The sequence below is a fragment of the Spermophilus citellus genome (genome assembly GCF_964194105.1).
Source record: "Spermophilus citellus genome assembly, chromosome: 15".
Taxonomy (NCBI): domain Eukaryota; kingdom Metazoa; phylum Chordata; class Mammalia; order Rodentia; family Sciuridae; genus Spermophilus; species Spermophilus citellus.
Window position 1 is genome coordinate 25290530 of NC_138195.1, and position 144179 is coordinate 25434708.

Below are 144179 nucleotides of genomic sequence, written 5' to 3' on the forward strand. Positions count from 1 at the left end.
GCTAAAATGTTAAGAACTATTTTTTAAAATATACATTTTAACAATGTGAATACTCCTTTGTGAGAAAAGTCAAATGTGCATTATTCCTTTAAATGATTTCTTAACTAAGCCAGAAGAAAAATAAACTTATCTTAGAAATTGGTGATTGATGTGAGCGTTAAATAGTAGCAGTTTAATAGAGCATAGCTCAAGTCAAAGAGTCCATAATTATAATTTATTGACCTAGACCTGATATACAGATTTATGGATAGGGAAAACAATCTGAATTAGAAAGTTAGTAAGCATCTAATTCATGTCTGGTGTTGTAGCATGTTAGAAACTGATTAGCTCTTTAAAACCACAGGATTTCCTTGGGCATTTAGTGTCAGGATGAAAGAAAGAATACAAATTAAAATATTAGGGGCAAAGTACAGATATATAATATAGCTGTTATTTTTAAAAATGTGACTAAATGGATTTACAGTTTTAAAGAATTTGTAACAAAAGTTGCTTTGATTCCTTCTGATATTAATTTCATATCCCCAGCAATACTGGATTAAGGATCAAATGTCGCTAAGCCTCAATCAACTTCTCTGTAGAGACCATTTCAAATTTACATTTTGATACTAAGCTTAAATATAGAACATATATTGCTAGTTAGTTCATAACAATTTGTTCAAGAAGAACTAAGAGCCCTTTAGAAAAGTTTCTAGAAAAAAAATACTGTACTATTTTGTCATTTCTATCAGAGGAAAGTTGTGAAAGTTACAGAGGGTAAAAATAAATGACTAAATTGACATAGGTGATAGATTTTCTTGAAGAAACATTGAAAACACTTTAAAAGTTTCAATATAACTCATACTTGAGTTAAAAAATATTTTTCCTAAGTCAATAATCTTTTATGAAAGAGTTGAAGCCATCAGTTAAGAAATTCAAGTTGCTGATAACAGTCTCCAAAAGCTCTACAAAGTCATCAACTTAAAAATAGGTAGATGGGGGGCTGGGACTGGAGCTCAGAGGCAGAGCGCTTGCCTAGCATGTGTGAGACACTGGGTTGATCCTTAGCACCACATTAAAATGAAACAAATAAAATAAAGACATGCTGGGCTGGGGATGTGGCTCAAGCGGTAGCGCGCTCGCCTGGCATGCGTGCGGCCCGGGTTCGATCCTCAGCACCACATACCAACAAAGATGTTGTGTCCGCCGAGAACTAAAAAATAATAAATATTAAAAAAAATTCTCTCTCTAAAAAAAAAAAAAAGACATGCTGCTTATGTACAACTACAAAAAAAAAAAAAAAAAAAAAAAAGATGAGACTGGGATGTAGCTCAGTGACACAGCATTTCCCTGGCATGAGTGAGGCCCTGGATTAGAGCCCCAGCAACACACACACACACACACACACACACACACACACACACACATTTTGATATTCAGTATACTGATAATGGTGATGTTCTCATTCTCATACTTTGAAATGCAATTTTACAACTGTGAAAGAACAGAGATACTGTGAAAGAACCCCAAAACTAATTATAGTTCTATTAGCCACACTAAAATATGTTAAGAAGTCACCCGTTGGGACAGTGCTATACATTCTCTATCATTTCTTACTACTAAGACTGACCAAATATTTATATGTTTATGATTCTGCCCATCAAGATCTCTTCTGATTTTGAACCTAAAAATAAAATCGCTAATAGAATACTGAAACAAACAAACAAACAAAAAAAAAAAGCAAAAGAAGCTCAACATAGGTTTCCAGAAAGGAGACATATATCCAAATTATATGTATTTATATATAATTTATATATAATTATATCTATTTGCTGCTGGTGCTGCTGCTACTGATATTAAAGATATTTTTAAAAATGAACTCAAGATACGGCTGATTCTCCTTGTACAATCCTATGCTCACTTGGGCTTTGCCTACAACTGTGTTGGACACTTTTCTGCATGTTGAACTTCGTATCTCAAGGGAATGACTCTCTGTCTAAGGGCTTTCTCTGGCATCATAGGAGCAAGTACTTTAGGAAGGGTGTTATGGTTTAGATAAAAGATATCCATCCTGCTTCACTTGTACTACCTGACATCAACTCTCAGACACATTGTCTCCACCCAAGCCTTTGTCTCAGCATCTGGTCTAGAAAGACTCTAGAAAGATAAGATCACAGTACACTGTGAATAGATGTTCAGTAAACATTATTGAATTGATTTCCAGGCCCTGCTGTGCACCCTATCACCAGCAAAAGAGAAACATTCAACATCCACATCCAACATCCTTTCACAGGTAAAATTATATAACTCTATGATAAACTGTTGGTGCAGAGTCTATTCTAGGAATCAAGATGAGAAAGCAATGCTGTCTTTGAGAGTCAAGGAAAAAATCCAAGGGAAGTGATCTTTGAGATGTATATCAAAAGCAAGGAGGAGTTTTCTGAGAAAAATGAAGGTGAAAGAAATTCATTGAAGTGCGATAATCTATGCAAAGATACGGATCTAGAGAAAATCCATTATATTATTCTGGAAATTATAAGGAATTGTCCAATGAGGACTAGAGACAAGATACAACTTTGTAAATAAATCAAATTAAATGTAAAATAGATGTGAACCTGCCTCACAATGTGCCTAGCATAAGGTAGGTCCTCAGCAAATCTTGGTTTATCTCACTGTTGTGCTTCAGTAATAAGGTGTCCCACAAAAGCTCATGTGTGGGACAATGCAAAAAAGTTTAGAGGTGAAATGATTGGGTTATGAAAATCCTAACCTAAACAGTGCATTAACACCTATAGTGTTTAACTGGGTGGTAACTGTAGGTGGGTAGGCCATGGTTGGAGGAAGTAGGTCACTAAGGGCATAACTTTAGGGTTTATATTTTGTTCCTGGTGAGGGGAGAGCTCTCTCCACTTCCTGATTTCCATGTCCTGTGTTGCTTTCCTTCACAATGCCCTTCTGCAATGATGTTCAGCCTCACCTCAGGTCTAGGGCAATGGAGTTGGACGTCAATGGACTAAGACTGGGAGCTCCAGACTTTTCTTCCTCTAAAACTGTTTTTGTCAGGTCTTTTGATCACAGAGGTGAAAAAGCTGATGAAAACATTCACTTCATCCCGTGTGTCAGGAGTGCGAAAAATCTTCCACATGATCAGATAAAAATTTAAAGGTTTGCCGGACATAAATCTTTTGTTGCACCTACTCAAAATTGCAACTGCAGCATAAAAGTAGACTAAAATAATACGTAAATATAATGAGTGTGCCCCGTTATTAAAAAAAAAAAAAACTGTTTTACAAAAATGGTGTAGGGGCTGAATTTGGATACGAATTCCTATTATCAACCAGTGGTTCCCAAGTTTTCCCATCAAAAAGAAAAACTTTAATATATAACATCAATTTGAAAAAAATAGTCTATGCATATATGTAACATATAATTTACTAAACCTAGAGATAATGACTGGAGAGTGAAATTAAGGAATTCTGAAATTATCTGCAGCTTGCCCTGGCTATGCTGTGACCCAGTAGTAGGAGGTGTGGTGTGTTCACTCTGGGCATTTAGGACAATGTGAAGCTGAAGCAAGTTCAGGATCAGTACGAGGTTTTACTTTTCAGAGTATTTCTAACATAATGTAAGTAAATATAAGAAACGCTAGTACCCCAGCAGTTTTTAAAGTAATAGGATCACATAAAATTGAATAATTTCTGGATCTAATGATAACACTTAAGAGTAAAAGGGGAGAGCCTTAAGACTTGGGGCCGGGAGGATATTCTGTGGCAGCAGGAAGTCATAAACCAGAGGATCAGAGACAGTCAACCAGTCTCATCTTCCACCTTCAGAGAAAGTAGCAATTAACCTTCCCTCGGTGACAATGAATGGTGAAGTGACAACTGAGAGTGATAGCAGGTAAGTTCATTTATCTGACTTCATGAAGGTGAGAGGAAAACGAGGACTAGCTCACCACAGTACAGAGTTTACTGTTTCCATTACCTCTGAATAGAGAGAAACGGAGGCAAAACCAAACAGCTCTGGAAGGAGACTTACCATTGCTAACATGGAAAACACATGGAAACCACAGCTATTTCATTGTCTTGGCCTCAAAACAGCTCCCTCTTGTTTGTTAGGGAACTACACCTGTTGCAATGGAGGTGACATAATAATGACAAAAATATGGCAGAGTAATTACTTCCTAGAAGACGTCAGTTATATCTGCACATTTCTAAATTATCTTGAATTCACACCAGGCAAGACTGTGACGACAATTGTGAAGTAGACTCAGTCTGGCTCTTTCCTGCTCCCAGTCCCTTTCAATTTGAATTTGCACTCCAAACTACACATGCAAACTACACACTTCACATGCAATACTGCAACCTATGAGATGACTAAACTTTCCAGTTTTTTAAGACTTTCAATACCAAAATTGAGATAATTGATCACTCATTGAGGGAAAGGCTGGCAGTAATGTGGCCACAGACAAAGGTCTGGTCCCCTAGAGGCCTGATCCACTTAGCTTGGTTCCACTATGAGAACTTAACAGACTGCAGTGCAAAGCTGAGACCAAAAAAGGGATGGAAAAAATTACCTGGATTCCCTGATGGTTTCCTGATTTCTGACTCCAGTGATAATCAAGAACCAGCTGCAATTCTATCCCTTCAATTACATAAAGCATGCTTGTATAACAAATTGCTTATTTATTGTTGATGATGTTGTTGAATTAGCACAGGCTGGTTTCTTTAACTCAGAACTAAACTAACTTTGATTAATATAATATCCATCACCGCACTCTCTAAACAACTAAAAAAATTTTTTTTTAAATCTCATGCCCTACTGATGGTGAGTCAGTAGTACCATATCTGGACACCAAGGGTAGAATTATTAATAGTTTCTGGAGCAGTAGCAAGGCCCATTAATGCTTCAGAAAGAAAAGCACTAATGGAAAAGGGCCGCCTAGTTTCCAATTTTCTTTGTTAATGAGCACATTTCATTCTCAGGCCAACAATGACTAGCTCAGATTCCCTGGTGCCTGGAAAGTTCTAATCTAAGTGCTATCTTGGTCTGTTTTGAAATCACAGTGCAAATAAAGGTTTGTATTTCCAGGCCTTAAAACAGACTTGGAAACTAAAATTATACCAAAAAAAAAAAATTAAAATCTTAAGTCCAGGGTATAGCAACCAACAATCCAATGCAGAACAATAAAAAGACAATTAATAAAAATATCAGGTTCTTAGGCTGGGGCTGTGACTCAGTGGCAGAGCACTTGCCTAGCATGTGTGAGGCACTGGGTTCGATTCTCAGCACCATGTATCAATAAATAAAATAAAAAGTCCATTGACAACTAAATATATATATATAAATCAGGATCTGAGTCCTAAAATGTCTTAACTCTTCCAGGTCTGTATTCGCCTTGGACAATATGCTAGTCATCTACTATTCCATTCAGTAGGAGGACGAGAGGCATAAGTCACAAAAAGACAAAGACAAGGACCAAACTGGTTGAGAGAGCACTAGAGTAACAAAACAATGATGGCAGCACAATGTAGAAAACCCATCTTGAATCTCACAATTTTCCCAGCACCAATCTAATCCATGCCCCTCTCACCTCTCACTTTCAAAGCAATTACCTCCTACCTTGTCTCCTGCTTTCTCCTTTGTTTCCCCAAGTCAGCTCCCCCCAGACCAGCCAGAGTGTCATCTTTTGAAGCTAGAAATCAGATTGTGTCACCCTTGACTGGAAACACTGTAACTGCCCATCATAGTCAGAACAAAATCCAATCTCCTGACAATTCTATGTATACCTGGCCCTAGATAACCTGGTGGCGATTGTTGAGATTGTCTGTCTTCCTCGTTAGAATGTAAAGTTCATGAGGGCAAAAGCTTATCTTCTCCTATATGACTATGTTCCCAGATCCAGGTACATAGTACGTCTCTCAGAATCAATAGATAAATGAACAAAGATGAAAAACATATCTAGGTTCAAATCCCAGCTCTTTTCAACTGCCATCTTATATTACCTTTAGCAAGGCACCTAACTTCCCTAGACCCAAGTTTTCTTCATCTCTAAATCAAAGCTATCCCTTCCCTTCAAAAGTTGTCGCGAGGAACAGTTGAGATCACTGAGGTAAATCCCTTCCATAGTGGCTAGACCTCTGTAGGCATTCAGCAAGTCTCCCCCTCTCAGTCATTCCTTCACCTTCCGGGGAAGCCAAAAGCAGTAACTAGTGAGCCTCCCGGGCCTCACGAGCTGTTGGGTTATGTGAGTTTATCAGTTCACTTGAGCGTAGATATTCTGTCATTTAGTCAATAGGTTTCTTGGCCACTGTATATGTCCTTAAAAGGCAAACATTCATGTAAGAAAATATTCATCTTTATCTTAATAAAAGTCATGCTTAAAATGAATTTTTCTGTGACTAGAAGCCCTGTAAAAGCCAGAAAAAGCAGAAATCAAGATGCCCAAAAGCAATTTCATAGATGTCTAGAGAGTTTGTTTGATTTAAAATCACAGCCTGAAATAAGGGTCTCAGCTAAATCATCAGGGATGATGGAAAATTTGGCACCTGTGCGGGAAAGACCACCTTAAGTATAAACATCACTCAGGTGGGCAAGGTTATTACTACCTGATCAAGGGATACTTGTGCTGGGAAATTCCCAAGTGATTGCAGTAGACTAACTGCTCATTGTTTCATTGGCTCCAGGAATTATTGTATTAAAAATAAGCTAACGAGGCAATCATTTCGAACTGTCTTAAGATTTAATTATAGTTGTTCTAAGAAGACCAGATGACCCCAATCCTACTATAATTCAGCCTAATACCTATGCCCTCTATTTTGCTTTTACGTTTGGAGGTGGAAGAGAGAGCAATTGACCTTAATCAGCTACTTCTCTCCATAAAGGAGACACTGAAACAAACTCATCTGATCTGCTCACAACGCCACCTCAGCCTCTGATGTTTTACCATCTCCTCTCACAACTCTTCAGGGCTATTAAATGCTTATCAGCCTTGTCCTCTGGCTCCATAGAGTCTACAGCCTAAAAATGTCTTGGTTTTTTGGGTCATAGAGAATTTAGAATCTTGGAAAATCCCCCAAAGTCTAATAGCTTGTTGTATTGTAATACTGGATGATTTCAAAAAATCATCCTTTTATTTATTGAATCTTCTTCAGTGATGGGCTTCCTTTTCCCACAATTCCAACCATTACCTTCAACCCCCAGGTAAGCTTTTGAAGTTGAAATCCCTCTTAAAAACGAAATTCTGTCCTTTTGTAATTCTATCCTATTTTCTTCTGGTTGCCAAGATATTTCACATCTAAGTGTATGGACTCATGGGGTCGATTGTTAATAATCAACCTGGTTTGGCTAAGTTTTGTGGTTTTCTTTTATTCCTTACACATCCCCTCATGTAAGTTTGAGCTTACATTCCTAAAATGAATGGGTCTTGATTTAATAAACAGACATAAATAAGATTGCTCTTTGGACAGATATAAACCCTATTTTTATAGGAAACGGAGCTCATTTTTTAATACACCAATACCTGAAATCCAGCCAAAACCATCTTCTTTCTTACAGAAATCTGGGCTGCTGATATTTCTTAGAGAAAGAATTCTAAATCCGGGAGGGAGGAATGACCTGAAAGCTCATCAGTGTCCTAAATTCTGTACTAGTAATTTTAGAATCATAATTTTAGAACATGAGATTGCACTGAGGAGCTAATAATACTACTAAAACTTGTTGCTATCTTTTCTCAGCCTAGATTAAGGTTTTATAAGCAAAGAACACCAAAGCTCTGAAAAATTATTACTATGTTATTTGCAGGACAGCCTAGATTAACCTCTGTCTCAGGGGAGACTTTATCTCTCTATATACTTGAGGTAGGAGAAGTGGGAATGAAAAGCAAAGTCTTATTTACTATTACTTTACTTGAATGGTTAGAAAAATGATTTTTGAAGTGGATAAAGTCCTTGACCTGTGGTTTGACATTTTATACAGTTTTTCCTTGCCATTCAAACTTGGCTGATGAAGAACAGAAAACATGAGAGAATTTATGAGGTCAATGTTTATTTAAAGGTCTTCCAGGGGTCTCTCAGATGTGTCAAATATTACTATGCCCTGCTTATTGTGTTCTCTGTTGTTAATTAATTCTTTCAAAATTGTTGAGTGTCTGCTAGAGGCCAATCATTGTGCTAGGAACAGAGGGTAGTAAATTAACTCCATTCCATCTTTCCAGACAATAGTTCAGTGGTAAGTTCTTTTGTCCTGCTTGGTGTCTCTACTTAGAATGCCGAAGTCCTCATTGTTGGCTTTCTGGAATCCATCAACCCTACTTTCCCCTTCAGTACTTTGCTTCCTCCATAGACTCATCTCTAAAAATTAGCGTGGAAATAATTAGCACCTTTGTGAGTGAATATATGACTAACTCTTCTGTTGCTTCTCTTTACCTACAATTCACCTTTTCCAATAAACAAGGGTCTACTATTACAGAATATATAAATATATAAATGCTTTTTCCAGGAATGTCATTTTTTAAAAAGGATTCTGGGAGAGGATAAAGTTTAGCTCAGGATATGCAGTTTCAGCAATAAACTCTCTGGCTATGCCTACATATGGCTACCTAGTATCTTTCATTTCGCATGGTTATAAACTAACATAAATATAAAGAAGGATTTTTTTTAAGTTTTTCACTATGTAGCTAGGGATCAAACCCAGGGCCTCATACATGCTAGGTGAGTGCACTACAATTGAGTCACATCCCTCAGTCCATAATACAAAGCAGGATTAATGATAAAAACACAAATATTTCCTGGGCCAAGGACACAAAATGAAAACTTGGTGGTAATTCAGTGGCATTTTTACTGGAAACTAGAATAGCCAAAGGTAGATGTTACTCTCCATCTCTCTCAAGACTTCTAACTTCTCTAAGTGGATCCTTAGTCTATTGGCAAAGGTGAATTGTAGGTAAAAAGAAGCAACAGAAGAGTTAGTCATGTATTCACTCACTGCTATCTTAATCAACTGCTTCTTCTAATTTATGTTGGACGTGGCTCAATGTGGCCAGCCGCCCTAACTCTATGTCATAAAGTTTTAGCCCTTTTCCCATAACCAACTAGTATCAATTTTGGTTCTTCAGTTTTAATATGAAAGAGGGAGAGAAAAATGAAAAGTATATGACTCAGACTTTGATTGGTGTAATTCATCTCTTTAAGTCATGCCATAAAATATGCTGACTATGCATTGCAGATATTGGGCAAGATCTTCCTCCAGCCCAATTTTCTGAGCCCAGAAAATACCAATGTATCAGTATATAGGGCTGTCTATATGGGATCTGGATACAACAGAAGTTTCCAAAAGTCTGGATGAGACAGGCAATTAAATATCTTTTTTCTAATTGATTCAGAATAATTACACATATTTATGGAGTATAATGTGATGTTTTGATAGATATATATATATTGTGTAATAATTAAACCAGCATATTAAGCATATCTATCAGTTTACATGTTTATAATTTCTTTGTGGTGAGAACATTCAAAGTTCTCTATTGTAGCTATTTTGAAGTAATGAACACAATATTGTTAACCTTAGTCATCCTATCATGCAATACCAGAAGTTTTTCCTCCTAGCCACTGTAACTTTGTACTCTTTGACCAATCTCTCTGTATACCCCTCTCCCCATCATTTTTCTAGCCTCTCTGCTCTCTATTGCCATGAGATCAGTTTCTTTAAATATTCTGCATAGACTCATCTCTAAAAAGTAGCTTGGAAATAATTGGCATCTTTGTGAGTGAATACATGACTAACTCTTCTGTTGCTTCTCTTTACCTACAATTCACCTTTGCCAATATACTAAGGATCCACTATTACAGAATATATACAATGATGTAGGGGTATCGCTTTTACAGTCATTCTCTCCCCTCCTCCTTGCTAGTGTAGCTCATTTCCCACAGTAAATGAAATCTCCTTTAACAGACCCAATCTTTGTATTTGTAACATAAAATAGCTGTAGGTTTTCATAAAGTATGATCGGCCCTTCCTTTCCATCTCCTTTCCAATTGTTATAGATTTTTCTAGGTTCAAATCCACTTTACATTGTTTTCTTGCCTCCCACATCTATTTATTCACCTCCATTGTAGGCTTTCAACCTTCAGAATCTAATGAGTACTGAAACAAAATGTGATCCACATAGAACCACTCTCGTGACCACATTGATGGCAATCATGATAAGAGGGTGCTCAGACAGCCCCCATCTGCCTGGCACTCTGTGGCTGGAACATTGAGTATCAGAGACAAGTGAGCAGAGGCGGTGGAGTATTTGTAAATGCCCTTCACAGGCATCCCGAGAGGAGCCAAGCACCTCTAGATTGTCCCCTCTTCAACTGACAAGGCTGGACTGGCCATGCCTCATAATATAGTTTGGGGTCTTCCTGAATTCACCTGGACTCTTTAAATCTATCTCCCCGTGTTTTCCCTCCTCTTCCTCTTGACGATTTGTTTGCCCTAATTTTAATCATTCAGAGAATTTTTTTTTTTTACTGTAGATGGGCAAATTGCTGACTTGCATACAATACATAGTGATCCAAGAAACCATACCATAGAAGATATAGAATAAAATTTATGTCGGTGTAAAATGCCTTTAGGAAATCCCTCATGATTCCACAGATTCAGCTAGGCTATGAAGCTGTGTCAGGTACTTTATTTGATAATGATGTATTTGATGGCATGAAAAACTTGAAAAGTAAATATATATTTTTTTGTTCTTCATAAACAGATGATGGATGGATAGGAATAAACTGAAAGTCATAGGAATGGTCAACAGAACAGGAGTTCTCAACTAAGTTCCCTGGCTCCATCATTGGGTTCATCACTGGGCAAACTGGCCTGACTCTTGTGGGGCTCCCTTTGCTCAAAAGTCAAGTGCTAGTTAGACATAGAGCAAACACTGTTGGTTGCCAGGAGTCATTCTCTCCCCTCCTCCTTGCTAGTGTAGCTCATTTCCCACAATGAATGATCTCTCTGCAACGATGATTCTCATTCCCATGTCATCTCACTCAACTAGGACTCGGGTACCTAACCAGTCTTGGACAAGGGAAACTTTTTTTTTCTGCATGGAGCTTTATGAGGGAGGTTTCCTTTGTTACTGAAAATAGATTTCCCTCTGCATGTCTTTGGAAGTTTTCATTCTTGGAATGAGAGAAGTCTTAGGGCAATCATGATGTAGAAGATAAGAAGGTTAAATAGAATCTGAGCCAGAGCCATGACATTTTTAGCTGCTTAGTTACCACCCTAAAAGTCATTGAACCACTTTTGATTGTATAAAATATTTTCATTGGGGTATTCCATTCTTTGTAGCCCCCAAATCTCCTTACTGAATAAATACCACTACCTCTAAGACTACTTCCAGCTCACAGAATATATGATCCTATGAGAAAAGAGAGAGAAGCAATGTCCCTTTTGAAAAGTTATTTTAAGCATCTATAGAAAAGAAATTTCAAAAAACAATACTTCAAGAAGTCAGACTTATAACTAGTCAAGAGTTGAGAGCTGCTGGCACAGTATGGCATAAAAAGCAGAGATGAATCTATTCCAGACATGGCTTGGTTAGGGGAAGGAGTATCTGTAGTGTACATCTGTAGCATTTTTTTGATGGCCTATCATTTAAGCATCTTTCCTCTTTTACTATAAATAGAAGTCAAAGGAGATATTTTCTCCAGGCAAATCAGAGGAAGAGCAGTTGACTAAGAATGGAGCAGCTGAGAGTCAGGGTTGTGGCTCAGTGGTAGAGCGTTCACCTAGCATGAGTGAGGCACTGGGTTCAATTCCTAGCACCACATAAAAATAAAAACAAATAAAGGTATTGTGTTCATCTACAACTAAAAAAAATATTTAAAAAAGAATGGAGCAGCTGATGCTCATACAAGGGATTTTGAATCTTAGGGTATGGGAAAAGAGGGATGCCAATGCAGTTCTAAAGTTATTGAGGGCAGAGGCCTTGACCTTGATGTGCTAGGGAAGATACTTCCAATCCCCGCTTCCTAACTAGACTTACCTCTGTGGTGTGAACTTGGATTAGAATTCTTAATGCCCAGTCTCCTTTGGTCCTGCTTGCATTTTGAATCTAGTTCTCCAATTTCCCAAATCCTTCTGGAAACTTTCCCTAATATATTTCAAATAAATTGTTCTCTGGTCTTGGTTAACTAGAGATTGTTTTTCACAACCAAAAAGTCAGATTGATACAGACTCAAATCTTCAATATGAAGAAATGTGTCAAGAGTCTAAATCTCATATAGGCTTGTGAAAATAAAATTTGTAACAATTGCTGGAGTTTTCAGAGAACATTTGGAATTTTCTAATACTTCTGGACCCATCCAAGAGAAGAATGTCAGTTTTGGGAGGCACTGAAGAAACCATGTCAGTCCTCCACGGAACAGCTTCAGGTATCTTGGCTGCCCCTGTTCTGTACACGGCTCCCTCAAAGACATGAGATAAAGTGCTTGTTCATGACTTTAGAGAACATTTTTGTTTCTCACTGCCATTTTTCAGAGAAATTAGAGATTGTCCTTCAAAAGTCCTTCTGACATATACTTAGTGAGATGTGTGTGTATGTGAGCAAAAAAAAAAAAAAATTGAATAGAATGTGACCTTTATGAAGAGGAACACCTGCAGGGTTCAATAGAGAGCAAGGAGCCTACAATGTTCCATTTATGGTGCAGTTGTTCCCCTATACCTTAAAGACCAGACTTCCTGCCATAATTATAAAAACAAGTTAGAAAATTAAAATAAATAAAAATAAAGGAAAATAGAAATGAGAATTATACCAAAACAAAAATAATATGCTATTTGTCCACTAAAGTTATTGGTAGAAAAATACAATGAACAAAAGAGATAAAAGTATTAAAAAGAAAATAGGAATCAGAACAGTTAACTAAAATATAGAGAAAAAAGATTAAAATACATTAAAGAGGAAATATAAAGATTAAATTAAAAGAAAGAGTGAAAGGGAAAGTCAAAGTAGAGACTAAAAAAATAATATGAATCCAAATGGAAACATTATTTTTAAAAAATCTAACTCAAAATAAGATAGAGTAGCACACTGATGCAAAGTTGTAAAGGCATGTGGTGTCTTTTAAGTAAAAGTAACTAGTAACTCCATTCCCTATGAAGATAAGAAAAACATAAACCACAGAATCAGGTAGCTTTTGTTATAGGAAATTATAGTCTCTTGAATGGCCTTCATGACAGAGGACACTGGGACAGAGAGCAAATTGAGAGCCACATATAACCTCCCAGGATATTTGTCTTTTCCAATCTTACCTAATAAAGGTAACAAACTGTCTCAGAAAATTGCCCCACCAATTGGGAAAGCATACAGCTGTCTTAATGTTTGCCTTTGTTATTTTAGGTAACCAAAATACCCTTTTTGAGCCCCTACTGCATATATGTCAATATAAATCTATTTGCTTTCATATGAGTTTTCTTCTTGAATTTCTTCAACAATCCTTTTGAGGCTCAGTGCTTCTACAACACTACATATGTACTGTGTATTAGTTTCGTATAGATGCTGTACCAAATTATCATAAACTTAATGGAGATATATATAAATCCCCACACACAAGTTTATTCTCTTAAAGTTCTCAAGACGAGAAGTCCAAAATAAGTTTTTATAAGTAAAATCAAGGTGTTGGGGAAGGGCTGATTCCTTCTGGAGGCTCCGGGGAGAACCTGATTCCTTGCCTTGTCCAACAGCTAAAGAGGCTGCCTTCAGCTTCTGACATATCACAATGTCTTTTTGCTCTCAGCTTCTGCCATCACATTGCATCTCCTCCGGATGGGACTCCTTCTGTGTCACTCATTATTTTTATAACTATTTTGGTTTTATAAGGTCATCTGAATAATCCAAGAACAATGCCTATATTTCACAATCCCTAATTTATTCACATCTACAAAGTCCATTTTGCCATGTAAGTTGGCATTCACAGATTCTGGACATAGGACACAGACATCTCTGGGGGCCATTATTCAGCCTGCTACAGACTGGTCATGTCAGAATTTCCTGAGTAATGGGTATTACTGAGTGTATCAGTTCAGTTAATAGAATTGTACCAATGTCAATTTCTCAGTTTTAATAATTGCTTTAAGATTATTTAAAATGTTAACCTTAGTTAAGGGGGTATATACAAAGTTTCTGTATGATTTCGGTAAGATTTCTGTAAGTCTACAATTATCAAATGGTAGGGGTACAACTCAGCAGCACAGTGTATGTGTAGCATGTGCGGAGTCTTGGGTTTAATCCCCAGCACCAAAAATAAATAAATAGATTAAATTATCAAAAATACAATATAATTGAGTATATAGACCAACAATGACAAAAAAAAATTCTGGGGGCTTTAAAAGATTACCAGGCCTTTCTGAGGATTATAGAATCACATTCTGCAGACAGAGCCTAAGAATCTATTTTGTAGACAAGTACATGATCCTGTTTCACAGCCAGTTCTAAGAACTACTAACAATTATGTCAGTAGTATTCCAAGTGTGGTTCACTATCAGCAACCTTTCCTGATGTCTTATTAGAAATACACATTCTCAGGCCCCATTAAGCACCATCTGTGCAGGACATGGCCCCAGACATTTTGTGTTTTAATAAGTTCTCTAGACGATTCTTCTGCACAGTTAACACTGATAAGCACTAGACTGTGTGGTTTTTAAATAATGGGATGTAGCTATCACTATCTCCAGTTTTCATAATCTAAGGCTCAGTTGTATGAAATACTCAATGTAACAGGGCTAAGAGTGTGCAAAAACTGGTACAAAATTGCAGGTCTGATGAAAATCTGCATCAAGTTTTCATTTAATTCTGATCTTTCACCTTCAGGCTTTATGTTAAAGTGTTGACATCTCTCATAAAATGAAAATGCATTACCCCGTGTGGAGACATCCTTTACAGTGAAATGGGATTAACTACAGATGAAAGAGGTAGCCTGTTATTAGCAGAGGCTTAGGGAATGAGAACCAGAATAATAAGCTTGATGATCAAGACAAAACTCCAAAATCAGACCCAATCATATATTTCAAAAATTTCAGGCCGACTAGATCTTCCTTCAATCGATTATCTTTGTAGGCATATTTATACTTCTTAGATAAAACTGCCAAATAATGACATTCAGATAAAATGATTATCTCATATATAAAGGAACAGCCAAGAAGTCAGGTCCACGTGTGTGGTGAAAGGAAGAGTCAATTCCTATTACAAACCCACTCCCTGTTTCTTGGGGCCCAGGACATTCAAAGAGCAAAAGTGGAGTGTTTGGTAAAGCAACTCAGAGCAAAGAAAGGATAAGACACAAAGATCACTCTAAAACAATGCCCAAGATGGCAGAAAACAGCTAATTATCACACTGATGCTGTCCCTGGAGTCTGAACATCTTTCTCAGCACCAACATAAGGTCCACCCTGGGACAGGAGATAGAACGGAATGATTGACAGCTGATATCACAGAAGAGGCAGGGCCTAGAGAGAGAGACATAGAGCAAAGGAGGTTGAAATTTAAAACCATCCAAAGGAAGAACCAAATTTCCCCTGGTGATACTGTGAAGAGTAGTGAACTGAGGACCCAGTTTTGTGGGAGTTGTGAGTGATTCACACTCACTGGTGTTGGAAAGAGTATGTAGACATAAAGAGGAGAGCCTCTTCACATTCCACCCCACCTGAGGATTCCACGTGTGTAGTAAGATACAAATCAAACCTGATGGACTTTTTCTGGACCTAGCTGATTGTTAGGATGTTTAATCATGAGTTGATCCCACATCCTATTCACAACTTTGAGAGAGCAGAAAGACAGATATGGGAGTGGGGAATCTAAAGCCCTAAGGGAGGTTTGGTGAGAAAAGAAAATTAACTTCACCTGAGCCTTAGTTGAGCTTATACCCACCATGTAGGCCACAGTGCCAGGGCATTGTCTCTCTCTGGCTATGTATGATGTGTAGAAAGCTGGCCGTTCCAGTTAGCTTTTCCATTGCTTTTCATTGCTGTGACCAAAAGACCTTACAAAACAACACAGAGGAAGAAAAGTTTATTTTGACTCATGGTTTCAGAGATTCAATTCATGGTTGGCCATCTCCATAGCTCTGAGCCCAAGATGAGGCAGCAATCATGGCAGAAGGGTGTGGCAGAGGAACACAGATCAGAACATGGCAACCAGGATGGAGGGATGGAGGGAGGGAAGGAGGGAGGGAGGGGGAGAGAGAGAGAGAGAGAGAGAGAGAGAGAGAGGGAATATTACAGTCACTCATCATGCATAAAATGTAAACCTCAAAAGCATGTACCAGGTGACCTACTTCCTCCAGCTACACCCTGCATGCCTAGAGTTACTGCTCAGATAATCCATGTCAGTGGATTAATCCACTGATTAGATTACACTCTTGTAATCTAAACATTTAACTTCTGAACTTTCTTGCATTGCCTCACAAATGATCCTCTGGGGGACACTTCATATCTAAACCACAACAGTGGCAAACCTCATGCTAAGAGTACTTTCAAATCCTCAGAACCTTTCATAGAGTTGCTTATTTCACACCCTCATTTTTTCAGCCCATGAAGGTTAAAAACCCAGAGTGGGAGGTAGGACAAAACATGCTCTCTCTGAGCTTTCCTGACATGCTGGCTGCCTTCCAGGCTACCTGATTAAATCAGAACCTAAATTTGTCACTGACCTGTTTTGCTATCTCTGGTATAGTCAGTTACTGCAAGCCCAGTGCTCTGTGAGTTATTTCTTGTGTGTGTGAAATTTAGGTTTATCACAATCTGTTTTTCATATCAGAATTTTGCAAATAGTGGACTATGCTGCTAGTTGTTGCCTAAAGTGGGTAATTACCTAATAATTTGGGGACAAAAGAAGATTGGGAGTGAGCCAAACAAGGAAAGCAAGATCCATGTCTATGAATGATTTCTTAAACATGCTACTGCGTATTTCTGCTGAGCACACCAAAGCTAAAGAGAAATCAGAAAATCACTGAACTGGCCCATATCCATTGAACACTTTTGAAACACATAGTTCTGCACTGATAATGAACAATTCTCGCCTCTGGATCATTCCGGGATCTTGAACCTAAGAAACTCTTAGATGAGGTGTTAAATGCCTAGAGTTATGGAGCAGGGGCTTCAAAAATAAAACACACAGTTGCTCATATCAAAGAAAATACAGTGTGGTGGAGCAAAGACAAGCAAACATATGTATAAGACAATGTAATGAATAACACAGTGAAGGTAAGTCCTGTGTAAGAGCCAGAAGATGGGAAACCAACCCAGAATGCCTTGGCACAAGAGTAAAAGGGAAGAGAAGAGGGCAGGAACAGTGACCAAGTTTCTTTTCTGTAGTCCAAGGAAGTTTTTGCTTCACTTCATGTTTTCAGAAGATAATATCTGAGAATAACCTCAAATGAAACCTCTGGGTTTCTCATTGAACACTTACTCCTTGAGAAAAATTGATTCTTTCGGGAGTCATGAAGAAATAAAGGGCCTGTGATAACCTGGATGGAACTGAGGAACACTCTGTTAAGTGCAATCAGTCAGGCACAGAAGAACGAATTATGCATGCTCTCACCAATCTATGAAAGCAAAAATCCCTTGTCGCTTTGAAACTTACAAAATAAAATTTTAGTTGGAATCCATGTGATTTATTGATTCTTGATTTTATTTCTTGCACTATAGCAGTCTTATGAAGGAAGTTGGGGCCTAATCTCACATGATGAAGATTAGGGCCTACTTTTTCTTCTGTTAGACCCAGGATCTTAATATGTTCTGATGAAAGAGAAACAAAACTAGACTTTGGGAGGAAATACCTGGGTTCTTGTAAGGAAATCCTTTTTTTTTTTTTTTGGTACAGGAAATTGAACACAGGGGCACTCAACCAACCACTAAGTCACATACCCAGCCATATTTTCTATTATATATATATATATAATATATATATATATATATAATATATATATATATATATATATATTATATATATATATATATATTATATATATATATATATATATATATATATATATAATTTTGAGACAGGGTCTCACAGAGTTGCTTAGTGCCTCTCCAAGTTGCTGAGGCAGGCTTTGAACTCACAGTCTTGCTGTCTCAGCCTCCAGAGCCACTGGGCTGTCATCCTCTTTTTTATTTTAATAGTCATTTTCCTACAGAGGCCTCAAGCCCATATTAGCAAATTTAGGTTAATTTTATCTGCTCCCTGTATTTCACAGTAATGTTGGGGAACTCATGATTGTAGGGGTACAGAAACACTGAAGACCTTTAGTTATTTTTGTCTTTACACTTTTTTTTTTCCTTTTTCAAGTCTTTGCTACGTATACAGCAGAATTCTGAGAAAATACAAAATACAGGGCACGGTCCTGTTCCCTGGAACTTAAGGAATCTGGGTAATGAAACTACTGGAAGGTAATCCACTGTAAAGGTCCCCCAAAGGCAATAGGCTTGAATACAAAGGGAAGATTTTATTGAAGTTACTACAGGCGTTCACGGGATGCTTTGACTACATCCCTTGTCGCTTTGAAACTTCCATGTTTGTTTCTCTTTTCCCCAACCTTCTCCTCCCTGATCTTCTTTGCCCTAACCTTGTCCTCCTGATTTGCTTTCCCCTACCCTTCTCCTCCCTGATCTTCTGATTTTCTTTTCCCTAAACTTCTCCTCCCTGTACTTTTCCCCCTCCCTGGTCTCCTCCTCTGGGCTCTTCTTTTCTTTCCTTGTTTCTGATGCAACATGCCCCACATTACATCATTCCCTACAGCTTCGTTGTCATAAATCCGTTTATTTTATTCCTGTCTTGCAGGCTCTTTATTTCTGCTTTTGAAAAACCAGGCTCTACCTCAGAGCAAAGCCTGTCCAAGGAAGGGACATGACCTTTGTTTATAGAAAAACCCATAGAGCACTCTTAGGCACATTCCCACCCTGCTAACTTGTTTATCTACAGATAACAGGAGAGATCTGCTGGGCCATGTGTCCCTGACTCAGTCAGGCTAGGTGGGGACCCCTAGCAACTCCCTAGCAGCCACCAATCAGCATGAGACAGGGAAATACCTGGGATGCCAGATGACCCTCCCAGTAGTTTATGGTATTGGGAAACCATGTAGTTCAGCAGGAACACCCCTCTTGGCATAAACCAATCAGTTCAAATGAATCCCCCTCTTGTAGTAACCAATCATCATACCCAACTTGTTCCCTCCAGTGAATGTGCTAATCATGTTTTAGAGTTGTTATTTGATTTTCCCACAGTGTGTGATGATTTGCCAAGAGATGCTATGATGTATGTGGGGGTCCCTGCCTTCTCCAAAGAATGTATAAAACTGCTGCAAACCCTGGCCTCGGGCTCCTTAGTATCACCAGTTGCTGTGTGCGCAGAGGACCCAGCTACCTCACAATAGACACCTCTTTGCTGCTTACATTGGTCTTGGTCTCTGGTGGTCTTTGGGGGGTCCAGATTTCGAGCATAAAACCTCCCTTCTCCTCTCTCCCCTTTTCCCTATCTAAAGCTCATCTATTTTGCCATGCCCCCCCACCCCATCCCCATTATAAATCATCATCCTTTTATCAGACAATACATTCTGCATTTGAATTTTTAGGGTCTGCTTACTTCATTCAGCATTTTATTCTCCAACTTCATCCATTTACTTGCAAATGCCATGATTTTTTTTCTCCTTTAATGGTGAGTGATATTCCATTGTGTATATATGCCACATTTTCTTCATCCATTCATCTAATGAAGGGTATATCTAGGTTGGTTCTACAATTTAGCTATTGTGAATTGTGCTGCTGTAAACATTGATGTGGCTGTGTCCTTGTAGTATGCTACTTCTAAGGCCTTTGGGTATAAACCCAGGAGTGGGATACCTGGATCCAATGGTGGTTCCATTATGAGTTTTCCAAGGAATCTCCATACTGCTTTCCATATTGGCTACACCAGTTTTCAGTCCCACCAGCAATGTGTGAAGGTGCCTTTTCCCCCCACTTCCTTGCGAAAAGTTATTGTCGTTTTTATCCTTAAGAGCTGCCAGAGATGTTGAGCATTTTTTCATATATTTGTTGATTGATTGTATATCATTTTCTGAGAAATGTCTGTTCAGTTCTTTGGCCTATTTATTCATTGGGATATGTGTTTTTTTGGTATTAAGAATTTTGAGTTCTTTATATATATATATATATATATATATATATATATATATATAGATGACTGCTCTATCTGATTTGTGTGTGGTAAAAATTTCCTCCTATTCTGTAGGCTCTCTGTTCACCTCACTTATTTTTTCTTTTGCTGAGAAGAACCTTTTTAGTTGGAATCCATCTGATTTATTGATTCTTGATTTTATTTCTTGCACTATAACAGTCTTATTAAGGAAGTTGGGGCCTAATCTCACATGATGAAGATTAGGGCCTACTTTTTCTTCTGATAGACCCAAGGTCTCTGGCTTAATTCCTAGGTCCTAGTTCCCCTCGGATTGAGTTTTGTGCATGGTGAGAGACTGGGGTTTTAGTTTCATTTTGTTGCCTATGGATTTCCAGTTTTCCCAGCACCGTTTGTTGAAGAGGCTATCTTTTCTCCAAAGTATGTTTTGGGCACCTTTGTCTGATAGAAGATAATTGTAATTTAGTGGGTTAGTCTCCGTGTCCTCTATTCTGTACCATTGGTCTACCAGTCTGTTCATATACACAAGGGAATGTTACTCAGCAATAAAAGAGAATACCATCATGGCATTTGCAGGTAAAGGGATGGAGATGGAGGAGATGATGCTAAGTGAAGTCAGCCCATCCCAAACAAATGAATGCCAAGTGTTTTCTCTGATATAAGAAGTCTGGGATAGGGAGCATGGGAGGAAGAGATGAACTCTAGATAGGGGAGAGGAATGGGAATGGAAGGGAGGGGGCAGGCAGTTAGAAATGATGGTGGAATGTGGTGGACATCATTATCCAAAGTACACATATGAAAACATAAGTTGGTGTGAATATACTTTATCTAGAACCAGAGTTGTGAAAAATTGTGCATTCTGCTGTCATATATAAAAATTTTAATAAATAAAATAAAATAAAATTGACAGAATACAGAGAATAGTGGTTACCAGAGCCCAGGAAGGGCATAGGGGAGGGAACATGGCAAGAGGATGGTTAATAGGTATGGGGAGTGCCCTTGGATAAGAGAAATGACTTACTTTTAGGATTCCACAGCCTGGTAGGATCGCTGTGATTGACAACAATATTAAATATTTCAAAATACCTGATTGGGGGTGTATCTCAGTGGTAGAATAATTGCTGAGTATGTACCATGCCCTGGGTGCAATCCTCAGTACTGGAAGGGGGAAACCTGATAGGGTTTTGAACGTTCCCAAAACAAAGGAGTGATACATGTGTGAGTGACATATATGCCAATTACCCTGATCTGATCATTACCTTGGAACACAAGTATTAAGATGCCACACTGAAAACAACCCAATAAGATCAATGAACCCATTCACACTACGGGGCAAATGGCAAAGTACCCCTTAATGTGTTCTGATGAAAGAGAAACAAAACGAGACTTTGGTAGGAAAGACCTGTTTTCTTGTACAGTAATCCTTTGTTTCTTTCTTTCTTTTTTTTTTCTTTTTCTTTTTTTTTCTGGTACAGGGAATTCAACACAGGGGCACTCAACCACTAAGTCACATCCCCAGCCATATTTTGTGTCATATTTATATTATTTTGAGACAGGGTCTCACAGAGTTGCTTAGTGCCTCTCCAAGTTGCTGAGGCAGGCTTTGAACTCACGATCTTCCTGTCTCAGCCTCCAGAGCGGCTGGGCTGTCATCCTCTTTTTTATTTTAGTAGTCATTTTACCTACAGAGGCCTCAAGCCCATATTAGCAAACTTAGGTCAATTTTATCTGCTCCCTGTATTTCACAGTAATGTTGGGGAACTCATGATTGTAGGGGTACAGAAACACTGAAGACCTTTAGTTATTTTTGCTTTTCAATTTTTTTTTTCTTTTTCAAGTCTTTGCTACGTATACAGCAGAATTCTGAGGAAATACAAAATACAGGGCACGGTCCTGTTCCCTGGAACTTAAGGAATCTGGGTAAAGAAACCATGAAACTACTGGAAGGTAATCCACAGTCAAGGTCCCCCAAAGGCAATAGGCTGGAATACAAAGGGAAGATTTTATTGAAGTTGCAACAGGGGTTCACTGGATGCTTTGACTGCATCCCTTGTCGCTTTGAAACTTCCAAGTTTGTTTCCCTTTTTCCCAACCTTCTCCTCCCTGATCTTCTTTGCCCTAACCTTGTCCTCCTGATTTTCTTTCCCCTACCCTTCTCCTCCCTGATCTTCTGTTTTTCTTTTCCCTAAACTTCTCCTCCCTGTTCTTTTCCCCCTCCCTGGTCTCCTCCTCTGGGTTCTCTTTTCCCTAATCTTTTCCTTCCTGATCTCTCCTCCCTGATCTCACTTTCTCTGAATCACCTGTATAAAAACCCTCTACTCCTGCTGATGTGAGAACCATCGTTTCTCCTTCGCTGGCCAAGCAATAAGCCATCCTTTTTCCTTCTCAAGAACGTTTTCTCTCGCTGGATTGGCATCAAGGCAAGGACAGCTTTCTATGCCAGGGACAGCTTTCTACACCAAGGACAGCGTCCCACAACAAGGACTCAAGTACGGGATCATGGAGCCCGAGAAGGAGAAGACCCGGAGGCTGAACAGCCAGAGGAGACGGGTCCCCGACTGGCTGATGGGGACGCCCGAGGCAAGTATACCCCGTTTGGATCTCGTGGACAGGCATCCCGAGCCCAAGAGAGCCCGGTTGTCTGGCATCGTAACGGCTGAAAACTGTGAAGTAACCCACGAACAGCTATGTGAGCTGCTCAGGTACGCAGTTCTGGCTGCACCCTTTATTGAGAGACCCAGGTGGTGCCAGCTTCTGTACGGAAAGCAACTGAGCAGAACAGTGGTTGTCATCCTTCAAGGGATGAGTCAACTCCACTTCTACAAGTTCTATTTGGAGTTTGGATTTCTCCGAAAAGCCTTCAGACACAAATTCCGCTTGCCTCCTCCATCACCTACTTTTCTAGCTGATGTTATCGGGCTACCAAACCAAACGGCTGGATATCTGCCTAAGACCATGGGAGGATCTGTACCATCTGCCGGTACAAAACCCAAGGTCGACCTGCAGAATGACCCGGTCATTCAAAAGTATGGCTCTCAGAAGGTGGGCTTGCTGCGGTGCCTTCTGACAGAGGAGGAAATGAGAACATTTGACTTCCCGTTACAAGGTTCTCCCGACTGTGAGAACTTTGTAACTACCAGATGTGATGCGTCTGTCACAGAGAACAGCCCTCTCTTTGGGCTGGACGGAGAAATGTGCATCACGTCCAAGGGGAGAGAACTAACCCGCATCTCACTGGTTGCCGAAGGAGGCTCGTGTCTCATGGATGAGTTGGTGAAACCCGATGAGGAGATTGTGGACTACGCCACCTGCTATTCGGGGATCACAGAGGAGATGCTTAAGCCGGTGACGACGAAACTGAAAGACGTTCAGAGGCGGTTAGAAGCACTGCTTCCTCCTGATGCGGTGTTGGTAGGTCATTCCCTAGACGTGGATCTCCGAGCATTGAACGTGATCCATCCATATGTTATCGACACCTCGTTGCTTTATGCCAGAGAGCGGGGCAGAAGATTCAAGCTCAAGTTCTTAGCCAAAGCTGTATTGGGGAAGGACATTCAACGTTCGGAAAGGGACGGTCATGATCCCACAGAGGACGCTGCCGCGACCCTTGAGTTGGCTCAGTATTTCCTCAAGTATGGCCCAAAGAAGGTCGCAGAACTCAATCTGGAGGCGCTGTGGAGAGCCCAAGACCCAAGAAACGTCAGAGAAAAGTTCCAGTACACCTACAGAGGTGCTTTAAGATCTTTCGATCCGGGGCATCACAAGCTCCTTTTTGTATCCCGAGAGACAGACGATATTGAACTCCCGTCTCCTGAAGATTGTGAGACTATTAAGTGCCTTTCCAACAGAGAGGTCTTTGAGCAGGCCAGAAGGCAAGTGCGCCTGTACCCCTTCAGCGTTATTCGGTTCTCTTTGGAGCCTTTTTCACCTCTCCTCACTGAGGAAGTGAACCGAAGGATGCGGATCAAGTGGACAGAGATGTCCACTATCTATGCTGGGCCATTGAGCAAAGATTGGGACCTAAGTGCTCTGAAGAGGCTGTTTAGGAGCTTTGGCCCAGTTCGTACAATGACTGCCGTTCTGGAAACGCATCAGCCTCATCTCTCTATAGAGTATGAAGTCCTGGAAGCTGCCCAGCTGGCCATCGAGTGCTTGAATGGCCTTCTTGTGGAAGGTGTATACATAAAGGTACAGAGACCGGTGACAGAACTCACTCTCGATTGTGACACGCTCGTTAAGGAGCTGGAACGAGATTCTGAGAACCGAGGAACCATTTATCTGTCTGGAGTAGGTAAAGATTTCGTAGGACATATTCAGGAACTGCCGAGCCTCTTTGGTGGCCTGGAAGCTGTGATCGTGCCTCCAGATGCTCAAAGCGGAAGACAGGAAAAATACTGTTTCCTGAAATTCAAAACTTTTGGCAATGCCCAGAGGGCCCTCCATGTCCTCACAGGCAAGGACTGGAAGCTGAAAGGCAGGCAGGCCCTAACCCCCAGGCACCTGCACGCGTGGCTTAGGAGCTCACCACCTGAATCAAGAAGGCCCGCAGGTCTGAGAGTGAGACCTCCTCCCTCGGAGCGGGAGACCTTGCAGAATTTAAAGGTGGAAAACGCAAAGAGTGCGAGTGCAGCCCGGCGTTGGGGCCGCAAGATTGGAAGGCTCTACCGAAGCCTGAGCCCGGGTACCCTTTGCGTCATCCTCCTGCCAGGAACCACTAGCCCTCATGGATCCCTCTCTGGCCTGGGACTCATGGGAATAAAAGATGAAGAAGAGGAAAGCACCGGCCCAAGCATGGGTTTGTGAGTCGGCTCACCACTTGCCTTTTCTCATCCTTCCTGGGCGATGGTGGAGAAGACGGGTCAGGCTGCAGCTTCCCCAAAGACTGCTGGGCCTCTTGGTTCAGTGGACGGCTTTGTGTGGGAAGTTGGTGTGCCGGCTAAGGGGTCTAATCCATTTACATGGCATGCGCAAGTTTTCAATAAATGCCTAAAATTCAAGCCTTCCTCATCTTAAGACAGGGTGGGTGGGGGAGCGGGAAACTAAAACAACAAAAGACGCCACACTGTGCCCCAATGAGTCAGTGCAATTACTATGTGCCAATTGAAAAGGAAATATATATAAAAATAAATACAACTTATAATAATTAAACCAAAATAAATGTAAACGTGTTTGATATCTTCGGACGTTTAAAGTTCTATTCATGCTATGTGACATTTTAAAAGTGTGGGATCTGAGTGGAGCGAATGAGTCCAGTGGTTATGTGGTTGAGTCTCGGATACTGGAAATCCTTGCAGCGTGGCTGACTGCCACGCGCGGCGAAATGGACCGAGTCCGGCGGGAGACGTCGGGGTTAAAAGAATTCACAGGACACCAAGGTTCTTCATCCAGGGGGAGACTCTCACTTTATTATCTCAGCTCATACTTATATATTTCTCTCAGACAGAATGGAAAGTTACTGGTAGGCGGAAGCAAGGACGGAGGGGAGCAGGTGGTCCTTGTCGACTCATACTAAGCCTTCAACCAGGAACCTTATCAGACCCAAGCAGGTCAGGACGTTCCCACATGACCATTATAGGCTGAATATGAAAACAGACACCACAAATCTTTCAAGGCCTTGGGAACTGGCCTCTTTGACGTGCACAACAAGAAACCAGGGCCGGCACCAAGCCCCGGGGGCCAGGGGGGATCCGAGCCAGCAGCTGACCATCTAGCTGAAGGGCAGATTGCAGAATTCAAAGAAGCTTTCCCACTATTTGACAGGAACGGGGATGGAACTATACTATACTAAGAAAGGAATTGGGAAGTGTCATGAGATGGTCTCTTGGGTGGAATCCCACAGAAGTCGAGTTACAGGATGCGATTAAGGGAGTAGCTGCTGGTGGTAACGGCAAAATTGACTTCCCTGAATTTCTGACAATGATGGCAAGAAAAAGGAAACACAGACGTAGGGCACGATGTAACATGTGGGGCATGTTGCATCAGAAAGGAGGAAAAACCGAACTTGCTGCCCACTTCTGGGTGGGTCCTGGGGCCACCTGTGGCTAAGAAAGCGCCTGGGGATCATCCAGAAGGCGCTGCCTGGGTTGTGAGGAAAAACCAGATGACCTCTAGGATAGGCTCAGAACCCTTCCGCCCTCTGGACAGCTGGGGGGGGGGTCCTCCCGTTATGGCCTGCGAGATGGGTGTACACCTGAACTCTCCCCACCCTGCTGACCTTTATCCTGATTGGCTCCCGTGCCTTGTATTAGCTGTGTGTTTTCTCAATAAACTGAGATCCTGCTTTGACTGGTCTCCCTGGCTTGTCTGATTGTCCTCCCGTGGGGGAGGGCTGGGTGGGGGAGGGGGGCGGTCAGTCGGCCCTTCCTTTCTTGGTTCCTCATGGTCGGGGCGTGCTCTCCCAATCTCTCCCGCAGGTCAGGAGGGAAGCGGGTGGGGTGGGGTGGGGCTAAAGACCCCGACATCTGGCGCCCAACGTGGGGCATTAAGAAGTCTGTTCACCCAAAGTGAGAGTATCGCCAAGCCAAGCCAAGCGAGTTTCGAGGTAGGGGTCTCCCCGAAAAGATGGGGCAATCTCACACTAAGTATGAGACCAGTATTGGGAAGCCATTGGTGAGGAGCGACTTTGGTCACAACGAGTCAGTCCTCTCACTGCCCAGGAGGAGAAAGGCTTAAAGCATCACGCGGTCAATGGCCTCCTAGACCCTTTTGATGCCTGGCCTGGTCCTCTGGGTCCCGCACCAAGTGCTCCTGTCCTGGAACACTCGGTAGACAAGTCGGGAAGGGGAGCGGCCTATGCCATATTGTCACCCCTCCTCCCAAGGAAATTCTCCACCCTCTTGTGAGAACCTGGAAAAGCTCGTTAAGCTGCCTTCTTGCAGTGATGACTCACCCCCATTGTGTGTAGATTTCTTGGTAAATGCTAACCCTGGGGGCAATAGACTGGCCTTAGGATATTCCTAAGAGGCCCAAGATTTTGAAGAACTCAAAAAGGCCATTTCCAAGGATGGACCTAATTTGGCCTAGGCCGAAACCACCCTCTGGGGTCTAGCCCACTAACAGTGTCCCACCCAAGACTGGAAAAACTTAACCAAGACTGTCCATTTTGGTCCCCTGTACATAAAATCATGTGCCTTTTTTAATTAGGAGTCCCACACTCAGGCTTTGAAGAATCAGGCTTTTAATCTCCTGGTTCCTGTAACTTATGGGATGCTGTCGGTTTTCAGTGATCAATTTTCCACAGGCTTCATGCAGGCTGCTATCCCTGCCTTCTACCTGGAGCAGGTAAGGGCTTTGGGGCTGGCAGCATGGAAAAAGTTGGAGGAAGGCCCCTCAGAGTCCCTGGTTGCAGGAATTACTCAGAGGGCTACTGAGGATCTTGCCATCTTCATGGAGAGGGTGGAAAAGTGCCTCCAAAGATCGGATGTCCCACAGGGACATCCCTGAGGCCAGACTAAAGGTCAGACTCCACCTGAGATTCCTTGTGGGTTGAACAGTGGCGGCTTCCCCTATTAGGCCTTCCCTGAGCCCTTGGAATAGTCCTATATTTGTCATACAAAAAGCCACTGGGAAAAGGAGAATGTTAGTGAACCTAAGAAAGATTAATGAGCAGATGATACCCTCCATCCCTCGGGATTTGACTCTCATTGTGATTGATATCAATGATTGCTTCTTTTCTATCCCCCTTGATCCCCAGGACTGCAAGTTTGCCTTCTCTGTTCCCTGGGTTAACTTCCAGGGGCCAGACCAAAGATATGAGTGTGAGGTGTTTTTTGTCTTAGGCCTTGCTGGCCATCTGGGGAATCTTTCCTGCCCCCACCCCGTTCCTCCCGGCCCCTCCACTCGTCCATCCTCTCCGCCTTACCTTATCGCTGTCTCCACTCCCTGGAGTTGAGTTTTTTGCATAGTGAGAGATAGGGGCTTAATTTCATTTTGTTGCATATGGGTTTCCAGGTTTGCCAGCATCAATTTTTAAGGAGGCTATCTTTTCTTCAATATATGTTTTTGGCACCTATGTCTAATATAAAATAACTGTAATTACGTGGGGTTTTCTCTGTATTAAAATAATTTAACCAGTGTACTACTAACAATTTGATTAGTGCAATCTTTTTTGCTACTAAAGTGATGCTAAAATACATTTTAGCTCTAATCAGAGATGATTTTACAATAAAGCTAATGAATCTCAAACATAAGAGTCCCTCACTTGCACTGAATTTCAAAATCAAGTCTGTAATCCAGGTTAATGGAAACCCTAGCTCCTTAAAATTTCATGGCCTTCAATTGATACTCCTGGCAGAATACATATCTTTATGTTTTTAATATTAGTTATTCAGGTGCCTGTCCTGCCTTCCTCCCAGAGTTATAAACACCTTGAAAACAGCATGTGAGGCTTCTGTTCCATATTCTACCCAGTGCCAAGCAAAGCGGCTTTCATATAGCAGACATTCAAATATTTGTTGAATTTATTTTTGATATGATGAATATATAATCAAAATCAGTTATTGCATATATAAATAAACCACTTCTATATCCCCTTAAGTACAATTTGAATTTGGATTCTACCCATAAGATACCATCACTGACAACTTTGCAGGTTTAATGATTGTTCATTAAATCCTGTAAAAATAGTACACTAACTAGCCTAAGTAATAGTATACTATAATAGTAATAGTATACTAGACTAAGGTCAAAGTCCTACAAATTTTACCTATTTACTCTCTTCCCATCTTCACCAGTTAATATTAAGCCACTGATATTACAATATATATATAACCTTGCAAAGAAACTGAATTCACAAATATTAAACATTTTATTGAAGCCTAAATACATGCTGGCTATGGCTTTCTCATTATCTTTAATAAGAGATCTATTACTCTGTCAAATTTCACTCATCAGACATAGTTGGATCCTTCCAAAAGCAGTATGAGGTACTAGAAAAATCTTCAACTTGTGTGCAGTGTTTGCCAGTTAATTCAGAAGAACTCAGGTTAAGGTGGCCAGAATGCATAGGTGTTAAATTAAATGAGATACATAATTTTTCATTTAAACAATACAAAGTTTAGCAGTGTTATCATCAGTAATAAATTAGGCATCATTTTTCCTTGAGGTAAATAAAATCCTGTTAAGAGCTTATGTAGGGGATCCCAGAACTCCTAATAAGTACTCTGAAATGCATCACCTGGTACATCTGTTAAAAATAGTTCCCAAGTCCCATTCTTACAGTGATTTCTCCAGATCCTGCAACTAAAAAATGATTCCTGTAACATAGCTTTGGCATCACCTGGGAAAATGTCAAACTCAGTTTCTCCTCAGCCCTACTGAATTAGAATATGCATATTGAACAACATCCCTAAGAGAATCATATGCACAATCAAGTTGGAGACTACACTAAACTATGTCCTTTTTCCTTCCATCTCATTTCAGTTTGTGTCCTTGATTCTGTGCCTTTGTGTCTGCTTTGTCAAATTTCACTTATCAGATTAATTTAATCATTTTTCCTCTAATTACCTCCTTTTGGCTTATATTTTTGCTGTGCACTGTACTTGAAATATACAAAGGCCTGAGTCAAAGTTGCTACCACTGTGGAGTTTATGTTGTCTTCCTGAAAAACAAGACAACTAGTAAAATCAACCGATGAAATGAAATAGGTAATGATTGGAATAAGTTAAAAAAGAAAGAAAATAAGAATGAGGCAGATATTATTAGCATCCTTATTTCTAAGCATTTCCAGTGAGGGAATCTTGCTGTGTACTAGAGGTACAGAGGTTGAAGTAGACTGGCCAAGGGCCATTGCTTGGAAGCAGGAAAAGATCCCTAATTGTGAGTTTGTTTCTAGATACCACTCTTACCCTATGAAGGAAAAAACACATGTAGGAAATACTGGTGTCCTCAGTGGTGCAGCAGGCCTTTATAGGAAATATCCATCTCGTAGCACTCCTGAAGACAAGCATGAAAATTCCCCATTTACAGATGAGAAAACCAAGGTTCAGAAATTATATGCCCAGATCTGCCAGAGGTCAGACTTGAGCTGAAATCTTTCTGACTCTCTGCTTTTTCTCTACAACCTAGAATAATTACTGACTTTGTCTGATACAGAGAGCACACCCTAATATGATAAAGTCATTTTTAAAGTTTCATCCTGGCCACAGTTACACAGGAATGTAGAAAGTTCACAGAACAGTGAGAATGTCAATTTATTTCCCTGCTAAAATTTTTAAAGAAGTAAAATAAAAAACAACTAATCCAACACAAAGTCAGCAGTCAGATGTCTAGACTCAGAGGAACTCAGCAAAGTAGGCCTTTCTGAATTAAGTGTACCTTTAATTGGTGTTTGGGTTGAATGTCCTTTTGCAACAAACCGATCCACAATTGCTGCCATGAACACAGAGTTCATTTTCCAACTGAGTGGACAGAATTGGGTGAGGTTGTAAAGTTTGGTTGTTCCATTTTCCATGTTGCTTGCATTGTGTGAAGTTAATGGGTCAGAAGTAATCTATGTGGACAGGCCAAAATATTTCCAGCAACAAAGTCCAGAAATATTTTGGATGGCCAAAGCAAACACAACCTGGGATGAGTTTAAATCATGAGTTGCCTTTCTCTCCAATTTTCTCACCCCAGTATTCAGGCATAAAAGTGCTACCCTTAGCACCAATCACATGTTTTAATTGTGTTTTGACACACACTGAGTGGATTGTGAGCCCATGCAAAATAATAATTTAATGATATTCAACAACTCTTCCCTTTGCCCCACATTTCTCATTTTTTTCTGGATAATGAACTAATAATATTGAAAGTCATGTTTTACTTCAATAATCTATAGCTAAGATCTATTGAATATTTATTTTATTGGGCGGATCACTTCATATAATTATACTAATTAATTCTCAAATACTCCATTTTAGAAAGAAAGAATGAAGCATCAAAAAATTGAGTTATTTCATCAAAATTTCATCAGGAAGTAGGAGAGTTAAAATTTTTTTTTACATCTTTCTTTTTTATTTTTATTTTTATTTTTTATTGGTTATTCAAAACATTACAAAGATTGCAGAATCACATCGGTTACACATCCACATTTTTACATAATGCCATAATAGTAACTGTTGTATTCTGCTACCTTTCCTATCCTCTACTATCCCCCCCTCTCCTCCCCTCCCATCTTCTCTCTCTACCCCATCTACTGTAATTCATTTCTCTCCTTATTTTTTTCCCATTCCCCTCACAACCTCTTATATGTAATTTTGTATAACAATGAGGGTCTCCTTCCATTTCCATGCAATTTCCCTTTTCTCTCCCTTTCCCTCCCACCTCATGACTCTATTTAATGTTAATCTTTTCCTCCTGCTCTTCCTCCCTGATCTGTTCTTGGTTGCTCTCATTATATCAAAGAAGACACTTGACATTTGTTTTTTAGGGATTGGCTAGCTTCACTTAGCATAATCTGCTCTAATGCCATCCATTTCCCTGCAAATTCCATGATTTTGTCAATTTTTAGTGCTGCGTAGTACTCCATTGTGTATAAATGCCACATTTTTCTATCCATTCATCTATTGAGGGGCATAGGGGTTGGTTCCACAGTCTAGCTATTGTGAATTGTGCTGCTATGAACATCAATGTGGCAGTATACCTGTAATACGATCTTTTAAGGACTTCAGGGAATAGTCCGAGAAGGGCAATAGCTGGGTCAAATGGTGGTTCCATTCCCAGCTTTCCCAGGAATCTCCAAACTGCTTTCCATATTGGCCGCACCAATTGGCAGTCCCACCAGAAATGTACAAGAGTACCCTTTTCCCCACATCCCTGCCAGCACTTGTTGTTGTTTGACTTCATAGTGGCTGCCAATCTTACTGGAGTGAGATGGTATCTTAGGGTGGTTTTGATTTGCATTTCTCTGACTGCTAGAGATGGTGAGCATTTTTTCATGTACTTGTTGATTGATTGTATATCCTCCTCTGAGAAGTGTCTGTTCAGGTCTTTGGCCCATTGTTGATTGGGTTATTTGTTTTCTTATTGTTTAATTTTTTGAGTTCTTTGTATACTCTGGATATTAGGGCTCTATCTGAAGTGTGAGGAGTAAAAATTTGTTCCCATGATGTGGGCTCCCTATTTACCTCTCTTACTGTTTTTCTTGCTGAGAAAAAACTTTTTAGTTTAAGTAAGTCCCATTTGTTGATTCTAGTTATTAACTCTTGTGCTATGGGTGTCCTATTAAGGAATTTGGAGCCCGACCCCACAATATGTAGATCGGAGCCAACCTTTTCTTCTATCAGACGCAGAGTCTCTGATTTGATATCAAGGTCCTTGATTCATTTTGAGTTAACTTTTGTGCATGGCGAGAGAAGGGGATTCAGTTTCATTTTGTTGCATATGGATTTCCAGTTTTCCCAGCACCATTTGTTGAAGATGCTATCCTTCCTCCATTGCATGCTTTTAGCCCCTTTATCGAATATAAGATAGCTGTAATTTTGTGGATTGGTCTCTGTGTCCTCTATTCTGTACCATTGGTCCACCTGCCTGTTTTGGTACCAGTACCATGCTGTTTTTGTTACTATTGCTTTGTAGTACAGTTTGAACTCTGGTATCACTATACCTCCAGATTCATACTTCCTGCTTAGAATTGCTTTTGCTATTCTGGGTCTTTTATTTTTCCATATGAATTTCATGATTGCTTTATCTATTTCTACAAGAAATGCTGTTGGGATTTTGATTGGCATTGCATTAAACCTATAGAGAACTTTTGGTAATATCACCGTTTTGATGATGTTAGTTCTGCCTATCCATGAACAGGGTATATTTTTCCATCTTCTAAGATCTTCTTCTATTTCTCTCTTTAGGGTTCTGTAGTTTTCATTGAATAAATCTTTCACCTCTTTTGTTAGGTTGATTCCCAAGTATTTTATTTTTTTTGAGGATACTGGGAATGGGGTGGTTTTCCTCATTTCCATTTCAGAAGTTTTGTTGCTGATATACAGGAATGCCTTTGATTTATGCATGTTGATTTTATATCCTGCCACTTTGGTGAATTCATTTATTAGTTCTAGTAGTTTCTTTGTAGACCCTTTTGGGTCTTCTAGGTATAAAATCATATCATCCACAAATAGTGATAATTTAAGTTCTTCTTTTCCTATCTTAATGCCTTTAATTTCTTTTGTCTGTCTAATTGCTCTGGCCAGTATTTCGAGAACTATATTGAATAGAAGTGATTAGAGAGGGCATCCCTGTCTTGTTCCAGATTTTAGAAGGAATGCCTTCAGTTTTTTTCCATTTAGAATGATGGTAGCCTGAGGCTTAGCATAGATAGCTTTTACAATGTTGAGGTAAGTTCCTGTTATCCCTAGTTTTTCTAATGTTTTGAACATAAAGGGATGCTGTACTTTGTCGAATGCTTTTTCTGCGTCTATCAAGATGATCATATGGTTCTTATCTTTAAGTCTATTGATGTGGTGAATAACGTTTATTGATTTCCGTATATTGAACCAGCCTTGCATCCCAGGAATGAATCCTACTTGATCATGGTGCACGATCTTTTTGATATGTTTTTGTATACAATTTGCCAGAATTTTATTGAGGGTTTTTGCATCTAAATTCATTAGGGATATTGGTCTGTAGTTTTCTTTCTTTGAGGTGTCTTTATCTGGTTTGGGAATCAGGGTGATATTGGCCTCATAGAATGAATTTGGAAGTTCTCCCTCTTTTTCTATCTCCTGAAATAGATTGTGGAGTATTGGTATTAGTTCTTCTTTAAAGTTCTTGTAAAACTCTGCTGTACATCCATCCGGTCCTGGGCTTTTCTTGGTTGGTAGTCTTTTGATGGCTTCTTCTATTTCCTCACTTGATATTGGTCTGTTTAGGTTGTCTATATCTTCCTGACTCAATCTGGGTAGTTCATATGTCTTAAGGAATTTATTGATGCCTTCACTATCTTCTATTTTGTTAGAGTATAGGGTTTCAAAATAATTTCTAATTATCTTCTGTATTTCTGAATTGTCTGTTGTGATATTGGCTTTTTCATCCCATAAGCTAGTAATTTGGGTTCTCTCTCTTTTTCTCTTTGTTAGCATGGCTAGTGGTCTATCAATCTTATTTATTTTTTCAAAGAACCAACTTTTAGTTTTGTCAATTTTTTCGATTGTTTCTTTTGTTTCGATTTCATTGATTTCAGCTCTAATTTTAATTATTTCTTGCCTTCTACTGTATTTGCTGCTGATTTGTTCTTCTTTTTCTAAGGCTTTGAAGTGTAGTGTGAGGTCATTTATTTGTTGGCTTTTCTTTCTTTTAAGGAATGAACTCCATGAAATGAATTTTCCTCTTAGTACTGCTTTCATAGTGTCCCAGAGATTTCGATATGTTGTGACTGAGTTTTCGTTTACCTCTAAGAATTTTTTAATTTCCTCTTTGATGTCTTCTGTAACCCTTTGTTCATTCAGTAGCATATTGTTTAATCTCCATGTGAGGTAGGATTTTTCCTTTCTCATTTTATTATTGATTTCCAATTTCATTCCATTATGATCAGATAAAATGCATGGTAGAATCTCAACTCCTTTGTCATTGCTAAGATTTGCCCTGTGACATAATATATGGTCTATTTTTGAGAAGGATCCATGTGCTGCTGAGAAGAAAGTGTATCTGCTTGATGTTGGGTGGTATATTCTGTATATATCAATTAAGTCTAAATTATTAATTGTATTATTGAGCTCTATGGTTTCTTTATTCAACTTTTGTTTGGAAGATCTCTCCATTGGTGAGAGAGGTGTGTTAAAATCTCCCATGATTATTGTGTTGTGGTCTATTAGACTCTTGAACTTGAGAAGAGTTTGTTTGATGAACGTAGCTGCACCATTGTTTGGGGCATATATATTAATGATCGTCAAGTCTTGTTGGTGTATGGTTCCCTTGAGCAGTATGTAGTGTCCTTGTTTATCCCTTTTGATTAACTTTGGCTTGAGGTCTATTTTATTTGATACAAGTATGGACACCCCTGCTTGCTTCTGGGGTCCGTATGAGTGATATGATTTTTCCCAACCTTTCACCTTCAGTCTGTGTATGTCTTTTCCTATCAAATGAGTCTCCTGTAGGCAGCATATTGTTGGATCTTTTTTTTAATCCATTCTACTAGCCTATGTCTTTTGATTGGTGCATTTAAGCCATTAACATTTAGGGTTACTATTGAGATATGGTTTGTATTTCCAGCCATATTGGTTATGTACGATACTTAACATGATTTGTTTTTCCTCTATGCTTAGTTTTACCTTTACTGTACTACCTCCCGCTGTTGGTTTTCATTGTTATTTTTCATTTCCTCTTCCTGTAATGTTTTGCCAAGGATGTTTTGAAGAGCTGGTTTTCTAGCTGCAAATTCTTTTAACTTTTGTTTATCGTGGAAGATTTTTATTTCATCTTCAATCCTGAAGCTTAATTTCTCTGGATACATGATTCTTGGTTGGAACCCTTTTTCTTTCAGCATTTGAAATATGTTGTTCCAGGATCTTCTAGCTTTCAGAGTCTGTGTTGAAAGATCAGCAGTTATCCTGATCGGTTTACCCCTAAATGTAATCTGCTTCCTCTCTCTTGTGGCTTTTAAGATTCTCTCCTTATTCTGTATGTTGGGCGTATTCATTATTATGTGTCTTGGTGTGGATATCTTATGATTTTGTACATTAGGTGTCCTGTAGGCTTCTAGTATTTGGATTTCTTTTTCATTCTTTAAGTCTGGGAAGTTTTCTAGTACTATTTCATTGAATAGATTGCTCATTCCCTTGGTTTGGACCTCTGTACCCTCTTGTATCCCAATAACTCTTAGGTTTGGTTTCTTGATGTTATCCCATAATTCTTGTATGTTCATGATTTCTTAACATTCTCGCTGAGCTGTCTATGTTCTTTTCAAGTTGAAAAACTGTCTTCGTTGTCTGAAGTTCTGTCTTTTAAGTGTTCTACTCTGCTGGTAATACTTTCATTTGAGTTTTTAATTTGGTTTATTGTTTCCTGCATTTCCAGGATTTCTGTTTGTTTGTTTTTTATATCCTCTATCTCCCTATAGAGTTGATCTTTTGCTTCCTGGATTTGTTTATGTAATTCATTGTCAAAGTGATTTTTCATTGTCTGAATTTGATGTATAATGTCTTCCTTGAGACTCCAGATCATCTGAAGCATGTATATCCTGAACTCTTTGTCTGACATTCCATCGGCTGCAGATATTACCTCATCTAATGTTGAATTGACCTGTATTGTTTGTGGTCCTTTCTTTCCTTGTCTTTTCATACTGATCATGATTCTTTCTAGCTTTGTGAAACCATTGTGCTAATGTTTTTCCCCTTATATATTTGTATTGTTCTTGTATAGCTCCAAAATCCCTCTTTTTGGGAGAAAGACAATGTTAACAGATCCCAATATCAACAGTACATTATCTAAGCACAAGTTTTCATTATTAATACATTTATAGTTAGATTCTAAGACTATAGATATTGGTTTTAATTATTACTTAAGAATATATTCATTAGTTTCATAAAAGGCATACCATATCTGGTGGCATATAGAAAACTTAATTTCAGGCAAAGGATGTTATACTTAGAGGGAAAGGAGTGAGGGTATGAGGTTAAACTAACTTAGCACCTTTGGAGAACTCTAACCACTAGACTGGTAATTTATGGAAGAATGTATAGACTCAACCTCCTATCTATTTAGATAGTTACCCTATGTATAGATAGCAAAAGTTAGGAGGTTGAAAGTGGGATAGAGAAAATATGAATTAAAAAAAGAAAAAAAATAACAAGGAAGAAAAGAGAAATAATAGATGGAAAAGGGAAGTAAGATAGAAATAAAGAAAAAAAATGGGGGGGAGGTGGGGTATATGCAATTCCTCTATATTATATTACTTTGGTAATTCAGTTGTTCATGCACAGTTCTTGGTTTCACATATGCTGAAGTTGTGGAAGAGAGAGAAGAAAAGAGAAAGAAAGAGAAAAAAAAGTCTCTCAGAGCACTGTTTTCCTTGCTTCCAATAGGTGGCGTTGTCTATTCCTAGCTTGAGCCTCTGTATTCAGGGTGGTGGGTATAGCCAGTGTGAAAGGAAATGAGCTTCCACCTGTATCTTCCCTACTCTAGTCTCTGAGGTAGAAACCAGGTGCCTATATAGTTGTTGTTGTGCGTTGATAGCTACAACCCCAAAAAGCTTGTGGGAAATATTTTGAGTTATCGCAGCTAAGGGTGGGGGAGTTGGAAACCGGGTACCTGGATCAGCCGCAGAACCGTGCTGGTAGCCACACCCTCTTTGATGGGTTTTAAGGGTTGATGGGCTTCCTCCGGACTAGCACTCAGGGCAGGGCCGGGCTTCCTCCTTCGGCCTGGGTGGGCGCCTGGCGCGTCTTCTTCTTCCCAAGAGTTAAAATTTAAATGAGCAACCTACAAAGAGTGTCTTTTCTACCCACATTAATGAAGATTTTCATATTGAACACTTTGAGCGTCTACTTCAGCACCATCTTTGTTTCCTCTATAAAACTTTATCACACTTATATTGGTCATTTTCTTTTATTTTTTGTCAGTTTTGTTTATTGGAATGGAAGTTTCCAAAGAGCAGGTTTTATGACTTATGTTTATAATTGCATTCTCAGCAAATATCATACCAATCAGTGTTTCTAGTATGAAAAAAAAGAATTTAAATGAGTAAGAAGTCAAGCTTGAGAATCCAAGTCTAAGAGTCATTGCAACTTCCTACCAAGTACTGAACATAAGTACCAGCTACATCATCCCAGTGTGATCCAGTGCCAACCTCCCATTTGAAACCTAGAACCCAGCCAGTTCTAAGATTGGAATCCAAGTTTTAGGGTTGCTAACACCATTCTTCCAAAATGAATCTTTGCCAGCTCTGCTCAGGTCACTTCTTCTGAAAGGGTCGGACTAAAGACTTTCACAAGTCTCATATTTATTCATTCATAGCCTTCTATCCCATACCTCACAATTATGTAGATAAGCGCTTTTGATTCTCTGGTGATCCACAGGAAACTTGCTCTGAGCTTCCTGCTCACAGAGAATTTTAAGCCTACCAAGTACATTAGCTCTCTAGAAGCTCATATATCACAAAGAACTGGTAGTGCCACCATCCTGGAATGAAAGAACCACAGTGTTTTTCTTTTTCTTTCTTTTTTTTTTTTTACCACTGGAAGGAAGTTAATGGTGAAAGGATACCTATGATCACCCAGGTGGTGATGAGCAACAAGGAAACAGAGGCCAACAACTCCTGACACCGTTTTTTTGTTTTGTTTTTTTTTTTACTAAAGCCAGAATGAACTTGGCTGTACATCAAGACATTGTCCCAAGCTGTGTTTCTTTCTGTGCTTATTTTAGTGGAAAAAAATATAAGGAAGAGATTGATGAACACTATGTAAAGATCAGAGAACTATGGAAAAAGAAGAAAAAGGGAGAGACAAGCACAACCACCACCTCTCCATTGGTATGAAATGAGGAAGTAAAACATCTTTGTCTACTCCTGGAAACCAGTTTTCCACACTGTAAAAAAAAATTTTCCTCATGCAGCCACTTTTATCCTGTAACTGCTATATACCTAGCCCAGGAATAAATCATGCACAGTGAGCCCTCCCACCCAGCCTTCTCTTTGCTAGGCCCAACTCTGTTCCAGCTCATCAAATTGAGTTTTATTAAGCAGCTCTTTACCAACAAATTTATTTAGTAATCTCATTATCCATATTAGTATATATGGATAGATTTGTTCTGAAATGATTGATATTCCAAGTCATAATTGTTCAAATTCAAATAATATTGAAGTGAATATTTTTAGTTGCCCAAGATATTTTTTTTATAGTAACCTGGTTTATTGTTTTGTTTTGTTTCATTTTGTTTGTGAATGTTGGTTCCTATAACATATCTCTGGGGATAATAATTCTTGGCAAGTTTACCTTTCTAATTTGTGGCTTCTGATTTGTCTTTGCTCAAATGTTATTGATCTTAATTATTTATTCACTTCATAACACCTCATCTCTTTTTGGTTACAGTCAAGTTTCTAATGTGAGTTATATGGCAGCCTACCTCAGGGCAGGGAGGGAGGCAGGGATGGGGTATGAAGAGAAGATGTCTGAGTACCAGTGGAGCTTGGTTCTCTGGATGCTGGGGTTCCTCACTCTCTAATCATTGCCTACCCAGGCCAAGTCCCCACTTTTCTAGTGCCATATTCCTCTTGGTGAGGCTTTAGAGAGCAGTTGCACAGCTTTGTCACTTAAAATTAATTTCCCACATCCATAAATCAATACCAATGATTTCTAGACCTCCTTTCAGTTTGAATATTTTTTGATTAAAACAACTAAATTACTCAGGGTTCTCTAGAGAAACATAACCAACAGAGGATGTGTTTGTATTTACACATGTGTATGTAGTGTGTATGTATGTTGTGTGTGTGTGTGTGTCTGTGTGTGTAGCAGCTCATTGTAATCCTAAAAAATTTTGTCACAGTGTTTATCAACGTCACTTTAAAAATGTGAAAACTGATGCCCCAAGACATCTGTTTAACAGAAATCTTCCAAGGGTTCTCAGTGAGGAAACAGCAAAAGTCTGCACTCTTTGCCCCAACATTTTCCTAGTGCAAGATTACTTTGTACAAAATATTCAACCTCATTATCTCATCTTCCTCTTCTTTAAAACAGAGGAAATTGCAACTTAACAAGTCCCTAAGTAACTTGGTGAGACCCTGTCTCAAAATAAAATAAAATTGGGCTAGGGGTATGGCTTAGTGGTTAAGCACTCCTGGGTTCAATCCCTGGTAGGAGAGGAAGGAAGGAAGGGAGGGAGGGAGAGAGGGAGGGAGGGAGAAAGGAAGGAAGGGAGGGAGGGAGGGAGGGAAGGAGGGAGGGAAAGAAATTGTTCTTCCCTAATTGCTTCCTGGAATTTCTTTCTTGATTTTCACAATTCCTGTGATCCTCACAGCACATTCACCTGGTTTGCCCCACAGGGGCACCGTTCACCAAACCATGCAGATGAGCTTAGACCTTGTGATAGGAAACGCTCCAGTTTTCAGAGAAGTGTGTCTTGAGATCACACAGGATTATGGTTTTCATTTCTGTTTGCTGGGATAATGGAAGAAATTCAAGACTCTTTTAAAAACTGGTTAATATAAAATTAACATAGGTAAATGTTTACCACAAATCTGGCATTGGGCTAAGCTCTTCCCATGCCTTCTCTACTGGAAGTCTCAGATACTTAAAATATAGGTGTTACCAAGAGAGGGGTCAAGGTAGGATTTCAGTCCAAGCCACTGGAATGAAAACCTGTGCTTTCCAATATTATCCTTTACCAACTCCTAGGACTGATATGGTTGTTAGGACCTGATGAAGTTATTATGGAACTTCAAGGCACATATGAAAGGTAAAACTCCACTTTATATAAACCATAATGAACATAAATTAAGAATTAGGTTCCTCAAGCAGTAGCTTTAGTTTTGTTCAAAAGGTTAATAATATTGTCTTCACAAAAGTCTTGCCATTAATTTTAGCTTTCATTTTTTTCACTTAAAATGTATAAGTGCATTTAATTAACATTTTGTTATTCTACCTTTGATATTCCTAAACACCAAGCTATTCTAGTATTTATTAAGAAAATCAGAAAAAAATACCCTTTATATTTCATTGACAAATGTTTTTTTACTTGGATATAGAAAGTCTGGATTTAATAAATTATTCTTGGTTTGAATTCAGGCAGTGATGAAGGCCAGATGTAGTTTTCATTGGAAAAAAAATGAAAGATGCTGCCTAACTTGCCATATCTAACTTCCCAGAATATTTGTTATCCTGAAGAATTCAAACATCAGATGGAAAAGTGTTGCATTTGTGTGAGGGAGGAGAAAAAGATGATAATTATTTGACAATCTTGTATAATGTTTCATATCATATTTTTACTGTCCTTTGTGTATTTAGATAGGTTTAGATATGTGAGGATTGCCCAGAAATGCATGTGTACATGGTCATGCATCAATTTACAATAGGGATACATTCTGAGAAATGCTTCATTAGGTGATTTCGTTATTTTGCAAATATCTTGACCCAAGCCTCCAAGGTAGAGCCTTCTGCACCCTGGGGCTACATGGCAGGGCCTATCGCCCTAGGCAACAAACCCACCATGTTGTTATACTAAATTGCAACACAATGGTAAGTATTCTGTATCTAAACATAGAAAAAACACAGTAAAAAATGGTGCACCTGTGGAGATCACTGACCATGAGTGGAGCTTGCAGGTCTGGACGTTACCCTAGGAGAGCAGTGAAGGCCTGGGACATTACTATGCCACTCCTGCAGACTTTATAAATATGGTCTACACTAAATTTATATAGGTCTACCTTAACCTACCATAACTTTCTTACTTGATGAACTTTTTAAAACTTTATGACTCTTTGATAACATTTATCTTAAAACACAAACACACCATATGGCAATGTTGTCTTTCTTTAAATCCTTATTTTATAAGCTTTTTTTTTATTTAAAAAAAAAGGTTTTTTGCTTTTTTTTCATTTTAAACATTTTTCTTAAAAAACTAAGGCAAATATATACACATCACCCTCGACCTATTCAGGGTCAGGATCATCAATACCTTCTACCTGCTCATCTTGTCCCACTAGAAGGTCTTCAGGATGCTATAGTTTGTAGCTGGAATGTTCCTCAAATGTCCCCCAAAGGTGTTGAAGGCTTGGCCCCCAGCCTATGGTGGCATTAGGAGATGGTAGAACCCATAGAAGGTGGGGCCTAATGGGAAGTAATTAGGTCATGGTGGGGGGGGCGTGACTTCAAAGGAGGTATTGGACCCGTGACCCCTTTCTCACTCTTTGCTTCCCAGACACGATAAGTGAACAGGCCTTCTCTGCCACCCACTCCCACTGTGATGTACTATTCTACCTCAGGCCCAAATGACCATGGACTAAAATCACTGAAAGTTGGGGTCCAAATGAACCTGTTTCTTTAGTACGATGGTTAGCTCAAGATTTTGTCATGGAGATGGAAAGCTGATTAACATGAGGGGCGATCAGGTGTATGGAGCTGTCAACTCCGATGATAATGATGCTTTCCTCTGTACTACCTCCTGGAGGACCCATCTGAGACTGTTTTACACTTAACTTTTCTCAATAAGTAGAAGGAGTACACTCTGAAATAATAATAAAATAGATAGTACAGTAAATACATCAGCAAATTACATAGTCATGTATTACCATCATCAAGAATCATGTGCTGTGCATGATTGTATGTGCTGTGTTTTTTTATGGCTGGCAGTGAAGTTTATTCACATCGGCATCACCTCAAGCATTTAATACATCACACTACAATGTTACAACAGCTATGACTTCACTAGGCGGCAGGAATTTTTCAGCTTCCTTATGATTTCACAGGGCCACTGTCATACATGCAGTTTGTCACTGACCAAAACGTGGCTCCATGCTGCATGACTATGTATTTCAACTGTCTTTTATCTGGAGTGTCTTGAAAAAAACGTATTTTTTCTTCAAAGTTTAATAAAACTAATACAAACAAATAGGTGATAACATGATTATTAAAAGGAAGAATATGCGATAACTCCTTCTCAATAAATTCTCTAAAAGCTAGTGGAGATTTTCCTGTGGGAATAATTTTCTCTACAAGAAACAGAATAGAGCACAGCACAGTTAAAGTCTCAACAATCTACCTTTTCTAATATTACTAGAGGAAAACACCAAATTTTTGGTAACTATATTTTCTAAAATTGCTTTTACAAAAATCAGTGTTTGCTTTGGGTTTGTTGAGCTAAATAATATTGTTTTTTTTTAAAAAAAAAAAAAAAAAAAAAAAAAAAAAACAGGACAAGCAGGGTGTGGTGGTGTACGCCTGTAATCCCAGCAGCTCAGGAGGCTGAGACAAGAGGATCAACAATTCAAAGCCAGCCTCAGCAACAGGGAGGTGCTAAGCAACTCAGTGAGACCCTGTCTGTAAATAAAATGCAAAATAGGGCTGGGGATGTGGCTCAGTGGTTGAATAACCCTCAGTTCAATCCTGGTACCCCCACCTCCCTCCCCCACAAAAACGAAAAAAAAAAAAGGACAATATTTAAAATTCAAAATTTGAACATATTCATTAAATATAGGAGTGAGTATGAAAAGGAATAAGGATTCAGAGGTGAGAGATTTATAATTCAGATTTAAAGGACAGGGCCAGTGTAATATCTCCCTTGCTGCCATGGCTTTTAGATACAGCCTGGACTTTGCATAAGCTCTCAAATTCTCATTTACTCCTACAATTATATAACATTAAACTGATATTCAATGTGCAAGGAAAAACATGTAATTGGGCGTATGTGGGGGGGTGAAGAGTGGGGGGTGTGTTTAATCAACTCAACACTAGATGGCTCTAGTTACAAAACCAATGCATTTTTGAAAGCCTAAAACCCTGGACTCTTGTCATTCTGAAAACAGATGGATTCTAACCCACTCATTCAAATTCTGCTATCTTCCAAAATCTTGCAGGCATTCAGAGTAGTATGGAGCATTTATGTTTGTAATGTTATGAATTGCCAAAAGAGCAGGCATAAATCCTAGAAGTCCTTACGGATAAAAACAAGAAATTGTACTGGCATAGCCTTGAAGGATGTATATTTAATTTGCTCTGTAAATATTCCACTTTATACTTGTATAGTACTCTATTATTTTTTAGTTACTTTCACATATATAAATTCATTTTATCCTCTCTGTAATCAAAGAGGGAGGTAAGGGAGGTAGATGTTTTCCTCATTCCAGGGCACTGAGACACAGGCAAAGGTAGAGGCTTACTCAAGGTTACACAGTTCCTAAGTGGCAATGTTGGGATTTGAACCCCAAGGTCCTGACTCCTGAGTCAGTGTTATTTTCTACACAACAAGCATGGAAAGGAACTGGGCTTTTGCCCTCCATTGTATTTCTGAAATAACACTTTTCATCCTTTAGCACGCACCCCTCTATTTAATTACATATTTCCACCTACCTAACAAAGTTCAAAAACTAAATGTTGAATTCCTAGAAAAATTAAAACCAATGAAGAAATATTTTATTGAGGTGGGAGAAAAAGAATGACCAACTTCATATCCTTAGTAATCTTTGGTTTGGGAATTATATTTATGGTCTCTGTTTGGCATCCTGTACTTCTCCTTCATAGTATGTATCACAACTATTCTGAGTTCATCATGAAAGTATTTGCTTCATGTACCCTCTATCTGCTCAGTTAACCACTGAATCACTAAAGACTACTGCAGTATTTGGCAAGCTTTTAAAATTGTGATCAATGATAAAAAAAATAAAATTACAATATAACAACTATACACAGACACACAGGTACTTGAAAAAAATCTCATGAACAATGCTTGCCTTTTCTAGGTGCAATTCACTTGGTATTTTCTATTCTATTTTTAATACATTGGATATAACCTACTTTATTGATTATACAGCTTACCAATAGACTCAACACTCATTTTAAATAATTATCCACCTAACAAAACTTTTTGTAGAGAGTAGTTCTTCAGTAGTTGTTTAGAGAATAAACAAATACCAGGCACTAACTGGGTTTATTTTTACAAAGTTAAAAAAAAAAGACTTGGGCTGAGGACACGGCTCAATGATAGAAGATTTGCCTGATATGCATGAGTTACTGGGTTCAATTCCCAGTGCTGCAAAACAAAAAACAAAACAAAAAATCTTGCCATCCTAAGTATACTGAACTCCCTGTTTCTTGTCCCAGGAACACAGACTTTCACCTACATAGCCCTGAGTGTCATCAGCTGGCCAGGCTTGTGAGATGAACTGGGTTTAAAGGAGCTGGCTGTATCAATAACTAAGAAAACATCGAAGAAACCATGCAGCGGTGCCCCTAAGGGTCAGCTCCACACTGGGCAGTTCTGTAAAGAGCAAGAGAGCAAGCACACCTGAAACCCCCCTATTTATTGGGGAGAATACATTTGATGGAGTATTCCACCCAAAGAAGGCAAGGGGTAGGGTTTTGAAGGGTGGAGTCTTGCTTGGTGATGTCTTGTGATCAGCAGACTGAGTGACATCTTGGCAAGTCACACCCATCTCAAGTGCTGTGTGGGATCACAGGCAGAGAGAGAGGAAAGGCACATGTGTGTCCGCACAGCCCAATCAGAAGACAACGCCACACCAGGCCCCTCATATGCTCAAATGTGCGTGGTTGGAGACACCTGAGAAAAAGAAAGGCTGATCTATCACTTTCCACCTTATTTCCAACCACCACATCCCTGTTGCTGTAAAAAAAAATGCTTTAGAAAATCAACAGCTATAACCTAACAATGCCATCAAATTCATTATGATCATAGGCTCCTATGAGCAATGCATGAATTGCGTTTTCCACATGACTGTAGTCCTGCCCCATTGACAGTCAGAACTTACAAATAAGGAACTGTTGTTATATTTTTGTATCGAGTTTTTATGCGCTAAATTTTTACATCCCCAGTAAAATTCATATTTTGAATCTCTAACCCTCATTGCAAAATGTTAGATGAGTTCATGAGTGGGGGACCCTGGTTAGGACTATTCCCATTATTGAAAAATGAGACTCAGGATTTCTTTTCCTGCCTGCATGCACCTAGGCAGGCCATATGAGGATACACCCAAGAATGTGGCCCTACTGGTAATTTTGGACTTCTAGCCTCCAGAACTATGAGAAACAGATGTCTGAAGTTGAGTCCACCAGTGTGTGGTATTCATTTATAGCAACCTGAACTGAGACACTAATTAAAACTAATAGCCCTGACTGAAAACCGTTCAAATTAGATTTCTCAGCTTAATGAAGTAAAAATGATACACATTCAGTAGAAACTGTACTTCAAATTTTCAATCTTGATCTTTTCCTGGGCTAATGATTTGCCATAGCATACTCTCTTGTAATGCTGGCAGTGGTAGTAAGCTACAGCTCCCAGTCAGCCATGCAGTCAGAAGGGGACAAACCACCACTCCACACTGCATCATGTCACTAGTCTATGATGTTTTGTAGGTTAAGTATATTAAATACAAAATCAACTTAAGGTATTTTCAACTGATAGTGGGTTTATTGGGAAGTAACCCAGTGTAAGTCAAGGATCCTCTGTAGAGCTCACTATTTTACCTGTTACATTTTGCTGTTTCTATCAGAAACCTAAAAGTCCCAACTTTCCTTTTTTTTCCCCTCTCCACTTATCACTATCCAGGCAACCAACCAATAAAGCAATTAAGGAAACCCTCCCAGGAATGTCACTCTTGACATATGAATCTGTCAGACCAAACTCAAAATAATTCCCCATTCATTTGGGAATCATTCAAACCTAGGCTGAACTTTCCCTGGAAAAAACAATAAGATTGCTTGGCGAAGAGATCTACTCTGAGGAAGTAGAAGGATATGACTCTCACATAACTGGCTGGATGGGACATGAATGCTTCCCTACCTCTCACTCCAAGAACACAATTATAAGGCAAAACAATTAAAGGGTGCTTTTGTTAGGCCCTGATACGCATTGCATTGGGAAAATATCAAGTAAATAAAAAAAAGTCTTTCTCATATTTGAGAACTGAAAACTGTGGGCAGAACTAGCATTCTTTTATCTCTACTTTGTGTAATCATAGATATGCTTAACTAGTACATCTTCCTCTGTCTATATTATAGAAGAATTGCTGATTCTGTATTTTTCTATAAACAAAATGTTCTCTTAAGAGTTTGTTCCTAGAAAATTAAACTCCAAGTGAGATGATCTTCTAATTCTACTTTTGGAGCCCGTGGTTCACAACTCTTAAACCAATATTTATTCAAAATTAGGAAGGTTTCAGTTTTTCTTCTTCTTCTTATTTTTTCTTTTAAGTGGCCTTTTACCTTTCAAGATTTCCTCTACAGACTGAAGCCTTTACTAGAGAATTTAGTAGGTAGAGTATATCTTTAAAAATTCCATTTCTCTACTCCTTAAGAAACACAGTTACCACTGAGATTTCACCAATGAACAATAGCATCACCCATAACCCCAGTGTGCAGTTGATTGTTATGCTTTCTCAGAGATGGAGCCCTCTCAAAATCTGAATGAGCAGCGTGCATAAAAGGAAGAACATTTTCCTCAACCCCATCTGGCCTTTACCTGTCCACCTGGTTATGTAAATGCTTTGTGTATTTTCAGTTTGTAAGCCAACATCTATCCACATACTTGACCTAAAACACTGCACTTCACTCATGTAATACAGTGATAGAAAAACCATAAAACAAAGGAATATTCTCCTAAATTGCCTTAGCCTTAATATCACTTTGGCACAGTAAAAAAAAAAAAAAAAAAAAAAAAAAAAAAAACAAGGAAACTCAGATGAAGTAAAGCTTAGTTACCCAAATTGCAGTGAGTTCTACTTTTTAAATATTTAAGTCAATAAAATCCCTTCAAAGACTGTTTACCCCAATGTTTTTTAATGCAAAAAACATTTCAGTTTTGCAAACAAGAAAGAAGAGTAGTTTTGTAGATTCCGTTTGGGTTGTAGTGACCCAATTATCTGGTCAAAGGGCTGCATGGATGCAAGAGACAGGGCTAGTTAAAGTTTAACTCCCAGGAATTGTAAACCAAACCTAAAGCCACTGAACCTTTGGAGTTTGATATGACGATTAGAACATAACCGGAGTGACACGTTGAATTCGCCATAATCAAGGAACCTTTTCCAGGTGGGGATCTCTGAAATTACTCAGGTATGGTCCACTCGTTTTGTTTTCTCTATTTCAATTTGGAAACTGTGCATTATGGTACTAGTGAGGATGCATGAAAACAGCTTTTACTCTCTTCTATTCCTAAACCTAATCTATGCTGCTATGTTTTGCTCCTTGATCTAAAACAAAAGTAGCTCAGGACTGTGGGGTCAAGAATGTGAGAACGCTCTGAGAAGTTTATTTAGCTCTAGCCAGACATCATGGAGAGCTGTGGTGGACTTCCTGTCCTGGTCCAAGGACCCTGGAAACACAAATGTAATTAACAGGAAAAATAATAGTAACATCCCTGGCAGATTCGGAGTTCTCTGTACAGGTCATAATTCCTATCATATTTTAGACTTAATGCCTTCAATTATCTCATTCACTACCACTACTATAAAAAAAGAAAACCTTGTGGTGAATTCTTGCTATTTCCTCTGCCATTACCCTGCTAACCAAAAGAATGCCCTAAACTATTTGCTTTTGATTCTAGCAAAAAAGAAAACAAAAACAGTTATGGAAAATTACTGACATTTGTGTGTTAAAACTCAACCTTGGAGTGGCTAATTATTAGATAGTTGCCACAGTTTGGACAACTGTACTGTGGTGGATATATTTTTATGTTATCATTTTGTTCACCCCCGAAAAAGATGATTCATGTTCTTTCTTCAGAACATGATGTGCTCTGAAGAAAGAAACCCATCAGGGCATTTAACAGGATTATTCCATTCCTACCAGAAATCTCCTCAACTCTTTAATCGGAACACTTTTGTTTTATGATTACCCAAGTTAAGTTCCAAAATAGTTAAATAGACAAGTTTCTTTATTAAAAGAATTCTCAGATGAACACTGTGTATCTTTGAGAATATGAAGAATGCAATATTATATGTATATTATACTTTGCAAAATATACACTCTTAAGTCCTACTCCATTTGTAACTTAGGATCATCAAAAGTGTGTTGCATTGGCCTGAAGCATTCTTTATAATATGATGGAAGCCCAGTGGCAAGATAGATCTGCAAAAAGAAGTGAAATCACTTACTTGTCAAAGTAGTAAGACTTTCTCCAGTTAAATACAGAGCAATAAACAAATGACTTACAGGGGTCATTCTTAAGGATGTTTTCTGGAATAACATTGATACTACCCATTTTAGACATTTTGTACATTTCACTGCTCCAATTTATTATTTATCAAGTGTAAGGGAAGTGAAAGGGTAGTTGGCAAGAAAAAGAAATAAGTTGTTTATGACACAATAGATCTAAAAATCACTGACTACTTTGTCATTTCCAGCAGGGCGAATACCAAGTTAGTTTTGCAGTACTTCAAATATCAACATATCCTACACTGTACTGAATGGTTAATAAGTGTAGCACAAAAAAGCAACTCCATAGTCAAATAAGTTGAGGATATGGTGTTAAAGTGTCCTTCTTACTATTTGATATGAGTCTTTTGAGTAATAACATTGATTAAACACCATATTGGTTAAATGCAGTTCCAAGCACTCTCCATACATTTATCTCATGTTATTCTCAGAACAACCAGATGAGGTAGACACTATCATGACAAAACTGAGGTACAATTTACCTAAGGCTCACTGTCACCACTTAGCAAGTGACGGCTCCCCCAGCCAGGTGGTCTTACTCCAGAACACTGATAGGGAGCCATTTACATAAGTGCAGGGGATTTGCTATGTGTGTAAATAGGTCCATTCATTGTGCATAATCAAGAGAGTAGGAAGTGTTTCGTTTCCTAAGTTGGACAACAGAGTATCTTCTTCCAGGAATATTTATTGATGCTTCTCAGAACTGCTATTCCTTGGAACAGAGATTAAGGAAGAATAAGTCATTTTTATAGCTCATGCCTGGCATTCATAGCAGCCAGAATCAATTGAAATCATCACTTTTGAAGTTATGGCAGTCAAACATGTCTAAGGTCCTTACATTCTCCATTTTCAATCAGCTATGCCTGGCTGAGAAGCTTTTCATAAAGAACACTAGACTTTTCTCCAGACAAAGCTGGTCAGAATGCTAGTTCCCAAATTCTCTTAGGCCTATAAATTTGTGCATATTATTTGACTTTCTTGAGTCTCAGATTCCTCAAATGTGGAATGGGTATAAAATCTACTCCACAGAATTTTGTGACAATGAAATAAAATGATAAAGCAAAATAGTTAAGCACAGTCCCTGGAGCTTAGGAATTCAGTAAAACTCTCTTCCCTTTCTATTTCCCTATTTTTACCAATCTCCAGAATAACTTTCTAAAACTTATCATTGGTTTTACTAATGTTTGAACTTACCCAATAGTTCTTTTTTGTCAAAACAATTCTATTAAAATATAAAACTATGTAAATGATGAAGTTTTGAATGATTACAGATCCTATTCCATTTATTCAGATAAACAACCTTAATTTTTTTTAATATTAGCACACACAGTGTATATTTTTATTCCAGAGAATGTTGCTCAAAACTCCCAAAGCCCAGCATACTTTTTGCTCAAACCCACAGGACACTCTGGTAAAAGTGTATACTCATTTCATCACATAGTCAGTTGATGTTAAAATTCTGTCTTAGTAGCTATCTTTTAAAATACTGTCATTTCAGGGCTGGAGTTGTAACTCAGTGGTAGAGCACTTGCCTAGCAAGAGTGAGGCACTGGCTTTGATCCTCAGAACCCCATAAAAATAATAATAAATAAATAAAATAAAGATTTTTAAAAAATACTATCATCTCTTAGAAAGCAGGGTAGTACTTTGGGTACTATTGCACAATGGCTTTCATTACCTTATGTGTCTCTAAATGACTCAATAAGTTCAAACAAGACAGTATCGATCGACAGAGGATAAACACCATTTTATCTTATTCATGGAAACAGTAACCAGGCTCCTGTAAAGTGCAGTTCTAACAGTCCAAACTCCCCCAGGAAAAGTGGCTGGAAAAGGAGCCCCATTCTCACTGTGACAGCCTTGTATTAGAAATCTAATTCCATCTGCTACTCAGCCTGAAACTATGAATCTAGGCAGTTATTATTAACAAATATTTACTACCAATTGGATCAGGAAAGTTAGTTTATAATTTTATGCCATCAAACTCATTCCAACCAGTTTATCAGCCTTAAACACAATTTAGAATTTTTACCGTAATAAACTAAAATTTTGCATTGCATGTGTTTGGTTAATGCAAACCAAAAATTAAAATATAATGTCCCTCTTAACCCAAGGGATTGATTCCAGGACCCCTGAAGGGCACCAAAAATCTTCAGATGCTCCAGTATCTTATATAAAATGGCATAATGTTTGCATAGAGTCTACACATATCCCCTTTGCACTTAAATCATTTCCACTTGTTACATTTAATGCAATGTAGATGCTATTAAATAGTTGTTATATTGTATTGTTTGGGGAATATTGTTCAAGATAGAAGTCTGTATATTCTCAGTACAGGTGCAATTTTTTTTCCAAATATTTTCAACCCACAGGGTAATTTGTAGATGGGGAAGCTACAGATTTATAGAGACAACTGCATTTTCTTTTGTAAAAAAAATAGTTTTCTCTAAAATATCCTGGTATCTTCAGCTTTTCAGTTGATTTTTAAAGGCATATAAGCTAAGCTTCTCCTTTGTGATTTCCATATATATATGGGTGAAATTTTGTGTATACAGGTATTAGAAATCATTTGGAAAACATCTTCCAGGTTTGCTTGTTTTAACAGGGATCAGTCTCTGGTAAAGTTAGGAGGAAAGTAGTGATGAGGATGGAAGATAACTCCCTCTACTTTGCACAATTGTGTGCAGTGTTCTGCTCCAGTAAATGATACGACTAAAGAGAATTAGCACATGACAATTTGGCCAGACTGAATGTCTAAGTGAGCAAATTGGCTTGTAATTCTATAAAATTCCCTTTTCAATCATGTAGTAATGTCTTCCCTTCCTCCAACAATTAAAAACTAATCATTGTTTTGGGATGCCCAATTGATTTAAAGAACATTTGATCTAAGTAGTAGAATTAACAACTTGAGTAGCTTATTTCCGTAGAATATTCTAGTTTATTAAAGTATTTCATACAGAAGAATTTATGTGGACGTTTTAACGTCAAGTTTCTTTCTAAACTTAGTATGCCTTTACTTTAAGTTACCTGAGTCCATTTTTTCATCATCCCACGTGTACAAAACTAGTGACTTGGAAGATACCCTTGCCTCCTCTGTGTATGCAGCATAGTGCTGTTGATGTGATGGGCCTTCAACTACTCTACTGAACACTAACTCATCTCTTGCTCAATCAAGATGCTAAATGAAACAATGAAGAGAGTACATAGTGTCCATAGTGATGTAAGAGAAAAAAAGAGTCCATGAAGAAAACATCCCTGAAAAGACGAAAGCCAGTCCAGATACTATAATACCCAGCGAAAGAAGTGAAGGAGTGATCATAAACAGGCTGTCAGGGGACTGTGAAGCATTATGTACACATGTAATTGTGTTTCATTTCCAGTATCTTTAACTATTTATCTCTTTTATTGGGATTCTGTTTAGTGCTTATCTTTTCTGCTAGAAACTCACCATGAAGTAAAATGGCTTATTAGATATACTTAGATCCTGATGCCTTTCATTATTTGCAGTAGAAGTTAGAAATCAGAATCTGATTCCATGGCAGAGGGGCAGGGGGAAATGTGCTGGCACACAGAGATGTCCATCCCAGACTTAATAGGACCAACCAGCCCTTCTTGATCTGGGCATTTATTCCCAACCAATTAATTAACCTTATAGTACTGATAATGATATTAATAATAACTTGAACATTCTCATCTATCTTTGGCCAGGTGCCAGGGCACAATAGTGAAGTCATTTATTCCTCCTATAAACTAGATTCTTCTGTTATGTCATTTTTCCAACCAAGAAGCTAAGGCTTACGGATATGGTTAACCTTCTCAAACTAACAACCTAATAAGTAGTGGATGCAGGAGTGAATCACAGCACCACCCTGCAAACCAAGGACAAATGGAATACTGAAAAGCATTGAGGCTTGGTAACAGAAATAAACTGTGAGATCTTCTGGCAGAGTGAAGAGCTAAGTGAATTTCCCAAGAATAGAAGACACTTTTGATTAGGATAAGAAATCAAATGCAAAACTTCAACCCTCATGTGGGGCCTAGCCATTACAGCACCTCCCACTGCACTCTTTTTTTTGTACTAGGAATGAACAGAGGGGTGCTTTACCACTGAGCTAAACCCCCAGACTTTTCAATTTTATTTTATTTTATCTAATTTTTTTGTGGGGGGGAATAGGGTCTTGCTAAGTTGCTTGGTGCTCCACTGAGTTACTAAGTTATTCTAACTTTGGATCCTCCTACCTCAGCCTCTCAAGTTGCTAGGATTACAGGCATACACTACTGCACCCAGCAGCATTTGTAAATCAACCTGATTATCTAAATTATAGGACACAGTATTAGAAGGACCTCCATGATTAAGAGGAAATCTACCTTAAATCCCTCCCTCCTTTCTATACCCACACCACAGACTGACACAGACATTCTATTAAAATATTCTTTTTTTATTTAATTGATTTTATTTTTTAAAATACATGACAGCGGAATGCATTACAATTTTTATTACACATATAGAGCATTAAAAGATTCTATTAATTCTATTGAAGCCCATTTTGTGACTTGGGAGACAGGTTCAAATCACAGAGGAGACATGTGCAGGCAGGGGTGTTGTGGATATAGTACAGGATCTGCCCTGGAGATACTGCTGAACATACAAATAATTGTCTTGAAGGGCTTGGCTTCCTCATCTAAACTCTCTTAGTGTCTAAAGAGGACCTAGCACCTCCCAACTAGAGGACAAACCTTCTCCTCAGGGGAAAAATATCTGGGCTGCTAGGTCCACGTCTGAGCCACATCCCCAGCCCTGTCTTGTGTTTTATTTAGAGAAAGGGTCCCACTGAATTGCTTAGCACCTTGCTTTTGCTAAGGCTTACTTTGAACCCGCAATCCTCCTGCCTCAGCCTCCCAAGCAGCAGGGATATTCCTGGCACTTGAATAATTACAAGAAGATAGAAATCAGATTAATCAGTGTTCTCCAGAGAAAGACAAGTAATAGGGTGTTTGTGTGTGTGTGTGTGTGTGTGTGTGTGTGTGTGTACACATGCATATTTATTATATCTATAGATTTATTATATGAAATTGGCTCATAAGATTATGGAAGCAGAAACCCCAAGACTTGCATTCAGAAAACAGAGGAAACCTGGGGAACCAGTGAGGGGGCAGTCCAAGTCCAAGGCCTGAGAGCCAGGGCAGCCAGTGGTATAAGTTCCCATCTTGAAGCTGACAAGCTGGAGACTCAAGAAGTCAAATTTTCATCTTGAGCAACCCACTGGGAGTTTCCTTTAAGTGTTGTTTGTTCTACAGAGGTCCTCAGTTGATCGATGAGGCCACCCACATTAGAATGGCACATCCCTTAACTCAGTTCACTAATTCAGACTTTAATCTCATCCAGAAACGTTCTTACAGACACTCTGAGAATAACATTTGACCAAATGTCTGGGCCCTCAGAGGCCGAGTCCAACTGACATATATGAGTAACCCTCCCCGTGTCATCTTGAGGGGAGTTGCAGCTGCTCATGTTGTCTGCTCAATGTCTGTCCATTGTGTCCCCACTGCCCGCCCCTTTCCCCATGCATGAACAGTTCCCATATGCTGTTAAATTTTCCCAAGATCATTTTTGGATTAAAAAAAAATAACAACAAAAAACATCATTCACCTCTCAGTCTTCATGGTTGACAAGTACAAGTCATCTATGAGTATCCCAGTCTCAAGGTTTCTAACCTTCTGGTCTCAGTTCTGTAGCAAACTATTGGTGATACAACTGGTTATACAAGAGATGTACAGAGAGGCTTTATGTGGTGTTCTGCTGCCAGGAGTTCATTCACCCCTCTGTATATAGGTGTGGTCAGGACCACATGACTGCTAGTGTGTTCATACATGCATACATACAAGACCACACATGCACACACACACACACACACGCACACACACGCACACCTTATGGAGCAGGGAGAAAGGGCATAGAAAGGGAGAGCACTGAGTAGGAATACATGTGTACAGAAAGTAGGAAAATGAGATCCAGGCTTTCCAAGCCTCCTGCATTGGAGATGGATTCAGATGTAGGAATTCCTAGAACTGCTCAGGTGCTTCACCAGCAACCTGACTCAACTTCTTCCTCCATCTGCTCCTCCCTCTGCTACAAACCTTCCTTATCTCTTTCCTCTGCCTTTGCTTTTCCTCCACTCACAGAGCCAAAAGAAATAGTTTTATGCATATGGTGTTAATATAAATATCTTCTTAGCCAGACATGGTGGCAGCACACCTGTAATCCCAGTGACTTGGGAGGCTGAGATATGAGGATCACAATCCTAGGTACAAAAAAAAAAGAAAAGAAAGAAAATAAATATATAACATATATATTACACATATATAACACATAAATATGTATGTTATATGTGTGTGTATATATGTGTGTGACATATATGTGTGTATGTGAGTGTGTATATATATATAAAGATATACATGTATATATAAATATATGTATATATATATTAAAGATATATATCATATATATATATATATATACACAAAAGATATATAATATATATATATATCTTTTTTTTTTCTTGGTTGGTCCTCAATGAAACTGAGTTGAAAACAAGTCAGTGGAGCCAGAATATAGATGGGGTTTTTAATTTTTGTGAAGTAGTTCCAGGTTCTTATTTCTAAATGCCAGCAATTTGGTAAACACTTACTTATTGAAAATTATGAAAATATAGACAAAATGGAATAGAGACAATATGGAATCATTCTTTCTTTTCTCCTATAGTCCAGTCTCCACCTTTCTTTTATATATATATATATATATGTGTATATATATATATATATATATATATATATATATATATTAAAGATATATATCATATATATATATATATATATATATACAAAAGATATATTATATATATATATATACACAAAAGATATATTTTATATATATATATATATACAAAAGATATATAATATATATATATCTTTTTTTTTTCTTGGTTGGTCCTCAATGAAACTGAGTTGAAAACAAGTCAGTGGAGCCAGAATATAGATGGGGTTTTTAATTTTTGTGAGGTAGTTCCAGGTTCTTATTTCTAAATGCCAGCAATTTGGTAAACACTTACTTATTAAAAATTATGAAAATATAGACAAAATGGAATAGAGACAATATGGAATCATTCTTTCTTTTCTCCTATAGTCCAGTCTCCACCTTTCTTTTATATATATATATATATATATATATATATATATATATATATATATTCCTTCTTTTTAATAAAAATTTTTGTGTGAGTATCCATTCTATTTGGCAGGTAGGAAAAATTCAATCACTCTGGGTTGTTTTGTTTTGACGTTTAACACGTATAGATCAGAGCTTCGGTGAGCTGTTCTAAACTCAGCTGCGTATTATCATCACCCAGGGAGCTTTAAAATATACCATTTCCTGGGCCTCAGGCCAGATCAGTGGAATCAGAACCCTGCAGAGTGGAGAGGACAACCTGAGCACCGATGACTTTGACAGGAAGCCAGGCAGGAGGTCTGTTCCTGGAGCATTGCTCCTGCATCTCAGTCCTGTTGTCAGCTCGCTCTCATTCTTTGGTGATCATTTTGTGCCAGTAGGGAGTATGTGCTAATAGGGGTACAAAGATAGGGCCTTAAAGCAAGTTATTGAAGTCACAGTTAAAGAATTTACTCAAACTGGACGTTGCCTCTGAGCAGATTACAGTGAACCTTTTGTTGTTGTTTCGTTTTGTTTGTGGGATGGAACCCTGGGGCACTCTACCACATGACTACATCTTCATCCCTTTTTTTATTTTTAATATTTTATTTTTTAGTCATAGTTGGACACAATACCTTTATTTTATTTATTTATTTTTGTGTGGTGCTGAGGATGAAACCCAGGGCCTCTCACATGCTAGGCAAGAGCTCTACTGCTGAGCCACAACCCCAGTACCCCCCATCCCTTTTTACAAATTTTAAAACCGGGTCTCTTTAAGTTGCTCAGCTGAGTCTCAAATTTGCAATCCTCCTGCCTCAGGCTCCCAAGTAGCTGGGATTCAGGCGCATGCTACAGTGCTCAGCTAGTGAAGTTGTTTTTGAGATTATGAAAAAACAAAGGAAGCCTAGCGTTAATGGACTGAATGTGACTTGCTAAAATTGAAAAACACGTGTAGTTAAATCTCAAAATCCTATTTTGACAAAATGTGCAAAAATAATGCCTCCTCTGCTTGTCTTTCCCTGTATAATTTCCAGTTTCAAGCAAAACCACAGGGATTTGAAGGGCTTCTCATTGATATCTAAAGGGCATTTTAAACAAATAAGTAATATAATACCTTTTGAAGCAGATAAAATATACCTCTACCATATACACCTAATGAGAATATGCTAAAAAGCAGAAGTATTTGTATTGGGCCATAAATCACATAATTTTAACCAGATTTCTAAATGAAAACAAATAGTTCTATTTGAAATTTTCTTCAAACAAACAAAAAAAGGATTTCTAGATGTCAAAGAAAGTGTTTTTCAAGAAGCTTGATATGTGGACCAGAAAATTATGCTTAACTTTCCCAAGAGTTCTGGGAACTTTTTTTTTAATAAATGTGTATCTCATTCCTGATTTTGACATAGTAAAAAAAAAAAAATAGGGAAACATGTCTTCCATCCCACTTGCATGCTTTAATGCCCTGATTTAGGCCCCTGTGTATCCACATATATACTCAAACATATGTGTATATATACACAGGCAAAATTGCAACACAATAATCATTTGTCTGTTATACATCTGCTTGCTCTTTTTCTCTGATAAAGAAGTTAGTAGCTCCAATGATATCTTTCCCCTGATACAGTTTTATTTTTCTCTATAGATATTTTTACTGCAATACAGTTTCCCCAGTATCTTGGGTTTTGCTATTTTAAGTTACTCTAGTTAGGATTTGGAATGATTCCAAATAGGTAGATATATGGATTGTAAACATCAACAAACAGTAATGGAGTATCACTTGCCCTAAACATTTCTGCAAAAAGAAAATAATAATTATGTATTTCAAAAGTTGTGTCTATCAGTGCTGCTTTCAACAACAGTTAATATCTTGTCTTAAAAATACAGATATAGAGGGCTGGGATTGTGGCTCAGCAGTAGAGCGCTCGCCTGGCACAGGCAGGACCCAGGTTCTATCCTCAGCACCACATAAAAATAAAGGCATTGTGTTGTGTCCATCTATATCTAAAAAATACATATTTAAAAAAAATACAGGTATAGGACTGGGTATTGGCTCAGTGGCAGAGTGCTTGCCTAGCATGTGTGAAGTCCTGGGTTTGATTCTTAGCACCACATATAAATAAAAAAAGAAAATAAAGGTCCATCAATAACAACAACAACAACAACAAAAACAACGCATCTTCTAAAAAAAAATACAGTATACATTTCAGATACAATCAGCAACTTCTTTGCCATGAGTGTTACCAAAGGAACAAAGGGAAAATAAGGAATTAAAGAATGAAAGAGAGTGAGAAGTAGGAGGCGAAAAAGGAATATATGGACATTTGAAGGGGGAGAGTGTAAGACTCCGCTCCCAAAGTAGCTGTGCTGGGCTGTGAGAGGCAATTGTGGTTTTGGCTGGCCATCACCCACCAACCCATCAGATATTTGATCCATAATGGACTTCTTTCTCTGGCTATCATCTATAGTCTAGAAGAACTGAAGATCAATAGCAAAAACAAAAAGCAAAACAAACAAAAAGAAAACCCCCAATACTTTAATTAAAATAAAAGAATAAAAATAATAGGTCAGATCCTGACAAGTGACCTATTACATGGCAAACCATGTAGAAACTACTCTCTGCAGGGGGTGATGTTTGGGTGAGATACATGTAGCTCAGTGCATAGGAGATAGCTGTTCAATACCACATATCTATTTTTTACTACGTCTGAAAGGGGTCAAATGCCGGTCCAAGTGAATCATCAGACAAACCATCCCCAACCAATTAGTCAAAGGAGTTATTATAAAAACTCACTTTCAGTTCAGTCAAGAACTAAATTACATAGTGCTTCAAATGGCCAAGACTCTGTGTCCCCATGGAACAGAATGCAGACTCACAGTTCATCCTCATCGACTTCTTTATGGTACCCTGTGTCCTTCATAGCAACACTTTCAGGGAAGCAGGAAATATAATCTACTCTCTGATCACATTTTTTTAAGGTGAAGAAACTGGAAATAAGTAAAATTTAGTAATTAAGAACACAGATGGGACTGGGGTTGTGGCTCAGTGGCAGAGTGCTTGCCTCATATATGTGAGGTACTGGGTTCAATTCTCAGCATGGCATATAAATATGAACAAAATAAAGGTCCATCAATAACTAAAAAAATATTTAAAAAGAGTATAGATGCTGCCCCCTGCCGCAGTCTTGGCTGGGCACAGAATCACGAACCACTCAAGCAGGAACAAAACTTTATTTTTGAAAAAGCCGCCAATACTCCGTAGGCGCCGGCAAGCCAAAATCGGCCCACCCACGCGCGCGTCTACTGGAACCGCCTGGTCCCGGACCGGCGGGGGGGGGGGGGGCGGGGCCCCTGACCTCCCCCGGAATTCCCTCCTACTATCCTTCCCCAACCAATGGGAGCTCTCCAGGAGTCCCATAACATGAGTCCAGTAGCAGGCCAAGGTGAACAGCAGGAGTCCAATTTCCATATGAATGTAAATCTTAACATAATCATATCATCTCAGTGGCTAGCTGGCGTCACTTTACAACCAAAGGTGCCATGCGTCATATTATTTGCTTGTGGCTCCTAGCATCTGCCCCCTTCTGTTTAATTAAGCAACAGGCAATGTGGCTAGGGACCGTGCCTGGTAGGTTGTCCGATTCAACATATGGTTCTTACCCGTCATGGGAGAACTGACCTTTAGGCGTCAGCTTCCTGTCTTAGGTTGAATCCACTGCAATCAGATCAACCCGTCACTGACTACCGGTCCAGCATTCAGCCATGCTTGTGGATAGGCCTATGCACCAGTGGGGGGATGAGGTTCTTGCCTCACCTCTGTTGGCCCCCAAATTTTGCCTTGGTGCCAGTGGGGGGGTGAGGTTCTTTGCTCACCTCTGTTGGCCCCCAAATTTTAGACCATCACTAGTAGAAGGGAGGAGGATACAGAAATGCCACGACACCAAGCCAATTGATGGCTCCTTTGGAAAAATTGCGTCACTGGTGACACCATCAGCAAAGATATGCCAGCATTACCACAATTAACATGGGGTGAGCTGGCAAGGAAATTGCATCACTGGTGACACCATCAGTAAAGATGTGCCAGAAGTACCACAATTTGGTGCACCAGATGATATTTCACAATGCATGCAACTGATATATAGTCCAGGAAAGTTCTGCAGGCAGTTCAAATCGGAGGAGTCTATCAATATGTCCATTTCCTCCCAAAGTAAATCAAGTCCTTGATTGAGCATTACTTGTTGAGTTATATTCATTGATGCATCAGTTTATACAGTTTACTGTGATAGCTATCATAGAAGCTGTAGTTTGGTTTTATCTTAGTCTTCACCGGAATTGGGATAGAGATGGAAATTCTGGCAATGATGCTAAAGAGACATTATCCTGAACAGAATTATTAAATATAATGAAAAGGAAAGGTGAAAGTAAACAAACAGATCTGTTAAACTCCTTTAAAAACAATCCTTAACAGCTGTTTACCTAATTTAAATTAGTAAACAAACAGATCTGTTAACCCTGATGGTGTTGCTGGGTTCCTCCACTGCCCCGTATATTTGTGGTTGTGGGCCCCAGAGCATTGGGCCCCTCAGTCCGTTTTTTGGCAATGAAGCCTGATGCCTTTCTCCACGACATCGTGGGTAAATACCTGATCCTTGTCCGTTTTTTGATAACGGAGTACCTTCTATGGTGGTTTGAGAACGGCATTCATTAGCCCAATGTCTCCCTCTACGGCATCGTGGGCAAATACCCGGTATTCTATTCCTTTGATTTCTAGTTTTGTTAAAACCTCCTCTTATGGGGCAACTCCTTTTAAAATGTCCTGTTTGTTCACAATTATAGCATGTTTCTGGCCTGGCATCTAAAGCCTGTTGTACTGCTGCTAAGACTTGCCCTTGTTCATTAATGTCTCTACATAATTTAATATATGTGTTTAAATCTTCATGTCTCCATGGTCTAATGACCTCTCTGCAGCAACGATTTGCTTGGTCATAAGCCAGTTGTTTTATAAATGGCATTACCTGTTCTGTATTTCCAAATATTCTAGAGGCTGACTGAATAAGTCTATCTACAAATTCAGCGTAAGGTTCATTAGTTCCTTGTATTACCTTAGATAATTGACCTTGTAAATCTCCATGCCCCTGTAAAGTTTTCCATGCCCTAACTGCATCTACAGCAATTTGTGCGTATACGCCAGGGTCATATTCAATTTGCTGTCTTTGACCCTCATAAGGTCCCTTTCCCAATAGCATATCTATATTTCTTTGAGGGTAACCGGCTTCTGCATTTCGCCTAGCTGTCTCCATGCAAAATTCCTCATTGGCAACCTTCCATAACAAATATTGTCCTCCATTTAGCACAGATCGACACATGTTAGCCCAATCTGCTGGTGTCATGTCCAAGTTGGTAACAGATTCGACCATGCTTATCGTGAAGGGAGCTTGCGGCCCATAGGTTGTTACAGCCTCCTTTAATTGCTTTACTGTTTTGAAATCTAAAGCACGGTGAATTCGTTGCCCTCCTGCCTGCTCAAGTACAGGGCATGCTAATCTTTGGGGTCCTGCCTCAGAATTCCGTCCATCAACTACGGGAGTTGAGGGCCGCTCGGTGGTAGATGGAGCTGTTGGTTGAATTACGCCCTCTGGTGATAGAACGGAGTTAGTAGCAACCTCCTGTTGTAATTCTCCACCTGATGGCTGTTTTTCCTCTAAGCTTTCTTTCTTTAAATTTTCCTCTGTCTGACCAGCTTGAGAGACCTTCTCTTTTGGTTGACCTAGCGTTTTTTTCTACCATAGTTTGGACCTCTAACAATTTACTTAACAGTTTTTCGGTTTGTTTTTTACTAGATTCTAATCTGCTATAAAGGTAATGTAACCCAATAAGATAGGATAAAACAAAGCCGAAGCAGAATGAAACAAAAACGGAGCAGAGAATGGTTATATAAATTTTCTCTTTCTCAGGGCCGAATAACTTCAAACCTTGAGCCAACCATTTTTCCCAGTTCGCCTGAGAAAATTCTAGGGCTAGGGAGCTTGAAATAAAAACAAAATAAATCAAAACAAGAACACATTGTTTTTTGAAATGGTCACCCATTCCATTGCCTTCCCTCAGGGGCGAGCAATTTTACTCACCTCTAAGTTTCAGGCGTTCCCCGCACGGGCCACCAATTGCCGCAGTCTTGGCTGGGCACAGAATCACGAACCACTCAAGCAGGAACAAAACTTTATTTTTGAAAAAGCCGCCAATACTCCGTAGGCGCCAGCAAGCCAAAATCAGACCACCCACGCGCGCGTCTACCGGAACCGCGCGGTCCCGGACCGGCGGGGGGGGCGGGGCCCCCGGACCTCCCCCGGAATTCCCTCCTACTATCCTTCCCCAACCAATGGGAGCTCTCCAGGAGTCCCATAACATGAGTCCGGTAGCAGGCCAAGGTGAACAGCAGGAGTCCAATTTCCATATGAATGTAAATCTTAACATAATCATATCATCTCAGTGGCTAGCTGGCGTCACTTTACAACCAAAGGTGCCATGCGTCATATTATTTGCTTGTGGCTCCTAGCAGCCCCCAGAATACCTAGATTCAGATCATTTGCCTGTAACTTGTTACCTGGGTGATCTTGGGCACAATAACTCACCTTTCTCTACCTTGGCTTCTACCTATAGCATGGAAATAATAAGACCCATCTCACTGAGTTCTTATGAGATTAAATGGATCATGTTTTACATTTTTAAAATATTCCATATAGTATGTGTTCAGTAAATATGAACAGTGCTTATTATTATTATTTAAAATCTTTTAAAATTTTGCCAAATAAGCAAAAAATGATATCTTGTTTTTTTTCTTTTAATTAGTACTTTTCTTATCACTAAAGATCACCATAAATAAATCATAAGTTTATAGGTTATTATTATTTCTTTTTTCTGTGGATTGACTCTTCATGCCCTCTGCTCTTTGTCCACTGGTGGGCGAGTCTTTTTGTTATTCCTTGAAAAGCACTCTTTTCAAATTACAGATATCATTCTCCTTTTATTTAAATAGCAATCATTTTCTTGTAGTTTGTGACCTCTTTTTAACTCATCTTGCCCTTACAGAAGTTTGTGATTTCAATGTAGTTAAGTCTATTAGTCTTTTCATAATGGCTCTTTACATGCTTAGTTTTTAAAGGTTATTTCTTTAATCCACTTAGAATTTTGTCATAGGTCATATGCCAACTTTCTCTCTTTCTCAAATTGTCTATGATTTCCCTATGATTTGAAATAGAATCTGTTGGCAAATTCCAATATAAACAGAACCATGTGTCTGGGCTTTTTATTCCATTGCACTAATTTGCCTATTGTTATGCTTGCTTTATTTTTTTCTGTTGAGCTGAATAGGCTGGTTCAAAATCATTCTATTCTTTTAATATACTTCCTAGCATTTATTGCACATTTTTCCTGCTGGATGAAATGTAGAATCAATTGATCATATTGGAAACTAATTGTATTTGGATTTAAATTGGAATTGCATTAAACTAATAATTTTTAAAAAACCAATACTTTATAAGCCTTTCATTTAACCAGGCCTTTAGATCTTTCAGTGGAATTTTATCATTTTCTTCATAAAGGTTTTGACATTTTTACTTTTATCTTTGATACTGTTTGATCCATTTTCCTTTTCCTAATTCCTTTAGTTGAATGTTTAGTTATTTTCAGTGAAGTTTTCTTTTTGTTTGTTTTCTAATAAATGTTAAATACTTTCCTCAGAATAAAATCTTGACCAGATTTCATAATGAAAAATGTCACATGCTTTCCTTAATATTCATTTATTAATATAATTTTGTTTTCATTTTTTAATTGTAGGAACTATATATCATAGAAAGCTTAAAATAATTAAATAAGCAAAGATAAAGAAAATAAAAATAATTCATTAAGAACTACTATCTGTGATGAATATCATTGGCATTTTGATAAGGTTTACATCGAATCTGTGTAACACTTCTGGTAGTATGGCCAGTTTGATAATGTTAATACCTATCCAAGAACATAGAAGGTCTTTCTATCTTCTACAGTCTTCAATTTCTTCCTTCAGTGTTATTTAATTTTCATTATAGAGGTCTTTCATCTCCTTGTTAAAGTTATTCCAAAATTATTGGGTTTAGTTTGCATGGTTTTCTTTTTTTGAAGTTATTGTGAATGGGATGGGTTTTTTTTTCTTTTTTCAGCCAATTCATTAATGAAGTATATAGGAAAGTGATTGATTTATGTATGTTAACCTTGTATTCTATTACTTTGCTAAAGTTGTTTGTCAGCTCTATAAGTCTTCTGGTAGTTTTGTGGACCTTCTAAATATGAGATCATTTCATCAGCAAATAGATAATTTGACTTTGTTTTGTATCCCTTTAATTTCACATAACTTCAAGTTAGGCATCAGTGTTCTATTCTTTTTTAAAAATAGGAAACCAGGTTTCAGAAAAATGAAAAATCACTGTGGCAGAACTGAAATTTAATTGCAAGCTTATCTTCTCCAAAAATGTGGACACTGTTACAGAGGAGAGTTGTCAATAATTTCAAGTAAAAGCAATATATTCATTACAAACAACTTTCTTTTCTCTGTTTTAAAGCTTGTTCAGGTCCAAACTGACACAGTCCAAATTGATGCATGATTTTTTACCAATGCTTTAATAACATAGAGGAGATTCTGGTCAATTTTCTTCTGAAATCTATTACATTAACAAAAAAGTTGCCGCATAATTGAGATTTTTGTGTGATGTCATTATGATTACATTTTGGAATTCTATGTATGCATATTCCATATTACTTTTGCTATGCTTCATAATGTGTGTCCAAATGAAGAGCTAACACATTCACTTCCAAAATACACCTAAGACCCATTTGTAAACATTTTTCCAAATTGAATATTGCAGCTAATTTATATTTCTTTGTATCAAGCAACAGAAAGTTCTGTTTACTTAGCATCATTAAGCAAACACATGAACTTTGGTCACAAATCCTTCACAAACCGCTTCAGTACAATCTGGAATGTACTGAAAAATTCCCAGGAGATACTAAAAGGCTAAAATTCATGCTAAACCACTTATACCATATTCATGTTGCATAAGGGTTATGTCCAACTACAATCATGAAATATTACAGCATAAAACATTAGGGAAAGAGTGGATTTAGAAAAGTCCCAATAGTTAGTAAACCCATCGACAACTTGAAATGCATATGGGGCATGATGTCACCTTCAGCCCTAAGAAGCACCCCTTAGTTACAAAAGAACATCACTCCACTGTGGACCAAGACAGAAGGAGTCTTTCTTCCCAGTTTCTTTGTCCAATTTCTTCCAAAAAATCAAATCAAAATAAGTAATATAGTAAATATAATAATAATAGAACTCCTTCACTTGCTAATACTAATTTATCTACCGCAGGTATATAGCAAATATTAAATTAAGATTTATTGATATTTTTGTTAAAGTTGAGGGTATTTATTTTATTTTATGTTCAACCAAGATGTCCCCACACTTTAATTCCCCAACTTTATCTCCTTTTTGTTCTCTGCCTTTCACAACTGTCATTTCTGCCTTCGCCTCTGAAGCCTATCCTTCTTTGACTCTTTATGTACTTTCCAGGCATGTTTTTCTCTTACTTGTATCTCATATCTTGACCAATTTACCATTTTGAGAGATTTTTTAAAAATAAAACAAAAATTGTCCCCCACTTTCTCTGTTTCCCTAGTTGCCCATGAATGTTCCACTGAGGTAAAACATTCTTTCATTGCCATAACTTATGAGAAGTCTAGATAACAAACCTCATTTAAAATTCTCTCCTGGTTTTCCTTCATAACTTGTTCTCCATGTGGCACCAATTTTTAACTACAAGATAAATGTATTTCCTCTTTCTAGACAAGGGTTATAATTATGGAACAAAATATAATATCCATCTGAAAGATGTGAATTTAGAAAATTTAGAATTTTCTACCCCACACCTAGTCCTCTCTTCTAACTTCCTTCTCCTCTCTGCCTCCCTGACACTTTCCTGAACCAGATCCCATTGGCACCTAAGGCCATCAGGGTCAGGAACAGCAGCTCTGACCTTGCCCAACATTGAACTCTGGAAATTTCTATTGAGCAATTTAGCAAAGTGATGAAGTGAGCTGTTCATTGTAATCCTCCCCTAACTTTCAAAAAGGCAGAAATCTTAGACTCCAACTTTTTGGTCTTTCTTTTCTTAATCAAATGGGCACTGACATTACACATATAGAATCAGAACGTCTAAAGAAGAAAAGTGTATCCAAATACCAACTTGAATTTCAATCACCTTGCACTTGAAAATGTTTACTTTTCTTTTTTTTTTTCTCTCATAAATACAGTGATAGAAGAATAAATGCAGAGAAACCATGAAAACCAATTTCTCACATAAATCAAGTTTGTTCCAGGATGAAACTTTCAGGAATAGACTGGTAAAAAGAGAAACAATAAGTCTTAGGACATTAGATTCAAGTTAATTTTATTTCTGAGTGAACACAAGTCACTGTAATTTATAAAGTTACTGATTCAAAGTCTTTCATTTGTCCTGCAAGTATCTGTGGAGTACTTAGTGGAACATCCATCTTAACCTCTTGGGTAAACAACAATGAGTACAAGATAGATACCACATTTAGCAAGTTCACAGTTCAGTGAGAAAGACAGACATGGAAGCAAATAATTATAGCACTGTGTGCAACCAGAGAGGGCTGTACAGGCTTTCTTGAGAGCATTGAGGAACTGACAATGTTATCCACAGAGGCTGTCAGAGACAGCATCACAGAGCAAACATCAAATTTAAAAGGATGAATAAGGCCAAGCAGTGAAATTGGGAGACTTAGGAAGCAAAGAGTATTTCAAACAGAGAGGCTGAAGGTACAAGAAGGAATGGAACACTGAATGAGGGGCATGTGAATGACTGGAAGGGGACTCTAGAATCTAATGCTGGAGGGACAGTGTTCATGATAAGAACTTGGGTTTTTATCCTCCCCATAAATGAATAGATAGTGTTATAGTGTTATCATAAAGGTAAATAATTATGATAACAGCATGACACAATAGCTAATATCAGTTATTAAATGCTAAAACCATTGTTATTTTATGTGTAAATATTTAATCTTCAAAAGAGCTATAAAGTAGGAACTATAGTTATCTTAGTTTTATATATAACGAGATTGAGGCTCAGAGAGCTTTACCTGGGATGGAAGCAGAAGAATAAAAGAGATCGTGTTCATATCGTAGGTTTGGTGATGAGCATACTCTGAAACCAAGAATTCAATCTCTAAGAAAAGAGGAATGGGAAGAGACTGACCACAGATGACCAAAAGTTGGCAGTAACAGAGGGGACCTCTGGCTTTTCACATGACTGATTCCTCCTTTGCCCCATTTTTAGAATGAAAATAACAAGGAAGAAGGGAAAAGGAAGGAGATGATGCAAGGAAATGATGACCTCTCCAGGAGGCCCCTTCTAGAATCAACTCCATTCTGCCTCTGTCCTCCAAAATGAGCTAGTAGCAGGAGGTCACATGGCCATGAGTTATGCAGTCCTGCTGGAGGACTTGCTGTATGCTAGACCTAAACTGAATGCTTCACAGGTGTTTTCTCCTTTGTCTCCACAGTAGTATCATCCACAGCTTGTTATCCCATTTCACAGATGAAGATGCTAATGCCCAGGGAGGATGTATGAATGTAAGAGTCTTTCCTGTAATGCTGACTAAAACTCTCCTCCATCCAACTTCCATTTTTCTGGATGTTTGTTCTCTTCTTATCTAGATAACAGTGCTCTTCCTCAAATCCACACAACTTCTTATTGCAGAGTCTCTGGATTTAGAGTTGGGGTGCTCCTTGTATAGTCGGGGACTAGATTGCCTCTCTCTTTCTCCTCTTTCTGGTGTCATATGTTTTTGCCTAACACTAATCAGTCATGTCCCATCTGCCAGGGGCTCTTACAAAACCCCTTCAATTCATTACTCATGTAATATCCATAGAAACCCTGAGAGAGGTACTATGATTGCCTCAGTTGAGGATGCTGAGACAGAGAGGTTAAGAAATCTGCCTGGAGAATTCAGTAAGGAACACCAGAAGGATGCAAACCCTGAAAATCTAGTTCCTGGGTCTGGATTCCTATTCAGACCTTTTCTCCTTGACTTAGTAGAACTTGTGCAGCTGGCCAGTCACTTGTTCTCAAAATTACTTGGCTTTCAGACCATCTCACTCAATTAGTTCTATCCTATCTTTTTTTTTTTTTTTGCCATTTCACTCAATTGTTTTTGATAGTTCCTTATTACATGCCAACTTCTACAAATTGGACTCCAGAGATCAGTCTTTCACCTATTCTCTACACTCAGTCCTTAGATGATCTCATCCAGTTTTACAGCTTAAATATCACCTCTACATGGATAACCTCAAAGTCAGCCTCACCTTCCTGGGACTCTCCCAGAAATGCAGACTCATATCCACCTGCCATCAACTTATCCACATGTACCTCTCAAAGGAACTAAAATGAGCATGCCCAAACTGGAGCCCCTGCTTTTCTTCCTTCCAAACTGAATGTCATTCTTGATTCTTATTTCCTCCCACACAACACATCCAATCAGTCCATAAAATATATCCAAAATGTGTCTACTTTTCACAGTCACCACCGTCTCCACACCAGTGCAAGCCCTTCTCATCTTTTTCCTAGTTGTAGCAATGGCTTCTGGTATATCTCTTGTTTCTCTCTCCCATCTCCACCAACTAGAGTGAGGTAAGTGAGGCAAATAAGATGTTTATCTCCAGAATGAAATTTAAAGGAACACCCAAAAACTCAGTAATATAGACAAATGATATATTAAGGCAATACTTTTCAATTAAACCAATGCAAAAACAATTCATAATGAATGAAACAGTAAAATTTTAAATAAAATCAGGACTAGACTCTGTATTTGCATTACTTGCCTCTCTGTAATGTAGAACTGTTCCCAGCCCAGTTCTACTCCCTTCCATGTATTCACAACAGTCACAGTAATCCTTGTCTAAGAGCCAAAGCCAAAGTCCTTACTGGGGCTGATAGGATCTACCATGAGCTGGTCTGATTTTCTCTCTAACCTATACTCCTACTTCTCTCCCTTTTACTGAGCCTCATCCTCTATCACACTGGCCTCTGTTATTCCATCAACATGTTCCCACCCCTGTCCTTACTCTGACTAAGCTCTTTCTCTGCCTAGAATGTTCTATCCAATAAGTCTCTTTCTTCACCCAGATCTCTTCCCAAATTCACTTTATTAGGACAAACTTTCTAAATGTTCCCCACCTACAAACACATTGTAAATATTCCTTTTCTACACTTTATTTTGTTTCTCCTCAGAAAATATCATACCACCACTCTATTTTACTTATTGATCTTATTACTTATTGTTTCTCCCACCTGTTATGAAACTCCCAGAGAAGTTTGGGGGAGGGATCTGTTTCATTCTCTGATACATCTTCAGTGTCTCCAAAATTCCTGGAAGATGGTAGGCACTTAGCAATTTTTTGATTAATAAGTAATAGATACACGTTAATGCTCTCTTCTAGCTCCAGTGCCTCATATGGATAGGTTTTGTTTGGATGCTGTTACCTCAATAAATTACATTGGGAACTACTATTTCAAAATAGTCTCAGATCTTAAAAATTTACAGCTAGCACTGAATTAGAAAATGTATTGCAAAACCTTCATTTCAAATTGACCAAGATTTTTCACAAAAGTTTGACTTGCTTAAAAAAATATTTATCTGTGATTCAAGTTTACCCCTTAGATTTGGTCAACATTGGGAGAGGGAGTTATTTTGGAGGAATAAAAACTGAATATCCAGTGTTTCCTTGTTTTGTTTTGTGGTTGTTGTTACAGTGCTGGGGAGTGAATCCAAGGCCTCATTCTAGGCAAGCACTCTACCACTGAGCTACACCTCTAGCCCTTCAAGTGCCTCTTTAGCAGATTCTGAACTTTATTTCCATGTCCTGATTTCCAGTGATTTGAGACAAAATTCAAATGTTACACAATTTGTCTCAATAACTTCAGAGTGAACTCATATGTAATCAAAAGACCTTTCTGATATCAAAATAACTTTAATCACCTTTAGTAATTATTAACAAAAACGAAAGGTAGGTTTTGCAAATTTGTCGTGTCACCATGAACTGTTTGTTATCTTTTGATGGAAAAGATGAAGTTCAGCAAAGTGTAAATCTGTAACCTGGCAAAAGACTGTAGACTTTGCCTTCAAAGGGCTGTAAGACATACACTCATCCACCACCTCCTTCTCTTGCAAGTTAAATCAGCACAGCCGGAGAGTTTGAGAATGTCCAATGAAAAAACAATTTAGTAACATTTGGAAACAGTGTAAGAATTAGAATTTGTCTTAAAGGTAGTTTTATTTATAAATGTTCAAAAATTTTCATAGTTTTATTTATCTGTTTTAAGGTTTATATTGTCTCCTAGAAATCCTTATGCCTCTATTCACCAGCATTTTAGGATTATAAACTGAATGCAGGTCTCAATTTACACTATATTTTAGAATCCATAGAAAAAAGTACTTATACTCTAAATGTATCAATAAAGGTACTTTTCCCAACCCAAGTTGTTACATTTATATCAAATCACTACTATTACAAAGAAATTCTAATCTGTCCTTTGCAAGATTCAAAACCAATGTGATTCTGCAATCTGTATACGGGGTAAAAATGGGAGTTCATAACCCACTTGAATCAAATGTATGAAATATGATATGTCAAGAGCTATGTAATGTTTTGAACAACTAATAAAAATTTTTAAAAAAAGAAAAAAAAACCTTGCAAAGTGTAGACACTGAACCTGGTATGTTAACTTATTGAGTTAACAGGCTGCCCATGAAACACAATGCCCTAAAGCTGGGCAGGGAGTGGAGCCAGCATACAGACAGAACTAACTAAATACTTCTTAAAAGAATGAGTGAATTGACCTGGGGCAAGAGTAAGCAACAGTATCACAAAGGTCATAGGCAAGAAATGGTCATACTCATCTGCAGAGGATGACATTGTTCTGTCCCTATAAAGATGATGAGTATTCTTCCTCTGGAATTTTGTATGTTTACCTTTGGTTTCCTAAAGTATGTTGAAAATATTATGTTCTAAATAATTCCTGGGAATTAGTTTGTTGGCTTTTTTATTCTGTCACCTTAGTAATAGAATACCTATTTCTATTATTACTAGCAATAGCATTATTGCTACTATTGATAATCTTAATACTAGTGATATTACTATTCTATTACTTAAGTAATAATAATTTTGGTAACAATTCCTTGAAGCTTCACTTTTTTCTTCTGTCACTCAACTTTTGACCCAGTTTCCTATATTATTAATGGTTTATATAGTGTTTTATAAATGATGATAATATAGGAAATCTCAGTGTGTTTGATAAAAATTTTTCAAAAGAATCTATAGTCAAATACATTAGGGTTCCATTTGGTTCAAATAATTGTAAAACACATCTCCTCTATGCTGGGCCGCAGAGCACATTAAGCAGAGTAAAAACCCAGCATAAAACCTTCACTGAGCTGCTTACACTCTAGCCCACCCTATGTACATAGGAACCTCTAGAGCCTCACTCCATTACAGCTTGAAACCTTCAGAATAGCCATTATTCTTGTCCTGGAAACCTGTGAATTTGAGTAACAACTATGATGTTTGGAATAGGGTTCAAAACGGATTATAGACAACAAAATCTGAAATTTTACACAGACATGACCTATATAAACTTTCATCATTTCCTAGATTATACAAAGGGTTGAGTTGTGTATGTTGTAATGATCCAGGTGTTGGTACACCCTTCCAACACCCCCTCCAAAAAATCCATTATTCTTGTTTTGTTAAAATCTATGCCACATTTTCATTCTGTGGCATGTACCATATGTGGCTTCTGTACATCTATCTGTCACCAGCACACTTTCCTCTAAAAGTTTATCTTTGGAAAGTAAGTAGACAAGTGTCTTAGGAAACATGTGCAATAGATAAATGAAGCTCAATCTCAGAATTTTGATGTCCTGTCTTTGCTGATTTGATATAGACACAATGCCCTCTTCCCCCCATCTATAAGAACCAAACTTCATATTCTTCTTCTTTTTCTCCTTTTTTTTTTTTTTTTTTTTTGGTACTGAGGGTTGAACCCAGGCTCACTTTACCACTGAGCCATATCCCCAGCCTTCTTTATTTCTGCTTTTGAGATAAGGTCTTGCAAAGTTGCTGAGGCTGGCCTCAAAGTTTCCATCCTCCTGCCTTAGCCATCTAAGTTTCTGGGATTACAGTATGCAACACCATGCCCAGATTTTCATATTCTTCTAATTGATGTGAACTCATTTGTATTTGACTATTTGGTGACATCCTAAGGTAACTGGATTGAGAATTAGTGACCTGCATACTAACAGGAGAAGGGGTACCACACATTTTCACCTTCTAAGTTTCAACTATACTGAACCTTTTAAAGCACCCTATTCTTTTCTTTAATATTTATTTTTTTAGTTGTAGTTGGACACAGTACATTTATTTTATTTATTTCTTTTTATGTGGTGCTGAGGATGGAACCCAGGGCCTCGCATGTGCTAGGCAAACGCGCTGAGCTACTACCCCAGCCCCTAAAGCACTCTATTCTTAATGAGTCCATTTAGTCACCTACTTTGTTTGTGTATGGCTGTTAGTTGCTTTGACTTCAATGACTTATTTGTAGAGAATGTTTCCTAAAGATGTTCTTCATCAGAAGGACAAGTTTGGACTTGGCAACAGTAATTTACTTAATTTATCTTAAATTTGATTTCAGTGAGCTACCCTAATTAACCTGATTTTTTGCTGATAATCACTCTCAATGGAATCAAATCACAAATCCGGGGATGGATTGAGCGGCACCCAGAAGGAAGCAGCCCTCCGCGCACTGGTCCAGCGCACAGGATATAGCTTGGTCCAGGTAGGAACTTCTTTTGACATCTGCTGAGACTCGCCACTGAATTCGCACAGTGGTGGGAACATTAGAAGGCCTCAGATGCAAACTGTAAACTCATGTAACTCTTCACATGGGTGTCCTTTTCTGAAAGCGAAGAAAAGTGCATCCTTTCAGTTCTGTGGTGACTGGTAGGTGACAGGCCTTCTATTCTAGGTTATCCACTCAACCTTATCTTGTCACTTAAAAACAGAGTCAGTATCCACGGTCATACAGACTATCACAGTTTTGAAAAAAACAATTTAGAATATGAAAAGGCCAGTGGAATTTCCCATTCTTGGCAAAGTAGAACTAAACTAGTATTTCAGGAATCAGCAAAAGAGAACTTCATCGGAACTAGCCTTAGTTTCCAGAGAGATCCCTGAAGATATAGGAGGAATTCTGGATATGGGTTCAAGAAATGAACTTTTGGCAGCCTACCTATTCCAGTTTTTTTTTTCTCAGAATACCTCCCCATCCAGCCTAGAATATATAACACTAAATTTTGCCTGTGCCCTGACCAAACTATCCTGTGTACATAATGAATATGCCACAGTGAATTTCACCTTAATGAATATCTATAATGCAATAATTTAAAAAATATAAATAAATAGAAGGACTAGCAGAGTAGAGGAAAGCAACCAGAGGAGGGATAAGAGAAGAGAAAGTGGAAAGTCCTAGGGACTCAATTGGAGAAAATTATATTCTATTGCATGCATCATTGTGTCCAAATGAAGCCCAATATTAGATACAACTATAATGCACTAATAACAATTTTAAATAAAATAAAAAATGTCAATCTTAAAACAGTATTTATAGACATTGGTTATTAAGAATTGTCTGTATATTATCATTGCTATTATAAATTCCTCTAGAGAACTTATGCTGCACTGAAAAGCAAACCTGTTAGATACATATATTATTTAGTTGAATAAATAATGTTCTTTTTAAAGTAAGACAAAGTATTTTAAGTCAGCTTTTGTCTTTCATCCACACACTTTTCCTACTTAACAAATCTAGGTACTATCATGAATATAAATATCATCCATGCCTAACCATAAAATATGCAACAGTATCCTTTTATTAGATGCTCTTTCGTCAGATAGTTGCAAAATATACAATTTGTTTTGACCAATTCTATAAATCATGACATGCTTCATTATATGTAATACAATGCTCAAAGTTATTTATATTCTTCATCTGAATGATCTTAACACCATTTCTCTTTCCCACGTATATCAGGATGGAGGGTGATTTTTCCATTTTCCTGCTTTATGCTTTACGCTCCCAACGCCAATTTGCTAACTGAGTTTTCTGGCTTGGAGTTGAACAGAAGGGAGAGAGAAAAGCAACAGAAGAAAGGAAAGACCCTGAAAGATATTGAAAGTTGTGGGCTGCTTTGTAGGACTATCAGAGATGCCCCCCATCCCACAGTCACAGTCTTTCACCTGGCCATACTTTCCCCAGGTCAGCCTCTTTGTGTTGAACTCCTTTTGACACCAGGCAGTACTCTTGGAGAGGAACAACAGAGGGGTTCCACGGGTAGTCATACTCCACTACCCTAAAAACATTCACTCATTTTTTGACCCAGGAAACTGCAAACTAAAGCAGCCAGCTCCCCTGGCCAATGTCAGGGCACTAGGCCACCTGACAGCTCACCTTTAGATATCTCAGGAGTGAGTGTGTTCCCACACAACCTGGTGTGTTCCCCAGATACAAAGGCAAATATCCAGTGCTTTTCTTAACACTTTTCCCCTAGTATAGGCAAAGGGAGGGACACCCTTCCCCACCAATCTCTACTGTGCAGGGAAAGTGAGACTCAATATTAACAGCAGTTGCTTCCAAACATCTTTGTGTAGACTCAAAAAAATCCTCTGTTTGTACAAGGCGGAAGCAACCCTCTTTTCAACTAATTATACCTGAGCAGAGGTTTTTAAAAGTTAAAAAAAAAAAGTTATAGACTATAAAAATCTACAGAGCTTCTCCTATCACTTATAAAGTTTCCTTTTAGGAAAGCTGAATAAAAATTTTAATCATTCACTCTATGTAAGCACATTAACTTTAGAAATAAAAATATTTAAAGTTTACTAATGATTTAAAAATAACATGACTTTTATGGTTTTGGAACAAGAAACATCAGCTTCTCCTTTGACTTAAATAAAGTCAGCCACGGAAAAAAATTTTTTTAATCTTTTTAACAAATCCTAAGTAACACTCCTTAACTTTGTAGCGTGATTTACTTTTAAGTAATATTCATTAACAGAATGACTATTGGATCAGAAGTTCTCCAGTAACATGAAAGCCTAAAATTCTAAATACTCGTTATTTAGACTTACAACCTCTAATCAAAATGTAAATACAAATGCAATTAGTTTCAAGTGAATTGAAAAATACCTCCTGATATTAGCTGCAAAATGTGGAAAATCACTCAAATTTTCAAATCAGAAGGCCTATAATCTAATGTGTTCCCTACTGTATACAAGTTGTATGATCTTGAGCAAGGGATTTAACTACTTTAGGCCTTAATTTCCCAAAAGTCCTCCACACCTCCACTGGGCATAAATCTGTGATTCTAATATCTTCTGAATCTGGTTATTAGTCAGCAGAGTCAGCAGACTGGACTATTTGGTTGAAGTGAACTAGACATGTGTGAAGACATAGCCTTAAACTGGGTGATTTAGGAAAAATCTTTTAGTCTTCTTCCTACTCTGGATTATGGCAAAGACTATTATGATTATCAAATAAAGACAGCAACAGCAACATCAGGTTTTCCTTTTTTTTTTTTTTTTTGAGAATCAGATTTACTTTTTAAAACATTTCCATACAAAAATGAAGAAATATCTTAATACAATTCAAGGAACATACCCCTAAGGTAATGGTTTTAGAATTTTGTGGTATTTGCTAAGTGACAGCGTGGTAGATTTACTTTGGCTGTATCTTCACAGTCTCTGATACTAAATGTTAGATTCTTCCAACACAAGAATTCAAAAACAGGGTGACAACGTTGTCTTCTCATCACTAGCAGGACAAATACAGCTATCAAAAATAGATTTTTCAAGTTACTTAATAATATGAGATAATCCTTTACATGGCAACTGATATAATAATATGTGCTTTTGAGGATTTAAAAGCATGTTTTGTGATTTTTTAAATAATTGAATATCTTTGAATATTGATAGCTGAGAATTTTTATCAAAGTACTTTATAAAATAAAAGAAACTTAAAACAGAACCCTGTATATAGTAGGCATTGATAATAAATAGTATTGATAAAAATCATATAAAATTGACAAGTGCAAGTGTAAACTTTATAGTCGCAGTATGCCATATAGAAATACGTGGATATTGCGCTATACAACATTAACACATAAACAGCTTTTGTCTCTGGGTATGGATTATTTGTATGGGTTTATTTTTTTTCCTAATTTTTAACTCCCAATTACACTTTCCAGACTTTCTAAAACTAGTATATGTTTCTTTGAGAATCAAAGAAAAAAATCACATTATGATGGTCCTTGTCACAAGAATGAATTAATGGAGTGGGTCATAAACTCAGGTATGTGATGCTTCCTCTGCCTGAGATTTTCTCCTTAGACCCAAGAAAGTACATACTCACCAATGAGCATATTCAGAAAACTTTGGACCCAATGTGGGGTCAGTTTACATTAATTTTAGTTCTACTACTAGTAAATTTATGTCTAATAAATATCACCCTCAAGTAGTTTGAGTACTTTTTAAAAGTAGACTCAGGATTATCATCATATATAATTTATACGATTTAAAATACAGTGTATATTAGCATTACTTGTTCAAGTATGCTATTTTATAATCTATTTTCTAAAAATTATTATAACCCAGTCAATGTTTATGAACTATGAGAATTGCATTCTTCTATTTATATTTTTTTTTGTTCTGGGGATTAAACCCAGGGGCACTTTACCACTGATCTACAACCCCAGCCCTTTTTATTTTGAGACAGAGTCTCTCTAAGTTGCTTAGGGTCTTGTTGCTGAGTTGCTGAGGCTGTCCTTAAACTTGTGATCTTCCAGCCTCAGCCTCCCAAATCACTGGGCTTACAGGTATGTATGTGCCATGACATCCTGCTCCTATTGCATTATTACACCAATGGTTACCCTAAATGAACATCAAGGGTTTTTTTTTTTAAACTTTGTTTTTCTGCTTGTTTCCTTATTCTATATTATTGAAACCAATGTGTTAGTGCTAGTTCTTGGGAGTACAGAAGTATAAAATGCATAGCCTGGCCCAAAGGGGACAGAGTAGATGAGATGAAAATTAACTTATCTAAAATTTAAAATGGCAACATAAGTCAGCCTCAAATGAGCAATGTAGTAAAAGTAACACAAAATATGAGTATACTTTTCTGTATAAGGCTCTATAAAAGTTTTTAAGCTTCCTTCAAAGAAGTAAGTGTATCCCTCCTGTCCTTTACATCCACACTGACTCAAGAACCAGCCCTCAATCATTCATTTATTAACTCATTTATTGATTCTCCAAAGAAAAACATGGTTTCTGCCTTCGTGGAGATTATTCTCATATGGAAGACAGAAAGTAAACAAATAAATAAAATAATTATAGGTAATAAATCCTGGAACATCACAAACCAGGTTGTGTGACAGCATATGTCACGTGACCTTCTTCAGAAAGATGGCATTGAAGCTGAGATTTACAGAACAAAAGCAAACCTTGCAGTCAAGAAGATATTATGCATCAGAGGGGACCACTCCTTCCCCAAAGTATTTGTAAAATGCTTGATCTTGGTGAAGATTTTTATGAATCTTAATTTCAAAGACCTAGAGAGATTACAACAGATAAACAAGAGACTTTAAGTGGGCTTCGTTTACTCTTGGGATCAGTCCCCTCAAGCTAAGAACAAAATACATTCTTTAATTTCCATCCCTCAAACTTTGCTTCAGATGCATTCTCTCTTACATAGAGTTTCAGTGAAACTGTGTTTTGATTCTAATTTGTTCAGCTCTTTAACAAATACCTACAAGCCACAAGGTACAGAGGATAGCGTTACATCAACATAAGTCTGGTTAGAATACCAATCCCCTTCTGATGGTAAAGGTAATCCCACCTAAATTAACTACCCTTCTCTAGTCTGGTATAATATACATTAGTAATTTTAATTGGGCCTATCAAACTGTCAAAGGTCAAAGACAAAGAGAGGTTCCTGGAAAGTAGCTACAGAAAAAAAGCAAATAAAATATAAAGGAGTTTCAGTATGCCTAGCTGCAGACTTCACAGCAGACACCTTACAAACCAGGAAGGAATTAGATAATATATTCAAAATTCTGAAGGAAAAAAACCCCACCTACAATGAATACTATATCCACCAAAACTATCCTTCAGAAATGAAAAGGAAAAAGCAAAACTTGGGGAATTCATCGCCACCTTATTAAAGGGAATTCTGAAAAGACAAAAGAAAAGAACACTAATGAGTAAAGAGATAAAACTCACTGGTAAAATAAGGATCCAGACAAATTCAGAATACTCTAATACTATAATCATGATATGTAAACCACTAATATCTTTAGTATGAAGAGTAAAAGACAAAACTATTAAAATAATAACAAATATAATAATTTGTGACATTGAAAATTCAAAATGGGGGTAGGGGTTAAAGAATAGAAGTTTCAACTGGGCCTGGTGGAGCACATCTGTAATTCTAGTCACTTGGGAAACTAAGGCAAAAGGGTCATAAGTTCAAGTTCAGCTGGGCAATTAAGTGAGATGTTATAGCATAAAATTAAAAAGGCTGGGGGCGTGGTCCATGGTAGAGCCCTTTCCTAGCAGGTGCCAGACTCTGGGCTCAATCCCCAGTATCTTTCACACACACACACACACACAAAAAGTAGTTTTCTTTCTTTCTTCTTTCTCCCCTTCTTCCTTTTTACATAATCAAAGTTAACTTCTTATCAGTTTAAAATAACCTGTCATAACTACAAGATGTTGTTTGTAAGCCTCATGGTAACCATGAAGCAAAAAACTATAATATCCTTTTTTAAAGCAAAGAAATCAAAACATACTATGAGAGAAAATAACGTAACCAAAAAGGAGACAGTGAAAGAGGAAAAAGGGAATAATGGATCTACAAAATAACCAGAAAAAAAACCTGACAAAATGGCAGTAGTATATCTTTACCCATCCATAATGGCCTTCGAGGTAAATGAATTAGGTTCTCCAATTAAAAGATACAGAATGGATGAGTGGATAAGAGAAAACATGACCCAGCCATATGCTACCTACAACAGACTCTCTTCATGTGTAAGGATACACGTGAACTCAAAGTGAAGGGATGGCAAAAGATATTCCATGCAAATACACAGGGAGTAGCTATACATTTATCAGACAAAATACACTTTAAGTAAAAAAAAAAACTATAAAAAAGACAATATCATTAAATAGTCATAAATAAATCAATTCAACAAGAGTCCATAACTAATACAATTAAACCAATAAGTAACTTTAGGACCCCGAGTTTACTAATTGGTTTCATCTGAACTCATCCAGAGAAAAGCTGATGGAAAACCACTGTGACATTGACAGTTTTTTCTAACCACTGCACACAAAAGAATTTAGGAACAGAAATAGGAATTTGACTTCATGGCAAAATATAGCTTCTGGGTCCTTTTTCTTCTACGGCTTGTTCTCACCACATGATCACATCCCTGCTATCCAAAGACTTAGGTCATTCACCAAGTACATGGATACCAGTTCTTTAAATAGGTGGCAATAAGCCTGAGAACAGGATGGGACCAGTAGATCATCACAGACTCATGCTTCCCTAAGTTTATCACTCTGGCTACCCATGGGCCAACTTTATTTTAAAGCTCAGGAGAAACCTAGCTTTTTTTCTAGCCAGAGTGTAGTGTAGAAGACCCCCAATGAAGGATGCCATTAAGGAGAATGTCTGTGCCTAATATTTTTGTGAATTTCATCATCCCTAGAAGTATGTACTAGAAGCTATTTTCAAATAGACAGCCTAATAGAGCATTGGTATATAAAATCTTCAGTGTACAATTCAAAATCTTTGCAAACTGTCCCTTAAACTTCTAGCATAAAGATTTCCCATTTATCAGATTAGAAACTAATATAAACCTCATGGCCCAAATATGAAGAAGCATGGACAGGAGGTTTAGACTGTACTCGCAGGCAACTTCAAGATGTTTCTAAGTGATATCTATTTGTTATTTCTGATCAGCAACCAAAAATAAGTGACTTCATCTTTGGAATCATTATAAGATGCAAAGACAGCTTTCAAACATAGCTATACAGAAATTATTGAGATCATGAGCTGTGTCATCATGTTTATAGGACTTCAGTGTCTCTAATCCTTTATAACATTATTTCAGATGTGCTGCACAGAGAACTGAGATGATGTTAAGTGGTATACTGCCAAGCATTAAGCAACCCTGAAGCATATATTAAGGAATTATTCCACTCTAAATCCTCCTTCAGGCTTTCTGATGAGAAAAGTTAGCTGATGGAGTCATGTCTTGAACAATCCCCCAACCTCTGCTCATCTTTTTAAACAAACAGTGTAGGACAAGGACTCAGATCTTTTAGTAGATGACAGTGCCTAGCTAGAAGCTGATCATGATTTTCCTCTTTCATAACTGTATCTGTAAGAAAATAATGGAATCTTCAGCTGCTTTAATAGAATTAGTTAATCCAAACAAGCAAACTGTAAGTAAATAAAAAGTTAGATGGGCCTATTTGATAAATAATAATTACCTTTTAAATAAAAATTACCTTTCATTTGTGATAAATGATAATGATATAGATATTCTCCATCTATATAATGTGTATATATATATATCCTATAATATGTATTAATCCTATAGTGTACTCACATATGTCATTATATACGTATACATACACATATATACATATATAAAATGTAGTATAAGTTTCTTCAATAGTGAATCAATGCAAAGAAAGTTGTTAAGTAATTAAAAGAATAGATGTCAAGTAGATATGTATTTTCAACCAGAGATATACTAATTTTTTAAATTCCAATACATTACCTTTAAGGCTTCCATGGATTAACTCATAAAACATCCTATGAACATTTTTTCTGCATTTAAATATGGCATCAAAGTCAGCCTCCCTTTCATGAGCATCCTAGCACCCCACAGAACTCTTGCAAATGCCTGGTAAACCCCACTTTTATTTATAGATGAAGAAATGAAAGAAAGGATTGAGTGCCTTGCCAAGTCCCTCAGCTTGTGAAAAATTAAAATTCATGGGTGTATGATAAAGAGAATAATGACTATATAAAATTCCTTGCATGCCAAAATCCAAGTGCAGTAGATGAGCTTACCCTTGGCAGATGTTGAAGTGGGAAAAGACAGGAGAGCAATCATCTAAACCAGATGTTCCTTCTTATGTCTTTATCCACATGTGGACAGTTTTACATAACCTAGTGGGATCTTCAGCTGCTTTAATAGTATTAGTTAATCCAAAAAGACAAGCTGTATCTGTAAGTAAATAAAAAGTTAGATGGGCCTATTTGATAAATAATACATTCCCAAACCCCCAAAGAATGAACACATCACTAAAGCTATACTGAGTGATTTCTTAAGTGCACATTAGAGGCTCCTGTACACAGAACACTGTGTCAAAACACATGTGCAGAGCCAGAGGTGGGCATGAGCACAGCAACTCCTGGCCTCCAGAAGAAAATGTGTTCCACGGTCCATCATCATGCAAACCTCACTGCAAAACATAAGTAGGGAGTCATATATATATTTAATTGTAAATGAACACAATACCTTATTTTATTTATTTATTTTTATGTGGTGCTGAAGATCAAATCCAGTGCCTCACATGTACTAGAAAAGTGCTCTACTACTGAGCTACAGCCCCAGCCCCAGAAGAGAGTCTTAGTAGTGAACTGGCATTTTACTTTTCCCTCCATTTAAACTAATATACATGTCATTGTTTTCTGACTTCAATTTCATGTATTCTTGAATTTAATATCCCATATGAATGGCAAAAACTTACATCATAAAAAGCTTCATAAAACACAAGTCATTTTAAAAAGCCTGCTTGTTTGTGAATGCTTCAAATATTGATGTACAGAATCTCTAAGGGGTGGTTTGTAATACATAATCCTTAAAGGTAAAACAAAATCATTAAAATATGCTATTATTAAATGTGTCAATTTGACCAAAAAAAAAAAAAAACCTGATTTTTCGCTTTCATGAAACAGCTAAAAGGATGAAATTAGGACTGTTTACCTAGGCAACAGAACTTAAATTGTGTATTCTTAGGATAATATCTGGCATTCATATTGCGTATGCCTTGTAAAGATTATAGAAAATAGCTATTAAGAGTAACACCAACTTCCTGAGCATATAAAAATGTAAGTCACATAAATTATACCCACTAAAAGTTCCCAGTCTAAAAATAGATTTTGCCACCATGATGTCACCATTCTTAACAAGATGTGAAAATGAACAAATCGCACAAAACAGAGAATTATCCTTTATAGAGAATCAATGAAATGAATATTCCCTTTGGCACTGTCTGTTCTTTTCAGGCAACAAAACCTCCATAAGACTCAATGTAAAAATCACATCTAGGAGGGTCTTTTCAGTAGATTTTATGTAAGGCCCATTAGACTTGCTTTAGACCCCATCATATCATGAGGGATCTGGATATAAATGGAATGTAATTGAAATCATGTCTTATAAAAAGTTTTAGTCAATCTCACAAATTAACAAGTGGGAACCCCTAGTATAAACTCAGGAACCACAATAGACACAATCTGGACAGATGTTCTTAATGTATTGGTCTCAACTCTGAGAACTACCCACAGCAGTTTTACACAGAACCACTGTCTTGAGTATGACAAGCAGAGAAATCTAGAAATGCCACCCAGTGTGGATAAATTGGCCAGGAACAGCAGCAAATACAAACCCAGTCAATTGGAAAATGGATAGAAGAACATCTGAAAGCAGTTTAGTTAGGAAAAATATGCAAATACTTCCCTCTTGGAGAGAAAGAAAAATATAAAGAACCAAAGAGAACCACTAAGATGATTACAGATTTATAATATCAAATCTGCAAAGATCCATTAAAAGAATCAAAATTATTAGTCAGAAAACAGATTGAATGAGGGTTCATCAATTAATAGCCTTCCAGTTTGTGAATGAAATCATGTATGTGGAAGCTACTCTCTGGTCTCCATAACTGGTGAAGCCAGCAATAACACACAGCATGTAGCATCATGAGGCTGGAAAGCCTGAGAAGAAAAGTCTTCACAACTTTTGAATACTAAGTACATCATGAAGTTCACCCGAGAATCATGGAACCCTTATTCTAGTGTTTTCTGCAATAAATTAAACCACTTTGTCTTTGGACAATTCATGTAATGTCTCTGAGTTTCCTCATCTATAAAATGAGTATATGGGCTTAATCGAGAACCGAAAAGCAGGAATATCTTGATGACAAACATGGACCTAGGATTCAGATTTTTGTCTCTGCTGCTTACTGCTTGTATGAATTTGGATGAATTCTATGCCTTCAGTTCCTTATCCTCCTGGGTTTGTTGAGAAAATTATTTAAGTTAATATATATAGAACACTTAACACTGTGCCTGATTAACCAGGTTTAGCTGTTGTTTTGCTGCTGTTAATTTTAAGTGCAAATAACAAAATATAGTCTTGGCTAAGTAAGGAGAAACAGTTTATTAAAAGGATATTGGATTATAGCAATTTTGAACTTAGAGAACAAGATTCATGAGTGAGCTTTTAGGAATGAAACCTCCAAACACATCACAGATTGTTATAAGAAAATGTATCCACCATTCCAGAATGCTCAGCACTAAAGTTTCCACCACTGTGATTTCAGAACCAGAATTTAATTTAATTTTACTGTAAATCCAGGGTCATCCCAGTTTTTTCAAGAGAAGTTGGAAAAGCAAGTATCTGTCAATTCAAAATTCTGCAGGAGAAAGAGGTTTTGCGCAGATTCCCCAAATATATATATATATATAAAAATTCACATGATTGGTGGCCAAATGAACTCAGCATTTTAAATTTTTATGCTAAGGCTTATTGCCCAGAATGATCTATTGAAGAAGGCTGTCTGCTTTTATTGAAGGTCAAGAAGATGGTAGCCATAATATCTTTAAGACTCCATGACTCTGTTAAGAAGGATTTGAAATATCTGTGACAGGAAGGATTTCCAAATACTCTTGACATGCAAACTGAGTTACCAGGTAGTCTCGACACTCAATATTTAAAATAAAGCCACTGGATTTATAGTTAGAATTGGGTCCTCAATTTTTAATTTACACAGTTGAATTATGTATATGTGATTAATGAGAAAAACAAATTTCTAAGTCTTTGATTGGAAAAGTAAAAGTTCCCAGAGTTTAATAAACATCTTTTCATTTTAAAAAAATTCTATATTTTCCTTTGAACTATTAATACATTCAGGCTGCTTGGGAGATCACATCCCATAAGAATGATATCAGCCGGGAGGGAAAAGAGCAGTTATAATTGGGCTTTATCTATTTTAAACTCTTCAACTATAAAAATAGGGCCTGCAATACCAGCAAACCAAAACCCGAACTGTCCTTTCTGAGTAACGGACAGCTATTCTAACCCCATGACTAAATCCCAAGGCCTGTCTTAAATAGTTCTGGACTTCTAACTACTGGCGCATTCCAACCCACTGGTTGGCTCAGCAAGCACATCTCCTCCACTTCCTGAACTTAGAGCATCTCTGGGACAGTCAGACTGTTTGCAATACCAAAGACTATTCTTGGAGAATTTTTTTCAAGTGTGTGTAGAAACCACAGAAACACAATTAATAAACTTTCTTAACCATCTTAGCTCATAAGCAAATGAATCCTCTTACATCCATAATATGTACAAAATAGGGCTGGGGATATAGTTCAGTTGGTATAGTGCTTGCCTTGCATGCACTAAGCCCTGGGTTCAATCTCAAGCCCCCCCCAAATAAATAAATAAATATATATATATATATATATATATATATATATATATATATATATATACACACACACACACACACACACACACATACATACAAAATACTATATATACACACACACACACACACACACACACACACACACACATACACATACAGAGAGAGAAAGTAGCTTGGTGACAATTTTAGCAATTATAACAAGAAAGTTGAAGGCAAAATTAGAAATGTCTATCTGTTGGTTGCCTGTTTTCAAACTATCAGATAAAGCGTGTCAAATCAGAAATTCTGAAAGAGCCACTCTACTCTCATGGGACGAGGGGTTGATTTCTTCAACCTAACAGGTAGAAATACTGCCAAATTTATATTAAATTTATTACAATGATCTCTTGAATGTTATAGACATCTAAGATATACAGAAATGAACACAAAAGGCATTATCATTAGTCAAGTGGAAAGACATGGCCCAGGCAGAACTGTGATTGGCAATAAACAGGCCTCTCTGGAAGATGTTCTCCCCAAAATTTGGTGTTTTAAGATGATTGAAAATTGGAAAGGATTTTAAATGCAGCAGAGAGTTTGCTATTTAATAACATGATAAACTTTTCCATAAATAAGGATTATTTTAATGTATGCATGTGTGGTAAGGCTCAGGCTTCTCTATGTCAAGGCAGCAACATTAAGTTAATAAACCCAGGCCTACTTCCTAGGTCCAAATCCTGGCTTTTCTACCTCATGACCATGTTAGCTCAGCAAGTTGCTCTATGGAATTCATGCTTTCTGTAAATTAGGGTGAAAAAACATCACTAACCCATGACATTGTTCTGAAAATTAGATCACCATCTAGCATATAATATGTACTATGTAGGTATTTGTTAGAGAATAAGAAAATCAATGACTAAAACCTTCAATATCTCTACCAATGTCATATTTCTATTGAGAGCACTAAATGCTTAAGTTTTTTTTTCCCTAAAAGCATGAAATACTTAAATTCTTAGATTTGTCAGCGACACCACAGTTTCACTTTCTTACAGGAGTACTGGGTACTCCTGTAAGAATATAGGGTCAGGAAAAAATTACAAGAATTCTATAGTCAAATTCTTAAGTATTCAGTAAAATGAAAAGTATCCAATTGCCTGAAACAAGAAATATCAAGGCAAGATGGAACATTCATCTATCAACCTTTCATATTATTTAAAGCAAGATGGTTATATTATCAAGAATCTAAAAAGGGTCTTGACCACAGACATCATGTAAATTCTGTGATCCAAACAGCCTTTGTGCAAACTTTACAAAATAATGAAGAAAGCCAGGTGTGGTTGAGGCAGGAGGATTGCCAATTCAAAGTCAGCCTGAGCAACTTAGTGAAGCCCTAAGCAATTTAGAGACCCTGTCTCAAAATTTAAAAAAAAAAAAATTTTTTTAAGGGTTGGGATGTGGCTCAGTGTTTAAGTGTCCCTGGGTTCAATTCCTAGTACTTATTAATAATTAAGAAAGAGTCAAGTTGGTGTAAATGTTTAACAGAGATACTAAAATATGTTTTACACTAATTTTTTAATTCAATAGATATTTATTCAGTGAATAATATCATATTTCAGGGGTCTTGTCACAATTAATAATTTATCTAATAGGTACTTACAGTAGATTGCTATGTTTAATCCCTACAGCAACCCTCTGAAAATCCCTTTTCCAAATTTCTTAAGGTTTGATATATTTGGAATTTCAGAAATTTTTTTGTTTTTAGAAAGGCAATATGTTGCAATCTCAGAGTGACTTGGGGAACAACACCTATCACAAAAAACAATGTCTTTAAAAAACTAACATAATTTAAAATTATAGATAGAAAAATATTTGGAAAAGCAGACTGAAGTTTTTAATAGTAACTACTTCTCATGAGGAATAAAATGATACATTGGGGCATTTTTCTTTTTCTTTTATACATTACTATTTTTTCTCTAACAACATGTATCATCTTATAGCATAAAACATCCTAAAATATTAATTGTGAAATTAGTAGAATGCTGACATTTGGTCCCTTATATTTTCCTTTTTCCAAAAATCACAATAAAATGTAATGACCTGAGCTCTAACTGTGCCAAAGTGCAAAGTAATTTGTTTATCTTTTCCCAGCAAATGAACTATTACAGATCAATAGCAGTGGATTAGGCCCATACTTTCCTTTGGTCTTTAACCTCTAGAAAAACAAAGATAGCACTGCAGAAAAACACCATCATTACTCCTCCCCAAAATAATTTTTAAAAGAAGAAGTAGTAGTAGTTAATTCAGTTTGAGCTGAGAATATCATTATTCACCACATAAAGAGCCAACATTAGTAAAAACTTCTTAGGATCTTATCAGCTTTGAAAGCAGATTCAAATCCCTCACTAGCTACCCTCCAAATTAGTCAATGCACCTCTCCAAATGTAAATCTTAAGTTAGGAAGCGACCCAAATCCAAGAAGGCAAAAAAGAATTAATAACTGTTAAGCACATATCACAGTCATATCATGCATATTGATGAATTGTCTCCTCCAACCAAAAGCTGATATTACCTCCATCTTACCTATAAGAAAACTGAGGTCTAGAGGAGTTAAGTCATTTGTGAAGGTACCACACCCGGTGAGCAGTGGAGCCAAGAAGTAATTCCAGGACCTTTGTTACCACCCTACATAGCCATTAACATTAAATCAGAGTCCTGAATATAGTCAGCTCATTTGGTAATCAGATTTTTGGTGAGTACATAACAATAGGAAAAATAATAATTCCTTAATTTGTTAAGATATCAATGCTAGATATTCTTGCCATAATATTTTTTTAAATATATTTTTCCAGCACTTTACAACTTTTAACAATGCTTATCTCAAGCAAATCTCTGAAGCACAAACCATGGTATTATAATTCACATAAAAGAGACTTCAGGGGCTGGGGTTGTGGCTCAGCAGTAGAGTGCTCGCCTCGCACGCACAGGACCCTGGGTTCAATTCTCAGCACCACATAAAAATAAATAAATAAATAGAAGTATTGTGTCCAACTGCAACTAAAAAAAATTAAATATTTTTTTTAAAAAAAGAGAGAAACTTTACCTTTTGCTCTCCAACTAGTCAAATATTATTACCTGAGAATGATAAATATGTTCCTTATTGTGAATGATTTTTTTAAATGAAATTAAGGAAATGAAACTAAAGATTTTATTGTTTTCTTCTCTCCTTCATATACATCCCCCTGAATTTGCAGGAAAATGGACAAAGAAAATATGGTGGCCCTCCACCTGGTTGGGATGCTGCACCCCCAGAAAGAGGCTGTGAAATCTTTATTGGAAAACTTCCCAGAGACCTTTTTGAGGATGAACTTATCCCATTATGTGAAAAAGTGAGTCCAAATTTAATATTTAACTCTTCTTATCTTTCAAAGGGAAACACTACTTACTTTGCATTGCTTTTGCTCATGTCCTTCCTGGTCAGTGAAGGCTTCTTTTATTTTTTTGTACTGGGATTGAACTCAGGGGTACCCACCACTGAGCCACATCCCCAGCCTTATTTTGCATTTTATTTAGAGACAGGGTCTCACTGAGCTGCATAGCACCTCAGTTTTGCTGAGGCTGGCTTTGAACTCATGATCCTCCTGTCTCAGCCTCCCAAGCTGCTGGGATTACAAGTGTGCACTACCACACCCTGCTTGGTTTCTCCTCTAATTGCCATTCTTTGACAAAGTTAAAGCCTTTCTAGCCATTAGTGACTATCCCTCCTTGACTCAGCTCTTTGTCCTGTTACTTATAGAAACTATCATTGCTGATGGCGCTCAGATTTATATCTTATCCCCAATCCATCCACTGATGACTATCTGACATCAATGTGTCTATCAAACCAGAAAACTACTACAACAGTCTATCTAAAATAAGTTATTGCTCCAACTTGACATTGCTCCAACTTGACATTTTAATATATTTTATAAGTGTAGCATTTTCACATAACAACATTGTATATGTTTTTCATAGCTCAAACATACACCTGTACATACTAACTCAGAATAAAAGTTTCTTCTTTCTAAAAGTCTGAATTTCTTATTAATGAAATGAATATCAATAAGATAAAAACAGGGTTTCTCCATGTCATTATGTAACTACTAAGACATAAATTTTTCTCAGTTTTGATTCCAAATTATATTTTGTTGGTAAACTCAAGATTAAAGGGAAAATACAAAATTAAAATTTATTTTAATAATTTACCAAGCAGCTTTTAGCAGCAACTATATTTCAGGAAAATTTAGTAAATATGAGAATTTAATTTTTCTTATGAATGCCAAAATCAATTGTGTGTGTGTGTACAACATACATGTATGTGTAATTCAACCTCAGATTCAAAATCACACTTAATTTTATATATACAATCCCAGTTGGCATATAGACAAATTATGAGCACCTAACCCTGTAAGAATTTTATATTCTTAAACTGAAAATGAGCATCTCAAAAGATCTGAAACACAGATGAAACATGCTCATGTTTTTCTCTAGAAAGAACAGAAGGAAAAAATATATGTTCATCACTGAGTACTTTAGTGGGGCAGCGTGAGACTAAGCAGAGGAGCCACCAACCACTAATGTGATGGTCTGTGCTCTTCATAACACTTCTCTGTACACATGCCCACATCTATTTGGATCACCCTTGTTACAGCAGCCCACGAGAATGAACTTCTGAGTCTGGGTGGCTAGAGAACACTTGGGGTGCAGGAAGGAGTAGAACATGGGCAAGCAGAAGAGCTGTAGCCAGGGGCAGAGTGAATACTCTTCTGGTATGGAGGTACTAGTCTTATGTCAGCTGTATTGAGATTAGCATTTGCTTTTAGCCCACACACTGAGAAAATCACAGCACTGCCCAGACCATCCTCTGAAACTCACCTGTGTTTATACTGATGTCATGGCAGGAGGAAATACTGTTGCCACGTAGTTTAGCAAGATCCCAAATGAGTGTTCCTAGTCTTTGTTTTAAATATCAATGATAGAGTATGACCAAATAAAGGTCAAACTATGAAGACCTCAGAAGCTAAATTAGAAGCCATGGACAAATCTTTTAAGAAATTGTACTTCTGATGACAAATGAGGTTTTAGATTCCTAAAACATTGCATAAATCTCCAGATAATAGTGTGATGAAAGGTCATTTGCTCTGTCAAAACATATTTGGTTAACTCAGGCTGAAATGTCACTTGTATATATTTTCTTTATTTAACTTGACTTTTCCCGTGAGTCACATAATTAACCTCAACAAAGCATAAACATATGTAAAGCATTCCACATGAGATGCAAATACCAAACACTGGCAGGAGGCGGAATTCAGAAAATATTAAGTGGGTGTGTATGCGCGCGTGCACACATGTGCACATGTTTATTTAGAAGTACAAGTATATAAATGTGAATTTTCTGTTTCTATTACTTATAGATTGGTAAAATTTATGAAATGAGAATGATGATGGATTTTAATGGCAACAATAGAGGATATGCATTTGTAACATTCTCAAATAAATTGGAAGCCAAGAATGCAATCAAACAACTTAATAATTATGAAATTAGGTAAGACTGACATCTTCTAAATTAAAATTGCATCAGACAATGCACTTGTATCTATTTTTCTATCAACTTTGTCCAATAGGGCATATGCACAATATAGTCAAGCCAGAAATTAAATGTTAGATCTGTTCTTTGGTGAAAATAAATCTGGTTAAATATTTATTTAACATTAATGCTTCATGATAGGCCCAACCAAGTTCTGTGATATGTTCAAAGAAATGAAATTTACTAATTTATCAATTTCATAAGTATGTACTGGGCACTGTTCCAAATACTGGAAATACATAAAGGTACAATTCCTTGTCTTTATAGTAAATAAATATATAAGAATATGTAAAATAGTATGAAAAAAATCAACCAGGGATGTGATATGGTTATGTATGTAGTTGGTTAATTTCATTTGGTGCATTTAAGAAAATATTCTCTAGGAAAGCAAATTTTGATCTGAGATTTTAATGAAAAGCTGCAGCCCTGACAGTCAGGCCCAGAAGCAGATTATTACAGAAAAGAACAGCAAGTGCAACCTTCCCAAAATGAGAAACTTGATATGTTTGAAGAACCGGAAGAAAGTCCATGCCTCCAGAAAAGAGAGAAAGGATGTTGTGAGCAACACAGTTGGAGAACCTTGTTCTCTGTGATGAAGATTTGAATAATATCTAAATAGGAAGGGGAAGTCATAGGAGGATTTTAATGAGATGTATGGTTTTAAAATATTACTCGAGCTGTTGGCTGAAGAACAGATTGCAGCAAAGCGAAAACTAAAAGAGAGAAGCAATGTAGAAGGCTCCTAAGTAGCCTAGATCTAGACAAGAGATGACCATGAGTGGACAAGGGGTCATTGGTGGAAGTGACCAAAGAGGGTCACATCTGGAATACACTGTGGAGGCTTAGGAGACAGGCCTGCTAGATATTTGATTTAAAGGGAGAGAGCATCCAGAACTAAGTGGAGTCAGGAGAGAGGTAATAGTTGGAGTATAAATTGGGAATCAGCCAAATATAGATAGGAACTACAGGAGAGTTCCAGGATATAATTGATCCTGTGCAACCAATCACCTGTTTTTTATAAAATGGAAGCAGCTAACTTTATATAATTGAATGAGTTCTAAAAACTTTACTTGAAGGAAAAACTGTCATAAATTCCTTCTTAAAAAAGGCCTCCACCCTGGAAGGCAGATTAGTATAGCAGTGAAACAGCAACAGCTTTGGGGTCGTCCAGGCTTCACTGGAGAGTGCCAACAAGTAACTTTATCTCTGTGCCTCAACTTCCTCACCTATACAATGGGGATAATATGTGATTCATAGGTTTTATTGTGAGTATATTATACATGTTTTGCAATGTCTAATCCAGTATTTGGGATTCAGTAATAAGTCAACAAATGATAAAAAAAAAATTAGCACAGGTCATCAACTGTTAAGTGCAATTTTTCATATCTATTTCCTTTTGAAATTCAGATGCACATTAAGATTGATAGACTATTAACTCTGATGAAGGCAGAAAGATTTCCCACGTGTATTTTTCTCCCACTTTCAACAAACCAAAATAAGTCATACATTATCTTTATAATTCTCTAAGTCAATCAACTACTCAGTCATTTTTCTTAAACTCTTTAGCCACAGGAAAAGCAGAGGGATTTGACAACTACTATTGTCCTAGCTATTTCAATCTCAAGGTTGGATCTTGGAGCAGAGTTGTTTTCTCTGTTGGAGAAAACAGAAAGGGGGCTTCCTTCCCACACATGCCTTCTTGAACTCAGAAGAGCTTAGTGCAATGTGTAAGGGATTGTTTGAAATAAGAATCAGGAGACCTTAGGTCTAGCTAAGGTTCCTTTGGACAAGTCCTTTGATTTCTTTGAATATCACTTCTATCATTAACATCTGATCTTGCAACACAGAGAATAGCATACACTAAAGTGCTTTGGAAAGGGCTACACAAAACTATATTAAGATATACCCTAATACTATATAGTGATGCATATGTATACATACAGTATAATACTACATAGCAATTGCAAATTTTGACAGTTAGACCCAGAAGAAGATTATTGCAGAAAAGAAAAGCAAGTGCTATGCTATGTAGTTAGTATTAGAGTTTATGTATAGTTTATTTATAGTATTATAATGCTACATAGCCATTGCTATGTAGTATTATATTTTTGTGTAGCCCTTTCCAAAGCACTTTAGTGTATGCTATTCTCTGTGTTGCAAGATCAGGTGTTAATGATAGAAGTGGTGTTCAAAGAAATCAAAGGACTTGTCCAAAGGAACTTTAACTAGAGTAAGTACATATAGCATACATATGTATTGCCATATAGTATTATAGTCTACGTATGTATAATATACATATGCATTGCTAAATAGTATTATATAGTATATATAGTATTATAAGCATATGTATACTATATATATATAGCAATATGGTATTATAGTATATTTTTATATAGTATATAACTTAATACTAGAGTTATGTGATGTCAGAGATTAAAGATTCCCCACATCCTTGTTTTTTCATGAAACCTGGACTTACTAATAGTAAGACTTATTCCCAAAAGGGCTTTTGAGTTGAGATACAAGTGGATTTTGCCAGGTAGGGAATCAATAGAATTTGTTGTATCTACTTAAAACACTGTTACTCACTGGGGCATGTCAATACTTTTGAAAATAGGATACAAAAATGAATATGATCACTCAACCATGGTCACCATTAATTAGCAGTATCCTCTGAATTTCAGTGTCTTGCCTGTGAAACGAAGATAAAAATATACCTACCTCAGGGAGTATTATGAAAAATAGATGAGATAATACACATAAATCTCAGCACCTGACACACTTTGGCTGCTCTATAAAAGTCTGCTGATAATTATGATGGTGATGAGAGAGGAAGAGGGAGAAAAAGGAGAAATGTGACAAAGAATTTGGAAAGACAATTAGTACCCAATGTTGCAGTCAAAGTTTCAGGTGGATGCCAGAAGCAAGGCAAATGCACAGAAATACTTTACAAATTTGCGAGTGAGATCAATAGAATATGAAATAGCTGAAGAGATCGCAGAGCCACCCTCACGACTCCCACTCTGCCTTGGATCTGTCCTGCCAGAGAGAGGACCTTGTATAGCTCTTATCCACATTGTCATACCATCTTCCTCCTCATCAAATATTCACTGAACAGCGCCTGGATGCCAGGCTTTTGGAGACATTAAAGTCGTGCCCTCAGCTTTTGAAACACGACTCTGTCTCCAAGCAATTCTGGGAAGGTTCCTAATAAACCACACATATTTAAAATTAGGAAACAGAAACTCTAGGCTCCCCCTGCTGGTAACTGATAGCCAGATTAGCCCTCTAAGTATTAAAAACATTTTTATTTCTAATTAAATGTCTTAGAAGAGAAGGGGGTTTTATCTTTTTTTAAAGTTCATTTTTTAAAAATAAACAATTGGAAGATTACTTTATCAACCTTCCCTCCCCCAAGACACCATATTCCTTGGACAAAGCTCAACTTTCTGAGATGAATTTGTCATGGATCTGATATGTGGTCCTTGGTTTTTCAGCAAAGCACAGGAAGCAACTAGGACTGTGGCCCAAACCTGGTCAGAATCCCTGCCACACACCTTAGAGCCACTAGTTCACAGAAAATTAGACCGATCTCCCACTTACCTGGTTGAGAGCTTTTATTCATGGCAAATGAATAGTTTCTGTTAAGGATACTGTATCCATTTTTAATAACTTAAAAATTATATGGCCCAATACACAACACATGGAAACATTAAAAAGTACAAAGTTAAAATAATTCTTCCATAACAGAAGTGCTTAAATATAACCCCTATGTTGACATAATATTGCCTTTCCATATTTTCTATATATTTTTTACATTTGTAATCAAAATGGCATTCTCATGTATTTATCTTACAGACTTTTTTTAATTGAGAAGAATATAGTAAACTGACTATTTTAAATCAATAAGTGTTCTTCTATGTTACTACTTTCAATGATTGCAGAGCATTTTGGGTATGAATGTCCATCTCTTTTGTACCAGTGATTCCCAGCCAGGAGCAGTACTGTCACCCTAATGACATTTACAAAGGGGGAAGGCGTTTTTGTATGACCTGATGGATGACTACTGGAATTTTGTGGACAAGAACCAGGAATGAGAAACATACCATAATATACAAAGAGAAAATATCTAGTCACAAAGTCAATGATATCTCAATCAAAATGCATTAAATCAGTTTCTTACTATAAAGTATTGCTTACTTCCAATATGGTGGTTACTCTAAATGACAATGACACCTATGCATAAAAGCTTAGTGTTCCTCTCTATTTACTAAGGCCATACTCCCAGAAGGGGCATTATTTGGTCTAATAATATACATACTTAAGACTTTCGAACCATTTTCCCAAATGTGCTCTGGAATAGTTGAACCCATCTCTCCTCTGACCATAAAGGTAATCTTCACCTTTCTAACAAACAATTTTTCACAGCAAAAGAAACAGGAACTGAGGGCCCAGAGGCCAGTTTCATTCTTTCAAATCTATAATAGCTTCATCAAATCACTTAATTTCTTGGAGTCTCAAGTTCTTCATCTGTAAAATGGAACTCTGCCCATTTCATAGGCTCCTTTGGATGAGCCAAATAAGCTAATATGCAAAAGATGTTACAGCCAAGGGACCATTTTTAATAGCTATTGTGTTGGAATAGTTTCTCCCTTTGACTGGAAAAGAAATGGAACATGAAGAGTTGCACCCCAAACACCTGCAGGACAAGCAGGGGACATGAGGAATGTGGGCAGGTGTAGCAGCCTCAGCGTTAAGGGCCAATCAGAGAATGGAATGAACACAACTCATCGATCCACTTCTGGACTAAAAAGAACAGATGCTACTCAGTTTCACATCATTTTTCCCCTTTAAAAATTACTGACACATCTCCTGATCTCCCAAAAGATGCCAAAAACTTCATAAATGGTTTAAACACTATGAAGACCAAATACCTCTCTGTCCCAGGGCCATACATTTACAACCCCCACAGTAAACCTTAACCATCATGTTAAAACAATGATCTTTGTCAATCAAAATGCCTGTTCTTTTGCAGAAATGGGCGTCTCTTAGGGGTCTGTGCCAGTGTGGACAACTGCCGATTGTTTGTTGGGGGAATCCCGAAAACCAAAAAAAGAGAAGAAATCTTATCGGAGATGAGAAAGGTCACTGAGGGAGTCATTGATGTCATCGTCTACCCAAGTGCTGCCGATAAAACCAAAAACCGGGGCTTTGCCTTTGTGGAATATGAAAGTCATCGGGCAGCTGCCATGGCCAGGAGGAAACTGTTACCAGGTTAGCAAGCCCCTCCTCAAATACCAGGCTTCTCCTCTCCACCTGGCGGGCCTCAGGCTGCCGCCCTGCCCTCTGAGCAAAGAAAGCAGTGATTGCTTTTTCTTGTTTTCTTTTACATCCTTATGTTGTATCTTCAACTTTTCGTCTTTCTTATTTATTGCATACTTGACTCAGTTCCCTGAAGTTTGCACAGATGGAGTTTGGAAACATTCATTCTGTGCCTTAGGTCTAATTTGCATGCACTGGAGAAATCTAAAACTTTAAGCTATAGCAATCCTATTAATGAATCTTTAAAGTGAAGAATCTTCTAAAAATTAAATATAACAATCAGTTATTTTTGCATATAAATTATGTTTCAGGCTTATTAAAAATAGAATATATTATCCATTATAAAGTAGACATAATAAAACTGTAAGTAATCTCAATGACAATTAAGTGATGTACTTTTATTATGACTCCCTGATGTCTAATAATTTCGATCTAAATGAGAGAAAAGAAGCCCTTCTTAAAAGGGCACCTTTGTTGGGTATTCCAGTCACAGGGCAGGTCCCCTTCTGGCAAAAACAACAAGTTCCTGAATGTAAGACTCCACCAAGACCCTATTTTAGTCAGATCAACTTAGGGAAAAGTGTTTTAAGATCCTGAGCTCTTCCCACTATTATGTATAGTTATAATGCACCAATAAAAAAAAATGAACCTCAGCTTATTTGAAAATGGAGGGGGATTGGAGTGGGTAATAATATGGATCCAATTAAAGTATGTTATATGCATGCATGAAAATATCACAAAGCCCCTCGTTTTATACAATATACACAAACAATTTAAAAAGTATCAAACTAAATTAAATTTTAAAATAAAATGTTCAATAAAAAACATTACACTGTAAAGTATTAAAGAGAATTTCAAGAGTGACAGAATGGACACGTATGAATCAACTTTTCTTATGAAAATTATGGGAGAGGATAAAAAACATAACAACAAAAGCATGTAGATTTATACTGCCCTGGTACACATTCTCAAAAACAGAACACACCAATTGATTGTAGGATTAGCCTTATAGAAATTTTCAATATTGGAAGAAAGCTTCTGAGTTAAGAAAAGATGTTTTAATAATATTTTCACAAAGACAACTTAAAGTAAACAAAAAATTAACTCCAAAAACTGCTGAATCTGATGGCAAGGTGGACATCTTTAGTGTTGAGGTTTTTCTTCACCACTTCATTCCTCATTACTTAAACATCAAGTCATTGAATCAAAGGTCCATAGCTGTGGGATCCAAGTGTCTTGGTGACCTGGGCTTATAATTTTGCTATCCTCTTCAGTTTTTCTCTTTTCAACACTAACCTTCCTATTATTCAAAAGTCCCTGTATTTATCCTGTTATCAGGCCACCAATGTCATCTAAATACATACATTCCCCACCTTAGATTATTTTTTCAAAGTCTCCCAATTCTGCTCTCTCTCTTTGACACAAACACACTCTGCCTACTCCATCCTGAATATTACCACTAAACTAGCGCTATCCTATCATTCTTTAAACAAATTCTTGCAAAAAGTGAAAATTTAGTCTCTATGAAGAAGCTGACTGAATGATGTCAGTAACCTGCCAATTCGTGAATGTTCCCCAACTATTTGCTGCATATGAGAGAAGGAGTAAATGCTGGCCCTGGTATTCAAGGCCCTTCATTCATGTCACCAGTTCTTTACAATCATATTTTTTATTTTCCAACAAAACCTCTCCTTTCTATGGGGACTGATTTTTTCCAACACCACTATGCTCATTTCTGCCTCCTTCAACTCAGCCAACATCCTGATGAACACACTGTCACTTTTCCTGCCCACGTTAATCAATTTCACATTCAGGCAGCCATTCATTATCAGTAAAGTCAGATATGCAGAATGAGTTTGGGAGCTTAGGGTCCTCAGTGGGTGAAAGACAGTTTTCAGGGTCCAGACAACCAATGCTCCTGGAAAGTCTGAGCCTCCAGAAAACTCTCACGTCTCTTCAAAGAAAACAGCACATTGACCCCAAAAGCAGCTTCTATATACATAAGGGAGGCAAACAAGACTGAGTAGCTGGGCTTCAAAATTCTCAAGCACCTGGTTAAGGCTTCCAGCCAAGACCTTGCCTTTCCCTTATGGATTCCCTACCCAGAATCCAACAGTACAGAGGCTATCTTCTTCTCCCCCTCCACTTCTTATATTAATCACAACAGAAGGTGACCCCCTGAACTATAGCCCTTTGAGATGACCTCAGTTTGGCTTCACTCCACTGGATTTCAGTTGGGCTGCCTTACCAGCAAACCAACAAGATGAGGCCCAATAGGGTATAAGCCAGCCAGAGCAAACGGTTTTACTTCTAGGAAGACCTAAGAACAAAAATGTTACCCAATTCAGAGCCCTCTCCCTGTTACTCCACTGTAGATTCATCAGCAACAAAAGAATTCAGTAATTAGCAACCATATGGGGAGTCTACTTTTAAAGAAAAGAGAGGTATTTAAGAAAAAATTATGAGCACAGATCACATGAATTTTTTTTCTTTCTTAATTGAGCAGTCAAATTTATGATCCACTGATAAATTTACCAGCTAATGACATTGGGCACTCACCTTCATGGGATGTAAATAGGAACACTCAACCCACAAATATCTATTAAGCATCCACAACACAGAATGCTCTCTTCTAAATGATATGGGAGATTCTGATAATAAAACAAAACATATAACTGTTGTACTCAAAGACTAGATATATTGAGGAAATTATACCTATAAGAAAAATAGAAAAAAAAGAATTTTAAAGGACTATATATTGTTGAATTATTTAAAAGTGATAAACTGAGTTCTTTACCTGCATCATTTTCTTTTGTCTTCACAATAGTAGTTACCTTTATTATACAGATGATGAAAATTATACTTAGAAAGTATGTTTTCTAGCCAAGATCATTGCTCCAATTTTGAACTTACCTGACTTCAAAGCCCATGTTCTCAAATCACTCTGGCACCCTGCCTTCCACCACAGCCCTTCATGGATGTTTGTTGAAATCATTGCTTCCTGTGTCTGCTCTCATTTCTGTTCCCTTCAGCTTTATGCAGCTCTGTAAGCCCAGGCATGGTTTACATTGGTCTCAGGCTGGGAAGGTGAAAGCAAGAGCAGTGGTACTCAACCTTGGCTGCATGTTAATTAATTGAGGACTGTTTTAAAATCCTGAGGCCCAGACCATGTATAGTAACCTCCTGGGACATCCGAGGGTCATCCAGGGACATCCAGGAGTCAGTAGCTACTGGGAAACCTGAATATCCACATGCAGAACAATGGAGTTAACCCTCATCTCAGACCATATAAAAGAATTGACTCAAACAAATAAAACAAATAAAAGGCTCAAATGTAAGACCTGAAACTATGACACTGCTAGAAGAAAACAGTGGGTGAAAAGTTTCTTGACACTGGTCTGCACATAGAGAAAAATACTTAATAAATGATTACTATAGAAATACAAAAATATATGTAATCCTGGACAGCAACTACACTTTAAGGAGAGTCAGATTTCTTGTCGTAACTGAGCTGACCCTCAGTGAAATTATGACTTAATCCCACTCTAAGCTAGAGATGTACCTCAGTGGTAGAACAGTTGTCCAATATGTACATGACTTGCGGCTAAATCCCTAGTAACTGCATTTTTTTAAGAGCAGTTTTCTAACACAGTTTTTGATTTTTTGCTAGAATAAATATCTTTGTGAATCTGAATTACAGATAGCAATTATACTGAATACCTGTAGTTCTTTCCATTTTTGTGAATCCTGAGATGCTGACAGATGGGAAGTTATTGGAAAGTTTATTCATACTGAGTAATGAAAGAGCTTTGTCTCTATAGTTAACAAAAACTTTGGTAACTCTGAAAACCATTCACTGAATTATAGCTTTCAAAACTATTGATACTCTGGGTTAGTATTCAGTCAGAATTTTTAGTGTTTTAGAATTATTTCCTTGAATTTTCAGGAACAGATCTTAACAGATTTATGGTGCTGATGCTTAGCTATCTCACATCACTAAATTGTAAAAGTGAGTTAACACAATATATGTGAATTTTTTGATGTAATGTAAATACTTAAGTTTTAAATTTATAAAATCATACTGTGAAAACTATTTTAAAATAATCTATTAGTTTAATGTTTTTTAACATAATTCTTATCATACACTTTTTCATTGATGGCTCTTCATCTCTCTTCTTAATTAGGATTTTTTAAAAAAAATATTTTTCTCCAGATTCCCAAGTTACCCATGTTCTAAAAGAAAATTGGCAGGAAACACAGTAGCTTGGAGCCTTGACCAAGTATAAGGAGTAGAGAACAAACTAGGGGTGAGTGGGTCCCTGGGTCCCACCCACCCTTGCCCAAGTACCATTTGTTAGACATCTCAAATGGTGCCTGGGCAAGATAACAACACAGATTCCAATAGCAGCAGACACATATTCTACTGACCTTTTTAATGTTTCAGGAAGCCAAATTCTGTGTCTGAGTTCTCAATCCACTCTTGGCCTTTCTCTCCTTTTTCTTTGTTCCTTTAAACAGCTACCTTTACCCTGTAAGATCTATCTTAAGACCCAAACATGTCTACTGTTTCTATTTCAAACCACAACCTATTTCCTTTTATACACAATCATTATAATAAACCACTAGTCACACAGAACTCACTTCTAACCAACTTTTACATTTTTTGAATGTCTTAAAATCAACAATAACCACTTTAAATGGTCTTGCTCATTCAAGACCTCAAGTGTCAGTTCAATTTAAAAGAACATCAGCATGAAATGAGATAATGTTGTCCTTATTTCTAAATAATGTACCATACATTTGATCATTTTCCACAGGAAGAATTCAGTTATGGGGACATCCTATTGCAGTAGACTGGGCAGAGCCGGAAGTAGAAGTTGATGAAGACACCATGTCTTCTGTGAAAATCCTATATGTAAGAAATCTTATGCTGTCTACCTCTGAAGAGATGATTGAAAAGGAATTCAACAATATTAGACCAGGTGGGACGTACATGTAAGGTTACTTTTTCAAAACATACTTTACAAGCTTATGCTTCAGGTGGCTTCCGATAACTTTAAAGAGAATAGCTTTTATTGAGGTCATTCTCATAATTGAATGTACATTACTCAAGCTATATTCCCATTTTTGGATTAGAAAGTGATACCTATGGTTCTACAACATTTAACAATATTATAATCATGTATTTATCTGTGTGAGTAATGAATCCACATTTACTTCATTAAACTAGCAATTCCATGAATATAAGTTCTTTTTACTCTTGTTAGGTCCTCAATCCTGAGACACTCAGTCTGTAGGGCAGCAATATAATAAGTGTTTGATAAATATTGACTGTGTTATTGAGTTCATGGACATAACTCTAGGTTTAATGCAGGGTTTCTCAACTTTAGCACTAAGGGAATTTTGGAACAGATGATTCTTGATAATGGGGATCTGTCCAGAAGATAGTAGGATATATTCAGCAGTAGCCCAGGCTCCTCCTAGTAGACACCAATAGTGACCTCCATAACAACCAAAAGTATTTCCAGACATTGCCTAATATACTCCAGGAGTGTGCAAAACCACCCCCAGTTGAGAACCACTATTGTAATGGAATACACTTTTGACTTCAGGTGCAAGAGCAAGGCAGTGACAATCTTTGGAAACTGGGTGAAGAGGGAGGAAAAGGAATCAAGGAAAGGTTCCAACAAAAAGGAATAACTAGTTGCTAATTATCTTGTCAATATTTTTCAATGTTGATTATAAACTACAAGATTGACTCTCCATCTCTTTCTTCTCAATATGGAAGCTATAACACTTAGACTGGTAAAGCATTTCAAGAAACAGTGTAGAAATGAGCATTTGCATAAACTAATACAGAACATCACATCTACAAAATGTTAGTAGATGTTCCTGATAAAAGGGTCCCCTGGTCAAATAAGTTTGTAAACACCAGTTTCTGAAAAATTAAGCAGACTTCTTCATTATGGGACTTAGAGTCATTAGCCTTCTAACATGCTTGAAAGTCCTCAAGAAGAGATGTGGGATACCTCATTTTCCAAACTTTTGGAGCATGGATCCTCTTTTGTGGCAGGCTACCTTGGCGGTTTAGTGTATCTTGGGACATCTTCTCGGCAATATTGACCTGTTTTAGCACAGTAATAACATTTTTCCATGACAGAATGTCTAAGTCTCCAGAAAAATACTCTAGGATGTTGATAAGCCTGGGCCACAATGCTACCATGTTAAACTGCCTGAGAATATTCACTGCATATATTCATATTGTCTGTTTCAGATTCTGGGTGCTATTTTGGGCATAATAAAATAATAAGCTGATGATTCATGCTGAAGTTAATTAGCAAGGATGTCGTTTTTTCTTTTTAAAGATTCCCCAAAGATTTGTCTTTCTTCAGCCTCAGGAACTCAGTCTTCCCTGATACTTTAATATTATGGTGTGAGCGCATACTAACACCTACAAATTCATGGCTAATATAGAAAACTGCTAATAACTGGCTGGTCACTATCTGCCAGGTATTACAGTGGGCACTTTTACATCATGTGTAACTTATTCATCACAGTGACCTAATAATGTATGTTAATGTATTAGTTCCTTTATTTTCTAGATAAGAAAACCAGAACCCAGAGTAAAGTAGCTTACCTAGGGTCATACAACCAGTAGGTAGGAGATCCTCAATTTAACAACTCTAGGATCCCATACCTCATCCTTATTCAATTCATTCATGCAACTTTCATTCTTTCAGTATTTTGTAACTTTTAAAAATAAACAGTGGGAACTAGGGTTGTGGCTCAGCAGTAAAGCACTCACCTAGCATGTGTAAGGCCCTGGGTTCAATCCTCAGTACCACATAAAAATAAATAAAGTATTGTGTCCAACTACAACTAAAAAATAAATATAGTAAATAAATAAATAAACTGTGGGTCTCAATATTCCATTTAAGTAACCACAGGTCCATTATGTTCCCTTTGAAGACTCTGATATTGGTATAAATGTACCAGATTTAGTCACTCCATAAAAAATGTATATTAAGTTATTTTGCTTTTGCTGTTTCAGGAGTGGTATAATTGATTTACTCATGCATAATATTAATGCAAATTTTATTTCTATATGAAACATTCCTCAAAATAGAATTAGTAGATACCTACTTGATTTCCAACCTTTAGATATCATTGTAGCATGGGAGGGAATCTTTAGATATCATTATAGTATGGGAGGAATCTCAGATGTTCTTCAGAAGCAATTTTATTATTTTTTTAATTTAAAGAGTATTGGATAAGATATAGAAGATCTAGTTCTAGATCCTGATTATGTGGAAGATAAACATCACCTATCTTGTCAGAATCATAGTTTCCTAACATATAAGTAAAAATAAGTATAGTAAAAGTAATAAAAAATTAAAATCATTACTAAAGTTTCACTTAGCTCTAAAATTCTATTATATAGTCAAAAGAAATAAAATATTTCAGAGGGATAGCATAAAACTTCAAAAAGGTAATCAACTAAATATGTAAGATAACCAATAGTTGAGTTCAACTCAATTCAATGGCATTTTACCATTGCATATAATATCATCATTTATATAAAATGCAAAGTAAGCTGCCATTTCTGCCCTTAAAAATCTTAGGAAGTAGAAAACACGAATCCACAGATAATTATAACAAGTCACACTGCAAGTGTTGTTTTAAACTTACAAACAAAATCTTTTAAATTTGCAGAACTTTAAACCTGGACACACAAGATTCCTGATAAGATCCTTATGTGCACTCTCAAAAGCTAACTGCATCATTTCAATGCTGTCTCAAGTTTGCTAATCGGGCTACTTTCACTCTCTTCTCAGGTGCGGTGGAGAGAGTAAAAAAAATCCGAGACTATGCCTTTGTGCACTTCAGTAACCGAGAAGATGCAGTTGAGGCTATGAAAGCTTTAAACGGGAAGGTAATGTAGGAGAAAGGATAAAATATGCATAGATTCCTGTTCAATAGAGCAATGAGTCCATTGCACTGCATCTTTCCCCATGTCCAACATGGCTTCTGCAGTCCCCTTAAGATGAACAGAAGAAAAATGATAAACATACAGTGGAGGATGGAGATGGAGCTAGTATGTCCAGTTCTGCCTCTAATTATTTTTCTGATTTGAACAAATCACTGGCCCACAATTTTCGTAGAAAGAGGGGATTAGACTTAATTACTTTAAGGTGTCTCCCCCCACCCAATTCCAAATTTCTCTCATTATTGTACTTTCTAGTACAGTATTTTAAGAGCCAACGGTCCCTTTTTTAAAATGTCAAGATAGCTGTCATTCTACCCTCAGAGTTTGATCTGCCAACTCTGGATGGCTTAGAATCTCCCACCTTGCCAAGAGTATTATCTGAAGGAAAACAAACATCTATATCCTTACTACTGATTTGTCTGTAGAAACCAATTTAGTATTGACATCAGTCCAATAAACACTAAAACACACTATCTACTAATATCATCTGGGACACAAAGAGAATCAAACCCAAAATACTTATCAAAGAGCCAGAATTCTCCTGGAGGAATAAGAGAAACACATAAACACCTATGCAAAGCACAGTTAGGTAGAGTATCGTAAAAAGAGATAGAAAAGCAGTAAAAAAGTTCAAATGAAGAAGTGGGTCATCAAGAACCAGAAAATCTTCATGGACATGAGACAATAATACAAAGGAGAAGCCTTAGAAATTGGATCTAATTTCAAAAGACAAAATATGGAAAGGAGACCCAGTCTTAGAAGCCAGAATTGGGCATAGCAAGGCAAAATTGGAGAATAAGCAAAGTAGTTAAAACATAATGCAATTGGGGCTGTTTATATTTGAGTCTTGCATCTGTCAGGATACCAAAAGAAAACCATTGTCAAAGGAATTAATTACAGATGTGTGAGTGGGGAGTAGGGAAATTAAAAGAGATAGTACAGGAACCTGAGGCTCACAGTCCTCCTGAAAGTCAAAGGCACAAGGGACTGGGGCATTAATAGAAATCCTGAAAGAAAAAAGAAGTGGGTACAGTTGGTCTTTTCGAAAGGCATAGTGACTTAGGGCCATACCACCTTGAACGGGCTTAGTCTTGTCTGAAAGGTGTAATGTCCTTTGGTTAAAGGATACAACCAGTCCAAGGTAGCCTCTTAGAGAGGGATCCAGGAGAATACATGCCCGCAAATCACTGTTGTTTTTCTCTCTACCCGCCTGACAATGTTCCTCAGAGGTCAAGTCCAGTGATAATACAGAAGGTCACAAGCCCTAGAGAAGAGCCATTTAGAGAAGTCTCCCAGAGCCAAGGGCAGGGTAGAGATTGGTGGGGGATGATCTGGAGGGAAAAATGGGAGACTTTCCAGCCCAGGTATCTTCAGACAGCCTGAAGCCTTCAAAAATGTTTAAGAGAGCGTGAACTGAAAAGCAAAAGGAAATGCATATTTAAATACATACCTACATGCCTATGAAACAAACCATTATTTCAAAGTAATAACATGAATACATCATATATGTTGACATATTCATTCATGGGATATATTCAATGTGTGTGACATGTTTATGTTATTACATTGAAAAAAAATTGTAAGTTAGCTTTTCTCTATTAGGAAATATTTCTGAGTATACATGATGATTGCTGAGAAGCCAAAGCCAATTGTAAATTAAAGGCTAAGTAATTATACTGGAATAGTTATGGCAGAAAAGTATTCAAATTATTGTCAATTTTGCAGCTAGATATTTTCACAGCAGTGTTCACATATAGAGTTAATTATATTTAATATTATTAGCAAATATAGATCAAATATTATATTTAAGTATAATGTAGCATGAAAAAAAAATCAAAAATAAGTTTTCCCAGGACATATGTAGGCCTATTATTTCAACTCTGGGTATTTACATTTCATTTATTAAAGAAGATGAGACTTTGAAGTATCTTTGTGAGGTAGAGTAATGATCATATATAATTTGGAGAAATTAACCTAGTAAGGGTTGACTTTTTGAGTGGCAAGAAAGAGATGATGGAATCTAGTTATAAAGCTATTACAATCATCAAAATAAGGGCTTGAACTAAGATGAAAATGGAATATAATAGAGACCTCTATGCAGAACTCCGGGGAGTTAATTCAAAGTGTAGTAACTGACTAGAGATGATGAAAAAGGAGAAGTCATTATAAGTTTTCCATAATGACAGACTAGGGGGGTCAGGAAGAAAAGCCTATTTTGGAGAAAAATGTGATGAATTTAGCTTTGAACATGATTACTCACTTATTCTATAAATACTTATGTGTATCTCTGAGGTGATAAAAATTGGGGGGGCTTGGGGTCTACTGATCAATAATACATTGTTCCAACTATTCAAATATCTAAACTCAACAACTAAAATACTATACTGTGTATAAGATGCTGTTGAAGAGGGCAGAGAAAAATCTATACAGTAAGAAATATGACTTGCCAGTGACTATTTCATTCAAAACATTTCCTGATATGGAAGTGCTTATAATCAGAGACCTATCTGAGTACCTCATTTTCTTCAAGACAGAGCGAAAGATATAAAGAGTCTTATACCTAAGTCCTTCCCCTTCCTTCAACATTCCAAGTCTCTTCCAATTACATCTACAGAAATATATGATTGTTGAGTATCAACTGGGTTTTGTCTATTCTGTCTATATTTGACACTGGATCAATCTTAGCAATAAATACAAGCTCTGTATTTAGACTTATTGTTGGGTTCAAATTAGAAGCAAGGAAAACACATCCACGTTACTGTGGAGACAAACATATTACTGTTTTACAATTTTTCAGTAGAACTGAATTGAGCATTTGAAAATTAAGGTAGATACATGAAACAAGGGAAAGTTGCTGCAGGGGCTAATGAAAATATCAGGATGACTGTGAGGCACAAGTTTTGTCCAGCACACTTCAGTAAGCCAGAAACCACTGAGTCACTCATGAAATTGAAGGATAAGGATGTACACTCAGCTGCTGTGAACAGAAATTTTTGCAGGAACACTTTCTGTTATTTACATTCTTTGTGCAAAATAGAGACTGGTTGTTTTCTTATTGAAAAGAAGCCATGAGTGTTTTCTGACAACACTTTCTCCTTTAAACAAGAAAATACATCAATCTATCAAGTATTTTTTGAGAGACATCTTTGTTTCATGGGTAGGCAAACTGTATATAGGAGTAAGTTACACAGAAGACCTACACAGCCATTATCTTCAATATCTGGAGTTGTATGCAGTTTCAGAAACTTGCATCAGAGAAAGGCTACTACAATAACTCTAGAGGGCATGTTTTAAGCATCTCATGACTGGAGAATTCTCAGTACTGCTCCCATCTCCCAATCACAATCCCTGTCAATCCTGTTTATTAGTTCCCAATTGCTCAATGGATCAATTTTTTTTTTTCACAAGGAAGTATCTGTGGGAGAAAATGCATAGCCTCGTAGGTTTCTATTCCTTGAGTTTGGCCCCACCTGAGCCTCTGTTCTTCCCCAGTGAAAATTACCTATTGTGTAGTAGCTCTAATGAGCAAGACATTTGGCTCCCTGATAGCTGACAAGGCCTAGCTAAAGAACCCACAGTAGCTCAGTGTTAACAAGTGATAAGAACTCTTTGTTGTCTTCCTTCACCTTTATTTTATTATGTCATGTAGTAAAAATTATATTTCACCCGTAATGAACCTAAAATTTCTGGTAACTATATGACTATATAAATATGTGCTTTAAAATATATATCTCACATAATAGAGATATTACATAATTTTCCATCTCTTAATTTTTCTATCTCTAGATTTTAAATTCATAACCAATATATCAATGAACAGTAGTCAGTATGCCACTGTCAAATCTGTTGGCACCTTATGCAATTTACCAACAAAACCACTCAGAGAAAATCAAGTGGCATACAAACAAGAATCTATAAAGACACAAGATGTGAATAATTGAATCAGTCAGTGAATATACAGAAAATACTCTAGCACTCAGAAGGAGATATGTTTTTAGGGCTCAGCCACACTTGTCTTAATATCTTCTTATGTTGCTTTCTCCTTGCTCTCTACAACAGGTGCTGGATGGTTCTCCCATTGAAGTGACCTTAGCCAAACCAGTGGACAAGGACAGTTATGTTAGGTATACCCGAGGCACAGGTGGAAGGGGCACCATGCTTCAAGGAGAGTACACCTACTCTTTGGGCCATGTTTATGATCCCACCACAACCTACCTTGGAGCTCCTGTCTTCTACGCCCCCCAGGCCTATGCAGCAATTCCCAGTCTTCATTTCCCAGCCACAAAAGGTCACCTCAGCAACAGGGCCATTATCCGAGCCCCTTCTGTTAGAGGTAACACCAATCATTTCCTGTATTAGAGTAACTCCAGGATTTCAAATGATTTGTAGTGCAATAGCCTTAGACCAATTGGATGTGACCACTGGAAGAAAAGGACTGGAAAATGCATATTAAAAATCAAATATATCAATAGCTCTCACTTCATAGGAATCTTTTTTTTTTTACATTACAACTGGTAATTAAAAAACCTTGATCAGAACTTTGTGTAAATGAAACTAGTGTACAAATTTGATCTTTGCACAGACCCATAAAATTTGCATGAACTAAAACCTAGCTCCACCATCTTGTATTAATTACAAAATTTCCAAAGGCAGGACATGGTCTGAGACAGGAGGATTACAAGTTCAAGGCCAGCGTTAGCAGTTTAGCGAGACCCTATCTTAAAATAAAAAAATAAAAAGAGCTGGGCATGGTGGCACATGCCTGTAATCCCAGCAGCTCTGAAGGCTGAGGCAGGAGAATCATGAGTTCAAAACCAGCCTCAGCAAAAGCAAGGGACTAAGCAACCGTCTCTAAATAAAAATACAAAATAGGGCTGGGGATGTGGCTCAGTGGTCAAGTGCCCCTAATTCAATCCCCAGTACCAAATGAATAAATAAAAAGGGCTGAGGATGTTGCTGTTGAATCAGCAAAGTTCCCCTGGGTTCAATCCACAGTAAAACAACAACAACAACAACAACAACAAACTTCTAAGGCAAAGTAGTATTGTCCAAAATGGAAATTGATTACCTGAAATAACAAAAAACATTTTAAGGCTTTATGTACTTGATGGTGACTGAGTAGCATCATCTTTATCATAAATTACAAATCACCATAAATATAGTCTTAATAGATCGATGGGATACTCTCATCTGACCTCTCCTAATGAATATACATTATGCCTTCAAAAAGCCAATCACTAAGGAAATCAACTGATTTCTTTAGTGTATGGGAAACTATTAAACTCCAAATAGAAAAACAAACTCAGCCCAACTTCCAGACCATAACAATTTCATGTTTGAATCCTATAAGAATTCCCAATATTCAAGCAGTTTTCTGAGCTCAGTCTGTTCAAGTAATATAGAAGATGAGAAAAACATTTTTCATTTTCAAGCAATTGGTTTGTCTCTTCCTACAGGATAGATAAGTGTGGTTATGCTAGAATGTGGCTAATGCCAGCAGAATCCCAGTCCAGTTTTCCAAATGTGACATCAATCTTAGCAATAACTACACACTCTGTATTTAGATCTATTCTTGGATTCAACTTAGAAGCAAGGAGACACATCCATGTTACTGTGGAGACAAACATATTACTGTTTTACAATTTTTCAGTAGAACTGAATTGAGCATTTTAGGACCTCTATCCTTCAACAGGCTTAAAAGTTCTACATTCATAATCATCCCAGCCAAAATTGTAATACAAAAGAAATCATCAGGTCTTCCTACAGAAGAACTTCTATGTTATATGATAATAAATTATGTCATTGAAACATCATACATATATAATCTAAAATATATCATTAAGCAAGCCATATATTAATATAAGTTGTCAACCAGTTGTGATGTAGAAAAAAGACTCTAAGAGAAATATATATGATTTATAAAAAGAAAGGAATCAATGAATAATATTCATGGATGAAGGGTAATCAATTTAGTTTTATTTATCTCTTTATGCCACCAAGAGGAAATCAAAGTAACAACATGGCAAAACAAAACTCAAAAGGAATCTATGTGTGAAACTCAATGGAAATTTAAGACTCACATTGACAGAATATCAGAAAGAGAATGGTGATCTTAAAAACACGTTTTCTATATATATTGGTTTCCCATTAAGCCATTAGGGGTAGGATAATTGGGGAAGCTAGAATTCATTTCTGATTTTCTGATCAGTGACAGTCTATATGCAAGACTGGTTTCAATACAAGTGGTCATATTATGCTGAAATGTTCAATACACACATTTCCAAACTTTAGTCTTCAGAAAAACATTAAGAAAAGGTTAACTGAAGGTGGAAACTGCAAAGTTTCTCTTTATACCAAAGTTGTTAAATTGCTCATGTGCTTATCAGAAGCCCTGATGGTATTACTTTCAGGTAGTTAATAAAACAGAGATGTCTACGGTGAGCCTTAATTGAGGTTGAGTTTCATCACATTAGACTCCTAGAGTTTTCTACCTATCTTTGAGGTTGTAATCAATGTGAGTTGGGCTAACTTTTCCATTACAGTAAGATTCAGGGTGATTTTCTGGTGGTTTGATTCAGTTTAATACCTTCTTACATTCCTAGAAATTTACATGAATGTACCTGTAGGGGCTGCGGGAGTGAGAGGTCTGGGCGGCCGTGGCTATTTGGCATACACAGGCCTGGGCCGTGGATACCAAGTCAAAGGAGACAAGAGAGAAGACAAACTCTATGATATTTTACCTGGGATGGAGCTCACCCCCATGAATCCTGTAACTTTAAAACCCCAAGGAATTAAGCTTGCTCCCCAGGTAGGTAAATTAATTGCAGATATAGCTTCTTTAAGTCGGGCCAATGATCATCATACACCCATCATCAAATGATTGGGTTTGATCCTTACTTGGGCTATGGTTATGTTTTACTAGATAAAGTGGCTAGCCAACATCATGTAATTTGAGGGGATATGGGGCTTTGAGTGTCATTTTCCATTATAGGCCCTTTCATTATTTTTTAATCTTAAATCATCTTCCTCTGAAATGCAAAGAATCTAAGAGCTATTAAGAATTGTCAACCAATATATTAAATTGAAATAAAACAAGACAAACATCCTGGCTTAGAATAAATCTCTTGTGTGTGTGAACCAGTTCAGTTGGCAAATGAAGAGTACTAAAGGCAGGGAACTCTAAATAGACCAATCAGGACATCTTTTCTTAGAAATGCTGTGTTTAAGAGAAAGCTATTCCATGATGGCTAGGTGAATCGTTAACTATAACATGCCATCAGTCATATCAAATTGAGTCTTCTACAATGATCATATTTGTGCAGTGGCATTATGGTGAAGTTTTTTTGCAATCATCTAACAGTTCTAACTTTCCATGTTTCTGTAGGAGGCTGTGGTCTTTCTTAAATGAAAATTGAAAGTTATAAAGTTTGTTTCAGTGTGAAAACTGAATTCCAGAGTTGAAAATAAGACAAAATAGAATCTATGCTAATCCTAGACTGTTCCCTGTGGGTGTGCATTATATGCTGATCTCTCTACACTGTACTTTGGCTGAATAACCACAGCTTAAGTTCATCTAAAGTTTCTGCTAACTCTATTTAGGCAATTTGGGCTTTTGTGGGTGAGGGAGGCATATCAGGAATTGAACTCAGGGGCATTTGATCACTGAGCCATATCACCAGCCCCATTTTGTATTTTATTTAGAGACAGGGTCTCACTGAGTTGCTTAGCACCTCGCTTTTGCTGAACCTGGCTTTGAACTCACGATCCTCCTGCCTCAGCCTCCCCAGCTGTTGGGATTACATGCATGCACCACTGTACCCAGCAGGCAATTTGTTTTTAAAAGAATGCCTACCAGAGTGACAATCAGCTATTTTTTTAATTGGGCTTCTCTTATGAACAGTGTATTGTTTTAAGTGCTAGAGAGAAAAAATTATTATAACCATCAAATTTCATATGGCAATCAAGTGAGATGATACCAACACATAATTATAGAGAAATTGGGTAGGTGACATGATAAAGATTTCTGAGAAAATACCTCTCTTGAGTCAAAACCCAAGAGAGTTTATTAAAAACTCCAAGTTCTGGTATTCATGGAAATCATTTAAGAACATCTTAAAAGGCAATAATAATAAATTCTGTATAGTATTTCTGAGAGCTGCTGTAGCATGAGCAAAGATCTCTGATTTTTACATTAAAACTCAGGTTAGAAGTTGGCCATGCTTTATATTAATCTGTGAATAACTGTGTGTATCACCTAAAGAAAGGTCTTTAATTAATTTATCTCTGAATGTTAGCAGCTATGGTTGAGAAGTTGAAGACCATGTGACCCCTAACATTCATACCCTGTAGTAGCATTTAGAACCCCTAAGCAGAAGAGCAGAGGCTCCCGTCCTTCATGGTCAGTAGTTAGAGTGGTCACTCTGACTGCATGTTGCTCACCTGCATAAAAAGGCAGACTGACTATCCTCCAGCAAGAGCTAATTTATTATTGCATGGGAACCTCAGAGAATGCTTTGCAGATGACAAGAACTGCTACAAGAATGTTTTGAAAAAGAGTTAACAGAGAAAATAAGAGCAATCTACAAATTAATAAGCTGGAAAATGTCATGCCACACAGCTAGATTAGTGTTAGAACAAATGAGATAAGAAGTGCCAAGAGACACATCCTGGGGCACCGTTCTGCCTCAGAGTTATTTTCTCAGACTGGTGCCTGTTTTGCACAGTATACTGATTCTGCTGATCAGAACCTCTCTGGAATGACTTCTGGATGAAGAAAGTAAAAAGATTCAGTTTGGTGTAATTACACAAGAAAAAATGAAAACATGCAAAGGATGAAAAACAAAACAAAACAAAAAAACAGGTCATCATAAAGATATCCAAAAGCAAAGTGCTGCCAAACATTGCAACTATCAACACTAATCTATCAATGCTCATTAATAACTACCAACCCATAAAACTTTTCACCAACTTTTTTTTTTAAGAGAGAGTGAGAGAGGAGAGAGAGAGAGAGAGAGAGAGAGAATTTTTAACATTTATTTTTAGTTCTCGGCGGACACAACATCTTTGTTGGTATGTGGTGCTGAGGATCGAACCCAGGCCGCACGCATGCGAGGCGAGCGAGCTACCGCTTGAGCCACATCCCCAGCCCTCACCAACTTTTTTTAAAAAAATATGCCTTATGACAAAAGACGTTAAATAAGAATATATTCTTCATTTATCTTCTCTAAACCACTATAAACAGAGGACTTGAGGGTAATAATAAGTAAATGTATCCACACATTGGTGCAAAGCAGGGTTTTTTTTAAAGATAGATGAAATAAATATATCAAACAAGTCATGAAATTAAGCTCTTAGTAAAAAGTTACAGCTAATGGACTAAACTAAAAGCTTATTAGAGTAAATGGTGCGAAAATTATTCTATGAACTAATAGATATAACATTTTAAATGGAGTTCAAATTGAGTTCAACTTAAATTTTATGAGTCATTAAATCATGCAGCATTTTCTATCTTCTCATATTGGTTTAAACTCTGGAGATCAGAGTTTAAAACCTGGAAACTAGAAAAATAATGCAAATGTGACATTTGAGGGAGAAATCATCTTTTTTTTTTAACTCTTACAGATATTAGAAGAAATTTGTCAGAAAAATAACTGGGGCCAGCCAGTGTACCAGCTGCATTCTGCCATTGGACAAGACCAAAGACAATTATTTTTATTCAAAGTAACTATTCCTGCTCTGGCCAGTCAGAATCCTGCAATGTATGTAAATTTCTCCAAATTGTTAGAATAAGTTCCACTTGTAAATTTAATATATTTATTTAATCATTATCTAAACAGTATAAATTCTCAAGTCTATTACCTACTAATTTGTCATTAAATGCAAACATTGAGATGTATAGTTGGGAGGTAGGTGCCAGCTATGAGGCCTACATCAAAAAGCCCCAAATTTCCTATAGACAACAAAAACTGTGTAATATAATCAACCAATGGAGACCAGTAGGTCATGAGAAAGAAATGAAAAACTATAGCCAGTTCTATTATCTGTGTTTAGTTTGAACCATATGAAATTGCCATTTTTATGTATAATGTTTGCTCCATCATTTAACTTTTTATTTTTATTTTGTTTATTTATTCATTTGTTTGTTTATTGGTGCTGGGGATCTGACCCAGGAGTACTTTACACCAAGCTAGAGCTATATCTCCAACCCTTTTTAATTTTTCATTTTGAGACAGAGTCTCATTAGTTGCTTAGGGTCTCTGTAAGTTGCTTCTGCTTCAACCTCCTGTTTCAAAGTCACTGGGACTACAAGCATGTGCCACTACACCCAGTTTCATCATTTAAAAGTTTTGGACCAAAGACATGACCTCCCTGTTAGTGGATACCACCTTCTGGATTTTATCTCAAGTTTGCATTTATGGATATTTTAGGAACCACTATGTTTCACATGTGCTGTAGTAAATTATAAAGTATGCCCCAAGAATGTCACGGATCACTGGCAATTGGGTCAATTCACGTATATCCCTACATGCACATATATTTAGAAGATTTTAATAGCAAAGATTATAAAAAAATAACCATACAAAATCCATCATCTAATCATCTTAAAGTTCTAATGGTGACAGCAGATAGCCAATCAGAAAAATAATAATAATAATAACTAAGAGTATCTTAGGTTTTCACCTGACCCCAGTAGACAAGGTTAAAAATTCCTACTCTGGCTGTGCTTTCCAGCCACCCTTTCACACCTCCGAAGCTAAGTGCCTATGTGGATGAAGCGAAGACATACGCAGCGGAGTACACCCTGCAGACCTTGGGCATCCCCACCGATGGAGGTGACATGGGGACAACGCCTGCTGCTGCTGCTGCTGCTGCTGCTGTTTTCCCAGGTAAGGAAAAATCATGCCAGAGAGTGTCTGGGAAACCCTTCTTGCTGTCAAGTGCTCATAGAATTGTTTGTGAACTCCACCTCCATAGAGCCTACTTGCACCATCTGTGAAACAAAAAGGGTTTGCCATCTGAGTGAACCATTCAAGCATGATGAGGCAAGGAAATTGAGCAAGGCAGCAGAGTTGGTTCTCGACTCAGCTCAAATTAAAGCAGCTGCAAAATCTTGAATGAGTCAATCTCTCTGAGTCTGGGATGACATTTTGTTTTCCCTTTTAGTAAGAGACTTTGGGACAATCTATTAATAGGGGGTGTTACTGAATGAGATACCCTAATGCTCACAAGCTTTACAATATGACACCATTGGTTTAGGTTAAATCATGATGTCCATTTTACAGATAAAAGAACCCAGGTACTAGATGAAGTAATTGAGCCAATGTGAATTAGATTTTTAGCAATGCTTGAGCTCCCTCTCCAATTTTAGTCTTCTATCTAATTTTATTACTTTACTTTCTGGAAAAAGATGCATGTATCACATTTTAAAAAATCATTTTTAGTAAAAAATTAAATGTGTGTGCATGAAAGACAAAGATTCTTCAATGTGTGAACCATGAGGCCTCAATTTATCATTCTCTAATTTTGGTCCAGGGCATATGCTGATTGCTTTAACATGAATTCTATCAACATGTCCTCAGGAATCATATTTAAAGGACTTCCCACTTTATTATATACTCACGACAAAGGGTAATCATTAAAAATGAAACCTCTAGAGATCAGAAAGGACCAAGCAAGAAATTTTTTCATAGCAGCTAGTTTAACCCTTCTACTTTTTAGTAAAAATTTCTATTTCTCTTGAAGAAATTATTGTTCTGTCCTGTCATTGTTTCAGCATGTCTCCCTCCATATGCTCAAATTTGAGAGTTTTTGCTAGAGCTAGAATTATACCATTGATTCACTCACATTATAGGTCACATGTAGGTGGGAGAATTTTATATTCCTCATATCCAGAACACCTGGGGTTCTCTCTTCCTCTCTTTTATTCCTCAAAGACTGTGAATATCTTCCATTCTGTTACATGTGGCTAAAGCTAATCATGTTTTACACACAAATGTGACCTCGATTCCAGCTTTGTTTCTTTGTAAGAACCTGGAGAGGCTCTGTGGTGAGACCCTGTAAGGTTACCAAGGCAACAGCTGCCACTGCAGAGAGCAAGGTCCTCCCTGGGCAGTGCTGTCAGCCTCTGTGCTGACAAAGTGTTTACCTTTCCTTCTACTCAGGGTTTATGCTAAGGCTTCTCAGGTCTTGGAGAATCGAGCAGAAAGCTGTACCCATAGACAACCAATATACTATAAGAATAAATAAGCCATGTCAAACGGGAATTTTAAAGTTTTCTCAAAGGATTTGCTTCCACCCAAGATTTTTTTTTTAATTTTATCCTCCCTTTTATTTGTTCCAGCAAGAAGTTAAAAATATTTAGGGCATGAGAGTTGTTTTAGGAATGAATACCTAAGAATTTGGTAGCCTGTTATAACTTTACTATGGAGTCAGGCAAAGAATAATAGACTCCAAGGACAGAATCTAAAACACTAATGCCCTTGCAGTTAAGAAATTAGCCAATTGGAAATTAGAAAAAAGAAAATCCAACATTTCTAAAGGAAAAATCAGTGCTAAACAAACACACTCATACATTTATATGCCTTGTAACTTTAGAAGCACCATTTGCAAAATAATGAAAGTAATATTGATATTTTTCTCATATCTTTGGGAAATATACCAAACTTTACATGTGCGTTAGCCAGCATTACTAACCAAAGTGTACAACCGAGGTATGAATTTGATCTTTAAAAACATAGTCCAGCTAGCTTCCTGCCACCACTTCCTGAGAAGCCACTAGGAAAAATCAATGTGTCTGGGCTAAGGTAGACTTCCACTGCACATAAACCAACAGGACTTTTAAAATTATAAACCAGAACCCAACTTATTCCTTAAGTTCCTCTCTCCCTTTTTACAATTTGGGGGTCATCTCTGAAACACCCAGGCTTTGCTCTAAAACACTAACAAAGAAATATAGCTCTAGACAGTGGCTGCTGGGTTTTCTTCTTCAAAAACAAATGTTCATCAGCCAGACATAATATAAACTGAGAGCATGAATGCTTTCTTTATTACTCAAACTCTTTGGTTCCCTGAGAGTGAGGATCAGTATCAAGGCCTCTGAATACATGGTGGATGGGTCCCAAGATAGGGCTTCTGCTGTTTATGGTTAGGTCCAAACGTGGACAGGGTAGACATCTGCTTTTATGGTATTAAGAAGACACACACTAAAACTTTACAGTATTTCCACTACTGATCTAGCCAGTGCCTACACATCCTTCTTGGGAGAAGGCAATGGTTTTTCATATTTAATTTGGCAGGTGTAGGGGTGCAGCAGAACCGCCACCATGCCCTGCTGACCCCTCAATGGCCTCTCTTTCTTTAAAATTTCCAAGACACTCTGGAAAAGCTCCACAATTCAGACTTTCATTAACCCAGCATCCTCCTACATTTCTGCTTCCTGGATCTTCTCTCCAGTGTTTCTAATTCTCCAGGTATGAAGTGCTTCTGACCCAGGTGACACAGGCAGTTCTTGCTTTGATGATCACTGTTTTAGGGCTTTCCAAATGCCATTTAAAAATCAGTGTGCCCACCTACTGTGTCCCATGAGAGCATCTTTTAAAACATATATACTTACTTTTAACTTTTTTCTTCTTAAATTTAACTTAAAGCCATATGTTAAAATTTTTCAAATTCCTAAAGGAGGACAACATGCCCAAAGAGAGCAAATCTGAATGCCTTTCATGAAGTTTTCTCTGCCTCCTTCTCTAGGATACGCTGTCCCCAGCGCAACAGCACCTGTGTCTGCAGCCCAACTCAAGCAAGCAGTGACCCTTGGACAAGACCTAGCAGCATACACAACCTATGAGGTCTACCCCACTTTTGCAGTGACTGCCCGAGGGGATGGATATGGAACCTTCTGAAGATACCTTTCTTTTAACTTAAGAATAAGAAACACAAACCTCTATATAGAAGAAATAAACTTCTCACTCAGTACCCTAATGATCATAAGCCATGCCTTTCCTAAAGTAGTTCCTTTCCTAAGACAGTATAACTGGCACTCATTTATAGAATCATGAAATGTGAATGCCATTCCTAAATGAAATCAAATGTCCAGGAGCCTTTTGTTTAACAGGAAGCTGCAGAGCCACTGACACCAAATTTATTCTTCCAAGGTTCCTGAGTGTCCTGGAAGTATGTTTACAAATACTGACAGAGTGGGAGAGATCTCTCAGCAGGCAGGTGTGAGGGCTGAGCAAACCTGGGTTGTCAGTAACAACAAGGGGAAGCTGATTAACTTCCAGGTTCTCAATCCCTGGCTCACAGCTGCTTTTGTGATACAAAGAGTCACAAAGAGGCAAAAGGAAGGTAGGAGGTTACTTTGCAAAACACCTTCACCATTGCCCATATCCCAGATCTGAAGCCAAGACACTTGTCCAAGATTTTATGGATTCAGCATCACTTCAGTCTGAAAATTCCACCCAATCAAATTTTGTCATAAATCAGAATACTTTTGGCCCCTTCAGTCTCTGGGGACATCCTAGAAACTGATATAACATGTTGCACATATAGTTGAAACAATTCCAGGTTCCTTACTTATTCAACTCTCTACCCTAAACTATTTTTCTCTAGAACTCCTGCCCTGCCCAGGATGCCATACAGAAATGTTTTCATCTTGGATGCAAGTTGTTCATCTCTAATGCAGTAAAAAACACTTTACAGATCTACAAGATACCACCTACGATATTTTTTCCTACTCAGCAAAATAGGCTGTAAGGTCATGTCAAAGATAAAAGTGAAGTTTTTTTGGTCTGTTGTTTTGTTTTGGTGGTCACTGTCATTTTGTGTTGCTTTGCTCTGCAGTACTGGGGATCAAATGCAGGGCCTCCTGCATGCTAGGTAGGCACTCCACACTAACCTGCACCACCAGTCCTGTTTTCAACTCTTTGATTTTTTTTTTTTTTTTTTTGCAGCACCCAGACCACCATCTAGTATTCAGAGACAGTTATATAAACTGGGAGAGCCTTGAATTATCTAACTCACAGAATCCTTTCCTTTTATTTTCATTTAAGAGAGGCAGTTTTATCAGACCTGAATCCTTTTGTCTTGAAACCATTCCAAGATAATTTTATATCCACCACTACTGAATAGACACTGTTTCTTCAGAAGAAACACTCAGCAAGAGTGTTATTTGCTCAAATTCCCTAGAGTCTTAGGACTCTTCTCCAGGAATATCTGATGGTAGGGAGGTGATGCCAACCAAGAATGAGGGTACAAAAGAGGCACTTATTTCCTGACATACTTGTAAATAATCACTTTACTCAAAACATAAGTAATCAAAGTCCAGCACCAAATATCTATTACTATTATGCTAGTCTTATCAGAGGTTTAAGACATTGCATGAGGATTTTCACTTAAAAAAATCTTTTGGCCCTTGCAAAATTATAGGGCACTCCAAGGAAAACAGAAACACGAAGGTGTCAACAATTTTGTGAGCTCCTTAGGAATTCTGTGGTCCAAAACTCAGGCCAGATTCCACTTGAAGTCAGGTAAATTTCAATCACCATTAAAAGTACTTGTAACTTTTCAATTTATGAATTCCAATCAGACATCAAAGTCTTCAAAACAACAGCTGAAATTCTGAAAGGTTTTTGTGCTTTCTGTTTCACATCTAGCTTCTCATATTCCCAAGGATAATATTTTCTAAACTTGGCTGCAACTAGAAACACCTGGAGAGCTTTTAAATATGCTAATGCCAAGATCACACCTCATACCAATTATATCAAAATGTCTTAGAGTGGAGGCCTGGCATCTGTATTTTTTATGAATTCCACAGTGATTTCACTGTGCAGCTGAGTTTGGGAATGGCTATATTCTTTGAATTTCCACCCCATCTCTCAATTTTTTTTTTAAAAATCACTTTTATTAAATAGAAAAATGCAGGAAAAACTGAGTTAAAACAAATAGCCAAAGCATATTTTTACATATGTTCACCTTGTAAACAGTATGAATTTAAATACAATTCATTTGACTTCAAACTAAGTCTTGAGTCAAACTCTAAAAATGAGAAAGTAAAAATATTCCTCCTAAAGCAATTCTTATATTCAAATTTATACTGCCCCAAAGATCTGCTTTTATTCTCAAAGACAACAATTACAAGTGTTCTTTGGGGCAAGGCAAATTTCCACTCAGCCTAAAAAAGCATTCCAAATTCCAAGAGCAAAAGTTTTGATTTTCCTTAGAATCTTTGAAAATAAATAGCAAAGGGCATTCTGCAAAGTTCAGTCAATGTAAAATAGAAAAACTAATTCAGAGAAATTTTAAATGTATTCCAAATGAAAAGATGATTAGTTACTACAGGAATCTCCTTATGAGAAAAGTCATTATTCTGAATGAGGTTGTCAATGATGTTTTAAAAGATGAAGAGTAAAGATATAAACATTAAAAAAATACTAAAGTGTCAAGAAAATTACCTGTGGAACACCGTATCATTACGTTTGAGGAGAAACACAGGTATACATAACATTTGCCTTCTTAGGACTGATTTTTAGACAAGTGAATAGATATGTTTTTGAGACTTTGAATCCCCTTATAATACATTCATGTGTCTATGCTTGTTTTTATTTTCCCCAAGTTAAGAAATATAGAGCAAATTCTGCTATGATGAGTTTGAAACTCTGAGGAGGAAAATTAGTTTTTTCTAAAAAAACAAGTATAGAACTGAAATTTAATTTTGCATAATGTTCATATTTTTAGATTTAAGAAATTAGCACCTATTTAACACCTCCATACCTTACCCATCATTATTCATTTTTCTACTCTTCCTTGACTGCTTTCTAATTCTCCATAGAAAAACATAAAATTAGTTAGCAAATCAAGTGATAATAATAAAATACCTAAACCAACAATTTAGATACCTAGTATTGAGCTTCTAAATTTTGTCAATGAATATTTTATTGATGGTTGAAATCAGTCCAGTGTTACTTAGGAGGAAATGGAACAGCACTGAGATTGGATGTTTGTTTCCTTACCTATAAAAATGTTTCCTCTTCTCAAATTGGTATATTTCTCTCCCTCCCCCACTTAATATATCAAGAAAATCACCTTTGACTGCAATAAAACATAATTCTCCTAGATAACTAGGGTACCCTTCAACCCCAGTATCATGCCGAACTACACTGTGTTTGGGTATCAACACCCAAAATGCTGCTAGAAAACTACCTCATATTATGAAAACCTTGACTTCAAAAAATATCTAACAAAAGAGGACCTATTTCCAAACCACAGTTCCTCAACTTTTTAAAGCGGGGTGGAAGTTAAACTATAGCTGTGTATTGTTAATAGCCATGGATTGATCATAGCAATGCAGAAAATTAATTTTCGTTTGGTTTGGTTTTTTAAAAATTTCTTCAACTCTTCTATAAGACTTCTATAAGATTACTAAAATGCTATATCAATCTAATTTTTAATTTATATTAATTTTCAGTATACTATTTAGTATATTTTCATATGTTTCAGAGAATTTTCAATAAATGTATTTTCAGTAAGGGGATCCTACTCTCCCCTTACTCTGCTGGGACACAAAACCTGAATTCCACCTTGATTTGGCAGAGCTTGGCCAGATTGTCAGGGGACAAGATGAAAGATGGCCCTTGGGAATGCTTGCCCAAACTGTCAAGATCCACACGGTTTCAGAACATTTGCCAGTTCCTTTTTTCCTTAAACCAAGTTACTTACATCCCAAATCAGAGAGAACTTCCTATGTAAATCGATACCTTAAAAATCTTTTTGTCTTTCCCCCCTTTTTCCATTTCACAAATTTGGTTGAACACTAATTTCCTTGCAGTAACTTCACCAATACGGCTGCTTAACAAATATTTTTCACCAAAAAAAAAAAAAAAAAAAAAACTTTACATAATCCCACACACAGTTTCTATTATTTTTAATCTAAAATAACACTGACAGGTTAGTTTCCTCTTTTATAGAATTTTTACTCTTCCTTCATTCTCATTACTAATATTGGTAATTATTAATAAAGAATAGCTAAATTGCTATTAACCCACCAATTTACTCTTCATAGGTTGTATGATCAGTCTGTGCTTACTGTGTACCTACTCTTATCCCAGAAACTGTGAAAACCAATATATACATTTCTCATTTCTCTTCTCAGTGGGGCACACAGTCCAGTGGTCCATTCTGCATTTTTTCAAAGCTGAATACAAATACATCAGCTGGTAGATTTTACCACTTGGTCAGAATCCCAAAAATAAATCAGCTCTATTCTAAAACTGAAGTTTCCACTATTATAGCCAAACACTGAGTTAGTTGGTAGAGTCTTTTTGAAAGATGAATTTAATGTTTGACCTATTATTGTTTAAGCAAAATAAATTTTAAAATATTTTCTGTGAAGAAAATATAAAGAATTATGCCAAAGCAGAAGAAGATTAGAGATTCAGAAGACACTTTAAAACTTGAAATTAAAAAATTCATATATTGACTTAAGTAAATGAGAAACATGGTACTCATTTATTAACATAACACTTGGGTCATTAACTATTTCTGTTTTCTAGATGTGCTTGTGTTTACGAAATTCAAAACTCTATTTAACAAGCCATAGCCCGACCTATATTTTTGTCAATGAATGATTTGTAAAAAGAAAAAAAGTTTGTATATTCATTGCAAATGTATAATAGTACTTTTAAATTTGGCATTTTCCACTATAATTCCTAGCACATCTTTGGGCTCCCAGACTGCAAATGTATCTATTTAAATCAATCATCACTTTCACTGATAAAAATAGTTCATGTGATCATTGGGATTTTTGTTTTCCTAATTCTTCATGGAACTGTTGTTTCCTCATTTTTCTGACTGCACTATAGCCAAATATTGTTATCCCTTATCTCTTGATGAAAAGCAAGCTCTCATTGAAATGCATTTCTAATTTCCACATGTTAAACAATCTCTTGCTTCTCTTCCTTTTTGTTATTGTTTTTGTTTATGTGAAGTTAACTAAGGTACCAAAAGAAAGATAGAAACAGTATTAAAGAGTGTGCATAAAGCACTTGTATTTGTACTTTGAGTACAATGTTTTATAGAAACCTATTATCTATCTACCTAAATTAAATAAAATTATACACGTTGCTTATTGGGAAAATAATTGTTGGTTTCAAAGATATGAACATATTGTGCACCTTAGAATTATAAATCATATGAAATGAGAAACAAGGCAATAGTGTGTAATTCTGGGAGAGTGAAGTGGTTTTTAATTGAATTTTACAGTACTATTATAAACTTTAAAAAATTATCAACATAACTTGCTGTCTGATTTCTTCTTTTCTGAGAACTCAAGTTTTACTTTTTCTTTCGAGTAAATATCTTACTGTTAATAATCCGTAATTGTGATGTGTTTCTGATGATTTTTTTTTACATTCCCATTTTTATAAAAATTCTGATGTATCTTCTGAGAGTAAATGTGACTTTTAGGAATTAAGTGCATTGTTTCCAAATCAATAAATAAAACCAGAGAAACGTTCATAAGAGAAAACAGGACTCCAAAAAGGTACACGTGCTCTGAAGTTGACATTTTCCTGAGGGCATCTGCTAAACCCTACTGGATAGGAATGGGATCAGCCAAAATGTCCCTCCAGGACTATCCAGTTGTATTGACCTTTGAGCTAAAAATGGCTGTTGTGTTTGTAAAGGATTTAGCTAAGAATATTTTTTAAATTTTTAAAAGGTTATTTTAAAGGGGGGTAACGATTCAGGGCTGCATAACCATATATGGTCTGCAAAGCCAAACGTATTTATTATCTGGCTTCTTACAGCAAAGTTTGCCAACCCTACACTAAACAAATGGTGTATATTTAATACCTCACTTCCAGGTATTAAATTCTGAGTTATCTAGGATTAGGTTTGGCTGGCAATGACGGTATCCCCAAATAGCAGTAATTTAATTAAAAGACCACTTATTGTTTCTTGCCCCAACAATAAGCCCCAAAAGGCAGTCCGATGCTGATATTGTGCTCACAGTGTTTAGACCTGGGCTCCTTCTTGTTACTTAATTTACAAGATTCTAACTTATGGTCTAAGATCTACCTTTCAAGTAGAAGGTTGGAAGAGGGATAAAGAAAAGGAAGGGACACCCACTAACTTTCTTTTTTTTTAATTTTTTTTATTGAATTAAACCACTAACTTTCCTTTAAGAAAATTACCAGAAGCTGCCACACAATACTGTGGTTTATATCCCATTGGCCAGAATTTAGGAATATCACCACACCTAGCTGCAAAAAAAGGATGGGGAATGTAGTCTTTTATCTAAACAACCCTAAAAAGTATTGTACTATGAAAAGAATGAAAGAATGAATATTGAGGGAAAACTAGCAGAATCTGCCACAAATTTTATATCACAGATAGGATGTAAAGATTAAGTAAGGGACATGAAAACATTCGGCCCTGGACTTGGCACAGGGCAGGCACTTCCTCTCATCATGGCTTCACCAACTAAAAGGAAACTGCCTATTTTCATTAGTATCCTGAATATTGATACCTATTGAAAGTACAACTGTGGGGACATCCTGGGATTAATACTGTTGCATAATCTCCTCCCCTTGAGTTCAGACTCAATCTAGTACTTGATTTTAATGAAGGGAATATGGAAAAAATTATAGAATATCACTTCCAAAGTTAGGTTATAAAAGAGATTGATTTCCATTCTGCTGGCCCTTCCTCACTATGAGGAAACAGGCTGCCATGTTGTGAGCTCTGCTGTGGAAAGGATCTCAGAGGCAAGGAATTAAAAGCAGCCTACAGCCAAGATCTTGGTGAAGTGAATCCAACAACATGTGATTTAGTTTAGAAGCTGATCCCTCCTCAGTTGAGTCTTGAGAGGATGGCAGGCCAGGCTGTGTTGTGTGCAACTGATGAGAGACTCAGAAGCAGACCCAGAGCTAGCTGTCCGGGTTCCTGCCTCATAGAAACTGTGAGGTCATATATGTTATTGTGAGTTGCTAAGTTTCAGAAAAATCTATTATGAAACAACAGACAACTGATAGAACAGTAAAAAGTCATAAAATTACAATGCATTCCAAATGTTTTTATAATCTGAGAGTCACAGAAGTAGAGAACTTATACAAGAATAAAACTTGTAAATTTACAGTGATTCAAATGTGCTAATCATCTGAGAGTCACTGAGCTATTAGGCAAAATCACAGGAAACAACTGAATTTTGAGGTTATGATTAACTATTGCTAACATTAACTGTGGGAGCACATGCCCAGGGCCAGAGAGGGTGAAAGCTAAGAAAATTGTACGTGCCTGATACACAATAGGTGCTGGAAAGTGCGGTGAGTGAGAGAAAGAAAGGGAGGGAGGGAATGGTGGCAGGGGGAAATGCAGAGGGAGGAAGGAGAAGTACAGAAAGAGTAGAAAGGAAGTGAAGGAAGATTGGAGGGGAGAAGAGAGGAGAATCTGGGCTTGTGAGAACCTCGATGATACTAAGTACCTGCGAGAGGGTAAGGCCTTATTGCTCCTATATCTCAAGCAACATCAGTGTTATGATAGGAACCATCTTAGATCCAGAAATTTTTCACTAGGGAAAAAAAATCCAAATCTGAAATTTTACAAGACCAGGATTCCTACTCCAGTTCTGCCACTTGCTGGCTGTTCTTAATATCTGACTAAGACTCTCAGATGTTAATAATAGAAAATAGCAATTAAAACGCATGCTGACAAGGCAGACAGGACAATATTGTTCAAGTGGCAGAGACTCAACATGTTATTACCACAATGCCTACTTCCTTGCCTCTTCTCAAATTTCCTATTCCCTTTGTATGCTCCTAACAAGAAGCAATATGATGAAACACACCAGGGAAAGGAAATATCTGACCCACAGGCAGCCTCTCCCCTTCTCCCACCCTAGGCAGACATTGATATGTGACTCCATTAGTCTTCTACTGATCTTCCTTGTGGTTTCAAAATCCCATCGAATCCAGGGCTCCAGATACACACCACTCATCAATCTGCATAGCTATGAAGGACAGCACCATAAATCTCTGGCTTCCTTATTACAGAACATCCAGAAAACGGAAGTGATTATTAGCAAAACCACTTAGAGACAGCTTATTTTAGAAAGTAAAACCTTTCCACAGCTAATAATCAATGTATTTGTATACTGTATCAACTACCGATGTCTTACCTCGTGTGGCTAGATAAATATTTTAGGTATTTACTAATTTCTATTCTCACTGTATTTACCCCCTTTCTCAGCAGGACCATCTGTCTATTATTGCTTTGATTAAAGGTACTTAGCCAAATATAAGATTTTCTGAAAGCTTTTCTAGCCGTGATTTTTCCAAAAACTTTAGTAGTTCAAAGAATTTATAGGTTTTTTTGGGGTTTTGTGGGTTTTTTGTTTGTTTGTTTGTTTGTTTGTTTTGAGGAATCAAGACTGGGAGAAAGTAACTCCCAGTACAGACAAAGTATTGTGGAGAAGGAAGGGGAGCAATGTGTGTCTTTATCCCCCAAATAGAATGGGGATAGGAAGAGAGAGAACAAAGAGCCTGAAAAACTAGGAGCCTGGGGAATGTAGATCCCGATTCCAAGCAGCATCAACCAAAGGCGACAAGATCTCAAAGAACAGCATTAGTGGGAGTTCCCACAGCTTTGACTTCATGTCCATGACTAGAACACAGTAGGGACTTCTAAGGGGGTATAAAGAGGGTTATCAGGATAGAGACATTGGCCTTCTCAGAGATATCTCCATGACCTAACAATAAGGATCAGATTTGCCATTTCCACTCCTGTGTCTTGGCACTGGGAAGGATACCAAAGCTTGTAGCACAATGCCGCAGTCTGGCTGGGCACAAAATCACGAGCCACTCAAGCAGGAACAAACTTTATTTATTGAAACTGCCACCAATGCCCCGTACACCCCCGGGAAGAATCCCCATCGACCCACACGGCTTCTCCCGGAACCCCAGAGGAGGTTCCGTCCCCGGAATTCCCTCCTACTGTACTTCCCCAACCAATGGGAACTCTCCAGGAGTCCCGTAACATGAGTCCCGTAGCAGGCCAAGGTGGACAGCAGGAGTCCAATATCCATATGAATGCAAATCTTAACATAATCATATCATCTCAATGGCTAGCTGGCGTCACCTTACAACCAAAAATGCCATATTACTTGGCTGTGGCTCTTAGCAGCACAACCTCAGAGATGAGATACCTGAATCTTAGAAATGAATCTTAGAAATGTTTATTTTTATCCTTCCCATAGGTGGGATCAAATACTATAGTGAAACAGCCATATCAATATTTATAGCAAAACAATTCACAATAGCTAAGCTCTGGAACCAATCTAGATGTCCATGTTCAAGAGATGAATGAATAAAGAAATTGTGGTATAGATACACATTACTCAGCCATAAAGAAAATGAATTTATGACATTTGCAGGTTTATGGATGGATTTGGAGACTATCATCCTAAGTGAATAAACCAGTCCCCCCACCCCACACACACACCAAAAAAAGAAAAAGGTTGAGTGTTATCCCTGATATTTGGATTCTAACACACAAGGGTGGTAGTGGGGGAGAATAGAAATTCAGTGGATTAGACAAAAGGGGAATGAAGGGAAGGGAGGACAGATAGGGACAGGAATGACAGTGGAATGAATCTGACATAACTTTCCAATGTACATATATGAATACACCACAGTGAATTTCAATGTCCTGTACATCCACAAGACTGGGATCCTAATTAGAATAAGATATATTTCATGCTTGTATAAATATATCATAATAAATTCTACTGTCATGTACAACTAAAAAAAACAAAATAAAAGAAAAAAATCAGGTTGATCAATAGAAAAACAGTGATTTTTTTCCTTTCATGCTTGTGTTTGGGAACTGAGACCAGCTTTTCTAGCATTCCAAGTGCACCTCAACAGGCTCCCGCTGGCCTTTTCAATCCCCTGCTGCCTTCCAGAGCAGCACAAGCACTAGCTCTTGAGCCAGTCAAAACTGAGTTTGATCTGCCAGTTACTATTTGATCTTAGGAAAATTACTTAAAGTCCCAGTTCTGTTTCCCGATCTTCTTAAAGGGAAATTATAATGTGTCCCCCACAGGGTTACTATGAGGAATTGAGATTATGTACATTAAAATACTCATCCTAATGCCTGGCATGGTATACGTCAAATAAATAAATATAATTACTATTACACAAATCTACAAATGAAATCTAATAGTGACCTGATAGAAATTTTCAGATTCCTTCCTCTGTGGAACAAGTAAAAATCAGACTCCCTTCCAGTGCTGTCTAAACGGAGGTAAACTAACCATAGCTTATCTTTCCCACTGATTACAACAAACAACTCTAGCAGGCAGATCAGGGTGGAAAGTCAAAGCATGATTTATCCACAACTGAAGTGAGTTTCCTGGGGATTTTCCTCCTTTATCTCCTTGGAATTTAACCGGAGGGTGACCTAAGTCATGGAACTGTGCAGCAGATACAAACACTAGAACTCTAAGAGAAAGTCCTCCTTCTAGCTTTCCCAAGGAGCTCCGGAGAACCAGACACTATAAAGGAGAAGGAATCCATGGTGGGAGAAACCAAACATAAATAGCACATACAGGATTATTCCATTTTATAAATTTCTGGAAAATGCAAACCAACTATCCAGTAGTGACAGAAAGCAGATCAGTAGCTGCCTGGGGTTGTGAAAGGCAGCAAGATTATAAAAGAATACCCAGGGATACTTCTGGGTGACCGATATCTTCACTCTCTTGGATGTGGTGACATTTTCATAGGTATACGCATATGTCAAAACCTATCAAGTTATATAATGTAAATATGCCATGTAATATATATCAATGGCATCTCCAAAACTGTTTTATTCAGGTGAAACATACCTGTTATATAATCTAACCATTCCATTCCTAGATATTGACTCAAGAGAAACAAAAGCATATATTCATAACAAGACCTGCATATGAAGGTTTATAGAAGCTTTATTTGTCATATCCAATAACCAAAAGAAGCCCAAGCATCCATCAGCAGATGAATGAGTAAAAAAACAAACTGTGACACATTCATATGATGGGATGCTGCTCAAGAATAAAAAGAGTGAACTATTGACACATGGTTATATCTCAAAATAATTATGTTCAGCTAAATAAATCAGACAAAAATGAGTACATACTGTATTACTCCATTTTATAACATTTTAGAATATGCAAATTCATCTAATGTGAAAGACAGCAGATTGGTGGTTGTCTGGAGGGGAGGTACAAGAAGAAGCTATCACCAAGCAGCACAAGGAAGCTTCCAAGGGATATGGGATGGGTTCATCATCTTGTTGTGATGATGGTTTTGTGAGAATAAACATTTGTCAAAACTTTTCAAATTGTACAATTTTATTATGTACATTTTATTGTGTGTTGATAATGCCTCAATTTTTTTTTTAACAAAGGGAATGATATAGGAAATGCAGCAGGGTAATTAAAGAAATCAAGGAAGAGGGATTCCAGTGTTCTGGGTACAAGAACATGTTGGCTCAGCTAAATTGCTGGATAGCCATCAGCATGTCCTCTGTTGCCTCCGGGTCCCCATTTTGGTACTGTGACCTGAAGCAATAGCACTTAACACTCTCTAATATTTGTACCACATCTAAGTACCACAAGCTATGCTACTATTTTTAATCAATGATATCAGGTTCTTCAAAATAGATTTTAATGAAGAGACTGCTGGTGAGCTTTCTCAGGAAACTTCAGAATTCATATTGAAGAGATAGGCCTGGCTTGCCCACAACAGGAAAGGGATCACACTAAATTACACAGGATTTCAAAATAAGAGCCCCAGTTTAAAAAAAAAAAACCCAAATCATTCTTATCTTAGTTGCTCTATATGCCTGCAAATATGCCACCATAATCCTCCAAATAAACTTTTATGATTTTAATGAGTATCAACTAGGGACAACTGAATTTGAGAGACAATTACTCTATCTCTCTCTCTCTCTCTCACTTGGTCTTTTCAAAGGTAGTGGGTAGAGTATAAGCAATATCCTCCATCTGGAAGTTAGGAAAATTTAAACTTCTGTGTGTGTGTGTGTGTGCATGCACACATGTGTGCACATATGGTTACTTTATAACTTATTAGTACTTAGAGTAAGCTCTCTTGGCTTGCCTTTTCTGATAAGAGCTGGGGTAAATCATGACCCTTGGCTTGTCTTACTGATTTCCTGTTAGAGGTTGTGGACTTTATGGTTAGCCTAATGTGTCTCTACTAAGTGCCTTGGGAATTAGACTGCAATGTCCAACCACAGTCTCATCCTCTAACCACATTAATTCGGTAAAATATTCATGAGATAAAATACCCAATCTAGTGCTAGTGCAAAAGGTCAAAATATTCAGTAGTTTATGCTTAGACAGAGTTTAGGTAAAAGCCAGAGCTAGATAATGATTCTTCTCATTATCTGGTAGATATTTCCTAAAGATGCATAATTGTGATATATAACTTTACAGTGACTCCATGTCTGGAACCAGGCTGGGAGTCCGTAAACTGAGTTTTAAACCCAGATTTATTACCAATTTAACCTGGGTCCAACCATTGATCAGGGTCTTTCTCTTTAAAATGAGATTAGAGACTCCTATACTCCATTGCCTCAAGGAACCAGGTGGCTAACTCAAATGAGTGAGCACCCCAGGAGGACTCCCTAAGTAGGACCCAGCTGTCCCAGCTCTAATCAAACTGAAGAGTGTGTTTAAAATGATAAAAATAAAACATGGAAAAACAAAATCTTTCTACAGCCTACAGTTTTCAAACTCTGGATTTAAATATCCCTAAGGTCCACTCAAACTCTAAAAGTTAATGACTGTCCAAACTAAAGCACCCTGGACAAGAACGCAGTAGCTTAGATCAAGCATGACATCCAGTGGCCTATTTAGCTAATGACACTTAGAGACTTTCAAATAGCCTGGGGAATTCTAACCTCTTTGGCATTTAGTCTTACTGAAAAGATTTCAACTGGAGAAAAGCAACTGGAACTAACAAGTATTTTCCACTGGATAACAGGTACTGCAAGAAGAATGCTTCCTATTTATTCTGCCCATCTTGCACAGTAACAGTGAGACCACTCTTATTATCCACCAAAGTGAATAAAGAAATAGAAGGAGGCATAGAGGTTAACTGAATTACCCAACCGTCTTAGCAAGCCTGCAAATGAGAAATTTTAAACATGGTCTTGATAGTCTGACTCCTGACACCACACTTAACATGCGTCATTTTGAGACTTTGGAGAACATGTTGCCACATTTCTATTTTCTAAATTTGGAAGTTAGAAATATTCTTTACCTCCAGACTGCTAAGAGACACACTGTAAACACAAACATCCTCTGCTTTACTTCAAAGAAGAGGGAGAATTACCATTAAGCCCACTAACTGCTTCAAGAACTGGCATCAGAAAGAAGACAGAATAATAATTTATAAAAATTTTAAATATATCTTGACTGTGTAGGCAGTGCCATTAGCACAGGGGCAAAAAGTCTGACATACTTTAAGTTCCAGAGCTTCACCCTCCACAACCTGGTATAATAATTAATATCCAAAATGAAGACCCAAGGTCATTAAGAGAAATTAAATTATTCTAAAGTCCTATTTGTAATCAAGTAAGGGAGTATATAATCTAATCTAAAAAAATTTAAAAGTCAAGATAATGAGAGCAAATTTTATCTGTGTAGTTAAAGGGCTTTTCTTGCAGACTTGGGTTTGGATTTCAACATTTTGAACCCTTGAGCATATGTGTAGGAGCAGTCAGAAGTCATCTCCTATCTAGCCAGAAATGTTTCCACCATTAGTCATTGGTTTAGCCACAAATAAGGGGCACTGTTCCCAGAGAAGAACTATTTTCAATGCCCACTGCCTGTTTTGCCCTGATAAAACCTAGCCCCTTTCAGTTCAGTCTCAGAGCAGTGGTACATCCAAGAAGCTATTCAGTTTTTCACTTACATTTTCCAAAACTTGGCAGGTATGTTAGTCAGCTTGGCATCACTCTGACAAAATATCTGGGACAAACAACTAAAACAGAGGAAAGGATTATTTTGGTCCACAATTTCAGAGGGATCAGTCCACAGTCAGCTGGTTCCATTGCCTTTAGATTTGTGATGAGGCAGAACATCATGGTGGAAACCACATGGTAGAGCAAAGCTGCCTTACCCCATGGCAGTCAGAAAGGTTGGGATAGAGGAGGGTCCAGGTTCCCAATAAATCCTTCAAGGGCATGCCCCAATGACCTATGTCCTCCAACTTGGCCCTACCTACTAAAATTTCCATTACCTCCCAATATTAACAAAGACTGCAACACATGAGATTTTAGAGGACATTTAAGGTCTAAATCATAACAAAAGGAAATTCAACCTTTGTTAAAGATATCATCTCTCTGTGTACTTCCCTCACATACTCATCTTCTCTGGGACCTACCACTCTAAAACCCCAGGAAATGTTTGTTTTCTCTGCTTTCTGTCAAACATATCTTTTCTTCTACCTAGAATTTCTCCCTGATTTCTACCTTTTTTGTCCCCTTTATCTTCTTAGCCTTCTCCCCTTGTAGAAGTTAACTCCTGCTTTAGTATTCAACTCAAAAACAATAAAATACGCCTTTCAAAGAACCTGAATCTGTCTTTAAGAATGAGTTTTTATCCTAAGGCATTATAATTACATTTTTAGTTCACATCCAAGAATGATAAGTAGACTCAGAGATGAGAACAGATTCTAGAGCCATTCGTCCTGTTTTGTTTACTTGTAAGCCACCATGTTTAGGTTCTTTCTGCAATGGCAAGCCATGTTCTATCCATTTTACATGTATTAACTCAAGTCTCCCAGTTTGCCTATGAGATAGTTACTATGATCTTCATGATTTACAATGAGATTAACTAAGGCTTAGAGAAATTAAGTACCTTGGCAATGATCACATAGATAATAAATGGCAAAAATCAAGTTTCAAATCCAGGAACTCTGACTCCAGAACTGAGAACATTAACCACCATGGTGGCTGTGGAGGGGAGCCCCCTCAGACCTTCTTTAAGAGAAACTGCCATAGTGAGCACCATTAGATCTACCATATCATTTGTGTCAAGGGCACACATTCCCCACATTGCCCTTAGACAAAGACTAAGCATATCGGAAATACTAAAACTGGGCCATTCTTGCCCAACCCAGGACCTCTTTTCAAGCATCCTTTGTTGAGGGACTCCTCATGTTATTGACCAAGGCTTTCTCAAGACTAGACTGTGGTCTGAGCTTCTTCCAATCCAATCACCATTTCTCCATCTCTCCTTGCCCAAATGCCAGTCTGCACTGCAGTCTGAAAGTTCTCTAAACTTTTGATTCATCCTCCATCTTTATCATGAAAAAGTTGTTTTCCTCAGGGAGTTCTTTTCTTTTGCATGTCTAATCCCATCTTGGAATCTGCTTCTTGAAAGACATAAGTGGCACCAGAAGTGGTACAAGAAAATAGGCAATATAGTGGGTTTTCAGGACTGGCTCACTCACCACCTGTCTGGCAAGGAGGATTCCATCCCAAATAGAATATATAGCACAGGTGTCTCTGGCACCAGCAGCAACCAAACTATTAAAGTTTTCATTTATATTGACCTGGAAAGATGCCCTGGTAGAGGAGAGAATGTCCTGGACAGTTCAATGATTCAAATATTTGAAGATGTTTTGGAAAAATTTCTATAAGGGCAATGAAGCTGAGCAGTAGTCAATAAGCTGTATTAGTGCCCCCTAGAGGCACGCCTCACATGAAAGTGAGGGTGGTAAATGTTTTAGTCAGCTTTTTCACCACTGTGACTAAAAGACCCAATCAGCACAATTGTAGAGAAGGAAAAGTTTATTTCAGGGCACACAGTTTCAGAGGTCTCATAGAAGGGTGGTTCCATTCCTCGGGGCTCAAGGTGAGGCAGAACCTCATAATGGAAGAGTGATGGAGGGAAGCAGCTCACATCATGATCAGAAAGCAGAGAGACTCCACTTGCCAGATTCATATACTCCAAAGCCACACTCCCAATTCCCACCTCCTCCAGCCACACCCTACCTGTTAGGGTCCATAAACAAGTCAAGATGGCGCCTGGCATTTTGCCAGAGGGAGTGGTTTCTGAGTAACGCCAGTGAGCCATTAAGATGATAGAGATTCCTTAATGACTGACCGCTGTGTCTAGATTATGTCAATTAAGTTAAGCTGTGTGTAATTATTAAGATGATGAGGATTCCTTAATGACCAAATGATGTAAATTGAAACAAGTTGTGTATAATCAGTTAATTGTATATATACCTCTACTGTATGACAATAAAGCGGCTCCCGCTGTATCAACCTTTACAAGTTGCTCGTCACTAATCCCCCCCCCCCCCCCCCCCCCGGCTATTTTGGCCAGCCAGCTGGGCTGCGGCACTTACCTGCATTCAATTACCACTCAATCCCATCAGGTTAATTCACTGATTGGGTTAAGACTCCCATAACCCAATTATTTCTCCTCCAAACCTTCATGCATTGTCTTGTACATGAGCTTTAGGGGGATACTTCATGTCTAAACTATAAAGTAGTCAAGAACCTAACAGGCTAAGGGAGAAAATTTCTGTAGCTTACCTCTTGTGGTAGGAGATGGGGTGGGGTGGGAATATAAAATATAATCTATAGCATGTGTCAAGACACTCAGGTTCCCTCCACCAGGTTCATATGTCTTATCAGCTGCTTTCATAAGTGTTTGTCTTTGTGGGGTTTGATAATCACACAGCAGTTTGGAATAAGACAGTGAGCTATTTAACAGTTCAGTTGGTACTCAACTTAGCCCAGAGAAGAAGATACACTCATTTCCTGATGACACTTGGGAAGAGTGAAGCTCTGAGTCACAAAGAGTGAGGGACAGAGTAAGATCCAAAAAGCCCATCTTGCCCTGTCTCCTATCCAGACATCTCATGCTCAACCAAATTTTATATGTAAAGTACACAATGTAGTCTACCTGAAATGGCTTCTGGACAAGTAAGCTTCTGGAATTATCTGTTCTTTTATATGTGATTCTTACTGGCGAGGTTAAAAAAAAAATCTATGATCTCTTCAGGAGAGTGAGTTTGAAAATGGAATCTCAGAGAATTGATCTGTAAATTGTGCTTTAATGGCAAAGAAATGTAGAGCCTCAAAGTCTGACATGCAGTAAGAATTCCCTAGAGGGCTGAGAATGTAGCTCAGTGGTAGCATGCACAAGGCCCTGGGTTATATCTCTAGCACTTGCATGAAAAAAAAAATCCCCTGAGACATCCTTTTTCTCTCTAGTCATCCTTTGAAAGAGATCCAGCTTTGGGAGTAAGTGGGTGGTCTGTGTTTTTGAGGAATGACACACAATCTCCAACATCCAGAAGGAGCCAACCACTTTCTTCTCCAACAAGAGCCTTGAAAGCATCTCTATCCCAAAGAAAGGCCAACTAAAAACTGAGGGACAAAGAGCTTGTCACTAGAATGACTGTTGAGAGGCTGTAGAGTCCACTGGCCACAGCATGGGATCAGAAATCAGACAAGACCTGGGTTTTAATTCTAGCATTGACACTTCCTGGCTATATGTTTTGTGCAAGTTTAGCTTCAACTCTCTCAATTCCAACTCCTTCTCTTTAAAATGGAGATAAAATCACAAGGCTGTAATAAAGGGTCAGTTGACATATGGAACACTCAGCACCATGTCTGGCGTGTGACAGACCAATATTAGAAATTCCGTAAAATAAATGGACCTTGTTCAACCATGTTGAAGAAATACTGAATTAGACAAAGTTCAGTGGATTTCTTGCCATCAGAGTTTCCAAAACCTGCATTATCTTCATGTGCATTGTGAATCTGTGACAAACAGACTGAGTATACAGTAATTTCCAAAATTATTAAATCAAAAACATTTTTCATGACAGTAATGTCAACAATGCAGGAAATACCAATTTGGACTGGAATCTAACAAGTCATTAACAAAACACTACTTACCTCTCTCTTCCACTTAGACTTTTTTTAAAAAAACTGTAACTTCCTAAAATTAACATACAAATAAGAGTCCTGTGATTACAAAGACATCAGAGGTGTACTTTGGGTATTGAGTTTTTAACCCTTAAGTCTTTCATTGAAAATACTAATTTTTAAAAAGGAAACACATGAAAATGTGTATTGACAACATATACAACTGCAATTTGCATTGGATTAAAAATGGCTGTGAGAACTTCTCAAAGGTGTTCAATCAAAACATAACCCTCCAGTGAAGCTAAATTATGAGATTAAAATATGTGTTCTTAAACAAAAAGCAAAAAACATTCCTAATGTTGTCATTTGGCCCACTTTCATAGTCTTTGTATTGTTTCCTGTTTGATTCAGTAGATGGCACTGCAGACTCAAAGTACAGAAAAATCCATGGAGTGAATGTACATTTATCCTAGGGTGAATATCCTGCTTTTTTTTCACCCTTGCTAGTAGAATCTAGAGTTGTCTACCTAGAGAGGAATCAGTGTGTACTGCTAGAGCAAGATATGGGATCAAATAGTATAAGAAATAATTTTATGCTCCTCCTAGAAATTCTACTTGTATATCTTCTCTCCTTGAAAAGGGGCATTTATAAAATTCCATAGATCAAGAAGGAAAAATGTGGGCCATCACTTGGCCACTAAAAGACTCTGTCAGTACTTCATACTCACAGCCACTTTCCCACTGGACCCCAACACCATCTCCCATCCCTTTTAATACATTTGTCCCAGCAGCTACTATAAATCAATTAACAAGGCACCAAAAATGAAATATATTTATATTACCTTCCATAGAGTTCAGAGATTGTCAAGATCAAATCCTAGAGTTGTTCAGAAACATCCAAGGCTTACCAAATGGTTTATGAAAACCAGAGATAAGAATCCAGGACTCCTGACTCTCACTGAAGAGTTGTATTCCCCCTCACTTGATTCCCCACTGCTAAGTATACCAAGGGCCAAGTTCATACGACCAAACACAAGCCCTTCATTCCTCATTTGGAGATGGGGATGGGAAGAACCAGCAGAAATTAAACCAAAAGCAGTTGGTGGTGCCCTGTGCCATGTGGGTGGGACAGTTTCGTCTTGACCCAAAATAGTACTGCTCTGTGAACCCAGATGGAATGGCCTTCCAGTACCTCCTTCCCCATGGTTTGTGATCTTCAAATGCCAAGACTTTTTTTTACCTCTCTCGGTTTTTAAGGCAATAAGTTATCAATTTTGTGGCAAATGGTAGGTCCTGTCATTAATATTGCTTTTTCAGGAAACTTCTATAATTTTTTTTTCAACTTCCGATTCTGTTGTCCAAATCTCTTTAGAGAAAAGCTGAGGGGAAAGCCCTTGAATCTGAACAGAAATAGCCCTCGTCCCAAACTACTGATGATGTCAGAATGAACCTCAGTGGGCTCCAGAGGATGTCTGAATGAAGTTCCACCAGAATTCTAAATATCATTAAAAAAAAGAAAAAGAAAAAGAAACGGGGAGTGAGCATAATTGTAAGAGAAAAATAGATACTATCACCCTCTGGCTCATTTCTGATTTTCATCTAGCAACTGCAGTTCTAAAAGTTACCACTCTGCTCTCACCTAGATATGAAATCTGTCATTTTCTGCTTCTCATTGGTTCTCACCAGCAATACTAATTTTTGTCTATTCTGCTTGCATTCTTTTTAAAACTGTGAATGAATGTTTCAGGTATATGGAAAAGGTCAAAAGGTGAGCATAACAGATCCCCAGGTACCCACTGTTAAGCCTATCCAAATATTTGCATTTTTCCATAATTCATGTTTTTTTTTAAACAAAAGTATTATAAAACCACTCCATTACTGCTTCAAGAACTAGCATAGTGTAGTGATCAGCAACTTAATGAGGCCCTAAACAACATGTAATGAGACTCTGTCTTAAATTTAAAAACAAACAACAACAACAACAACAACAACAACAACAAAGACTGGGGATGTGGATCCGTGGTTAAGTACCCCTGGGTTCAATCCCCAGTATCCAAAAAAATATTAAAACTCCATCTTTTGTAATAGGGCACAATTTTATCTTTGTACTATTTAAATTTATTCTGAGGGTTAGGAGAGGAAGTCTGGAGCTCCTTTTAAAAGCTAGAGTTGTTCACTAATAAACTTCCAGTCAACCCTAGAAGAATATCATTTAAAAGCCAAAGGTTGAATGTTGTCTCTGATATGTGGAATCTAACCCACAATAAGTGGGGGGAGGGTGGAAGAATAAAAGTTCAGTAGATTAGACCAAGGGGAATGGAGGGAAGGGAGTGGGATATGAAAAGGAAAGATAATTGAATGAATCTGACATAATTTTTCTGTGTACATATATGAAAACACCACAATGAATCCCACCATCAAGAAGAGGGTCCTAACTAGAATAAGATATATTCCATGCTTGTATAATTATATCAAAATGGATCCTAATGTCATGTATAACTAAAAAGAACCAATAATTTAAAAAAGAAAAAGAAATGGGGAGTGAGCATAATTGTAAGAGAAAGCAAGAGAGAGAGAGAGAGAGAGAAACAAAGAGAGAGCCAGAGAGAGCCAGAGAGAAAATATATCAGCTGAATTCCTCTTAGGAAAGAGGCGTGTGCCAAGGGTGGGAGTAAGAAAGGAGTCACAGGCTCTCAGGGCCACCTGCGTAACCCCCTATGTTATTCCTAGAAGCATTAGGGAATCCCACCTATTTTATCACAGGTTACTGGGAAAAGTGTGAGATGGTTTTACATGTAATTGATATTTTGTGCCATGAAAAGGCCAGCAAATGCCACAACATCCTCTCAAATGTAAACTTTGCAATAGGACACAGGAGTGACGATTAGAAGAGTCATCACAACACGACAGCATGAACAAAAAGACTCCAAAAAAATCAAACAAGAGCAGTCAGCACCATAATCAAACAACAAGTGGCTATTTAATTTTAGCAATATGGTCTCATGCATCCCATTTAATAATTGTAATTATTTGATTCTTTCTGGTTTGTGGTTTTTCAGTAGATTTAATATTTTTAAATGTATTTAGTTTGTATTTAATTTTGTTTCTATATATTTAATATGTACAAAGAAGAATTTATGGGGGAGTATAGTGTCCATGAGGATTGTTTTTCCCTTTTAATTCCTGTTCATGTATCACTCAACTTTGAGAAACACTGATGTAGACATAAAGAGATGAAGAGATGCTCCAGATGTCCCCTGTTCACACAGCATTCCGGCTTAGTTCCTAGGTTTTAGGGCCCAACACCCCAGTGTTCCCTGGACCAGTCCTGTGCCCTCTGCTTGGATATACTATACATATTAAACAGGTAACCAAAATCCATGATTCCTAGGGTTCTGACTGGTTTTTTTTTTTTCTCATTTTCTTACCTCCAGCGACACCCTAACTGGTCCATATTTCTAGCTCACCATCACAGATGACCAGACTTTGAAATGAACATCCTTGTGTTTGAAAAGCAGAACTTCAACTTCAAAGATACATCAAGGACTGGGCAGAAGATTTTTGTTAGGGGTTTTGTTTTGTTTTTGTTTTGTGGTACTGGAGATTGAACTCTACCACTGAGCTATATCCCCAGCCCTTCTTTAAAGTTGTGAAACAGGATCTTACTATGTTTCCCAAGCTAGCCTTGAACTTGTCACCCTGTCTCAGCTTTCTTTCCAGAGAAGCTGGGATTACAGGCATGTGCCACCACAACCTTCGTGGGCAGAAGAGTTACCTCTATCTACATTGGCAGACTAAGGAATCATGTAACTCCTCCCTTCTCCTGAAGCCTGCCATCTGGTGTTAGATACAAAGAAGATTCATTTATTTATTTATTTCATAAAGTTGTTAATTACGCCATGGTGAGATGACAGACAATTCCATGGGTCAATTTCATAAGGAGATAATTGCTGGGGAAAAGATCAGAGGGACCAGAGACAAAAGTGGGGGGTAGTACATCAGAGTGGGTGGTCAAGAAGGTACCTCTGAACAGAGGACATATAGCTAAATGATAATGAGACAGTAGTGCAAATATTGGAAACAACATACAACCTAGAGGAAAAACAAATGCAAAAATATGTTATTGACAAACCAATGAAAATTTTAAAATATCATAAAATACTATTTTGCACAAGTCTAAATAGAATAGCAACCTAGTAATAACAACCTAGAAAGAAAAGGGATAATTTTAACTCCTGTAGCATAATAATTAAAAACAAGAATCAATAAATAAGATGGATTCAAACTAAAAAGCTTCTTCTCAGCGAAAGAAACAATCAAGGAGATGAATAGAGAGCCTACAGATTGGGAGCAAATCTTTACCACAAGGTCATCAGATAGAGCACTAATCTCTAGGATATATAAAGAACTCAAAAAACTTGATGCCAAAAAAAACAAATAACCCAATCAATAAATAGGCCAAGGAACTGAACAGACACTTCTCAGAAGAGGATATATAATCAATCAACAAATATATGAAAAAATGTTCAACATCTCTAGCAATTAGAGAAATGTAAATCAAAACTACTCTAAGATTTCATCTCACTCCAGTCAGAATGGCAGCTATTATGAAGACAAACAACAATGAGTGTTGGTGAGGATGTGGGGGAAAGGGTACATTGATACACTGCTGGAGGGACTGCAAATTGGTGTGGCCAATCTGGAAAGCAATATGGAGATTCCTTGGAAAACTGGGAATAGAACCACCATTTGACCCAGCAATCCGTCTCCTTGGTCTATACCCAAAGGACTTAAAAACAGCATACTACAGGGACACAGCCACATCAATGTTTATAACAGCACAATTCACAATAGCTAAATTATGGAACCAACCTAGATGCCCTTCAGTAGATGAATGGATAGGGAAACTTTGGTATATATACACAGTGAATATTACTCAGCATTAAAAGAGAATAAAATCATGGCAGTTGCAGGTAAGTGGAAGAAGTTGGAGAATATAATGCTAAATGAAGCAAGCCTATCCCAAAAAACCAAAGGTTAAATATTTTCTTTGATATGAGGATGCAGATGCATTATGGTGATTTGGCAGGGGGCTGGAACATGGGAGGAATGGAAGAACTTTGGATGGGGCAGCAGGGAGGGAGGGGAAAGGAGGAGGCAAAGGGGTAGGAATGATGTTGGAATGAGTTAGACATCATTACCCTAAGTACATGTATAAGACACGAATGATGTGGAAATCCTTTGCGTACAATCAGTGTTTTGAAAAATTGTGCTCTATATGTGTAATATGAAATGAGTTGCATTCTGCCATCATGTATAATAAATCAGAATAAATTAAAAACAGAAATCAATAGATATAGGAAGTCTAAACAGACTAATATCCATAGGGAAAAAAAAACAAGTTTCACTTAACAAACTTCCCCTTATATAAAAAACAAAATTAAAATTAAAATCACCATATCCAGATAGTTCCACAAGGGGAATTCTATGAAATCTTTAGTTCAGCTAATTTTGCAGATACTTAGAATACTAAATTTAGAAAAACTAAGAAAGTCTTCAAATAGTAATATAGTATTTGTACTATATTATACTAATTTATGCTATATTTAATATAATATTGATACTAGTACCTGACAAATATTATAAGCACACGTCAAACAAACATGACAATATTGTTTATGACTATTGTAGAAATCTAAAATTTCTAAAATTTTGGAGGGCAGAATTCAACATTATATTGAAGAGTGAGATTTATTTCAGCAAGGATAGTTTAATATTTAAAGATCTGTTATGTAAAATGTCATGTGGATAAACATAAAGAGGAAAATTGTAAAATCACCTCATAGATATCAAGAAGATATTTAACACAAAACAATATCCAGTCATGTTAAGAATACTTAATAAAGAAAAAATTGGGGGCTGGGGATGTGGCTCAAGCGGTGGCGCGCTCGCCTGGCATGCGTGTGGCCCGGGTTCGATCCTCAGCACCACATACCAACAAAGATGTTGTGTCCGCCGAGAACTAAAAAATAAATATTAAAAATTCTCTCTCTCTCTCTCTCTCCTCTCTCACTCTTTCTTTAAAAAAAAAAAGAAAAAATTTGGATAGTCTCTTACATGGTAAATACATATGCCTCAGCGAAGTTAGGATGGGGGAACACTAGAACAAGACCACAATGCTCTGTACCACCCACAAATCTTTTTTTAATTGATTTTATTTTTTAAATACATGACAGCAAAATGAATTATAATTCATATTACACATATAGAGCACAATTTTTCATATCTCTGTTTGTTTATAAAGTATGTTCACAGCAATTCATGTTCTTATATATGTACTTTGGATAATAATGTCCATCACATTCCACCATCATTGCTAACCCCCTGCCCCCTCTTTTACCCTCTCACCCCTCTGCCCTATCTAGAGTTTGTCTAATCCTCCCATGCTCTCCCTCCCTACCCTACTATGAGTCAGTCATCTTATATCAGAGAAAACATTTGGCATTTGTTTTCTTTGAATTGGCTAACTTCACTTGGCATTATCTCCTCCAACTTCATCCATTTACCTGCAAATGCCATGATTTTATTCTCTTTTATTGCTGAGTAATATTCCATTGTGTATATATGCACATTTTTTATCCATTCATCTACTGAAAGGCATCTAGGTTGGTTCCACAGTTTATCTATTGTAAATTGTACTGCTATAAACATTGACAGGCTGTGACCCTGGAGTATGCTGTTTTTAAGTCCTTTGGATATAGACTGAGGAGAGGGATAGCTGGGTCAAATGGTGGTTCTATTATGAGTTTTCCAAGGAATCTTCATACTGCTTTCTATAATGGCTGCACCAATTTGCAGTCCCACCAGCAATTTATGAGTTGTACCACCCACAATTCTTCAATACTGTCTTGGAGATCTTGCAAAATACAATAAACAAGATACAGCAATTAAAGCACAAAAGATGAATCAGAAAGGGAGAGAAACACCTATCTCTATTCTCAGACAATACTGTTATATTTAGAGATCCTAAAATAACTAGTGGACACTACTAACAAACTATATGAATACTAAATAAGGTCAGAGGATATAAAATTATCATATAATAATAGTAGTTTTCACATATACCAACAATAACCTGCTGGAAGATATAATAAAGAAGAAGAAAAATAATAACTACTACAAAAGCAAGAAATAAACTTAACAAGAAATGGGCAAAACTCATATGTAGAAAACACAACTGTAGACACACAAAGGGACTTATGCAAATAAAAAATTCTTACCATGTTCTTGGATAGAAGGACTCAACATCATGTAGATGTTGATTCTCCCTGAGTCCATTCACAAAATTAATGAAGACCAATAAAATACTTTCATTTTTATTCAGAAGTCTAAATAAGTGATTATATAGTTTATGTAGAAAAAATAAGCCTGAATATCCAGGAATAACTAAAAAAGAGCAATGAAGCAGAGAGAGAACTCCAGCAGATCGTAAAACATATTGTGGATTTCTATATTTAAAATTGTGGTATTATAACATTAAAAAGACTGACAAGTAGAACATAATATCTAGAACAGATACTCAGGATAGAACAGAATATCTAGAAACAGACCCAAATGCATTAAAATGTAGTATTTAATAAAGACAGAATCTCAAAATAGGGAAGAAAATGTCAACTGCTTAAGTTAGCTTTAGAACAAGTGGAGAGTTACTTAGAAAAATACGGAATGGGGACGGATTCCACACACCAAGAGAAATTCTGAATGAAGTAGATTTCTAAATGTAAATAACAAAAACATTTAAGCACTAGAATAAAATATGGGTCAATTCCTTTCTAACTTAAAAAAGCAAACAAAATGTTCTTTACTTTTATTTTAAATCCAATAAAATACAATAAAATAAAAAGTAACTCATATCTAACAAAAATTTGAATTTTTGCATAGAAAAAAATATGCTATAATCAAATTCAAAAGACAAATGTCAAACTGAAAAAAAAATCAGTAATTAAATTCCTAAAAATGTGTCAATATATCAAAAGCATAGAAAGCATCTAGAAATTAAGAAAAATAAAACCCTATTTCCTGTTGGAAAATGGGGAAAAACATAAATAAAAAGGAAAAAATTAAACATGCAATTTCAGTCTAGTAAGACAAAGCCAAAATATATCTACCATAGTAGAAAGACTTCAAAAGCACAACAGTATACTCTGTTAACACAGCTCTAGGAGGACAG

The 144179-nt window shown here is 37.3% G+C and overlaps 2 protein-coding genes across 2 annotated transcripts; both read left to right on the plus strand.

Annotated features, from left to right (window-relative positions):
• Positions 1-2236: 2236 nt before the first annotated feature.
• A1CF (APOBEC1 complementation factor) lies at positions 2237-117897 on the plus strand (the record flags this gene model as incomplete). Its single annotated transcript, XM_081268095.1, has 12 exons — positions 2237-2269; positions 72943-73086; positions 88319-88453; positions 90518-90648; positions 95726-95964; positions 100830-100994; positions 103848-103945; positions 108059-108332; positions 110602-110807; positions 113621-113757; positions 114731-114885; positions 117746-117897. The coding sequence occupies exons 2-12, from the start codon at positions 72988-72990 to the stop codon at positions 117895-117897; spliced, it is 1791 nt and encodes a 596-aa protein (XP_081124221.1). The 5' UTR covers positions 2237-2269; positions 72943-72987.
• LOC308633915 (RNA exonuclease 5-like) lies at positions 22649-24952 on the plus strand (the record flags this gene model as incomplete). Its single annotated transcript, XM_081267296.1, has 1 exon — positions 22649-24952. One exon carries the CDS (start codon positions 22649-22651, stop codon positions 24950-24952), a length of 2304 nt encoding a protein of 767 aa, XP_081123422.1.
• Positions 117898-144179: the final 26282 nt, after the last annotated feature.